The sequence below is a fragment of the Hydractinia symbiolongicarpus genome, chromosome 13, assembly GCF_029227915.1.
Source record: "Hydractinia symbiolongicarpus strain clone_291-10 chromosome 13, HSymV2.1, whole genome shotgun sequence".
NCBI lineage: Eukaryota > Metazoa > Cnidaria > Hydrozoa > Anthoathecata > Hydractiniidae > Hydractinia > Hydractinia symbiolongicarpus.
In genome coordinates, this window is record NC_079887.1 from 20,850,320 (window position 1) to 20,994,498 (window position 144,179).

Below are 144,179 nucleotides of genomic sequence, written 5' to 3' on the forward strand. Positions count from 1 at the left end.
GAAATTGATGATGATATGTGTGCTGCTGAGGATAGAGCTGTATGCAGTTCTTTCCTTTTTTTTTCAAAGATTCACTTTTGTCTGCAATATTGCTACTGTATAGCAGGCCTATCAATAAGAGGAGAGCAACCGCTCTTGCTCATGCAAAGGCTTGCCCAATTCTGAGAAATGAGAAACTAGCCGAGCCATTATTTGCTCCCCAAGTTCCACAAATATTTTGTTGGGCTGAGCAATATTAATTTATCTCACATGGAAATCAATGTTATCTTTCTTATTATTTGCAGTAAAAAATAACCAAAATATACAAAAAAGACAATATAAAGTAGATAAAAAGACTTTGTAATAAATAAGGCATTTATGAACTTATTCTATTTATTCAGATTGTTCCCCCAGTGTAAATTATTGTAACCTTGGCAGTCTTTTTCAGGAGAGCTGTGCGATACGTTTCAGGCGTGTGATTAATCACACGCCTGAAAAATAAATACTGAGTTTTCAAAATCAACCTTTAAAATCCATTTCGTAGCGTGCGATGGCATCCCTCGAAAGAATTTTTGGACACTTGTTAAACAAAACGTCCGATAGATTTCCGTCATGGTCGGACACTTTTAGATCTCAGAAATTGTTGAATAGTCCTGGTCCTTTTAACCTGATCATCCTAGCTAATTCACCGACTCCTGACTTAGTTAAAAGAACTATGTAGACATAAATCTCTTTTGCCTGGCCCCTTCGTCGTTGGTAACCAGGTCTTCACAAGAAATCCAGCCATGCGGTTCTTAACTAATGCGGTGGTAAATGCCGACGGAGCACAGATGAAGCAAGTCTGCAAAACTGCACTTACAGGCGGAATAGACATTTTATCATGGATTTAATTGTAGATAATTTCTTCAGGTCCGAATTTAATGGATTTTTTCTTTATGCCTGTAAAAACGAAACCCATGTGTGGTGTAAATTTTTTTTAAGTTTTAAGCCACGTGGATAAAGATTTTTTTTAACTTGAAAACAAAGCATATTTTTGCCTATTTGGTTGTGATGACCTGAAAAGTGAACAATAAATATAAAAATGACAGTATAGTCATGCATACTATTTCAGACATGTAGAAAAGGAAGTTAAGATTGAGAGAGTCGCTATACCAGTAGACGCTCAATCATCGTGTTTGGGGTTCACGATTTAAAACGCCCCCCACTTTTCTACCGCAACATGAATGCGCAACAAAAAAAACCTCTCAGCCTGTGTCGTATGCGCAACATTCTTTGCACATGCGCTATGCATTGCACGCGTTACTTGATTTACACATTTGGGCAAGCGATTTATTGCTATGGTGTTATTTTCTTATTGATAGCCTTGGTATAGCTATAGGTGCAAGATAATTATGTTTTTCCTAGCCCTGTTCAGGATTCGAACCCAGATTTCTCATTTGCAAGAATATAGCCATTAGACCAACAGGGTACGAATATTATACATAATTTTACAGTTGCACATTATACCCAGAAGTTTACAGTAAAGTTTAGTTTACTAAGCTTTTCAAGGATATCAAAATTCAGTATTCATATACGAATGTCTCAAAGCAAGCTCAAACAAATAGGGACCGATGTAGCTGTAGTGTGTACTAGTAGATGTATCTCTGTTAGCCTGTTTTTTTTAAGTCTGAATAAAGCAGGATAACAACTGTGCACACGTCTGTGTGTAAAACTGGTTTTCGAAGTACCCACTCATTGTAGCTAGCTAGCTAGTTACAATCAGCAACAGAAATTATGACTATCCCTCCCTCTCCCTCTTGTCATTCAATCTTGTCCAAGCCTGAAGTGCAATAGTATCCATGTTTTCTATCCACCAAACTTTCGCTGCCCTACGAATTGACAAACTAATATTTTATGTTAGCTATTTTATAATAAACAAAAAGTCAAAAATGGAAAAAGAAGAGCACTGTGTTGGAGAGCGTTGCTGCTTTGAGGAACACAAGGGAACTATTCGTTACATTGGTGAAGTCCCTCCTACTACAGGTTAGAAATGCAGATTTTTTTTAATCAAAGTTGATCAACCTGTTAGTAACTTATTTTCTTACCAAAGGTACTTGGTATGGTATTGAATGGGATGATAGTAGAGGAAAACATGATGGAACCAGTAACAATGTTCGTTATTTCACATGCAGGTAAAATTCTCCGAAATAATACTGTGTAGAATTATTTGAATGTTGTTGTAGTGTTTTTTTATTTCCGATGTAAAGCAGCAAACATCAGAATATTTTTGATGTCAGTAGATTCTTGTCTGCAAAGTAATTAAAGTTTTGTTATAGGATACTTAATTTTTGAATTTTTGAAGTCTTTCTAAAATTAACAATGTCACACATTTGTTAGATTCCTGGCTACATCCAAAATTAGGCTGACAAAAACATACCAGAGTGACCACACCTCCTAAAATCTCACAAGTAACCTAAAAAATGAGGGCTCCCTTAAAAAATATTGATTCCTCCTAAAATCTCTTACAAATGTATGGTAACATCTATTAAATTTCTATTATTAAATTTTATATAACAAAAACTAAAGATGTGTTTATGTTGAAACAGGTCTAATGAATTATATTTAGAAAATTTCTGCAATTCCAAAATCACAGCTTCTCTGACATTAAAAAAAGGAAGATTATTTGTAACTTCATTTGCTTCTTAAATGTTAGCAAGATATCCTAAAATATTTTAATGGTTTTTTTGACGGAATGGTTTATATATGTGTTTTAGTGTTTTCTCATAAAATTAGACCAAAACCCTCCTAAATTCTCCTGCCAGCCTGCATACATACAAGTAAAAAGTCTTAACTTTGGCCCTTTCGTATACAACAACTGTAATTACTCTTTCAAGTTTTAATAAAGGCAAAAAAAGGATGATTGTTGATGTCATCAAAAAGTGCCTGAGAAAAATATCATTTTTATAAAGGTTAACTTTTTTTTTTTAAATTTGTATTATATGAATGTTTTGAGAATGGAGTGGGAGGTAAGTCTGAAGTTTGATTTTTCAAAATTCCAGATAAACTATATTTTTAAGTAAAAAAGTGAAATAAATTTATTTTTCATTATTTCTGGACAAAAAGACTCATTTGAGAGATTTTTAACACTGACATTTGATAGAGTTTCCTGAGATTGAATTTTAATAAAACAATACTAAAACACATTCAATATATATATATATATCACAAATCTGAATAAAAATGAAGAATAAAAAAGATGTTATTCTTTGCAGTGATAAACATGGTTCATTTGTCCGTCCTCATAAAATACAGTTTAGTATTGATGCTACTATGGCGCTGGAAGATGTTTATGGGGTTGGTGTATATGAGGAAGAAAAAATTGTGTTGAATGAAAAAACTAACCAAGAAACCTCAGTGGAGATGGTTGGTTTTGATAAAATTGCTCAAAAGATGAGGTAGTGTAAACAGTTTATAGTTGCTGTGTAAAATCTAGGCAAAGAATATTTTTAAGATGTTATTTTGTAAAAAACAAGTAAAATGTTTCTAATAAACTGTTTTTAAACATATTTTTGGTTAAATTTCCCACTTTTTCTCAAAAAGTTTTTTTGTTTTGTTTTTCATATATATCTCTTTACAAAGTTTTGTGGTTATATTTTGGCAAACCGAGATTACATTTAGTGTGTCAGTAATTTTAATATGTTCAAAAAACAAATAAAACAACATGCACTGAAGTTATGCAAAAAATTATCAAAAAATTGTATGTTTTTTAACTTGATTGAAATCAATAAATAACTTTTTAAATAACTTCAATTTAGGCATTATTAAAATTTAGGAAATTTTGTTAGATGTTTAAATATTTATTGTCTTAGTATGTAACATGTAGCTGTTTTAAATTTATAGTTCAAATTATTTTTAGCAATTTTGAAGCTCTAAAAGATGTTGATCTGGTTAATGTGAAGATAAGTCATGCGAATATAGAGAAAGGATTAGAAACATTACTACCTAGTATCTTTTCATGCTGTATCTCTAAGAGACTGCCTCAATTTTGTTGTAACACAAGCAATGATATTGCACAACTTTCTTTACTTTGGGGATGACAGTTGTTAAATAATATACCATGGTATGAAATGTTGCTCTTAATCAATACTTCATAAAAATATAAATAATATAAATAAAATAATATAAAAAGTGATCTATGAATTTAAAACTAACAATTTCTACAATTGTTTTCTTCTAAAGGCAGAAGTATTTTAAAAAAAGAAGAGTTTATTTATGTCATTATAAATTGTTAAATCACCATATTTTGTTATAAAATTTTTAACAAACTTACTTTCAAAGCCTAAGTCATGCCATATATCTTTATGATCAATTTTATGTTAAGCGGATAAATTTGATCTGTGGAAATATAAAAGTAACTTGCAAGTCGCAATTCGCAATTCCAACCCTGGAAACGCTAAAGATGTTGTTCTGTCAAGTATTTTGAAATCACATTGGGCATTTTTAATATCTATTAACATAACTATAACAAAGAAGATAAAGCATGCTTCACCTCATTATAAAGCTATATGAAACTTTTAAAGTATGAACTAGGGTGTTTTTAAATGACAATTATAATTTACAGGAAATTGTTTGGAGAGTGAATTTAACACTATATATGATGTCTTTTCTTTTTTGTTTATGAATAAATTATTAATGTTATTTAATTCTTTAACTCTTTTCTTTTGAAATAACATCACTGAGTTTGAGAGACAACTTGATTTCATCAATGAGAGACATCTTCAACATAACATCCAAACTTAAATTGCTGAAAGATTTAACACTGAGGTTTGTGTAAAACGATTTATTGGGATCACTGATTACAAATGAATTGTCTGTGCCCAAAAATTTAAAATGTGGAGAAGGGTAAATATTTTACGTAAAGTTGTTCCTTCCATCCTGTTATAGCCTGAAGGAAAGAGTTAATAATTATAATTAAAAAAGGGGACGAGTGCAGTATTTGAAAAAGGGTGGTGGTAGGGCTGGCTCAATTCTTCCGTTCAATAAATATGCCATCTTGCAGGCTTAAATGTTGTGAATTCTGAGATGGCATGTAGAAACATAATTTTATTTTATTTATTAAAGATTATGTTTAGCTTGCTTTTTTATTTCCTATGCAAATTTATATTAATAAAGAAATTTATTTTCATTTTAAGATTAATTTGGCCTAAAAAAGTATCCCACTTTCTAAAAATCACATTTTGTTGCCACCTTTGTTATTGGAAAAGATTTCCTTTAAAAAAGTTTTCTGCTCCATAAGTATTGTTGCTTGATAAGTCTAGTTGATCATCTATTATATGATCATTAACTGAGCTTACTTTTTTACAGCAAAAACAAAATCACAGATTGGGATATAGCAGGTTTGGAAACAGACGATGCTTATGGAGATTTACAAACACTTTATATCAACCAAATAGGATTGAATTGGGAACAGGTGACTTGCTGCATATTCTGGCCTTGAGTTTTACTACATTCAATTTTTCTCTTATTCAAAATTGGAAATTTATTATCTACAGACTTCTACAAACTTGTATGAATTGTATTCACTATTTAATAATAAAACATATTTTTTAGTTGTTAGTAATGTTAAAAATGATGAAACATGTAGTTGAAGTGCATGCTTGTTTCAATGACATTCGGGAGATCAGGTTTGCAGCTATTATCTTTTGTATTTGCTGTGAAATTTTATTGTTGTTGAAGCTAATAAATGTTTTTTAAGTGTACACGTTGGTTTGTGTTGTTAATATTGTACAATAACCAACAATGCTTGTAAAAATAATTAGCTGTTCATGACTTTAATTCTAATTGGTAGTTGAAGACATTATTTATGGTTGGTATCTTTGAATACCTTAATTCATTCCTTTTCCAAAACTCAGGCACTATATAACTCAAGATCTTTGAAGTTATGAATGTCCACCATTCAAGTGTTCCTTACTCCAATTTTTTAACATATTTTCATGTATCTAAATGTTATTATCTAATTTTTTTCATTTGTTTTACACACAAACTTATAATTTTAGATATGACAATGTGTTGGAAAATCTACAGACTATCAACTTGGAAGGAAACCACATTAGCAGTTGGCAATTAGTTCTAAAGTTATCATCTATACCAAAGTATGTTTATAGAAGTTGTTACTGTTAGCATCACATCTCTCAATAAAAAAATAGTCCTTGTAGAACGTATAAATTGAAAAATACCATCAGAATTATGATGATGCATGCAAATTAAAGTTTGAATGTTTGTTTCCATTGGTTATAAACTTGCTTTGATTACACTGTGATCTTGCTTTGGTATTTTTAGAGTTTGAATAACATAAGGTGTATTTGTAGCTTTATACAATTGTATTTCGCTGGTTCTAAAATGGATTAAATTGACTTTTAAATTGAATTTACATAGACAGCTGTGTCTTATGTACCTTTTTCAGATAAATTCAGGTCAACAACATTTTTGATCTACCATGTTGTTATCCATGTAGTTTTAAGCGAATTAATTTACTTTTACTTTAATTTCTTATTGTTTATTTTAGGTTGCGAAAACTCATATTAAATAACAATAAAATTGATGCTGTAGAAATACCTTCAGGTGTGGTTTCATTCAATTTCACAGTATACACATTTTTAGTTACATTCAAAAAGTACTTTTATTACCTGGAGGAGGGAAGGGGTCACATAGTAACAAAAACAATGATCAAGGGTATAATTGTTGTGTCTGTTTGTTTTTTTGAAAAATTATTTTTTTCTTAAATTCTGAGGTTCCTCATTTCTGCCTCCCGGGCGAGCACCAGCGTGGCTACACAACCCCTATTTATTTACTGTATTGTAGTAAATATATAGCATAGAGCTAACCCTGGATTCTTTTAAATGACGCAAGTGTGACCAGGGCATCAGAAAATAAAAAAAATATGGACTTTGAACGCTCAGGGAAATTTATAGCGCGAAATTCAAAACCAGTCTAAGAGACTGAAACAACACCAACTTTGAGGCCCCAAAACAGCACAAAATTTTTTTTTGCATATTAAAACTGGACTTTTTAACCATTATTGATCTATTTTCTGAGCAAATCAAAAGAAATCAGGAGCCTAACAGTTTTTTTTCAAAAGATATAAGCGAAATTGAAGAGTAGGGCTAGCTACAGGATATTCAAGATGGCTGACCAGACGCACACAAACAACTTAACTAAGTTTTGTCGTATTTGTGCCAAAAAATTAGGGAAATTAAGATTGCATTCTATATAGATCCAGTAAATGACGAAACCTGTGTACATCCCACCAAAATGTGCCTAAACTGCTATTCAAAAATGAAAAATATTGAAACTAGAAAATCAACACTCTCAGCAGACTTAAAGTGGCAGAATGGACCCCACATTCCTCCCTAAACTGTGTTACATGTGATCCCATGAAACGTGGCAGACACATTAAAAAAAACAATCCAGGTGGTAGGACAAAATTAGAAAACGCCAAATGGACATCAGATATTTTGCAAAAAATTCAGGACAATTACATTGACACTTTTCCACACAATATATACAATGTAGAAAATTTGGATAATGAAATAAATCCTCATCTTAAATTGTGCATATGCAATATTTGTAATAACATACAAAAATTTCCTGTATACATTCAAGAATGCCAGCATTCACTTTGCATGAACTGCATCCTGCCCAAGATTGAGGGAAAACTATTGACTAGAACTATGTGTCCAGTGTGTGGCACCAATTTTCAAAAAATTGAAAAATCATAGCTGACATGCTAAAGTGTATTGTGATCGCCTGCAAAAATTCATGTGGTTCTACATTTAACGTGCATGATGAAAAGAGCAGACAAGAACATGAAAGTCTTTGCTTTTAAAATACACCAACTGCTATCACTGTTAATTACATCTTCAGAATTAATGATGTTGAATCGATTCCAAGGGAAGTTGAAGATGCGACTCTGCATATTATTAAGAAGAAATTAGCCAGTAGCAGCTCGAAAATTGCAGAATTCAAATCTGGTGGTCCTCGGGTAAGCAGTTCTAAATTACAATAATTATATTTTCAAAATCATAAAACATTAAACTTGTATATACCTTAATTTTCCAGACAATGTTTTTAAAAATGAATATTTATTCCAGTATTACATTTTACTTTAGCCAATTTACATTACATCAACACCGAAAGCATACAAAGCCAGTAGCATTGCATCACAACGTACCCTCAGAAATAGGAATAAATATGTTCAAAATAACATAATGAATATGTCTGGCAGTGTTGAAGTATCTGCTGTAAGCCAGACTGCTGTTCTGATACAGTCATTTGAACAAAAACAGAGAGTGGAAATTATAAAAAAGTCACAGATCTCACCAGTGGAAATATCTGAAGAAACCATGGTTGCTTTGAAAGCAGATATTGGAATACCATGGGAAAAACTGAAAACAAATTCATATGGAAGCCATTGAAGTGTGCCAATCATTTAAACTCTTATTCCACAAATATTCAAAGTGCCACAATTTGATTAACGATTCACAAGTATTTGACAAAGAACGACTCAGTGAATTAGGTAGACTTATTGTCACACTTTCAAATATTTTATATTGTTATCACATATAGCTAGCTATTTATTAGTTTGTTGCTTTAGCTAGTTAGTATCATGGTCTGCCAGTAGTATAGTCTGTGAATGTATATATGTTTTTGAGTTCCTAAGATTTTTTACAGCTGGAAAAATGTAAAAAACTGTGTAACACTGTTAAGGTCATCTAGGCAATGGAGCCAGCTATAGGATAAGTTTTAAGAATGCAATAAAAATAGAATAAAAGTTTAAAGCTAGCTATACTCATTGGATATTATCATTTCAGACCGGAGTATCATTGACTTAATGGCATACCTTAGAAATACGTGGCCAAAAGAAAGCATCACCCTAAAACTTCATTTACTGGAGGATCATGTTCTTCCATTCCTTAAAAGATGGAAAACAGGTCTTGGGGTGTATGGAGAGCAAGGAGGTGAAGGTATTCATGCAGAATTTAATTCAATAAAAGCGATTTACTGCAGAATGCCATCTTCGGTTGCCCGAGTTCACAGCATTCTCAAGGAACACTACATTCGCGTGCATCCAAGGTGTATAGAGATGAAGCCAGAGGCAAAAAAACGAAAGAAAATAGAATAACAATATATATAATATATATATACACAAGTTATATGGTTATTTATTGGTATCATTTGCATAAAAGTTTCTAATTTTACATACCTTTGACTTCCACCATGTTCTTTTCCGATTTTTTCAGAAAAAAAATAGCCACAGCTACCATACATCTGCCTGTTGTCATAACTCTTTTAAAAAAAACTGTTAGGACTTTGAGCTTGATGTTATCGCAAAGGTACATGTTTAAAGATGATAATAAAACTTAAGATAGCATCTGAATAATTTTTTTATACCCTTATTCCACATTTTCTCTACACCTGTAAATTTGAAGGAAAAAATGTGTTCCTCGCCTCCAGCTTGATATTGTTGTCGCGTGGACTTGAATGTAATCTGTGGCTGCACTTGCCTTGGCAAGGCATAGGGCAGCCAGACAATAGGTCAGCAGATTTAATAATAATGATGTAATGTTTTAAAGGGTCGATCAAGTCAGCGAAAAAAACGTTTTTTATAAAACATGAGAAACGTGCGCGCGCCATTTTAAAATGTAACAATGAACACGTTCATTTCGCACATGTGCATAATAACATTCCACCGCGAAATGAACTTGTACTAGATACGTAAAATAATAACCACCTGATCCTAAATAGTATTTTTTCGCAGAAAGTGAGAGAAGGGGGATAATTTTTCAGTGCATGCAAATGGGAACACATGAGAAGCAAACTTGAGTAAACAGGAGGAAGCAGGGACAGGGTCAAAAATGATAAATATTTAAATAAATATACTTTTTGAATGTCCCTTTCTAATATTTCTGAAATCAAAACAGTATTTTTGTTATATTGTAGAAGAACTACTTTGTTCATCACTAACATACTGCCTGGCAGTGAGCGGGATTCGATCCGCGGTCCACAGAACTGGGATCCGCAGGCGAACCCACTACACTACGTGTGGCAATATGTTAGTGATGAATTCAGATTTATCCAGATGGTGTGTATACATAGGTGAATATTTATCATAGCACATCCATATTTTATTCTCTACAATATGACTTGCACGCATTATACTCACCCGTCATGATCAGAGGTCTGATCGGGGTGAAGCATTCTCTGTTGAAGTATTTTTGTTATTAGGTAAGAAAATATTTCAATCGCTGGAATCACTCTCTTTAAGTGAGAATGTTGTTACAGAGGTAATTGTTTTTCTTAATAAGTTAACTTAAACCACTTAGTTTTTATATGGCACAGTTGGAAATGGTTTATAGGACTTTTTAAGGTTTTTGTTTAACTAATAATTTGGTAAAATTAAAAGTTTTCTTGTCCACTGTATTATGTAGCCTTAAGGATACAGTAACCCCCTTCAGAGTTATTTTTTTTAATTTTTGACTCTTTAGCATATTTTTCTGATATTTTTAAAAAAAGAATCAAAAATATTTATTGTTGAGAGGGATAAAATAAGGAAAAATATTTTTTTATCTTTTAGTGTTTCAATAGGGTGCTCAAAGTTTAAAATTCCTTAAATATATTTAATCTGTATGATAATTAAAGAGAGCTATGCAGAACGAATAAAAATTGTATTTTTACATATAACATTGGAAATGTTCACACTTTATTAATCTATACAAATTTATTATTAGTTATTATCTATGCCTTTTTAATTAATTTTTTTATCTTGTTATTTTCGTTATCCTGTTGTCTGTTTAACAATAACAAGATCCAAAGTTCTGCGAAAACACTTTGCCTTTAATTTTTGATCTCGTGAATTTTTAATTTAAAAAATTCATGAGTTCTTAATTATTCATAACGTTTAAGTGGGTGTAATACTCATTCATCGTGATTTTCGCACGTAAAAGCAAACATCTTTGATTTGCTTTTTCTCAAAATAAAATTTTCAGTCGTAACAGTATATATATTTTTGTCGGATACAGGAATTTAAACAAGTTAGTCCATTTTTTTACAAAGTCACTAAGAAATAGGCGTTAAAAAAACGCAAAGCGTTTAAGGGCATTTTTTACTTAGCGCATAAATTCCCATTTTAAAAATACATTAAAGCCAATATGAGGAAAACCAAGCAGGGACAGGTCTATATATTAGCCAGTTTCATACTGAGATTCTTAGCTAGTTTATTTTAAATGACATGTTTCATAATGACCAGTTTGCACACCGTGTTGAGGTCAAAATTTCTGCACGCTTTGAAGCAAATCTTGAGTATTTTAACCCTCTATCCAGGAGGCTTTTTTTTAAGAACTACAAATTTTTGTGCACTGCATGGCTTCCTCTCTATGCTGAAGACCATATTTTAATAGATTTTTGGTGACCAGCCGAATAAGAGTACCGTTTTATGAAACCTTGTGTGAGAAAAAAAGCAGAATAAAATTTATACAAGACATCATAAAATTATATTTTATAAATTATAAATTACATTTTTTGTGTGAATAAGCCATTTTCTGTTTTTATATAAGTAACAAAACTTTTATAGCTTAGTGATTTTTTATCTTACTAACTAGTTCAAAAATGTTTTCTGCACAATTTATCTGCATTCTAACTAGCTAAAAACACATTAGAAACATTACAAAATCTACTTCTACCTAAACACCATCCATCAATAAACAAAGTTAACCAGAAAATAGTATTTTTCGAGGTCTTGTAAGGTAAACCATTCTTTCAAGCTAAAATTGTTGATTTAAAAAGAGCAGCTTATTCTACTTCCCATCTGCTTTTAATTCGAAAATTCGTATTGCCAAGCACAACAACTTTCTTTATCCAACTTAACTAAAAGCAAAGCTTTAATAAAAAAACATCATGCGTTTTCTTTCTCCAGCTGACAAAAAAACTTTGTACAAACACCACACATGCTAGCTACGGCTTCAAAGTTTCATATTCAATTCAGCAAGGAAATCTGTTCACAAGTCAGTCGCAATAAATTTATCAGGGGGTAGTTGTACAATTTTTGTCAAGTTCTTACTTCTTTGCTGTTTTATGACCTTGATAACAAATCTTCAAAAGTAAATATGTTGTTTATTATTTTATTTTTGTTGCAAAAAACTATTGTGCGACAAAGTAAAGCATCATTTGTTTTTGTTTTTAACGGTATTTCGCAAGTCACTACCCCTTAATGAATATTCTCGCCTTATTTGACTTACTTGTGTTAAAATTACGGGGGTTGGTTTATGCTTTTTACGGTCACATGTTACCATTATTTATAATTTTCACCCCCTAATACAACAAGTAAGTCGAAGTACAGCGAGATTGAATTAGGGGGTATACGCTACAGTTTTGACAGTGAATTAAAGCAAATAACTGAATTTTGTGTCCCATAATAAAACAACATGCGAAGTAAGTCGCAGGATAATTATATTATGCCACATCATTGATGAATATGCGCTCAACTATATAATACATGGCATGTGTGTATTATGTGTAGAAAAATCTATAGAAATTCAACCTGAAGCATATTACAAAAGCCACCCTGGAAGATTTTGTGCTTAAGCAAAATACTTTTTTGAAATTGCAACAACAAGGCTTTTGACAAAAATTAAGTACGTCCACCCGACTAGCTTGACATACCCTATAAATCCGCTACTGGAAAACTCCCCCCTATCTTGTCAGAATTGTACGAAAACAAGTTTGTGGCAATAATTATATCTTTGGCTACAGAACTTTGCTTTTTCTAATGCAGAAAGTGATGAAATATCGAGTTACTGATCATTCTTAAAAATAGATAATTCAGTCAAATAACAGCTATTGTAACACAAAATATATTTTTGGAACCACGTGTTGTTTTGAGTAAAAAAAGTAAATATTAAAGCTTCGCAACCATATGTTTTTCAACAAACAATTTTACTGAGGGGAGTGAGTGAAAAGAGTGAATTTTTGTGTATAATCTTTTTTCTCCTTTTTGAATTTTTTTTTATGGAAATATTTTATCATCACTCTAAAGATAATTTATTTGGCTTTTGCAATATATATATTTGTTAGGGTTAATGTAGTGAGAAAAAGGCGATTTTTTTAAATATACTGAGTATGTGTTTCGGGGGTGACCATATCCTTAAAGCTTTTTGTTTAAAAAGATAAGAATAATGACCACCCTGCTTAGACTTTTGATTATAAAAAAGTGTGTAAGAATGCTTCAAAGGTTTTATATAACATCAAATTTACCTTCACTAAAGTCACAATTGCTATCAAGTTATGTGGTAACAAAAACAATGAAATGGGACTGTTGTGTTTTTAGTGGACATCAGTAAATGAAATGAGAAAGTTATCCAACTTGTCAGAACTTCGTTTTAAAAGCAATCCTGTGTGTAAAGGTAAGAGTTTTTTAACTTCTTAATAAAAATATTGACTTCACATGATTTTAAAAGTTTTTTCCTTGTTTGTTTTCTCATTAATTTACCAAAAATAAGAAAAACAATAGATTACTGATACTAATTTTTATAGTTATTAAATTTTCACAGTGGAAATAAAAAAACAACAAAAAACTTTTCCTGGCTATTAATTTTATGTAAAATTTTATTTTAGTTTTCGCTATAAATTTTCTCTATAAATGCAACTGTGTTAGAATTCTTATTTATGTAGATGATTATCATAAAAAAGTTTTTTCTTTGCATGAATGAAATTTGACTTAAATCTGTGAAAACTATACTAATACCAATAAGAATTACTACCATTTTAACTATTTACAACTGAAGATTACCTGTTATAGATATCACTAGTTTTACGTTACGACATGAATTGATTGCAAGATTAAAAAACATCAATATAATGAATGGAAGTGTGGTAAGCTTTCTGTTGCATGCTTGTTGCATATTATATATCTTGATTGACCCTTGATTGTCTGTCTGTATTTAACATATTTAACAACAAAATTAGTAATATAATTTTTGTTTTTTATTGTTTACTGGAGTTAATTCTTCCTTTATTTTACTGATTTTAACATTACAGGTTAGTGATCTGGAGAGAAGAAATTCTGAGTTGTATTACATGAAGAAGTACTCTAATGAATATTTTCATGCTATTTCAAATAATTTAAACCAAGATTTCGAGAATAATCACCCAACATACTTAGAGTTTGTGAAAAGTAAGTCAGCGGACTCAGTTTTCATAGCATATTGCTACCCAAAAATGTTGTATAAATATATGATATTTTTTTTTTAGTTCATGGACCACCACAAAATACTGAAAAAGCTAAATCACTGAAAGATAATTTATTATGTATCCTTCATCCATGATGTTTTTACTGCATTATTTTGCAAAATTTTGCCAAACACCAATACTATAGGAATAGTGCAACACATGTTTATTAATAGCAGTGTTTGTAATGGTACTTTCTCTTTCCAATTTGTTTTGTGTAATTGTTAGAAAGTCGTTTTAAACTTAACATTATGTAAGTGTTGTCAATCAAGTGCCCTGATTGTAAAGATAAAAAATCTGTGGAAAAGAAAGTTCCTGGTAAATTATTGTTTTGTTTTTTTGAACTGATTTTTCATGCTTTTTTTGAAATACCAGAAATTTTTTAAAAATAAAATATACATTTTCAAGAAGTTGGCTAGTCCTTATCGCCAATTTTCAGGAATTTCAGGAAAAAAAGATTTTGATGACACTCAATTTATACTGTTTTAAAAGAGCTTTTATGTAGGATTCATAAAAGAGACTGTCAAACTTGAAATTCACATTATTATTTTTTATGTAGTATATCAGAAGAAGTAGAAGGTTTAATCATTTTTTAAAAAATAAAAAAAATAATTTAAATTTTGCAGGAATTAATTCACGCATATAGCAAGTTTTTAAATAGTTTTTGCTAAAACTATTTTTTTAGAAATTGACAAAAACTCGTGAAATTGACAGTTCCATTAGCGTTATTCTCTAATTCCTGCAAAATAATTTTTTTCTAGGTACAATGACCATACAGCAGTTAAAGGGGATGATTCAAAGATTGTTTAAAGTGGCCAATTCAAAACAAAACCTTTCTTACATCGACACAAAGGTAAGGAATTTGTCAAGCCATTGGAAAAAGAAATACGGAACTTCTTATTTGTTTACGACACAGACACTGTACTGCGGTTTAACGATGCCATACTGATTGCATTTGATTGCTTGTCACACAAGTTGGGTTAATGTGATACCCACCTTTCTTCAATTTCACTTAACAATTATTTTTTTAGAATAATCGTGAGATTGCATTAGATGACAACATGAAACAATTAACATATTATTCAGTTGTATCAGGGGATACAATATTTCTGCGTTGGTGATAAACTGTTCTCTGAAAACAGTGCAATTTTTTTTATTATTTGTGAATAAACAGAAATTCTTTGAAAAATAATTTAACAATGTTAAAATTTATGCAAACCTATTTAATTTATGTTTTTTTTTTTCGATCATGCTCAAACACATTTTGTTTGTTTTTGCATAATTTTAAGCAAAAGTATGATATGACAGAGGGCCTTTCTTTTCCAGAACTCAGAGCGAAGGGCTATGAAAGCCTTCTTTGATTTTTAAATTACTTTTGTTTTTAGCGTTATCTATTATTTTAAAAGATTATTATAAAATAAAGATGTTTAAAGAAATGTGAATTAGTGTCATTTCAATGTGTTCTCCTACTCTAGTTTTCAATTGCTGAGATGTCTCGCCAATATAACTTTTAGAGCGAGTATTTAAAGCTAATTTATCCTTATACAAGAAGTACTGTTGAATCTTAAGAACTACTCAACTGTGCTAGAATTTGTACGGAAACTAATTTATTATAACAACTACGTAACTATAATAAAAAAACTACCAAAACTTAACTCAAGAAGGAAAAAACTATTAGGATATAATTTTTTAGTAAAACAGACTCTCTTTATAATAATTTTGAAAATCTGAACACTTTCTTGTGTTTTTTATACAAAGAAAGTTCTCCTAAAAATTGAGAACTTCATGCTAATCTGCATCTTTTCTGATATTCCGCAATGTGAGGTGGTTGCAGGGTTTACTGTTGTTAAGTGTTTATTATTTTCTTTGTTTTTCTTGTCAAGGCAGTAAACCAAGTGAAGTACTTTTACTTTGGCCATATCATGTGACTGATGAAAGGAACATAAGAAAACAATGTTTTAATAAGGCCAATCCTTGTTTAATGCAATTCTTTAATTGAAAAAGTAATCAGATCGTACCATGTGCCTCCCAGCTCCTCAACAGTTAAAAAACGTTCAAATCAAAAAAACAAGTGGCAGTTTTTTTGATTTGAATGCTAACTTGTGGACATCTTTTGTCACAGCAGCAACAACTAGTATTTGGCTGCTGCTGTTTCTCTACATCGTAGGACGTCTTTCCCCCTTCTTTTATTTTCTGGACCTTCTTAAAACGTGCGTCTAATTGTCTAAAAAAATATATATATATACTAGTTCTTTTTTTTTTTACGGAAAACTACTGTACTCTACTTACTGTACTTTTTGTTTTTTTCTATATTTTTCAATTTTTGACAACATGTCTCCTGGAATTAAAGAATTAAAGTCACAAATCTTTTCTTAATTTATTTTCTGTTTTTTGTGTTCAAGTAGCCAATTCTATTTCTAAAATTTAACATCTTATTACAAAGGATTTTCTAAATACCCAATAAATACTTGCGGTAAACGGTATTATTCATTGCGGTATTATTCCAACATTTTTTGTTTGTTTTTGTGTGTATGTGTGTGTTCATCCTAAAGTTCATCCAAATTTTATAACTGATAATTGTTAAGGCCACAAAATATTCACTTTTCTTATAGCCTTTAACAAAGGTCTTGTGGATGTAGCCTAAAATATGATTTTTATTCACAGATATTATTTATTTTTGTTGATAGCGCCTATCCAAATTATTGCATAAAGCACACAAAAAACACTCACATTGTTTTTACTAATGGAATTTAGTTTAGTTTTTAAAGTAGCCTAAAAAGAACCATTTGAATGTTAGTACCAAAAATTTAATTAAATAAAAATGCGACTTGGAAAGATCAACTTCGGGGCTGTTCACATGGGAAATATTTCGTGAGTAGACGGAAAAACATTTCTGCTCATTTTTAAGTTTAATGTTAAAGTTTAAATATGGCGGATATGAAGGTAAACAAAACAAACTCATTAGCATTGCTTACTGCAAACCTTACAGAACTTTGTTCCTCATTTGTGAAGCTTCAAGGAGTAACTTTGTTGTGGAAACGTAACCAAGTCAAAATATTCAACCTTATTTTAGGGTTTTCTATTCTAAATTTAGCATCTTCTCTTGCTTCAGTGATTAAAATTTGATCTCCTAGAGCAATTAAAAGGTTTCGTTCCATGTGTTTGTGATTGTTATCAAGCAACTTACCAACATTCTTTCGTTTCACTGTTAATAATGTAGTTGTTTCATCAATGTTATCGTAACTATTATTTTTTTCACCTTCATCAAGTTAATCTTGATCTGTTGTGTTGACTTTACCACCACTCACTCCAAATTCACATGTTAAATCATTTGGAGTGCTACCCTAATGTGAACCAACTTACATATAGTGTGCAAAAACTAACTTCCCACCACCAGTTTGTTGAATCTTTTTATATTTTCCATTACACCTTTATGAGCTTTTGAAATAAGATCCTTTGCCAATTTGATTTCATTTTTAATTATTAAAACGGGTACTGACTGGTTTAAACGTTCCACTATAAAATACAATGCCCTCTGTCAGGTGCACAAACCTCGCAAGTTTGGTCTATACGTCAAGCTTTGTATTTCAAGGTACAACATCCAAACCAGTCAATATCTGTTAGCAGTAAAGGTTGTAATTAAGATAGAATAAGTTATTTCGTTCTTCTCTTTTTTATTGCTTTGCCCTTTTTTAATTTACGTTTTTGAAGGTTTTTGTAATTTACGTTGCGTTTTTTAGCACCATGTACAAGTGTTGTAGTGTTAAAAATACCTTAAATCTTATTACAGAATTTTTTTGCAAATTTAGTAAGGACGACCTAACAAAAATCTGGAACTTGTTTATTGCAAAAGTTTTTTCTTCTGACAGACTAGCTTTAATAAATATTGTGATGAGCTAGCAACCATAATTGTTGTTGTTGTTTTAATTTCTTTTTTGTTAACAAAGACTATCTTTTGTATCTCAACATCACCCTCATTGTATACTGTCTTTTGTATCTCAACATCACCCTTATTGTATAGTGTCTTTTGTATCTCAACATCACCCTTATTGTATAGGGAAAGAAATGGAAAGACTAATTTTATTGTAGCTGGAAACAAAGCTGGCATTACTGTGTCTTTTTATTTGTGTTATCATGTAACCATGTGCCACTAAAACCTACTACAACATTCATCACTTGCTCACACAACAGGCAACATTACACAAAGAAAATTGACTTTTGACTTTTTTTGTTCTCTTAGCTTCAACTGTACAGAGTTCAATGTGGGTAAAGGGAATGCTTGAGTGTTTAGGCCTAATGTTAGAGAAATTATTCGAAGAAATTCCATTTATTTTTAGAAGTGAATTTATTACTTTTTTTCTTGTTGCGAACACGTTGTTTTTTTACTGCATGAGGAAGCAATGTAATTCTATAGAGAAAATTGTATATTAATAATAACAGTTTTTATTTATTATGTTGTATTAAAATAGAAATAGAATTTATTTACGTGTTAAAATACTTTGCTGTAGTTCCATTTAGCAGTACATGGCTTTTCTATGCATTTTTATTGTGCTGTTGTTAAATTGAAGGTTTATGTATACAAAATAGATTGTTAGCTAATTATTATTTCACAAAGTGGGTGTTATGAATGATATGAGTGGTATGTTTTATTTTTATGCTGTCAGATTTGATTGGAAATGAAAAGCGTAAAACTAGAATATAACTGTTAATATTTTATTCATCTGAAACTTTAGTAAATGAAGTCATGATCTTTTTGTGTCTTACCGAACTCTATATAAACTGTCGTTGTTTTTTTCTGTATTATAAAATATTATTATCATTCAGTACACCAAAAACACAACACATGCATAAGAGCTACCAATCCTTATGGAGAATGTAACAAGAGATGGTAAGACAGATTTATTGTTGATAAATATAGATTACAACATAACATACAATAAAATCTTAAAAGTTTTATCGACATAGTGAAATTCCAAAAATTTAGGCTTGAGCCAATGTGATTTCATGTGTGTGTGGTCTTTGCTGTACTCACAGTGCTTGACATTTGGTCTATCGTAATTCATTAATAATGTTTAATGTCTATGATGTGACAACTTCTTTTTTAGTTGAATTCACCTATGAAGAGTTGATAGAGCAAAATAAAGCTTTGTCAGAAGAGTTATCTCAATGCCAGGTAAAATTATTAAGCTTATCATTTTACAGTTGTGCCTTTGTTTCTGAACGATTTTTATGGATAAGTTTGACAAGTCATAATTCTGATGTTTTTTTGTAGCATGATAAAGATTTTGTTTGGAATTTATGGAAGAATTTACAAGTCGAAAAGCCTGATATGACAAATATTATTAGTCAAGTAGTTGATAGGTATATATAATTCTCACACACAAAATCTAACGGGTAATTGTCTTTGAAAATACTAGGGGATGTAAACAAGAAGAAAAAAATTTCGACAAATATATTTGTTTATAATGCACAATAAATTAGGTTCATAAAAAGTAAAATAATATTCTGGAATTTTTTTTGAGATAGTTACTGTTTGATAAGATAATGAAAGATTGCAACGGCCCTTGACAGAAAAGTCAGGGAAAGAAGATCAAATTTTGAAGATTTTATTTTCACAACTATTTTGTCGAGAGTTCTCTGTATAATGTATGAGTTTTTGTTTTGTGTTTCACATTGTATTATTTTCTTCAGGGAGCAACAAAAGTCGGATGCGAAAGATTTGAAAGTTTTGAATATTCTTCAGCAAAAAGATAACCAAATAAAAATACTTGAAGATGTAAATATTATAATTATATCAAACGGTTGTTATCAGTATGCCATGCTTTAAATTGTTTCAAAGAATGATGTGTGTTTTATATTATTCATTAACTATTTCTCTTTGTGAATGTGACCACCACCCATCCACTGTTAATATTTCCTACTACACAGTTTACTAATATATTAGATATCTGCGGACCTACAAACACAGCTGAAGCAATCCAGCGAAAGGTTTGTTTTTTAATGTACTATATGTCATCTACCGGCAAATTTCATTTTGTATTCCTTTTTTGTTCTTTGTATGTCTGATAAAATTTTAAAATGTTATTCTTTATCAAGAGTATGCTTGTAAAGTTTTCACTTTTGCTACAAAATGTTGAGGCAGAACCTTGTTCCAGGGATGCATTTTGATTGTCATTAATAGGTTATCTGATTTGCTGCTACAGAAATCAGATTGGGACGAAAAAAGAAAGGAATGGCAAGAAGAACAACGAAAGTTGGAATTTCAATTAGAAGAGAAGCAAGAAATTGTAAGTAGATTTCGAACAAGACAAAACCTTTTTTGATTTCTCATTTAATTTCTAGAAATAAATTTGTAAATTCCCTTTTTCTGGTATATGTTGCCTATCACTTTCTTAATAAAAGGGTAATATCTAAAAAATGAAAAAAACTTAGTTGTTCTATCAATAATGTATTATATTTTCTTTCAGTTAAAAACACGAGAATCTCATGCTAGTATAGTCGAAAATGAAACCAGAGAAAGATTGGTGCAACTGCAGAAGAAAAACACAGGTTAGCTATGCAAATAATATAAGAGTTGAGTAAGAACAAATTTACACTTATAGACATGCATGATCCACATGAAGTTTAAATGCCAAAACTCAAAATTCTTTCTTTTAATATTTAAATTAGTTAAACTAGACATTTTCTATTCTAAATAATGATCTTAAGGCTCGTTTCTAGTAGGTGAAATATCTGTAACTGATGATTTTTTAAGTTTTTTTTTTGATTGTCTAGTAAAAAATTTCCGCCATTTTAAAGTTTAATTGATTTCTACATCTGGTGGTATAGTATCTTTTGCCAGCCAATCAGATTCTTTGGTTAGACATTTTGCACAGAATATTTCTGTTGGTGCAAATACTTTTCAGTTCCTAATAAGACAATTTAAAGAAGCAACATCAAGTTTTAAATGTTGATTTTATAGATTATGGTTTTTCTGCACATTAAACCGATTTTCTCCTTGATATCACCGCGTAGAATTTTATTTTTATAAAAATGAGGAATAAGTATAAAAGTGCCTTCTTGATGCATGTACCCAAAAGATAGGAAATTAACTTGTAAATGTAAAAAAGATATGTGATTTTTAGATTTGCTGGAAGAAAATACACAGCTTGTTGAGTCTGTAAATTCACTGAATGTCAATCTAAATAACAAAGAAAAAGAAATTAAGGAGTTAAAAGAAACACTGATGTTGAAAGATGAAGAAGTAGTCAAAAGAATTCAAGATCTAGATGAGGAATGCCAACAAAAGCAAGTGTTGTTTAATGAGAAAGAAGATGCAGATAAGAAAATAGGGGTGAGTATCTGTATAATGTATAATGTGGCTGGATATACTTTAAGCATCCAGGCTAAACTTTTTAACTATAAAAATTGAAAAATATTAAGATTTTTAGTTTCATTATTTATGCTCATTTTTGATATTCGCGTGTTAATATTAAGATTTATTACCCCACTGTTGAGTATTTTCGAATGTTTACGTTTATTCGAACGTTCTCGGAAAATTTGATTGGTTTTTTTTTTCACGTGACCAGTCTATATGACGCCGTATTAACCGACATCAAAACAAAAACAAAACAAGAAAGTTAATTTAAAGTGGTAGAAAAATGTCAATTACTCCTTGTTTTCGTCTGGTAGACGATAGTTTAATTTGGATGCAAATGTCCCCGAAGTTTATGTAGCCCAACACAGTGGTCACAAAAATATTGATTTGTTAAGAAATTACAAATCAGCTAGTACCACTCACCGTTACAAAATGTCAAACATCTTGAGCTCAAATAATAACCAACTTGACGTACATAACCAATCGACAGCTCTTAATACTTCCAGTTCCACGCAGTCTTCAACCCTCTTTTCATTTTTTTCCGGAGGAAATTTTAAGAATTGTACATTTAATTTTAATACGAACACTCCACCAGCGAAACGACAAAGAATTGAATTTTAAAACTGTTTTGAAAATATTCTATTTTTAAAAGTTGTGGATCGAATGTCTGTGTACGTTCGAAATATAAAGAAAGTTACATGGTTTCCACCTAAGCCTTGTTTTTGTTAAAGACCCCTGGACTCTAAAACCTTTTTTTTCATTAATGGTTATGAAATAATCAGTGGGGTAATAAATGACTTATTAACCTTATTAGCCTGTCTATACGGAAAAATATAGACCTCTGTCACTCGCATGGACCTCACTGCGTTCGGTCCATGACGTCATGACCTCGGTCTATATTTTCCCGTATAGACCGGCTAAACGGTTAATAAGCCATTAGTAAACTCGTTTTATCTTGTTTATGTTGTAACGGACTCTAGTTCAGTTGATAAATTGTCAACTTTAGTGTTAATGTGTTTTTGAACCACTCTTAAAGCATAAATATTCGTTAAATTTTTAAACAGAAATAATCTAGTTTTTATTTTTGTATTAATGCCCCCTTCTTTAGGATAGTGTAATATTACATGTGTATTATAGGAGCTGAAAGAGAAGCTTCGTTCTGTTAATGCTAAGGTTTGTGTATTTTCCGTTGTTCAAATATTTTTTATAGTTCTTTTCATTAATTACTTGTTGTTCATTCATTCTATATAAATTAAAAAAAGTCATTGACTTTTCACATATATTGTCAGTGATGATGTAAATCAAATTTGCGGAAAAGAAATACCCTGAAATGAAAACTCTGTGGAACTACTTTTAATTTAGTTCGAAGATGCTCAGGAAAATTTTGACATTCGTGGTGAGCAACTTCAAAGGAACGTTCAAGTTATCCAAGACCAAGCTGAACGTTTAGAACAACAGGATGTTGAAATACAAAACTTAAGGTATATTTTGTTGAAATAATAAAAATTTCTGGTGCATGTTCTGTTTGCAACTCTCCCGAAATTTTAGAATTATTTTTCAGAATTATTATGCTTTTCTACTTCGTGTTCATTGTTGAAGAAACGTCTTTAAAATGTAGTTTGTAGTTCTCTCTTAGAGAAAAGCTGTAAATATTTTTCAAGAGAATAAATGTTGTTTTTGTTTTTGTTAACCGCAGAAAACAATTAGAGGAGCATAAGACATGCAAACAACATATCGCAGATCAAAGTCAGTTAATCCAAAATTTAGAAGCACTGCAAGACGAAACACAAAAAGGTATCAGTTAATTTTTCAAAATGAAGTGACTTAAGGAAAGTTAAAATCCTGACAATGCAATTCAAATATGTTAGTTCAATGAAACAAAACATTTTCTGCGATTATTAAAAGTTTAGGAGATATTTTTGAACCGCCACCTCCATGTTTTAGGTATTAATTCGACGTATTATTTGAGTGTAATTAGTAATTCTTTATTATAGTTTTATCAAAACAACAAGATACTCACCAAGAAGAAGTTGGAACGTACCAAAAGGTAATTCAATGAACATGCAAAAAGTGTATTACAAATCTTCGCTGTATTAAAACAACATCAGAGAATATGTAATACAACATATCCATTGAAATCTTGACTGTACTTATGGACCGATATGTATTATAAATCCTAGCTGTATGGATGCATAGAAATTATGACTGTGTTAGTGCAACTTTACATAAGAAAAAATATGAATTTACCCTCACAAGAAAAATGCTTTTAACAATGCTTTTGTATGGGTTTAATAGCAGACAACGCGAAATATTTTTTTAGACAATAACAGAAGTATCGAAGAAAAATAAAAAACTTCAACATGTTGTAGAGAAGTTGTTAGCAGAAAACAACAACATTAAAGAGGTTAGTCGTTTAGAAATTATGTTGATAGCAGAATAAAAGGCGATTTTAGAGGTCCTGCAGCCAATTGAATTTACGTACAAGTTGAATGCGATTTTAATGCTTAGATTTTTAGGTGTGACCTATTTCTTTTCTTTTTGGTTTTATATCGAACTAATGAGTAAATAAAATAAATTATTTATTGATGGACAAGCCTCTTATTGTCCAAACGTATAGAGTACTACTTTTAAAGTGAAGAGGATTAAAAATAAAGATTTCCCATAATGTTTCTAAATGTAATTATAGAGTTGAAAGTCCAAAAATATAAATCCAAAATAGCTACAGAATCTCTGAAATCATCTAATGTTTATTTTTATTTTTACATTGAAAGTTTCAGAAACATTTTAAGAGACTGTAATGTTACATTTGATGATTCTCATAGCAGGATTTTAGAGTTATTTTGATTTACTTTTCTTGTTTATTTATGTAAAGAATGAGAAAATGGCAAGAATAGAGTTGCAACGACGAAATGAAGAAATATCAACCCTGACTGAAGCGTCGAAAAAGTTTGCAGACACTACTGTAAGTGGACCAGTGTTCAGCTGATATAATATATTTAAAATAAAAGCCATCTACCATATATTATGCTCGCTGTACATCTGTCTGTAAGCCAAAATGGTAGCTTTGAGTAGCACAGGTTTCTTTAGAAACGTTACTCACAGTATTAACCACGACGTTTTTATATTACTTTTATTTTTTTTGTTTACCTATTTAAGCCTTGATCATATTTGATTTTCACAAATTAGGCCCAGGGGATACTCAATCAAGACGTCATAACAAGTACATTGTAACTGATGAAATTTTTGTCTCTCTTTTGTATATTATGTTAACCGCTTCACTAATGCTTAAAAAAACATTTTTTGAGGAAAAGGAAAATAGTGGACAGACAGTTATCCTGCTAGGCTAAATAATTTAGCTCAAAAATAATTTTTAGCATTGGAGAGAGACAAAAATTTCAGAATTATTCATCAAAGTGTCGAACTTAAATGTAAGATGTCTACTTAGCAAGATGTCTTTGACGTTGTAAGGTTGACTCCTCCCTGTTATGCTTCCTCTTTTTCAATTATAGCTGTGTTCGCGTTGCGGCGAGTTAGAAGAAGAACTTCAAAAATGTCACTCGAATTATAACAAGCTGTTACGAAATTACGAAAGAAAGTGCAAGTTAGTAGTTTCATTGTTTTTGTTTTCTGGAGTCGATATTGAGCATTTGACTTTGCTTCCTGGGTAGAGTTTTTAACTCCAAATAGTTTTGTATACAATTAACGAAATAACAAAAGTAGCTACTATCTGTAAATGATCAATTAATAATACCACACAAGCTATAAATTGAACTGTTTTTATTTAGCCATTTAGCTACTACGCAGAGTTCCTTTGATAAAGGATTTGCTGACTTGAACTCAAGCTTATCTGAGGTATTAATGGCAACTGAAAACTGTATACTGTGAAGGAATGATGTCATTTGTTTATGTGAAATTAAAATAAATTATGTGTAATGACAAACAACTAATGTGATGCATTAAGATATTCTATTTTCCAGATTGAAGCTTCGAACACACAAGATTTTTACAAAACAAAAATACAAACAGAGACGATTGAAAAGTTACAACAGTTGGTAAAAAATATGGTAAAACTTATTTTTGTCATTTAGTCTACAATATTTTTGTTTCTGTTTTATACTTCTATATTACGTTTTGGATTCTACCGACTGGTAGCCTTGTGGTAGAGTATTTGTTTGTTTGGAGGTCGTAGTTTTAATACATGACCAAGTTATGCCAGCCACTATAAAGTGTAAATCGATCCTTCCTTTTTAGCATTGGGCGTAAGAATAGAATATCTAAGGTGATTGTCTAGTTGCACTGTTGTTTTGCATGTACGGTTTGCGTTGTGTATATGCCAGCTTGAAAAGCTCTAGACACGTTTCGCAGAAGCCCCACTGATCACTTATCATTCCTGTCGTAGGATGCAGAATTAAAAGCTACAAGAAGAGCACACAAACAAAGACATCAGCGTTACAAAGTGCTACAAGAAAATTACAACCTTGCTCTCCAACAACTTGCGACATATGAAGAAATATCTATGTGAGTTGTATACATATAAATCTCTGTGAACGAGTGCAAAACAAACGAAACTTCTCAGCATTTATGTTAGGTGATAGTTGTAGGTAATTAACGTCGATTCTTACCTTAGACTTTCACCTAAGCAAGAAGAGAGGGCACCACCTCGAGCATCAGCAAAATCATTGCAACACGAAAATAGCAAATCTGTTTGGAATGAATTAGAACATTATCGTAAAGAATATGAAAAGTTGAATGACGAGAGGTATGACTTGGTCATTCCCCTGTATTATAATCCTTCAATTAAATGTCCAGGGTGTTTGCTTGATGTACTTCGACTTCCGTCCGTGGAACTCCCGGAGGAACGTCCCTTGCAAGAGGGGAGTGAGGCACTCATTCGAAAATAAAATAAAGGAAGTGGGGCGTGTAATCTTTATTTTTGATCACATGTTTGTGCATAAACTTTATGTTATGAGAGCCCTTGCAACTTAACAAAAAGTTCATCAGTAAACAACGCAAAATTGCACAAACAGCTTTTGCCAAATTTTTTACTTAGTCAATTCCTAGCATTTTAATGCAAGTCAAACAAAATGGTGAATCAAATTTAACAAATAAAAAAAACCTGGGCAAAAAATTGCTGAGGCAAACAAAATTTACTTCGCAATTTACCTCAGCCTGACTGACGAGGTAAGTTGCGAGGGTTAAACGATTAGCATCATTGTAAACCACCCAAGTTTTTTTTTTATTAGACCTGGGATAGAGGAAGAATTGGATGCAATGCGAGTAAAGACATCTCGAGATGAAACAAAAATTGCGCACTTAAATCTTAAGCTACTGGAATTAGAAAACGGTATGTTACGATTACCTGGTAAACAGAGACGTAAGATAAACTGGTAAACAGAGACGAAAGATTTCATTATTTGCTCCTTAATGTGTTTCTATGTTGCGAATTCTCAAGAATTTAATATTCCAGATATTTCATTACTAAATAATTTTAGAGATCAAACAGACACAGTGTCATTAGCATCTCTATCATACATTTTTTTGACGATGTAGACAGTTTACAGTTTTGCGCAGTAGGATGTAAAACATCCCTCTATGACAATCAGAATATAAAATTTGTAACGCGTAATAAATGCAACGATTTAAGTAAGGTTAATTTTACACTGCATAATTTATCTTTATAGCTTTTCGTCTAAAAGAAGAGGAACAAGACAAGAATATTAAACATTTACAATCGTCGGAAATTTATTCTTTACAAAAACAACTCGAAATATGGAAAGACAAGGTGAACATTTCTGCGTGAGAAATTTGAATATTATATGATGACAAAGTTGCGTAGTGACAACACAAAAAATAGTTATGACTTTCAAAATAAGATATATATTGTAGGAAGAACTTTGACGGTAAAATTGGGAATGGGTAAAAAATAATCCTTCATGTTGTGGAGGATAGAAAGTTGTTTCCTAATTCTTTTGGAATTTTTTAAAAGTCTAATTTTGTTTTCAAGTTATTCAAGATTTTAATTTTTTAAAATCGGAGAACTTATGATGTCACAAGTAACTTTTAAAAAATGCTGACATTACATTTTTACCTATAATGAAAGATAAGGTCATTTTTAAACTACAAAACTGTACACTATCAAGATGTCATCAAGAACATAACTTTGTTATATTTTTGTTTTTGATATGGTGTAAGTTTGCAAGATATCTCAAGTATTAATTTATGCTTACTACCCTATTACATCCTTAATGATGATGTCATAAGATCAGATGGAAATCTTTGAAGCTGAAAAAAGATTTTTTATAAATTCAGTTCTAATAAACAACTTTTTTTATCTCTATAACATACAAGAACATCATTTTCAATGCAATCTTTTTAAAACCGAGATTTTACTAATTTTTTGTTTTTTTTCTAAAATAAACACGACAAACAACATTGAGAAATCCAGAGTACAATGAAATTAAAATGGAAGAACAAGATAGGAGAATTTTCAGCTGAACATGTTAAAAACCCATCTCAGGGTCAAGTGAGATATTTAAATGTATTGTTACTGCTGCACTTTTTTCTGCGTTTTTGCCATAATAAACTCTATCCTTATTAATTGCTATTAAAAACTCACCTGTAAGTTTACAAATCTTCAGCATAACCTTCTTTTGCAATTTCTACAGGTTTATACCAGTGAACGGGAAATCATTGCGTTGACAGAAGCCAACTCAAAATTCATTGACAGGGAAAGGTATGTTGTTATCTGCTTTATCAAACTCATTTTCACGGATTTTTTGTTTATATGTAAAAAGAAAACGAATCGCAATTATTTTTTTTCACTGGAATTATCCTAACCTTTTGTTTTTTTCCAGTTGTGCAAGTATAACTTGAATGAAAGTTCTAACCTTCGCTACGATAAACAGTTCTTTCAAAAATTAAATGTTTTTACTAACGTTCACCTCCGATTAAGCAGTCAAACTATGTTTAATGGAACAAAAAATTTTAATACTGATGGTTTGCTTTTGATAATTCAACTGGTTGCCTTTTTAGTAGAGCGTTCGCTTTCAGTGCGGGAGGTTTTGAGTTCAAACCATGGCTGGGCCTATCAGAGACTATAAAAGTGTGAATCTATCCTTTCTACTTAGCGCTTAGCATGAGAATAGGATTGATATCTAAACTAAAGAGGCTATCCTGGGTAAATAATTTCAATAATAATGAGAATAATACTACTAGTAATAATAAGCTTGTACAACTTTACCAATATAACTAAGCAAATTAATTTTCCAGTTTTATTGACGTCTGCTTTGGAACACTAAGAAAACTAACCATCTGTTCACATGCTAGCGATTTTGTTTGAAGCTTAATTGTTTCCATGGGTAGTTTTAAGGGCTTCTACGTGTTATTTAGGGCGCTTAAAAGTTAAAAATCACACTTTGAACGAGGTAATATCCTCCGGTTTTACTCCTTGTGACGTGGTTAATACCCTTCCTCTTTCTTTGTCTTGATTATTCTCGCTTGCTATTTATAGATTTCTTCAAAAAGAAATGCAAAGAATACAGAGCGAAGCAGAAACTGTAAAAAAAAATACACCGGTACTCGAACAAGCTACACAGACAGATGTTACGGAAACCGACTCGCGAAAATTATTTGATAAAATGAACGAAGTCATAAATGCTGTACAAAGTGATCGTTTAACAGTCAGCCAGCTAGACTCGACCGCTCAAACAACAGCATCAAAATCATACGCCACTCTCGCTACACAGACGTCTCCTAACAAGAATAGAACGAAAGCTAGACATGCAGAGTGTTCAACACAAACAGACTTAACGAGCGACTCGTCACCAGAGCGTAACAATGAAGAAGAAGAACATGATAAAGTAATAAAAAAGAAGAAGAAATTGCGTTCCGAAGCACAGAAATTGCAACTACTTAAGTCTGATTTGAGTCAAGAAAATCGCAGTTTAAAGAAAAGAATATTTTCACTGGAAACACAGGTTTTTTGTTTTTCCCACTAGAACAGCAATACCTAGTTTTATAAGCTCTTCTTTTTTTATTGTTTCATTTTTATTTTTTACTTTCTAAGATATTTCTTAATATTGTCTATCTTTATTCTACATAAGTTACATTTTTCATACATACATTTTCTTTTATTTAAGGTCAGCCAACTTCGAGAGTGCAGGAGTAACTTAGAAAAGCACGTTGAAACATTACAACTGGAAAACGAGAACTTCAAATCTGAACTTGTGGCTAATCTTCAAAAATTACAAGCAACAAGAGAAATACTTCAGGTTGGTTGAGCGAGATTTTGTATGCAATCGTGATTGGTTGAAAATAAACCAATGGCAAATAAAGTAATTTTTAACGCTCTTAGTTTTTTTTGACTGATTAATTTTATATTTGTGCATAAGCTAGTTTTTTTGTATAAAGGTAGACTTACAATGATAAATATTTTAAGCTTGTTTAGTATGAGCCATAAGGGGAGAGGTTTGTCGGTCAGTTTTTGTTTTGAACAAGTACATGATCCAAGCGAATTTTAGGAACGTTCACGAGAATTAGAAGAATCCTCACACGAGCTTCAACAACTGAGATCATTTCATCACAAAGACAACGAGGAGGTGAAGACACTCTCCGCAGAGTTAAAAACTATGGAAAACAAATTAAAACACGCTACGAAGGAGTGCTCCAAGATGTCGTTTGAAACGAAAACTTTAAAAGGTGAAAATGAGATGTTGAGTGTGAAGTTAAAAGAATATCAAGAAAGGTTTGTTCAGAGTTAATATTTTCTTACAACTTCTAAAATTTATCACTAAAATATGAACTTTAAATCTTTTATCGACTTTATGTGTTAATCTTATTATATTCATCTAAAAGTTTTAAATCTGTGACAGCCTTGATTTCTTGGTACAGTCGAGACAAGGACGTATTTATTCTGTATGAAACGAGTTAATTCTGCCCGCTATTAATAATTCTGCCCGCCATTAATAATTCTGCCCGCCATTAATAATTCTGCCCGCTATTAATAATTCTGCCCGCCATTAATAATTCTACAATTTTTATTTTCGTTAGTTGCTTCCTCACAAGTTTATACCCGTTGTCAATATTTAGTTGTACTGGAAGTTTGAAACCATTTGAAATGGCCAGTTCTTTTAAAACGAATACAAATTTTGATTTTTTTTTGTCTGTGCGATTTTGAATTACTGTGCCCCTCGTAAATTTTTATGACGGAGTGTTTGCTTGTTAAGCTAGTTAAGAAATTCAACATTTCGAAAAACTTATTTGGGGAATAAGACATTTGTTACCTCATAAAAACACGAAGAAATTATTATACTCAAAAAAGGTAATGAATACAGTAATGAGTTACATAAATTTGTTCTACATTTGGCATTATACTTACACATGAAAAAAAATACCGCTAGGTGGCTAAAAATTTTATGCATCAGAAATTTTTTCCCACTCAAGGTGTCACAATACAAACATATGCACCCCTTTAAATGGGGACACGTTGTAACTTAGGATCGAACACCGTTAGTTAATGACATTATTTATTTATTTTTCTTTCAGAATTACAAGTATCGAAAAAACGTTATCACAAAAGAAAACATACACAAATGAATTAAAAGAAAAATACAATGAACTGAAAGATAAAACAGAAAAAGATGTAGAGAGTCAGGTAAGAGTTGACAGCAGGTTTTTACGTACCTAATATATGTGAGCGCTTGACTAAAGAATTTCTACAGAAACTGAGCCTACCGTAAAAATCCTGTTAGTTAGGATATGTGTTAATATGTTATATTTTTAATTGGTCCAGCGCTTTTTGACAATCGCATCTTAACATTTGCATCCTAAAGTAATTTTATTGTTACGAATGAATGCAAGTCATAATTATTTCAGAATGCTCGTAATATAAGATTTTTGCATTGGTATTAGAGTTTATCTTTTTTTGAAAACGAACTCAGCTTTTAAGTACGTGCCGCTCCTAATGTTGAAAAACATGAGTACGGAGAAGTATCTACTCCATTAAAATGTTTCTAAAGTGTTAAGGGACTTCTTAAGAATAAGGGACTTCTGTTTTTAGGAAAATTTGAGCCGAAAGTTAAAATCTGCATTGGAAAGAGATATTAAAAATAAGAATTATGTAAGTGAGGATTCTTTGTCTTTTGTTGTTTTTGTGTGATTTTTTAGGTTGAAGAGAGAAAGGGGTCCATTTGGGCTCATATTTGGGAATCTCTTTGATAGCTAGCCGTTTGTATTATCAAGCAGATACCGATTGAAGTCTTTATTTTTAACAGGGATGTGAAGTAATTTGACGTATGCTAACTCAGTACTTTTTTAGGCCCCGTTGACAAAGCTTTTTATATTCTCTTAAAATTGTGAAAAATTCTTTCAAATTTAACAGGGACAGTTTGACACGTTTTATATTTTTTCCTCCTAAAGTTCGCCATAAAAGCCCCTGAAATTTTTCAAAAAAGGCTAAAATTTGAACCTGTGAACACCCTTATTAGTAACAGAATTTCTCAGTTACGTTATTTCAGACAATATCTTTTGGTCACAGGTTGTCTCTGCTAAAAAGCTGTAATGCTTGTATTTCCAAAAGGAAAAAAAAACATCTTCCGCCTTCAACTTAAGTTCAACCTCTTGCAACCAATATAACCCTCTTCAGTTCAGCCTGTGTCATACTACTCTGATTTCAGATTGAGAATCTTAAAAGCAAAGTTGACACACTCACAACGGATAAATTGATATTACAACAATCGTTAACTGCTGTGAAAAGTGAACTTGAAAACAAGGTAACTACTACTTTTACTCCCTTCAGTATGTCGCTGCTTATTGTCAGAAATTTTCTCGTTTTTTTTCACAAATTCACGAAATTAATATCCGCAAAATTTGAAAGGATTTGAACCGCGAAATTTTATTCCGCGAAAATTTAAAAAGTTTCCACGATATTCTTCTGTTTGTTTATTTGATATTAATAGAAAGTGAATAAGTGGCCGAAGGGGTACCATTTGAGATGTCATTCTTAGTATTACTTTGTGCAGTAAGAGGTAACCTCAGCACCACAGCACCATGTTTTATTTGACATTTCAGTCGAGACTTCTGCATGATAGTCAAGTATTGTGTCGTCAAGCGGAGACAGCAATTGGTGAGATGGAAAACACTGCATATGAACAACTTCACCAACAACAAAAAGGCTTTGATGAGAAACACAGCGTCATTAAAACGCGATATCACAAATGTGTAGCGAAAGTGAACGAACATAAAATCGTAGTCAAGGTAGGGATTTTCTGAGATTGCTGCTCTAGAAACTTTCGATTACTTTCTAATTTGCTTTGCTCAACCGAAAATAACCTTATTTATTTTCTAAGCTCCATACGAGACAATAAGAACGCGGTATTTAGTAGTGTCGTTTTAATTATCAGAGTTGTACATGTTTGTAAATAAAGTGTAAAAATACAAATGTAAAGCATACCTGGCCTAATTGACGTTAGCAATATGCCCAATGGCTTCTCTACTAAGGTCAGTGTTAACGATATTGAATTTTTAACTCATCCTCCTGCTTAGCAATATGCCTCCGTGGCTTTTCTACTAAGCTAAAACTTTGACTCAGCTAACAGTCAGCATTATTTTCATCTTAATATCAATCTTTATTACATCGTTATATCAGTCTTTACTACACTTTTTCAGAATCGTTACAATTTTTTACGTCATCAAAGAAGATATGTACATAATATAAAATAAACAACAAGCAATCAGAAAGTATTCGCCTTTTTCTACTGATTTAAGTGCAAGTTTTACTTAGACATTTGCCTTCTTCAGGATAAAAACTCTCCGGTACTTCGTTGCCAAATGAGGTTGGTTTCGTTTATCTATATTTCGTAACGAAAATAAATACGAGAATCGTTATGCTTTCTATGTTTTGATAAAAATACATTTTTATGAATGGAGAATTTTTAAAAAAGTTAAATAAGACGATTGTGAGTGATTGGAAACTCTTTAAACGTGTTGAATGCATCACACTTTAAGAAAACCATTTCGCCATGTAAGACAGATATATTGCATTAGTGAGATTTTTTTCAAAGTTAATTTTTGACAATAAGCTTAGTCCAATATTCTGTCGTAACATACGTAACATACGCAAATTCTTCTAAAAAATTTCGCCAAGTTAGTTATCTTTTGATTAGCTTATTCTTTTTTAGAATTTCATAGAGACGATGCTTTCTCAAATTCACGATCATCGCTCACAGCTGCTAGAAAATCATAAACAACATGTCGAAAGAAAAGGTAAACGAAAAGAAGAAGAGTTCTTCAAAAATAAAGCTCACGATGTTGCTTGTTCGATCTTAAACATGTCAACAGCTGATCTGCATGAATTCATGCAAGAGGAACACGAAATACAGGTAAGTTGGTTGATCTCCAGATTAACAATAGCTGATCTACTGCGGAAAATATGTACAATGCACAGATTCCATCCATATTTCCAACAATCTAACTAAAAAGTTAGCTTCTTTTATTACGTTCTTAAATCAAGAACAATTAGTGCGAAGCCGAGAAATCTGAGTGTGGGTCTTGTAAATGTTTTTTGCGATTAGATTTTTTGCGCAAAATTAATTTCGCAGACACAACTAACCTGCGAATTTAGCAACAACAAAAAACTTGACACTGTATTGTTCTTTTGACTTTTTTCACTAAATAATATTTTTTGCACGTTTCTTTTTTCAGCCTTCTATTCCACAATACGAAGACAACGATATCAGAGAAAAACTGGAGTTGATTCTCAAGAAAGAGGTATGAACTTTTATTACCACGATAATGATGTTTTAACGTTAATCTATGCTATCCTATGCTATCATTCAATCTTTTTTTTTAGAGCAACTTTGGGAAGGTACTGACCAAGTTTTTGCTTGATATTGTTTCATATGATACAACACTACGTGAAAAATTAATCCTCGATGCAACTTAGTTCCCAAACTTCAATTTTTTATGTTTATAGCTTGTACATTGATAACTTATTTTATCGGATTTTAAACATCGTTTGAAACATACGTTGTTGTTTCCCCCCAGGCAAATATGATTTTTTCTGTAATTTTCATTACGAGTTTCTTACTTGGAAGGTTTTGGCAGGCAAAATGGAATTCGCTGACGGTTTTTCTTTCCAAAATATTCAGGGTTTTTTTTCTGGTTCAGGTCTATTTGAATTTACCACATCAAAGAATATAACGTCAGAGGTGTGGGGACTACAACGGTCAAAATGATATTTGAAACGAAACGAGATTTTTTGAACCTACATGTTTCTTTTTAAAAGCAATAAAAATTTTAAAATGAGGCTTAAGGATGGTTATGAAAAGTACTTTTTTAGGCTCAAAATATGCTTAAGCTATGCTTAATGTCCAAAAAAATTATTTATTGCAATATGCTTAGAGATGAATTCCGTTGTTTACATTTTCAGCGGTAAGCTCTTTTGACTCTGGCATCTGCGTGGGAGCATAAAGGATAGGGGTGCTAGGTGATGCAAAGTAATTATCAGTCCATCTCGTGTCCATTTAAAAGAATTGTAGAGATTTTTAGGAAATATGCTGATAGTTTACACCCACACTTCTGGTGTAGCAAGCAGCCGTGAACAGGGCCTTTTTGATATTATGGACAGCGCGAAGAATCATGTGTGTTTAGCGCATGCACTGACCTGGTCATATTTTCGAGACTTTTTGAACCTATTTGTAAGAACATAATTGGATCTCATTTTTGGTGCTTTTGTGTTGTTTTCATTCTGTAGCAAAATTCGGATTGCTGGTAGTTTTGAGAAAAAATCTGAGGCTTCCGTTTTTAGAAAATTGTTCTAAAAAACCGTGTAGTCAAATAAAAATGACATTCTGAAAGTTTTGTAAATTTGCTTCTTAACAAAGTGAAAGTTGAAAAAAAAAGTAAAACTTTAACGATTTAGATTCTCATCTTATAATGTCACCATTCTATTCCAAAAAATCTCATATAATTCTTTACATGGACTGAATATTTTATTTAAAATATTTTTTTATGCGTGGACTGTTACTGCAAAAATTATCGATCGAAAATTTCCTGTGAAACACAAGGTACAAATAAGATCAAATGAAACATTCAGATCTTCATTGAGCAAATAGAACGAACGAAGATATGCTAGCTAAAAGATATATTTTAAAATTGTAATATTCATCTAAGTTGAGAATATGTAGTCATCTGCATCTGTAGCTAAAGAGTCGCTTAATTTCGCGAAAGAATTTTTACGATATTCTTGTAAAAAGTTTGCAGCGTCCGTCATTGTCGATACACACTCCTAAAAATAAAAATACAGTATGTGAACCACGGGTGTTAAAATATGGTTTTTCAAAAATGTTTTGTTTCCAAAGAAAGTTTTGAATGTTACAGCAACTTTAATGCTACAAATTTTAGTGGGCACAAATTTTTTGCGTATCAAGTCATTCGCGAAAATTTTATTTTGCGACTACGTCAATCCTGTGACGAAGGAAGACACTAAATTTTTTTAATGATAAAAAAACAATGCTGAAGTTGGGATTACGCTTCGGCTGTAAGTAGGCTTCTGTTGGGAGAATTAATTCCGCGAATCAAGCAAAAAAAAAAAGCTTATTAAACATAGTTTCAGAAATCATAGTTTCTATTTCAGCTACATTTTTTATTCAAGTTTGCGAATTAATTTTCGCCACTTTCGCGACTTTATTAATTTGGCAGTAATCAATTCGCAAGAAAATGTCATCAAACAAATTCGTGAAATCTAATTCCCGCGAAATAATTTGAACTTGCCTACTTCGCGAATATTAAATTTTATTTTCAAAAATTAGTTCTCGCGAAAATTATTAAGAACAGAAACAAGATTTACTCACATCGAACAGCGTGTCATTTTTGTGCAGCTGTAACATGAATGCGAGCGTCAACTCAGCCAGAGCTCTCACTGCAGTATTTCTGTCTCTCAGAAGGGAGATGAATTCTGGAATGACGTAGCGAATTCGATCAAATTCTAACACCTCAGGAACATGCTTTGAAACATGTTTGATTGTTTTCAAGGCTGATAATTTGATGTCGACAGAATTATGGACCAAGTTCTACAGGAAAAAAATTGCAAAACTATTCACGGACAAAATTTACACATTAAAATATCATATGAATGATGCTCAGTTTTGTTTTTCATAAATATCATAGGGTGAAAACCTACTTATTAGATCTGTGTAGGCGAGGCAAATGCGCTATTATTTCGTCTAACCCTGATTTTTTACTCTTGGTTATCAATAGAATTCTGGTAGACGAGCTACACAAGCGTTCTTACATTTGACACGCAAGTTAAAATTTCCACGTACCTTTTTCATGGATGTAACAACAACAGACGGAGCTGCGTCCGCCATTTCTTTTGAAAACATCAACAGATGACCCAATGAATGAACTCCATATGTGCACACAGGAACCTAAACACAATATCCACATATTATTATTTTCGTATACTTTGTTTTAAATAGGTAAAAGAAGAACGCAATTTTAACGCAAACGAAATATCTCCTCTCCCCCCCCAAAAAAAAAAAAATATATATATATATATATATATATATATTGATAACCTCTGTTCAAAATGGTTGCGTCGCAGCTTTACTTTTTAAAAAAAACAAAATTTGAAAAAATCAGATCACTTTCGTTGAACTTATCAAACGAATTCATAAAAATTGAAAAATGATCACTGTTATAAAATCTCACTCACCTTGTCATTATTCGAATGTTGTACAACAACATCTACTATTTCATCTTCATCAACAACACTAAACAACTTAGATGGAGCGTCAAATAAGCCATAGGACAAAGCAACTGCTCTGCCGTGGCAAATCGTCCAATCCATTGTTGGGTTTATGTCTAAAATAAATTTTGACAAAATAAACGCTCCATCCAACTGCCCATTGCCACATCTGTATTCCTACCCTTTTTTAAATAAAACACTGACTCGGCAACCAGCCTTACCTAACAGGGAATCTTTGAGTAATGTTTTAACTTCAGCTTCAGATAAAACTTGACATAATGCTCCTAAAGCCGCACCAGCGTTGACTCGAACTTCGTCCTGTGCAAAAATTACATGATTTAAAAACTTAGTTAAGTCACAAACGACCGTCAGAGAAGATACAAGAACACGACTGATGGTGAATTTTTTGTTGTTGTTATAACGTTGTCACTAAATAATTTCGTTAATATATAATATCCATTAACAAATGTCTTATTGAAGTAGAACTACTTTGTTGAGAATCGACAAACGGTGCCCCATAATAAAGATTTACAATCCAACCTCCCTATCACTTTTTTATATACGACAAAGCTCGAAAGTAATAAAAAACCTAATAAGTGATAAAAGAAATGTACCTTGGTTGAATCAAGAAGTTCTAGTAGTGTCTCTAACAAAAGAGCTCTGATTGCCTCGCCCATTTTTGCACCAGCGTTCAAAATGATGGTCCGTAAAGCCTGCAGGATTGTTTCTCTGCAATGAGGAAAAACAACAAACGTAAATCAGTGTTTTGCGCTTTCTCGCGCGCATTAAACTAAACAGGTTGTGATACATACAATTGTTGCACGATTAGCGATTCTTATCGAAATTCATAATAAATGGTGAAACTTCGAACTGTGGCAACATTTAATGAATTATCGTGACGATTAATGGGACCTTTTAAAATTACGAACAGCGATTTTTACAAATTATAAGAAACAATTAACACTAACACAAACAACTGTAGTTATAATTTTATTAGTATATCTATTTTAAGTATCAAGCTATAGATTCGTAACAGTCGAAAAAATTCACCTGATTGCATTATCTTCATTGTTTTTCAAACCATTCCTTAACTCTGTAAACAATGAATCCACTCGTGTATGCAGTACTGTGAGCAGACCTAAAGCCCATGCTGCTTTCTGTCGCACAGCCAATGTTTGGTCGTTCAACGCTTTGATAAAAGTTGTTTGCAGTTGTGGTAAAAACGGCTTCAACATGATACCAACCTAAAAGTTGAACAAGCATCTTAAATGGGCGCTGCAAGAATTTTAGATGGGCGCTACAAGCATCTTAGATGGGCGTTGTAAGTACATTATTCTTATGCTAGCGCAGTTTTCTTTGACAATTCGACAACATATGCGGAACACAAAATCAAACATGAATTCTTACGGAAACTTCGCATTTTATAAACTTTTTTTCAAAATTAAGTAACAAAAAGTGACTTTCTGGAATTTCTTCGAGATTAATTCAACCTGCTCATATGAACATAGCAAACACACGCACCTTGGACAACAACAAACCCAACGTATCCAAAATAGCAACTTTCACATTCCAGTTAAATCGATCACCAAGGATACGAATGAGTGGACCAGTGATGTGCACGACAGATGGTTTCAAAGCTTCAGCACTGGTCAAACGAATTACCTCACCAAGCACGTTGGATGCTTGCTCTTTTATGTCTTGTGGACCATTCAGTATACCTTCACGAAATATCGGCAGCACTGGTATAATACCCTTAGAAGAGAAGACACAATTTAAAGAAAGATAAATGGTAGCCATCAACTAGATTTTTCTACCAAAAAATCCTGATGCTTTTTAACACTGAAACGATTTGTGTTTAAAAAAAGGAAAGACGTTTTGATTTGGAAAGTTCTACGCCTATTTCCAGCTTTGAGCAAAAAGTATTCTCCAATTCAGCTACATTGTTAAGGGAAAACATTCTTACTTTCTTGGGGATACAAAATCCAGGAAGCTGGTTATTTCTGATGTCATCTTTTATAAATTTAAGTGCTTGTCGTAAAGATGGTAGATGTTGTAACTGTTCCGCAGGATCAAGATGCTAAATGAAAGTAATCAGAAATTGGTAACACCTTACGTGAAAAGATGCTTTTGTCACAAAGTCAGAAACAACAAATCAAATCGTTGGATAAACATTTTAAATGAAAAGCACACAATATGGATAGTGAAGAACATGTTTTGAACGAAGTAAAGGCTTTCTTGACTTTTCTTTTACGTCAAATTTCAACATCAAATGCAACAGTCGAGTTAACTAACATTGTATTCTTGACAGCCCTTACAAATCATAAATTGGAAGCAGCTTGAAAAACAATTTGTGATGATTAGAACTCACAGTCTGTTTTTGTTTTGCCTCGATGTAAATAAAACGTAGTTCACGGTATATAGTTATCCCTCTGTTTGTCTACGATTTAATGTTAGTTTTGAGATGTCATCGATAGAGATTTTGCGCCCATTTATCATTTCCTGAATTTTTTTTTTAAATTGAACTACACTTAACACAAAAACAGCGATCAAAAAACAACGTCATTTTACCTTGACAAGCGCATCTAACGCTGACCAGCCAGCCGGCACAACGTTTTCGTCGACGTCATTCATCAGTTGTATGATACAACGGAACAATGGCTGCACGAATTGACTGTAATCAGACCGAGTGTCTTTGCAGAAGACTGCTAGAAGATTTGCACAAACCTATGGATAAAATTATTTAAACATAAAAAAGCGAGAGGCTAGCGACACAAAAATAATTGTCGCATTGAAAGAAGGTAAAAATTGAAGAAACAGTTCCTACAAAATTTTAAGCCTTTAAATCCTTATATTGGTGATGTACTATCATACATCACTTGTAGAGCAGATGTCTCTCACACATGGAAACATGGAGAGGCGTCTACATGCTTCACTAACACAAAGCTTTTTACCTTTCTAATTCCAGGATTTTGATTTTTAGCTGCAGACATCAACTCCTCAACGATTGTTCTTGCTCCATCATCATCAACTGATAAAATTAATGTTTTCGTTCCTTCGAATGCCTAGCGCGAGGAGATTTAACGAACATGTAAAAACAGTAAAAAGATAAACCGAAGAAAAGTATTGTAAGAATGACGAATGTTTGGGTCAGGGTTTTTTAGGCCGATAGGCTTTCTAAATCTACCCAGGACAATTTAAAAGGTACTATAGCAGGAAAAGAAATGAAGATTTGCACACGCAAATTCACTGAGTCGCACATACGAACAAGTATGTGATTGGTAAATACTAACTCGTGTAGGGAAAGTAAACTCGGACAGGGATGTGATTGGTCAATACTAACTTCGTGTAGGAAAACTAAACTCGGACAAGAATCTGATTGGTCAATACTAACTTCGTGTATGAAAACTAAACTCGGACAAGGATGTGATTGGTCAATACTAACTTCGTGTAGGGAAACTAAACTCGGACAAAGATGTGATTGGTCAATACTAACTTCGTGTAGGGAAACTCGGACATGCGTGTGATTGGTTAATACTAACCTCGTGTTTAGAGTCATCTCCGCTTTCATTGTTTACAGCTTGTATCATTGCAGGTAGAATCTTCTCGAGATGTTTCACCAACGCGTCACCAGCCACTGATGATAAGATAGCTAGTGCTTTCGTGTTCACGGGAGGTGTTGTCAGTTTTGGCACGAGGAAGGGTAACACTGATTTACTTTTTACCGCCATCACCTGTTTTAAGCCATCTAATGCAAACTCGGAAAGATTTGGATCGTCCTAAAATATAATTTCAAAAATTCAGTATTTTGAGTCTCTGTTCTTAGAACTTTAACTGTCACGAAACAATGACAAGTCAACCACGACAAATTTTAAATAATTCATATTTTAATACAGCGCTGGTCTCAAATTTCCTTATAACTATAACTAGCAAGCTAAGCAAATTATTTTTAACATGTTTAATGCATGATTAATTATGTAAGGCAAGCGACGGCTAGAAAAGACCAGATAATACAAAAAGGAATACTGTTTTTTTCCACAACTCTGACCAATATCTAGTGTCTCTCCGTCATGTATATTAGATACCAATTCGATTATTTTGTTATAAATAACCTACCAGTTTTTCAAAGACATTTGGTAAAACTCCATCCAATGCACGATGACCAATAGTGCTGTGAAGATTTTCAAACGTTAGCGAAGCAGCATGTCTCACATCAGCAAGCTCATCAACTAAAGCTCTTCGAACGGTTGAGATAAGCGAGTCTTCAAACTGGCTGATCATTTCTCGACTTGTGGAATCCATAATCTCGCTCAGTCCAATACACACACCCTGTCGCTTATCGCCGTCCTTATGGTCCAAACCAGCTTCTAGGATAGGGATAATTTTGGGTAGGATTCTTTCTCCAAGTTTGCGAACTAAATCTCCTAACGTCCTAGCAGCAACCTGTACATAGTATGAAAAAGATAACAATGATGAATGATGAAAAATGAACACTTAACCCCGAGAAGTGAACACTGAATGCCGATGCTTAAAATACACCTTTAGTTACAACAAATATTAGACTGGTCGATATCTCGTGGAATAATCCACGTCAGCATGATGTGGTGGATTATAGAAGGGTTCAAAATAAAGCTGCTGCAACAATTTTAAACATAAGACAGAATACGGCAACTTTTATAGAGACTAGTCTTTAACCCGCGAAAAAATCCACGGGGTCGTCCATCCTTTATATATCACAGTGCTTCGGTAAGACGACGTTTTTTTTGCAGACAGATAGAATACTGCTATTAATAATACAGAGAAGTCAAACGAAACAGTAGATATCAAAATAACCAATGAATTAACGAGTTGCTGTTCCAACAAACTAAAAAACATTGACAATCTCACCTGTCTCTTGTCATAACTCTGGCATGCTAAACAACTAAGTAGCAATTCAAACAGAGTTGGTAAAATTTCTTGCAATGTCTTAGCGGTGTTTTGGACAATGACCTTCCACACATGCAACGCAGCTTGACGAACAGTTAACGCGACATCAGAACGTCCCATATACAAACCAGCATAGACTCTGTTACGTCTTTCAAAGCCAAGCGTTTCGAGTATAACCTGATGAGAAAATAACAGTAATTAACTTAACCACGCAAATTTTCCCGTAAACCCTCGAAAATTTTAAAGTCACTTTCTTTTCTTATTATTTGCTGCTGTGCACATAGAGGATGTGTATAATACCGAACAGAAAGAGAGGTGCCCGATATTATCACGGTTCTTAAAATTTTGTGGAGGTTCTTGAATGGCATTGTTATTTGGAAACGATTATTTTATCAATATGGAATTTTTGTGTCAATTTTTTGGGTAGAAATAAATAAAACTTCCAGTATTGAACTCTGCAAGTCTTTGCATCTTACCTGTGAAGAGTGCGATGTACCAAAGTTGTCATCTTCATCACCAACTGTTGTTTGCTTGCCTGTCACACCAGACAATCTGAACAGCAAATCACCCAGTAGTTGCACAGAACTGTATCGAATCCGCCAGTGTTCATCAAATAATCCAGCTTCAAGTTGTGGCAGTAACAACTCAATGGCGCTATCTGAATACATGTTGATGATACGTTGACCCGCTTTTAAAGAGGTGTCCCGCACGTACTCGCTTTCATCTGCCAAACCCTTGAATGGAAAAACATTAGTGAAGAAAATTAAGTTAATAATAATACTACGGTACTGGAATAAAAAAGCTAACAACAGCTTAACTAGAAGAGGCGATTTTGTCTTCTTTTTACACAGGTTGAGATTTGAAAAACTTTTAAATAAAAATTGAATTCTTGCAACTACAATTCACGCACAAAATTGTTCCTTTTTCGTAGGAAACATTCATGTAAAAACTACTCCGTATAAAGTTTTGTTGTCCATTCTGTAATGTCAGAACATAATGATATCTAGTTTTGTTGACGTATACAAGTTTTTTACTTTTATAAGAATATGCTCTATAAGAATGTCAGGCTGGGATCTCAGGTTAAAAGCAGAAAAATAAGAATAATGGCCAGCTTGGTTAAAATTTTGATATTCTTATATAACACATAATAAAACCCGTAAAAAATCCACTTAGGCAGAGGAGAGCAATGGAAAAGATCTGTCATTTGAATTTTGATGACATCAGCAAATATTTCAGTATATTAAATACTGCCCTTCATCAAAAAAAAATTGACCTGAATATGAAAAAAAAAATGTTTGCAAGGCGTAAGTCCTAATATTCTTATCGACTACACTATAACATATATAAAATGTCGTAAGAAGCATTTGTATAAAGTTTCGTTGTACATTTTGTGATATCAAAACATAATGGATATTTTATAAGAATATGCCCTATAAGAATATCAGGCTGGGATTGAATTTATTATTTTTATGAAAAAAGCGTAAAAACAATTACTTTCAATATGGGTGGAATAATAAGATCGATATACGCCATGAAATCATCACCGAATGTTGCGGGTAGATATATATACAACATTAAATATCCATCTCGCACATTTGGAGATAATTCAACTTTCATGGTAGTGTCTATGACGTCAGGCATCAATTTGTCCAATCTCTCTTGTCCCAACGCATGCAACACCTCCGCCAGACCTATAGAGAGTTATGGAGTGCAATTAGTGAGAAAAGATGAGAATTTTCGTGTTAAAATAAAACAAATAAAACAAGTAGGAGGTCATAATAACAGCAGCTAAATGTTCAATTTAAACTACCAAAATATCAACAGTGTAAATAGGGTCTTAAGAGAGAGATGGATTTACCTTGTGCAGCACCAGACCTGTCTACACTGCTAACATCCGACGTTAGTGTTTCTAATAGCCATGGCATTAAATCATTAAAGCAGTCTTCACCCATTCCTCGTACAATTGCACCTAGAGCTCTCGCTGATACAGCTCTCACCTAAATGTAAAAATCCACATGTAAAAGGATATACACCCTTCTTCCAGTGTCATGTAAGTGTGACCAAGGTAATACAGTAGTAAGTTATACTATTGTAAACAATGTACGGTAGCCACATAGATTTAAGAACAATCCAGGAAAATTTTAAGGAGTTTTTTTTATTCATCCAGGAAAAACTTTCTTGTTGTAAAGTCATAGCAAGATAATTTGCGCATAATCAAACTGAACATCGTGTCACTTAAAAGCATGGATAAAAAATTTAAAACACCGTTTAAGCTTGTACCAAAAAGTTTTTTTAACGATAATTATTAACGACGAACACTATGAATAAACATTATATAAGTATCACTCTTAGTACAAATAAATGATTTCAGAACTGTAATTTTTATTGACCATCAAATGTTAATGCATACCTCTGGAGAAGGATCCAACAGAGATTTCTTCAAACCAGGTACTACAGCAGGTAGGTAGGGTGACAAATCCTACAAAATGGAACAGCAAGTACATCAGGGTATAGATTAGGATTAACAGATTTTAGAAACTTGACAACACAATCTTGTCTTAAATTTTATTTCATTTTTTGGTTACTACGCAGAAAATCTCATACAGAAAATCAAAGTTCACCACATTTTTCGATTTATAAGGCTTTCTAAAAGTCGCGTTTATTTACACTTTTTGTATTCCTTAGTTTGTCTGTATCTATGGTTTGTCCATCTAATTGAACCGTTGTTTGAAATGAAAGAAAATATGTACGTATGTACTTTAACCTAAAGTCCATATTTTAAACTGGTCAAGTAACTTACAGACAAGCAAATTTACAAAAAAACATTCACTAAGCAAACAGCTATCGCCTCAAATAACGTTCGATACCTTGGGATCAGTCAAAGCATACATGTTTCCTAAGATTTGTGCCGCCATCTTCTTTGTTTCCATTGCTCTTTGATCTAACGCCTTCTCCAGTGTTGGCATAATCAGAGCTAACGACGGTGCATCGATGAAATGTACGAAGGAGGTACTTAATAATGCTTGTAAACATGCTACTGTATGCTTGCTGGGATCAGAAAGTGCATCAAGTATGATTGGACAGATTTCTAAAGTGTAATTGGAGATTCGTTGCGGCACATTGCAATGATGATCAAGAAATATTTATGATTGATGAAGTTGTTTTTTTTCATTTTACTTTTTAGTCAGCAAAATTTCTCGACAACATTTTACAGTTTATCCGCAACATAGAAAAACCAACATAATAAGTTGCAAGTGTTTAAAAGAACCTCACGTATCAAATTGTGATTTCCCATTACGAAAAATTTAATCAAACTAGTCACAAAAAAGGAACTGTTTCCCCACATACATTCATACCTTGAATTTCCGGGTTTCGGATTACTCCACCGATTTGTCGTAAAGCTTGTTGACCGGCTTTCTGCACTTTGATATGTGAGTCTGCAAGTACTTCAGTTAATCTTGGCACTATGTTGGGTAGACACGATGAAAGCTGTTTCGGTGCACAAAACGACATCGCGCCCAAGAGTTCAGCACTTCCTAAAATGTCATGCAAAATGGTAAGAAAACTTTTCCTATTTTTAATTATTTTAACTTAAATGAATAACTATATCGATCTGTCACACGAGGATACTTTTCCTTTGGCCTACGTTATGTCATGAAAGGCTATTAAACCTTTACTGACGTCTTATGAAACCCCTGTTTCGTTGAGACACATACACAAACACGACAACAATTTAATTAGATAATCATAAAAATAATGCAGAAATTACACCCTTAATTTCTCCTGGATGGAAGGGCTACAGGTTAAAAATATTCTGTTAAAGATAAGACGATTCACTTTGATTTCTGTATTTAAAACAAAAACAAGCCATAAGCATAAACAAACCTGTTTTTGTTCTCCATGCTTCTTCTTCTAAAGCTTTTAGTAAAGATGGCAGTACTAATTTAACGCCATGGTTACTCAAATTTTTCATCACAGCTTTTGCAGTTTCATCAGCAGCCTAAAAATAAATTCAAACCTATAGTTGCTAATGTTAAATAGTTGTCATAGGTTGAAACATTTCATACAGAAGATATTACAAATAATGTTGAGACATGCATTTTTACATTACAATATCTTACCTCTCTCACATACTGGTTTCCATCACCAAAACATAGCAACAGATGTGGTAAGAGGTGCACTACATATGGTTCAAACAATCGACCAAGCATAGTGCAAAGTGTCTCAAATGCTAACAGTGCCCCTAAAAAAGTTAGCAAGTGGTGAATCATTGCTGCCCTTGGTAACTAAGTTACATTATCGCTAGAGATACGTATTATAGCGTTGCTTGAACTTGCTTGTCTGCCACACAAGTCGTTTCGTGGTCAGTGCATGACTCCAAATAGCCTGCAACACAACATAAAAAGTGCACTGGAGTAGGGATTCGAACCGGCTACCTTTCGAATTGAATGCTCTACCATTAAAATATCTTTCTTCATATAACCTTAACTCGAGTAGTCCAGGAGATATTTAATGCACTGCTCAGTTGTCAATGAAGACGAAACCAAAAACACATACCTTAACACTGAATATCCATGAGCATCAATTTTACGAATATCTGTACCATTAACACAATTTTAGGAAGCGATAAGAAAGAATTTTTAACTTTTTTGTTGACATTTCATGAAGACATTAAACCTGATTTTTTTCAAATTCCTTTTTTTGAACAAAAACACCAAATTCATAGAATTCAAGTATAAACGTAACTCCACGTATACGAGAACCATTAAACAATGTTTCAGATAATTATATATACATAAAACAGATAATAAACAATCCCAGCAACTACATCTACCTTCTCTATGCTTCCATATTTTCTTGTCTTGAATGGACTCGTTCAATGTGGTAATAATTCCTTGTTGTTTTAACGATAAGATTCCCAAACCTTTCACCAGGCCAGCCAAGCCATATGCAGCACCCCTTCGCTCTCCGTATGATTCTGCATCGAGAAGCTGAAAATATTATAAATTGCTATTTAACACAACATAAAAAGCTAAAAAATCCCTACACTTGTAACGTATTTATATGTAACGTATATATATATATGTATTTATACAGGATATAGCCACTTCAGTGTTGGAAACACTGTTATTAATGTGGGTCCTGTTCGGAATGTATACATTAAGTATACACCGGCATTGCCTTCCTGATTTCCCTCACATGGCATGGGTTGACCCGTAGCTGTGGTAAAGACACTTGCTAAACATGCCCGCCCTGTGGACCGAACCACGGACCCTGTGATTATGAAGCGAACTCCATAATCACAAGGTCACACGCCACTTTTTACCAGTACATTTTTTGCTGCTAGAAACAAGATACAAAATCTAAAAAACTCCCCCCCCCCTCAACAGCTTAGTACTTACCTGTGTGAGCAAATTTTTGATCAGTTCTGGAGCTTCATCTTTCATAGCTCCACACAAAGGCGGTAAACAATTTGCAACTGCTTGCTGTACTTGTTGAGATGGCGTGGCTAGAGCTGCCATCAGTTTCGAGAATATAGGTTTGACCTAAAATAATACAGAATGTAATTATTAAAGATATTTCACAATTGTAACATGGTGCAACATAAAAACAAAGTTAGAACCTCCTGCTACTCGCCATAGAAACATTCAAGACATGACTAGTTAAAATAAAAATACAAATCAATTCTGATTCTTACCTGAGGATCAGTTTTTGCCAGATGTTTTGCAAGCGATCCCGTTAAAATAATAACAGACTGTCTGATAGAGTCGTGAGCTGACGAATCCAGTGCTTTATCAAGAAACTCTTGAAAAATTGAAAGAAGCATGTCCATGTGATCCTGAGGATAGAAAAATATTAAAATCATAAAAAAAAAGATCCATATTAAGCTAATAAAAATAATGTTGCTGTAAAAAGTTGGAGTTCGTTAAAGCCGTTTTTCCTTGTTTATTATACATTTTTTTAACTCTTAATTTGTGCTGACTCAGCAATTTAAATGATAAGTCAAACTAACTATAATAATTATAAGGTCCATGGTTTTAAGAAAACGTAAAGAAAATTTGCATAAAGAGCTGTTTGGACAGCTAAAAAAGAACACGACCACCTAATATATGGAATATCATGGCTGATAATAGTCAAAATATGCGACTGATATTTGTCAAAAAAATGAGAATATTCTGACTAAAAGAAAAACACTATTTTAATAAAAAAGCATGAATCCTTTAGTTCCTTCTAAAAGAAATTGTTATGGCTGTTACATGTAGTCTGTTACAATTAATGGATGATCATACTTGTCCAAAATGATTGACAGCTTGCATTGCAGCATCCAACATTTGCTTTCGAACAGCATCGTGGCGGTCCCCAAGCGCATTTGGTACAAAAAAATGGAAAAGAGAATCCAACTAAATTAAACAACATAAAATAATTATTTATAGTAAAAACAGAAGTATAACATTACTTTAAAGACAACATTACATGTGACACATCTAGAAAATTATTGACATTTTCAACTGTGGTATATATCATAAAATTTTAGGTTAAGAAAGCATAATAATCATGTCCTATTGAAACTCTGAGAATTAAATTGCTTTTTTCTTTAAACCTATTCATCCAACTGCAAGAATAAATAAATCCCTGTTGAAATTCAAATTTCTATACCTCGCTACCAAAAAATGATTTGCTTCATGAAAGTATATGTGCAATATTTTAGCGGTGAAATATGTTTTTCAACCACGTAAACTAGAAAAGTTTCATCTCCATTTACATAGAAATTCTTGAAGGAAACATTAATTCACCTGGTCTTCTGGAATGTATTGTGAAATCTTCTCCAGAGCTATACCAACACCCTGCCTTGCTTCCCATGTATCAATAAACGGAGGAGAAACATTTCTGCCAAGGTTATCAATAACAGGTGGAGGAATCTTCAGACAACAAAGAAAATGTGAGATAGATTTACCTGTGTAACTTAAAAATTTTCAAAGATTTTAAATACATCATACATTAAACAGAAATTTTAGGGTCTTATCACATGAACCTGGCCGGGCCGGAATTAGCTTGAAATCACATTTTCTCAGCTTGGGCTGAAAAAAGTTACATAAAAAGGGTTACTTTAAAAAAAGTTTTATTTGTTCTTAATGTAGAAAACTATTATTTTTATCAAAAATGTATATAATAAAAATAAATATAAGTTTGTTCTTTGGTATCTTTGTTATAAATGTACAGAAAACAATGTGTTTTCTTCAATTTAAATAACCTTATGATGCACAAAAATAAAAAAGTCTGCCCTGTTTGCCAGACTGGAGTTACCACATGGAATTGTTTTAGTTCGCTTCACTGTGAACTTACTTTGACAAGGCGAGATTCCAGTTAGCCGGCCAGCTCACATGAGATAACAGGTTGTTTTTGGGAGAGTTTGTTAATGAAGATGAGATCTAGGCAAACTGAGCCAGTCCATTTTGTGGGGCTGATCTTTCTCTTTTAAAACCTTCTCCAATAAAGAAACAGTTCATTAAAATAAAACTTTAGGGTACGCTTTATAATTGATTTTTATGAGGCTTAAATTTGGTTTTTTAAGATCTTTTGTTTGAGAATTAAAAATGCAGATGAACAAGAAGTAACTATTTTACAGCCTAATAATTGACATGACTATCATAATAGCCATAATTTGTTCAAAATGGTAGCAGAATCACTACTTTGTGTTACGGATGCACGAAATAGCTTACAAGGTTATATCCTGAGGACTGGGATATATAATACAGGTGAACCCATGGATTTTCTATGATTATCTATGATTTCTAACGATAGTCTACAGATATAATAAGAACAAAAAATCTTCTGTGGTCACATCACAACAACAAAACATGCCTGTAAGTAATACCAAAGGTACGTAGCCTGAAAACATGTGCCTACCTTGGGTAAAACTTCGGTAGTGTAAGACAATTACTTCTGTTTGTTTTTAATTTTTTTGCAAAAAATTCAATTCTGAGTCAGATTTTATCAGGGTTGGAATTTTTAATTTACGATTTGCAAATCAAATGCTGTTTTTGCAAATCATTTTATTGTTTGTATCACCTTGTCGCAAGTTATTCGTTGATCACGTGATCTGCTGTGTGAGCTCGGCTGCTGTGCAGTTGTCACGAGCTAATGGTGACATGAAGAGATCAAGGCCGCCTTCTAACAGGAAGAAGTGATTTTACGTGCGATGTAAAAAAGTGAGCTTTATTAAGTTGTATATATAAGAAGAAGAGTATATAGAACCATTTATGAGTAATTATTGTCGTGACTCGACGCAAGATCCCGACAACCTATTTCTATAATGATTGTTGCAACAAAATAAGCATTAACAAGAGATCAATGGCAAGAGGCCTGTAGTGATCACAGATCACAGCTGCAAAAATGTTTTATTTTCTACAAGCATTTTTGGGAACTAACTTTATATTTGTAATTTAAATCCTGTATATATTGACATACAAACTTTATCATCTTCCATAAATTCAGCATACCTTAGTTTTGTCTTCATAAGTAGCTAATAACATAATCATAACATCTCCTGCCAAATCCTGTTGTTCACCAAGAGCAGTTGCAAGACCTTTACTAGCAGCTAATCGCACTTCCCCAAGTGGATGGACAGTATCGTCTACAAGCTCACAGGTCATGACTGGTGTAACTTTTAATGATGCTTTCTCCCAAAATCTAAGAAATTAAAGATTTCAATCGATTTACTCAATTTTTTGATTAACAATTACTTTATAATCATGTTTCCTAAGACTTGTTTCTCATGACGTATTAAAAATTAAGTCTATTGAAACTGTACTTGAGAAGTTTAACATCTGTCATCCAATATTGTAGCAACATAAAAAACATAGTAAACGAGAAGCTCAAGATGATTTCTAAATGCTTTCTCAATTATCAGTTTTTAACACTGAATATTCTAACATGAGTTCTTCTTGCCAACGTAATTTAAAAAACAAATTCAATTTTTCTCACATTTCAGCTAATTTTGCATTTTCTTCGATCATATCGTAACGAGCTATCATCATTCTTCGAGTAAGCGTATTCAAAACTGTTGCATCCAAATCAGAAAGCACATCTACAAGTTCTAGAAGTCCTTTGAGAGAAGCGTTTCGCAAAACAGAACACTGTGACAAGATGTTTGTAAGCAAAAGTTCTATTTCTGGAACGGTTGCCACAGCACAGCCCTCTCCACCACTTCCAGCTTTGCATACTTCGTCAAACACAGTATTGGCAAACTGTTGGATTTTTCCATCTTTTCTATGACCATCACAGCCTGTGATAACTTCTGACAAAATAGACAACATTTTATCACGTGGAAGGTAGCTTGGACGATCCTACAAAATAATTAAAATACTAATACCCATAAAAGAATTTTAAAAGTAGACTATTTATTAAATTAAATGCATACATCTACAGAATCTTCGGTGCCACGTAGTTTAGCATGTGCGAAAATAAGCTGTAATGCTGTCATACGAGCTTGTTCATTGTAATGCACGATGCTACCACGATCCTTTAGGATGACTTCTAGCAGTGGAAGAAAAAATGAAAACTCAACGGCTGAGAACGGTCTTTTCCATGTATATGTAAACATAAGGAATACATTTCTTTCTGTTACAAATACATTTAAAATATTCAGAATTCGTTCTGAGACTGTATCTAACTTTATTTCACACCAGTTGGATGGCAAGGCACAAGCAACTTTCTTGTGTCTTAGCATGGTGTAACCAGCAAATTCCCCTATAACATAAAAAATATTGCTCACATTAAAACTTTACAAAAAGTATTAAAATATTGCACTTTCTAATTCATGTCAAGTCTTAGAAATTTTTTATACAAATCCTGGAGTGTCAAAAAATCAGGCAGGCAGATAGATTTTTGCAACAGTAATTTTTATGACTTGAAAGAAATTGAATTAAAAAGAATAAATATATTCTAAGAAACCAGTGTCTTAAGCAGACAAATCAGTTCATAAATCAGGTCCAACAACTGACCCACAACAAGTCTGAAAATAAAAATACCTAAGTGTTTATATTCAGGATGAAAGCAACATTTGATTAACTTTATGTAAAGCTCTACAGCAAGAGGTGAAGCCAGTCGCGAATTTAACAGAGTTTGTAGTATATCTTTAAGCTTTGATGCATAAGGTATTATTTCTTCCCTTGGTAATTCCAGCAATACTGATAAAAGTGTGGCATACTTGACAAATCCTTCATTTAACTAAAGCAAAGAATTATGAAAAGAGTACAAACAAAGAAAAATTTATAGATTAGGATACTAAAGTTTAGGTCTGAAAATTTGTCACGGAACACAAAACTGTTTCTTCGTTTTCGCAAATTACGTTTTGCAGTAATGGAACTTGGCCATTTATTATATGTCTTTTGGGTTGATGAGCATTCTCAGTTTGGCTAAAAAGGTTATTTTTCATTATTAGATTTATAAGTGGAAGAATTGGTCACGAGGAAACAATTCATTGTTATCACCATTTCATCTTTATGGAAATGATCTTTTACATGGGTTTTAGGACGCTATTATTATTTCAAGATCTGTATTACGTGGAATACTGTGGTCTATTTATCAAGAAATTGTTGTGCTGTTTAGTCTAAAGGAACAGCCGTAAATAGAAAAAGCAAAACAAGAACAGATAGAAGGAAAAATAAGTATTTTTACGATCGTGAGTCTTTCCCTGATCTTTTTTTCATGTGCCATAATAGCATGTAGTTGTTCTTTTTGTTTCTTGTTCAGTTCTGGTCGCTGCTCCTCAGTTTCCAGACCTTTTTTCTTTTTCAATTCCTAAGTTAATAATCCAGTTACTATCTCTTCTTCATGTTATATAGCCACAGGTTATCAGACAACATTTCTATCACTTACATGTGCTTGAAGACAAAAACAAATTCAGCAATTCTTTAGGTAAAAAAGAAAAGAAAAAAGCCTTGGTTGTTTAATTAAAGCTTTACAATAATTCTATTTATTGAGAGTGTCATAAAATTGTGCCAGTCCTTAAACTTACTTCACGCAGTTCCATTTCCTCCTTTTGTTCTTTAAACGAATACGCTTTTGATTCCTTCTTCACATTTGCGTCTTTAGTTTGAGCCGCCTTTGCACTTAAAAAAAACAACCTCAGATACATTTGTAATTAATTCATAAATATATATTAAGTAATAATTAGTATCTGAAAATGTGATGTAAATTGTCAAATAAATAGCCCAAAATATTTCAATTTGAATATCTAAATCTCAACATTAACCAGTTGAGGCAAAAGACTAGGATTTTAATAAGAAGGTCAAGGTAAATTTTTCTTCATCAAGACACTAGTCTTCAGAAAGGAAAATAGATAGGCTGATTATCAGATACACTGGAAGCCCACAAAAGTGCTGTGAAAACACAACAAACGTCTGTTTGTTGTGTTTTAACAGCGTGTTTTAACTCAAAAACAAAGTGTACCTTTCATAAACACTTTGATCATACACTTCACCTTTCTTTGTATTTAAAATGCCATACTCCTCCTCAGATATGTCTTTTAATGCAGGATCAGATAAATATTCAATAATTTTGTTCATGAAGGAGGGAAGGTAATCACTTGCTTGCATTTTTCGGACTACAGTTTGTTTTAAAATGTTAATGTGCATCTAAAAAAAAATCAAAACATTGGCCAAAAGATTTGTAAGGTTGGAATATATTAACACAACTTTTTCAATTTGCATGCATCAAAAACACAAAATACTTTGTAAACAAAAAAGAAAAAGAAAATACCTTGTGTAGTTCTTTCTGTTCTAAAATAATATTGACAAATGCCATGCAAATTCCCCTCTTTAATAAATTGAATCCACTATCCACTAAAATAAGAAAAATTTACAAATTTTATCTGCAGGAATGCATACTTCATTTTCTTGGACATGGAACTTTTAGGTCCATTGTTTTAAAAGCTAAATGTAACTGGTAACCTGCAAAACACAAAAAATGTCATTAAAGCTGTGTACACCTTTAAATATGGAGTTTATCCTGTTAAAAAAAACGGCTAGATGGTTTGTAGCTCATACAATGTTTAGAGGTAACTAATAGTTTACCGTATGTTTCGAGGCTTAAACAATTAATACAAAATTTGTATTTTAATAAAAATTCTGTACTAGTTTTTTGTTTCATTTAAATTAATAAATAATGTGAATGCACCTGTCAATGTTTATTAGTAGATATTTTCTATTGTACTGATGTTTGAAAAAAGAAAATTGGGTACCCGCTTCCCCAAGTAAAAGTCAATTTAATTAACGTCTCCCCACTTAATCATTGTATTAAGGTGAATTTCCATGTGAATGGCAAATATGGTGTTGAATTTGTTTAGAAAGACCGTTTTGTTTTTCATGAGAAACTAAAATAAGCAAAAAATTAGGCTGAAGGTTAACATATAAAGAGTTTTTTGTTAATGCATACCTAGCAGGGGGTGGTGAACATGAGTGCACAAGCAGCACATTACAAGTTGCTCATGTGTAGTTAGTGGGTTCTTTCTTTCATGAATGCAACCAGAAATGGCTAAGTAAGCGTGTGAAATCTCTTTAAGTGTGTGTTGTTGTGCGTCATTGTGTTCGGATGGTATCTAAAACACAAAAAAAAATTTAAGCAACCAAATTAATTATTTAATTGAATTTCCGCACCCGAAGGTGTAGGAAATTCTTTAAAACCGTCGTTTTTTTCTTTTGGAGCATTTTTTGAGAAAAAATCGACCCTGGGATTTCACGTTCCTCTGATTTTTGTTACCTAAATGTCATTTTAGGCCAAAATTGGTCTAAAAATTAAAACTAATTTATCTTCAACAAAATTTGGCACAGATCACAAAAAAAGTATGCTGAACCTGATGGTGACATCAAAATTTTATTTTTGCTACCTAAATATCATTTTAGGCCAAAATTGGTCCAAAAATCAAAACCATTATATTTTCGACAAAATTTGGCACAGATCACAAAAAAAGTATGCTGAACATGATGGTGGTACAAAAGTTTGATTTTTTGTCACCTAAATGTCATTTTAGGCCAAAATTTAAAACTACTTTATTTTCAACAAAAATTGGCAGTTAATAAAAAAAGTATGCTGAACATGATGGTGGCATCAAAATTTTGATTTTTTGTCAACTAAATGCCGTTTAAGACCATGGGCGTTTCAATCGCAAGACTTTCAACCATGAATGATAGGCTGTATTTTTTGTTAGCAATTTATTTTAAAATGTGAGTTTATTATGACACGTTTCTTTTTGTTTGCGTTTGTAGTAAGATATAATGTCACTTGTGTGATTTATCTTCAGAGCTTCATGCACCAAACTTCGAATGTTTGGCACGATAACACAACGAATTAGCAGGTTGTCATCAAATACTTTGGAAGCAAGCTGAAATTCTTAGAGCCCCCAGGGCTTCTTGTTTTAATTTGTGATCGGCTAATTTATGCAAAATCTGCAAGATCACAAAAAATGTTTTATTTGACATGACACAAAGGAATATATCAATCCCCCCCCAGGCAATAGCTAAAAATAATGTTTACCAATAATCACATGAGTAATTCTTAAATATTAAAGAAAAGCTGAACAGAAGCTAAGATATCTATATTTTTAGTTGCACCCATTGTTCTAAATTATGGTTGTCTAATGATGTGCATTTAATCTAATGAGTCCTTTGTTGTGTTTACTTTGTTAAAGTAGGGGAAGAATAAAAATTCTGAGCAATAGTATATATTCAAGTTATCTGAACATTATTTTAAATATTTTTTTAGCATCTTAAAAACGCTGAACTACGCTATGGTTTAACTTGAACATGTTCCAACACTTTTAACTTTTGCAAGCAAGAAACTTACGTGAAAGTTATCCATTTTGTGAAGAAGAATCTCGAAAAGTTTCATAAAGAATTCATATCTATCAACATCTTCCAAATTCGATATTTTTCTGATAAGTGTCTTTGTTTTTGCTCTTACTTGTACATCTCCTCGTAACAACAGAACAATCAAAGCATGATACCAACATCTTAAAAAAAAGGGAAACGTTGATCATGTAAACATTTGTGGAAATTATTTAGTTAATGTAAATAATGGAAATGTACTAATTTAAAAACCAATTATTTTAGAAAACTCAGAAAATAAATGTTATTTTGATTTATTTTATCTGGTGTTTCATCTTTCAATTTCATGTCTGTAATTTCAGTTTCTTGTTCTTGTCTATACATTTTTTGTTGGTGTATATGCAAGTAATTGGATTGCCATTTAACATGAGAACTTGGAATTTATAAGATAACTCAAATTTTCACTCAGTTACAACATGAGAAATTTGCACTCAGTAAAAACATGGAAAATTTGATTCCAAAATAATGTTACCTAAGTCCTTTTATTTCTACCACATGAAAAAAATGATGATGAACAATGACATGAAGAAATCTGCATAACTGTTGCAAATCTAAAAATGTTAATGTGAACAAAATACATCCACATGTAAAAAGAGCATTACTTATGTCATCAAAAAAACATTTTAAACATTCTGATGTACTTACAATCCTTTGGTGCTATAGCGAGACATTTCTCTGGCACCAGATATCCCTTTTGAGGAGCCAGAACAGTTTGCCAAAATGCTCCCAATTTACTGCCTAAAAAAGGTGTCGAAAGAATTTTAATGTAATCAAAACATGTATAACTTACATAAGAACATACACACCAAACGGCTATGACTCAAAAACGCAATGCAGTTCTTCTTGATCATTGTTTGCATTTGATAGATGTTTATTGTACCTTTTATGTCATCAGAAATAGCCATTTGTGCAATGACAGTAGCAGCTGTCACAGCTTCATAAATAGCAGTGACAAGATGGCCTTGACTCTTTGCCTTCTCCACAACCTGAAGCAGAAATATGAAATACAGCAAAAACAGAAAGGTTAATATGATTATAAACACACTATACAGTTTAAATTTACTGCCAAATACTGACTTATGCATTATTAGTTCTTTTAAAAGACTTTTATATACCTGTAAGAGTGTGTCCAGTAGGTCAAGACCCTGTAAAACAGTGTTTCCTAAAAAAACATAAACAATCAAAAAACACAACACAACCCACTAACGTTTCTTCATCAGTTGAAATTGTTATACCTTTAATAGCCTCAGCAACAACTTTAAAATACCCAGCTTTTACAGTAGAAGAAGCACTTTTCAATGATATTCCTTTCTGAATAAAAACAAAATTGTGAACACCAGTGTGCTTTAGAAAAAAGCCTTTCTTAGGCAGCAAAGTTAAGTTGTTGTTTTACGGGCAGTAAAGAAAATTTGATTGGGTTGGTTGAGTGGCAAAATAAAAATAATTATAAAGAAGACTTAGGGTTGGCACACAGAATTTTTCCTGCGCATGCATTCTTAACACTATTCGGATTCCACCCCCCCCCCCCCCTGATGGTTTTTTTTATTACTCTTTAATGCTATGTTTTATGCTTACGATACTTACTGAGTTTTAATATTTATATATTAGACACCTGCATGCAAAAGTTTTAGGTCCCATACCTTTCAGAGGCTTTGATATTAGCTATCACTTGAAACTACCCCTAAAAATCTCTATGAAACCCTTATAATAGAGAAAATATAATAACTCTTGTTAGAGTTATGTTTAGAACTTGAAACTTACAACACAACTTTGTTTCATCAAGAAGAATCATTTTGCATTATTTGGTTACGTGATTAATTCGATTTCCTGATTTTTACGGATTTTACTCGAAAATCGGAAAAAACGGATTTTCGGGCAATATTTGGCAATTTTTTATATGATCTATGTAAAAACCAGAAGATATGTTAAATAACATTTACTTAGCTTTCAGAAACTTCAAACAGAATGTAAAAATTCACTCTAGAACTAAAGGAATTGAATTTTAAGCAGATAATGGCATTTTGAACAAATTTTAAGCTTTTGATGACTTCACTGAAAATGTGCTGACACAAGCAAAAATTTATTGCTTCCATATTGTTCCTTTTGCGACGTACGATTCAATGTGATGTATGCTGATTCAATTTGGCAAGCCTATGAAAAGTTATTGAGGGAAGGACCGATTCCGTGTGTTAACAACACTAAAAATGGGTTATGGAAATCATTATTTTTGTCTAGGATTTTTAATTTGAAAGAAAGACCATACAAAGAGTAATACTCACAAAAACACACAAAACCTACATATAGCCATACTTTTTCTGTATAAAGTTGTATAAATTACCTTTATTGTATCACAAAATGTTGATGGAAGATTAGATACAAAGTATGCACTCCATAGGCTTAACGCTGTCAGTCCTTGTAGCAAGACACCTTCATTGCCTAGAAAACACATGATCATTAAAAGTATATAAACATATTACAAAATCTCACATATTTGGGGAAAACATTACTAGCTAAATACATAATCCATTAGGCAACTCTTTAATTTCTTCCTCAAAGAATGAACTTGCAATCATAAATGGTTTAGAAAATATAGTTTTTATGTGAAGTTATCTACCATCTGGAAAATAATTGGTATATAGTATGTCTTGAAGGTTTGCAGCACTTTGATATACATTTTATCTAATTTAACATTGTATAAATAGTATTTTTTGGGCAATGGTTATAAATTTAAAAACATATTTCCACAAAGATTCCAAAAGTTTTGTTCATGGTCATGGTCAGCGGATTTTAGCTTCGTCCCTTAATGTCTTCTGGTTACTCACCTTCTTGAATTAAAAATGAAGTTAATCCATCGTAAGCCACGGAAGCAAGTTTTTCTTTATGTGCACCGCTGACTGTTGTTTTTGCAACACCAGCAATCGCTATCAGAAGAAATAAATCTCATACAAATATTTACGAAAAATAGAGTTATTAAGAGCAGTAAAATTTACAGGCAAAACTGTTATGGTTTTATATTCTGCAATTTTTTTACCTGATAAAACCGTCACACGCTGCTCAGCCATAGCTAGTTTACCCTCTGAACCTAACAAAAGTAAAAAAAGTCAAGATAGATATTGAAGCTGCATACAAACATTTTGAAATTTAATAAAAATATGGAACTATAAAGTCTGCAAAGTGAGAAAGAGTTAAGAAGCAAAGTTCATACAGAAGGTTTTAAAATGTATAAAATGATTTAAATTTAACCTGTTAGAATTTTGAAAAGATGTTTTAACAGCATCTCAATTGCACTTTCATCACTGCACTGCACTGCAAGATTTTCAACAACCATAATAGCATCAGGATGTAAAGTAACATTTTGCGATACCAAAAGACCTGAAAAATAAGTAGAAAACACAGTCAAAAAGGTCGCAACAGTAGTAGTTACAGGCACTTGAAGCTTTTTGGTGCGAGCAGCCATAGGCATATATACTTTTAGAAGAGATGTTTTTCTTTGTGTGTTTGGCTTTAGTCATTTGGACCATGGAGGTGTATCTTTTATACCTTTTATATGTATGAATATATGAATATTAAGGCAAATGTATTACCTGTGCAAAAGGTTGTGCCGTTTGTGTGTTTATTTAGGCAAGTTCAAAATCGTAATGTGAAAAAATTTTTATTACTGAACAAATAATTTTTCAAGTGTTTGCTGATGAAGATTCTCAATTTTAAGAATCCGAATCGGAATCAGAGTCAGATATTGCAGAAGAAAATATTACACAAGAAAAAAATTGATGATAATACTTCTGCAAAAAGAGAAGAACAACAGCCATCTGTTAGAGGAAGTGAAAGCACCAAACGTGGTTTCAGAACTAGAGGAGGTAACAGAAATACACAGGACCAGACAAGACTAGCAGTTCAGGCATTGAGAGTAGTGTACCAGAGCTACATACTACCAAGGTATTTAAGAGCAGGGAACTGGAAAGACGTAACAAATGCTGAAACATAAAAAGGTCATCTGCTCACTGGGATTGAGAGAAGAGAGATCGTTCAACATTAGAGTACTGATCCTCTACTGAAGTCACCAATTCTGAATGAGGTCATGTCAAGAAATCGATCACAAATCATTTTTGAATTTCTTCACTTTACTGATAATTCAAATTATGATGCAAACTATCCCAACTGAGACATACTCCTTAAGGTTTAACCAGTTGTTGAGTATGTTCAAATCTGTCTACACATCAAAAAAATGTTTCTATTAATAAAGAACTTTTATTATGGAAGAGGTATTTAAGTTTCAAATAATACATTTCTAATAAATGCCCCAAAGTTCAAATTAAAATGTTTCGCTTCTGCGAAGTAGGAGGCTACTTGTGGAATTCACCTGTCTACCTCAGAAAAGAAAGTGATGTTCAAGATTGAACAAGATTGAATATACAAGAGAGGATAAAGAAATTAGAAAATTATCTTTTATCAATGAGTATAATCGTAACATGGTGGTGGTGTTGATTGCAATAAAGTGTTGATTGGGAACTACATGATAAAACTGCTGTTCCAGAAAAAACCTTTCCACAATTGAAAAACATTTCCTGCAACTTATTCTACCAACTGAAACGAAAAGTAACACCAACAAGGGTTGCAAGATCTGCACCAAAAAAGGATCAGAAAGGAAAGTGGCTATTATAAATTGTATCAGCAATCCTGGACTCTGTCCAGCACCATGTTGTGAAGAATTTCAAAATGAAGTTTAAACGATAACTTGCTAGAGAAAAACGAGTTTTTTATGTATATTTTACCCTTCATGTTTTGACCATTTTTTCTTTATTTTGCACTTTTTTTAACCTTTGCTACTAAGGTAAAAAAATCGCAGGTTGCGCGAGGTAATAACATTTGACATAAATACATATGCCAATGGCATCGAATTACACTGGTTGTGTAAAAAACATTTGTTGTATATATACATCTGTGGCTGTTCTTGTGAAATTGCCTTAGCATTTAAAAGGTTCAGCATGAAAAGTAAAGTTTGAATATCATAATTTTGTCAATTCACCAGACATACTTGATGATGAGCTTATTTAGCACATTAGTGAATAATGACCATGAACAAAACTTTTGGAATCTTTGTCTCAACAAAAAACACGTTTTCAACACAATATAAAATATTTATATATGTCCACGTACTGCATATACATTTGGACAAATCTTCCATGTACTTTGATAGATCAATAGACAAACCAATCAGTAGATAACCAACAGCTAAAACAATAAAATTAATATAAATCACAATGTAGATTGAAATATACATGTCAAAAAGGGAAATCAGGACTTTTGACTGTGTAGTTGGTTTTACCTTGTGCTATGTTTTTAACACTGGTGTTTTAAATGTTTAAATTTAACAATATCTACCATTGAAAAATTATTTCTTTTTACTAAAGTGTGAGGTTTTCAGAAACACTAAGCAAGTGAATATAATTTAATTTGGCAAAAAGGGCAATGACAGTTATATACAATTACTTTTCTGTAGTTTTATAACAAAACTCCCCTTAAAAAACTCCCCCAAAAGTCCCCTTAAAAAAAATCTGTTTTTAATCTCAATTTTGAAGATTTGCTGTTAATATCATGATCCTTTAACATGATATGAAAATTAGCCCATCTTCTACAAAATTAGCGAATCTTCTACAAAATTAGCCCATCTTTTACAAAATTAGCCCATCTTCTACAAAATTAGTCCTACCTTCTAAAATAACTTCTGGATTTCTCAACAAGGCCTTTTGAATTATTGGTACCAATTCAACAAAATCTTCATGGCTTACATACTTAAGGAATGGTCTTATATTTTCCTAAAATGTATGGAAATTAACTAAACATATACACCTGGTAGCAAAGTATATACAAAAAAAAACACAGCTTCAAAGGTACTAGTTTTCATTACTCTTTTCAGGTTGTATACGCAAGGTAAATATGGCATCATTAAATATAAAACCTACTCCTTCTTCTTTTTTTTATTTCTTAGAACAAACTATTACATAAAGACGAACACAAAATGTATTGATGTGATATACTTACCAGTATATATGTCGGAGTTCTAATTTTCACCTGAATGCAATTTCGAACAAACAAGTCAATTAGTCTTTTCTAAAAAAGAAATAAAACATCTTTTAGTTCAATGATCAATCATAATACTTATTTTTATCCACCTTCCCTCTTTATTTCTGTTCTATTACTGCAATTAGTATAAATTTTATTTCATATGTATATTTTTGCTTTGCATCTGAAAATTTTACATGTTTTGCAATTTGGGTTTTTCTACCATAATCTTACACTGATAAGATTGTTGAACTATGCATCCAATATGAAACCAATTTAGTGTTTTTTTGTTATGTTGTATTATTTAAGTGTTACGCCATAGTCTTTAATTCCTACGCTGTCAATATTTTTCCAGCAGTATAGAAAATATTTAATAAAATAAGTTAGAAAATAAGTTATTTATGATGGTTTTGTAACAAAATACGATGCTGTTTCAGCTTCGTAAGAAAGCTTTTTATTGCTTTTTTGTAAAATAGAGTAATTTTTAAGATATAAAAAAGTTTTTGATTGTAACTTAATTGTAAAATGCAGTGGCGTAAAAAATTTAGCACATGAGAAAGACTTTTTATCGTTTTTTTAATAAAACATAGAGAACATAAAAACTTCATCAGAAAGTTTTTGAATTTAATTTAAAATAATGCTGATATAATGAAAACTTTGTAAGAGAGTGTTTCAATTGCTTCTGAAAAAAACATAGAGATGTTTAAGATTTAAAGGGGAACTCCAGTAAAAATCACTTTTTCTTTTTTGTTATATACGTACTCAGAAAAGCATAAGAAATCAAAAAAAAACTTACTTTTCTTTTTTTTCTTATTTAAAATTGTTGTATAAGCCTTTGCATATTCAATTTTTTTCTCATAAAAAAACAGACAGGTGCGATTTCATTTAGGACTGAACCCAATTATAAATAATGACATCACATCGTGCAGAAAGTTTAGGCGAGCGCAGAGAACGTTCATGTTAAGACCTATAGCTTACATTAAATCGCTTTTTGTATGTAATTTACATTTAAATCTTTAAAAAATGGTTAGTTGCTCTGCGTTTCGATGTACCAATCAAGTAGAGAAGTGTAAAGAAGTAAGTTTTCACAGAATCCCATCTGTGAAAAACAAAGAACTCAAAAATGGCTAAACAAAATACGTAGTGCAGGTGTGACCAAGCGATCAAAGTTTTTATATTTGGTTAGCGCACTTCACAGATAGTTCTTTTAAAAGAGATCTCTAGGAAATAAACTTCCATATTAAAATATTGCCACTTTTTAACAATGCCATTTCAGCTAGTAAACGCGATCAAAGTTTCTCATTTCTTCTTATTTCATTATTTGTACTAATATCCACAGAACACAACCAAATAACATTTTGTACACTTTTATATTAAATAAAAGAACATTATACCAATTTCCAATAACAACACAGACAAAAAAGTTTTATAGTTACACATGTATCTTTCGTAGCGCTCAAGTTTCTATTCTTTGTTTTTCAAAAAAGAAGCTTTTTTGATGGAAGGACATGCCGAATATTTTCAGGGGGTCCAATTTTCTTCAATCTTTGTAACTGTTTAAGGCTGCATGTAATGCTGATAATGCAGTTTCTAAAACATCTTTGTCAAAACAACTACTTATAAGTCAGTAGCATCTGCAATGCATTTATGACCTACCATAATCATAAGAATGATTTTTATTTATACAATATTAATACCCCTGTTTTATCACGACCCGAACATTATTCGATCTTTCGATCACGCATTTGAATGGTCCTCCATCACTGTGAAAATTTCAACGTTACATAAAATTTGTTTGCATTTGTGCGCAAAAAAGCGCGTGCAGAGGAAAAATATTGCTGAATTGTGAAATAAAAATAAATTGGCTTGTAAAGTAAGAAAGTTTTTTTACTGAAGCAAATGATAAAGTTTTTTGACGAAAAGAATGTTAAAAAAAGCGATTAAATATATTTTTTTTATATATTTCTTTAAAAAGAAAATATTTCGCTAAGAGCATTACTTTGAGTCACTAAAAGACACCTCATCCCTTTGCATCATTATTAATTTCTCCCTTGTGAGACACAAGAGGTTCGAAGTCCTGTGGCTGTAGCTTTGTAAAGTCTTTTTCACGAAGAGAATTATCCGAATCTATGTTTTCTAAGTAATAATCTTCGTCATTATTACAAGACGTCTTATCAACGAACAATGTAAACAGCAAGTAAACAAACTTTTAGAAGGTGTGCTACTTAGCTTACGGACTTTCTGCACGACGTGACATATGCTTATTTATTTGGACAAAATCCTCTTGGCCTTGCAAATTTATTCAAAATTGAAGATGATCACAGACCCGATAAAGGTATAAATAAAGATTTTTAACGATTGTAAAAGGTTTATTCTGACATATTTATGCATTGTCTTATTAAAATAACATTTTTTTCAAATATTTTTTTTTTCACTGGAGTGCCCCTTTAAAAAGAAAGCCTATTGAAATTTTTTTTGGTATGCTGTATGAATTTTTTATAAGCCATATAAAAAAATTGTAATGGCATATTGAGGACTGTTAATTATGGCAAAAAACTTCAAGTTTTAATCATGTGCCTTAATATGTGTTGCATTATGCCATGTGTAAATCTTGTGTTCCAAAACAACTGACACATATGTCTTGTATTCCTCTCAGAAGTGGTTACTTTTTTGTTGGTTTAAGATCAAGTTGTGGAATAAGATAAAGTAATTCCAAAAACTAAGAGAAATGATTAACATGTGCGAAATGCTAGTGATGACCATGATGATGCATTAATAATGCATCATAACAATCAAATAAGCATACAACTAGAAGTTAAAAAATTATTCAGGTGTTCAATAGTTATTAAAGGTAGAAAGAAAAAAGTGTAGCACTTGTCCTAATTTACATAGATTTAAAAACAAGTTGGCATAAAAAATTTATCACTAAATAGAAAAGCTTTGTTCTATCAACACCAGGGAAAAAATGACTACCTTTGTAGGTGCATCAACTATCGAGGTTGACTTTAAAATTGTTAATTGCTGAAAAATGAATCCAATTGTACCAAGAGATTCAATCTATAACAAAATGTTAGTTTCAAAGTTTGACTGATACTGAATTTTGCATACTTAAAATCAGTCTTGTCATTCTAGCATGTGTGATCAAACTTACACGGCTCTACACGTGCCTTAAACAAAATTTTTTAATTGCACGCGAAAAACCATAATCACACGTGCAAAAGTTTATTACTTGGAAAGACTAAAAAAGTAAAAATCGCACATTTGGAAACCATAACAGAAATTTTGGGCGTGTACTGAAAATAATAAATCATGCAAACAAAGTGATGTTTTATTTAAGCTTTAGCTTTGTACTATCTTTTTTTTCTTTTCAGGTCTTAAATACCCACAGCATTCCCACAAAATCTCCCGTTTTTTTGATTTTGTGAATCAATTTATGATGTTCAATTGAAACCCTGTAATGTGGTAATTGGAACCCTACAATGTGGATTAGATTTTAGAAAAACCATAATCAATATTCTGAATCCTGATAGTTGAGGTACATTACAAGGGTTATCTTTCACTATAACACATGTACCTGTTGGTTATCATTGTTTAGAATAACATCTAAAAACTTTATGTAAAGTTCAGCTGTCTAAAGAGAACAGAGAAGACATGATTATATATAATTTTTAGTATAGTAGGGTTGAATTGCATTTTGTACATAAAAAATTTACGAGAATTCTTTACCTTGTGTTTGTAAAGCCCTAATCGAGATAGGAGGGTGCAAATCATCCGTTGTACTCGAACAGCACGCACAGACTTTACACTGCATGCAACACTATAACACAACACCTCTACTTCTACGATTTTCTGAAACAGCAAATCTTCTTGCAAGTCTTTTTCAACATACAATGTAATTAATTTGTCACACCATCGTAACAATCCCAGTGAGGTCAAAACGTAACACATGCTAGAACGTAAAATACACCTTTAAATCAATAGGGCTTTTTGTGTGTAATAAACTTTTATACGAATGTTACTCTCAAACCTTTAGTAACATGCAGAAAAGATATCATTTTTTAAAGTGTTTTTGATGTCATCAGAAAATTACTAGTTTTAAAAACTGGCTTCATATACGTTGTATTAATAAACCACTGTTAGATGTACTTGAAAACTAATAATTATATGTTTGTGGCATACTTCATACTCAGCAATTAGCAGATTGAATTATAGAAGGGGCGTTTACATACATTGTTAAACATAAAGTTATTAACACATTTACATTATGCAATTAGTCAACATCCAGATCAAGAATACTACTGACCTTGGCTGGTATTTAGCTAGCTCCATGGCAGTAACATGAATTTCTCCAAGTAAATACTTTGCTGCTGATAAACCTAGTAAAATGAGAAAGAAACATTAGTAAATGCAAGCAAAAAAAAAAAACAGTGATATTCAAAATATCCCAAGAATACCTTGACTTTTCAAGAGTTCATCAATAAATTCAGAAACAACTCTTCTAGATAATGCATCCCTTAAGAAAAAATATAAACTATATAAATTTTACTCAAGTTTACCTTTCGTGAAAAAACATGTTGATTTCATAGACAACTTTTCAAGCTTTCTTTATGAAACAAATTAGTTTTTTTGTTTGTTATTTCAAATTATCTATTAAGGGTAGCCCCTTCAATTATTATTTGTTCTGCTGTTAACAAAGGGGTCCAAGTGCATTTAAAATTCCCATTTGAGAACACCAATTGCTCAACAATACAGCTGCCTAAGATATCAACCCTATTAATGTGCTAAAAGGCAAGTAGAAAGAATAAATTTACACTTTTATAGTCTCTGAGATGATTAGGCTTGGGTTTGCAGAAAGTAAGCATTAACTGAAAGCTCACTTCTGTAAAATGCATGTAAAGAACCAGTTGATTTTTTAAAGGTTTCAGTAAAATTATTATAGTAACAACTTATATCATGAAAAACAAACAAAATAAACAAACAAACAAGCAAATTTAATACCTGTATCGCGTGAGAGTTAATAAAACAATTTTTGCTATTCCTTTTAAATGGCCATCTTGTAACTCTGTAAAAGAAGTAAAAAAAATTGAATTCCAAACTTACATTACTAATTTAAAATCAAAACATGACCATAAACAATTACATTCCATTGTAATTATACGTTGGCAGAAAAAACTGAAATCAACTCCTGCCTGGGTAGCTACAGGCCACCTTACAACAGTTAAAATAATTCAAATTCCAAAGGCTTTTAAAAACCTTGAAACTCAATTATCTCCTTTACTACTTGGTAATGTGTGATCCTACACATTATCTTGATCATTGATACAGACTGTATAGCATAAAATCAAATGTGTATACATGTGTAGGCACCTCAAAAGTTTTTTTCTTTCTGGGCTTCATTGTTGAAACCAAAAAAATATTTGAAATTATACAAGCACTGTGACCTCCAACTTAAGTGTACATGCTTTCCTACGCATTCTTTTTTCAGTAGAAAAGTTGGACACATTTGTTCTCAGTTTTGAAAAGAAAAAATATGGTGATCTTTCACACAGGTATATATTATTTTTATTTTTTCTGGGAGATAAAAAAAACAGCAGTCGCAATTTGCATTGGGCAGGTGGTTGTCTGAAATAATAGCAAATAAACATAAAACACATTGAGGTCACAAATGTGGTCGTCTAAGACAGGTGGCTATCTTATTAGGGGAAGTTTGACTGCAACTGCATCATTTTGTAAAGAACGAAGTTGTTCTTTACGTGTATTACAATATTTTGCATTATATATACTGGTTTTGTAGGTGCTTAATCCAAGATTTTAAATTTAAAACTTAGTGTATTAGATTTATTTTAGTTCATTCATTTTTGAACTAGCTATAAAAGTAACATAAATTGCTTTAATTTTAAATAAAGAAAATTAAAAATAGTTATCATGAAATGGGGAAACTAAAATGTCCAATCTTCAACTGTATACATACAATCCTAACCATAATATTAATAACCATTGAAAATGCAACAACAAAACAAATTTCCAATTAAATATTGTTTGCATTCTAAAAAAAAGCCGCTGATAACATTGTAAAAAAATTTAAAATCATTTTTGTCAGCTTAAGTGGGTTTTTTTAAGGATTTTTCAGCTATTAAATTTATTATCATTTTACCTGGACTATGCAAGCATTGCATTAATTCGTTCTCAAATAATTCTTTTCTTTTGATGACAGATGAAGTTGTCACACCTAGTAGACAGGATCGTAGTTTCTTTGTCAAACCTTCCAGGGTTTTTACCTCCTGCAAATTGAAATGACAAAATGTGTTTTGACAATATGCCTTTTGGGAAAATACTTAAAAGGCTAAGATACAATTAAATTAGCTTGTGATAAGAAAACTTTTATTTGAATATATACGAAGACAGAAGAATACAAGATAACAAAAAATACCATCAAATTTAGGTTTTTCTTGACTTCTTTCTTCTTTTTTGACATGATGCTTTGTATTACTACTGTTTAACTACAAAATATATAAAATACAAATTGTACTCATCATGACTTTAAAATTCTCTTTAATGTTTTAAAATATTAGAAATCTGATCATTATGGTATGAAGAAGCCCAAATATCCCTAAGTTTTTTTAAAAAATCAATGAAATACAGCCAAGGTGGCCCTTTTGACTTCTTCTCTTAGTGACCATTAACTCTACTTTAGGATATTGAGTCTCGTTTTAGGGGGAGGTGATAATTTTACAACCCCAAAAATTCAGGGAAGGACCAATGGCACAGAACCTAGCATATGGAAAAAAGTTATTCTGTTGTTGAGTATGTGGCTTTGTTTTTACGCTATTAAATCAGATTCCAACTTGAATACACTTCACACTGAAATGTTGAAACTTAGAGAAATTTTACATTGAAATGAATATCCTGAGAACTTTTTTGATACTGGATGATGACTCACCCAGAAGGTAAATATATACAGTACTTTGGAAAGGTTTGTTAACATCATGGTTCGTGTTTATTTCCTGTTACGCACGAACCACGATAGCCCACGATGCGTATTTTTTAACAATCATGGACCTCATGATCATGTTTTGTAGACTACACGAACAAAAATCAAACATTGCACCGTGGCGTCCACGATAGATAACTTCTATTGTAAAACAACAAAGACCGTATTAGTTCATCAATTAAATCAAAAACCGATGGCACAAAAATAAATTAACACTTGCTGTTTTAATTCATTGGTATAAAGATAGCTAAATAATAGATTTTAATCGTTCGTGAATCAAAACCCAATGTATAAAAAATTTCTATCACAGCTTTTCGTTTATAAATTTTTAAATGCGATCTTAAAAAACATTTCTATCGCCGCTTTTCGTTTTTAAACTTTTAAAATGCGATCTAAAAAAACATTTCTATCGCCGCTTTTCGTTTATAAACTTTTAAAAAGCGATCTTAAAAAACATTTCTATCGCTGCAGTCAAATTTAACTTTTCTAGACAAATGACATTTCGTAAAAATACAATCGTGTCCATATGGAGTAGAAACAATGGTTCCTTGTAGCAATAATGTATTTAAGCTGTACTGCATCCTAATTAGGATGTCACATCACATGATACAGCCTGTTTAAGTGGCCATTTATTAAACTTCAAACTAGCAGATCTCCAGGGTGCTACGAAAAAACTATGTATTGGAGATGTTTATATGCACGTAAATATTTGGCTTTTCGCGCTCTGATCTTCGTCGGGTACAGACATGAATTTTTGAGAGCTAGCTAAAAAGCTAAAGCTGAGGTGTAGTACCTTTGGTTTGCCACTGGTCACCCAGTTTACATTAGATATCATACAGTAACTCAATCTGAATACTGCAAAAGCTCTCAGTGAAGAAATACCACATATATCAGCTGTCACAGACATCCAACACAACAAAGGACAAACATCAAAATTTCAGTGTAGTTTACCACACCTTTCGTCGCCATCTTGGCTTGCTGCCGTATGCAACCATAAGCATAAAATATATTAAAAAGGGCGTGCTAGCTGAGAACAGATCTGTTGGAACGGTTCTGGTTGCTGTTTTTGCAGGAATTTACTGTGGTTCTGTTATCTGGACAAGCAATGCCACCTTTTTTGGGATAGGAGAAGTGTGTTGGGATTAGCACATTCTCAGCTTGAACAATTTTTACACATCTTGTGTGTAGAAACCACATTTTTCTCTTTCTCAGAACAAATCCCCTTTTTTATTGGCCAAATTATCTGAGCAAAGCGTTTTGTTTTAATGTTTATGGGCTGTGTTCTGTGGTTTGTGGCGGTTTAATTGCCCTAAGGAAATTTTTGAGTAGCGGTCCTTCACTTCACTTTTTAACTTTTTTACTTATATATATTCTCAATTATCTTGTAAATAAATATTGTAAATAAATAATAAAATAATGCATTTCATAATATTTTTAACAATTTTCATCCATTCACTGCAACATATCTTTCAAAAAGGCATATATAACTAAAAGTTACACATCTCATTCATTCATATCTTCCAAACTTAAAAAACCCAGACATAGATATACTAAAAGTACATCTTGCAAAGTACGCTTAATTTATTTATTCATTTGTCTGACTTTGTATGTCTCTCACCACCAATTTAATGACAATTTTAGTAGCAATGTCCATCTTTCACTTTTTGTAAGGAATGATTCAGCGTACCTTAATGATCCCCTTCATGAACATATTTCCACATACTATAAGCTTTATGCTATTTACAAGGTGAAACGGATAGGGAAAAATAACATCTAATGCTGATGCTTTGTGAAGATATACAACCAAATCCAGGATCACCATCTAGCTACACTAATACATGTCCTGGTTGTTTAAGAACTGTGGCCAGGAATCACAGAGCCCTAAATTGCGATAAATGTGAAAAATGGTTACACATAAAATGTGATGGAATTTCCCCTAAGGCATACTATTTAATGATATCTGCATCATATAATGATTCATTACATTATGTATGAACCATCTGCCTTTGTGATGAACTACCTTTTCAAGATGGCTTTTTTAATGTCTTAAGTAACCCAGATGAGCATGAAATAGCTGATGCCTCCTTTTTTGAGAAAGTCAAAATTCCAAATGTCAAAGGCTTCAAAATGACCTATTTAAATATAAATAGCCTTAGATCTAAGCTAGACTTACTTTGAATTTGTCTAAATGATAATCATGTGGATATTCTAACTCTTAATGAGACAAAAATGGATGCTAACACAACGAACAGTGAGATTGAAATCTCAGGGTACACTTTGTTTAGATTTGACAGAAATAGTTTTGGTGGAGGTTTGGCCGTATATGTCAGTGAGAGTGTACAAGCTAAAAAGTTGAGATATCTAAGTCAGACTCTTTTTGAGAGTCTTTGGTTGGAAATTAAACCAAAAATGTGGCTCCTTTTTATGTATATCCTGTCTATCGCCCTCCAGCTAAAGGAAAAGATAATGAAATTGTCTGTAAGCTCTGTACTCACTTAAAAGAGAGCATAAAAAAACTTCCGCAAAATGCTGAGGTTTTAATTCTTAGTGACTTAAATGTCAATTTTAACAAACCTAACACTCTGAGATCAATGATGAAGGAATGTTTAGTATCGTGTTAATTAGAACAACTCATAACCTCTGATACTCGTTGTACTATTTCTGTCAAACAGCGAGCATATCTGTCATACTTTTTGTTGACATTGGATTAAGTGATCATTCACTACTATGTATTATTCGTAAATGGAAAAGGACCAAGCTTCCTGCAAAGATTATCAAAAACAGATCTTTCAAAAACTTTGATGAACAAAAATTTCTGGCAGATTTAAGAAAGGTTGATTGGAATAGTATTATCAATGATGATAATTTGGATGCTGCATGCGACAGATTCAATTCTGTTGTCAATAAATTGTTAAATAGTCATGCTCCTATGTCTGTTTGCCGCATCAAGGGTACATCCCCTTAGTGGGTAAATGACAAGCTTATCAAAAACATCAATGACCGTGATTTTATAAAAAAAAAACAGCATCATGCACCAAATCTATTGCAAACTGGGAAATGTTTAAACAAAAAAATCACTGCATTAGTAAACTAAACGAATTCCACTCAGATCCTAAAAAGTTGTGGAAAACACTAAAAGAGCTAGTACCAGGCAAGCAAAATAAAAAATCTCTAAAAATAATATCAAATGCTGGGGTGAACATTTCTGATCCTAAGTTGATTGCAAATAACTTTAAGAATTTTTTTTGCAACTATTGGGGCTACATTAGCTCAAAACTTTTTACAGAGACAAAAATGATGTAAATAAACATGATTTCTACTTTGGAAAGATTTTATCTTAGAGGAAAAATAAATATGTTGGTGCGGTACTAATAGATTTAAAAAAAGCGTATGATATTGTAGATCATAAGATCCTACTTAAGAAATTATTTTGCTATGGTTTCCGGAATGCTGCATTCTCCTGGCTAGAATCCTATATTTCGGATAGAAGACAGGTTACGTTAGTAAACAACTGCACATCAGACGTCATTGCTGAGGGATCATATGGTGTCCCGCAAGAATCTGTCCTTGGCCCTTTACTTTTTCTTGTGTACAATAATGACATGAAATCGGCCATACAACTTTCTTTTTTTCCATCTTTATGCCGATGACACAATAATCATTTGCAGTTATGACTCTACCCAAGAACTGAAAATGTCATTAGAGCAGGATTTAAAAGATATAAGTAACTAACTGAAGTTAAATAAACTCACTATAAGTACTAGTAAGGCAGAAGTTATATTTTTGGTAATAACTCCAGATTTAAGTTTTGCAATGATGTAGCTATTTGTTATGATGGCATTCCTTTGGTATCTAAAAGCAAAGTGAAGTATCTTGGTGTGATTTTTGATAAAAATTTGAGCTGGAAAAATCAGATAAAAAGTCTTGTCAGTAAATCTTATCACAACTTAGTAAAATAAGATACATCAGTTCCAACTTGACATCTGACACCAAAAATTTATTAGTTAATGCTCTTGTTATGCCTTATTTGTACTACTGTTCTTCTGCATGGTGCAATGCGAACAAGTCTGTATTGAATAAGGCAGATAAGTTGTACAGGAATATAAGCACATTTATAAATAAACCACATATTGAATTGGAGAATTTACTAAATTTTAATCATAGCATTACTATTTTTATATCCATCCATAAAACAGCCCCAGGTTATTTAAATGAAAAATTTGCACTTGTAAAATCTAGTCACAGTCACAACACTCAAGCTGCTTCAGACTACATGTTAACGATGCATCGAAATGGGTCCAGATTTTTTAGGAGATCTTTTAAATTCCGATCACCTAGGCTCTGGAACAGTCTTCCTTCTGAGTTAAGAACTTTGCAGAGTTTGTCACAATTCAAGGAGGCTTCTAGTAAATATTTCAAGCTAAGGTAATATTGTTTTAATATTTTATTGTTAATAAATAATAAACTATTTTTAACCTATCTGTTTAAAAATTATTACCCCCACAATATATATATGATAGTGGAAAGTGGAAAGAATTGTAATTGTTGTCTAAAAGCAAAGCGATTTTTCCGGGCATGCCACTAAAAATATTCATTATATTATTATTATTATTATTATTGGTTTTATTCAGTTAGATAGATGCTATAATTCTGTTTTCGACAATCAAAGTTTTGTACATTTAACTAAGCTGTAAAACGCCTAATTAGACTGTATCATACATCCTTATTAAGCTGACAACCAAATTAAGCTGTACAGCTTAATAAAGAGGATTTCCCTGACTGATTTACAGTATTCGGTTTATAACAATTTTCATAACAATTTTTTGGAGGTGAAAAGTTTCCATATTTTAGGCGAAGATAGTGCAGAGCTAAAAACATTTTGGAGTTTTAAGAACAATGTTAGGAAGTTTGAGCAAAGATAATTTTTTGGAGCATAATCTAGATAGTTAAGCATCATTTCTAGACAGATTTTTATTGTGGTTACCTTTCGTTAGCTAGCTAATTATTCTTCCATTTCTACATTTTTTAGCATTCTTCCCCCTACGAACTGGGTTTCTTTTAACCCGGCGAAATTTTAAAAATGGCGGATGTAGCACAAACGCGATTCCTCAATTAAACAAAATGTCGATCATCACTACTACGGCAACCGAATTACCGAATATATCCTGTGTATATCCTGTGTGTGACTGTGGATTAGGAGATGGTCACCTAAATCAGGATGGTTCCCCTAATGCTTTTTGTAACAAAACTTGTGAAAAAACAGCTAGCTATAGACAAGTTTGTGCATGGTAGCTAGCTAGCTATAATACCAATCCTTTGATTTTGCACTAAAACAAAAAAGAACATGGAGGTGCTGTAAAATAAAACAGACTCCACAAGTCAAATAAATCCATTTGAAAATATTTTCTTAACCCTTTTCAGGCCGAAGGAGGAGGGTCAAGTATCGCTATAAGCCAAATGCCAATAAAAAATGCAAAAATCAATAGTCATTCTTAAGAAAAATTGCCGGGTTAAGATCTTGACCCTGCAATTTTTGTAAACTAAAGACTGGCAAGTCATCTATAGAATGAGGAATATGTAGATAGTGAGGTAGTAGATTGCCGTTCGTTTATATAAAGTTCTTAAATCATACCAACAATCAAAGAAACGAGGGCCTTGGCTAGTAATTATCCAAAATCAAAAAACGCTTTCGATTTCTTCCTCATTCGAACATGTCTGCGTGATCCTCGCAGTTAATCTGCCATTATAGGAACGTGTGCGCTTGCTTAATTTTATCAAATCGAGGCTAGGATAACACCTTTTCGGAATGACTATACAGAACAGGCATCAAATCGAGACGAAACGTAAACAAAACAACTCGCTTTTATTTTTGTTCTTATTGTTTAATCTCCTATTTTCTGCTTTCAATGCACTAATAGATTAAAACACTGTTGATTTAACTTACATTGTTAAATCTACAACTATTGGTCTGTTATTTTCCCAAGCCTAGCAGTTATAAAAAAAGATGTCCAATCCACCATTTTCTTGATTATAACCTTGTGCATGCACGTCATGCTTTCTTTAAACCTCCCCAATTACCCCCTCTTCCCACTGGTTTTTCCTCTCCCTATAAAGTGTGTGTACTATCAACTTGATCACTAACTACAAAAACTAGTCAGTGGCCCGTGGAAAATCCATGGGTTCCACACAGTCTTCATACCGCTTTCCAGCACGTCTCGCTACCTGGGGTACCATTTTGCATGACAGACAGACGTATACGGTATTTTAACATAGATATTATTTAAAAATATAGCTATAATTTTAACGAATGCTCATCTTGGTTTCCTGCACCATTTATGAGAGTGAGATATGGTCATTTGGGCTTTGTGCTCATTGATCGATTCAAATTCAAGAGTTTATTTTAATCACTGTAGCTATATATACTTTGTATTATACAATCCTTTATTTCTTTTGCAGAATTTATAAAGTAAAATGGCAGACACACCACCGTTAGTTGCTATAAGGGAAGCAAATACACATCTCCAAGCACTACATGAACGAAATGTTGAGTTGGAGAAAGAAGTCATACAGTTGCGTTCTATGTTAGCTTTAAAGCAAGAACAAGAAGAGAGACTACTTGGGCAACAGCAAATACTAAAAGAAAAAGATGAAAAAATAAGTTATCTTGAGACCGAAATAAAAAAATTGATATGTCAATCTAAAGAAACTTCAAAGAAAGATCTTTTGATTACACAGCTCACGAGAAAAATTAAATTATTGAATGAGATTTTGAAATATAAATCAGCACTAGAGAGTATAACTGTATGTTTAGAGCAAGTCGAGGAAGATTTTATTGTTGATATTGATAATTTAATGAATATTGGTAATGGCGATGGAAATAATAATAAAGACAATGGTGAATTAGATGTTAAAAATTTAGCTAACACCGATCATGAGACAACATTATAACAAGATGCACCATTTTTTTTGTTTGTGAGAGATTTTTTTATTCATTTTTGTTAGCTTTTTATTTAAAACACTGTATATAGCTGAATGGGTAAATTGAATTTATAATTAGAACATATTAGCCATCCTTTAAAGTTCTGCTGAGATCTACGGCATCAAGACAAGTTATATATTGATTAAATTCTTCAGAAATTTAAAGCTTTTTTTTCGACACTATAGATAATACTTTTTTAGATTAAACCAGTGTGTCATTTTTCACAGATCTAAAAAATAACAACTTTTAAAAAAGTGGGTAATTTTTTTTAGGATTACATTTTTTTATCTTTTAGCAAGATTTACACAAAATTAAAATAGTATATAGTTTAAGTGTTACGAAGAACGTTTGTGAATTTAAGTTTCCCACTGCTCACTGCTTTCATGGGGCGTCAGATCCCTTTGCAATAAACAACTCCCTAATTAGAGCCGTGTACCAATTTGGTTATTATATACATAACATTTGGAATAGCCCCATATTTTAAACAAATTTTACTTCAAGCATTGAGATTTTCGACGAATATTTTACGAAGAGCAAATGAATGTGCCGGTGCGATTTGGGAATTTATATGGTTTAGCATGTACCATATTTTTCGATTCCTAATTTATGCACAGACCAAATTCAAACAACTTAGCAAAGGCACTAGATGAAGCTCTAAAAGATCTAAATCCAATTCGTTTGGTCCGTCTTTCGATTGATAGGCTAAATACTAATTGGACTGTTTTAAGTCTAATTTAGAGCCAGCCGCCAGGAGAGAGAAAGGTCCCTTTTGATAAAACTGGAATCAGGATTTATAACTGAGCGCGTGTTATGCGCGATGTGCCTGATCTGCGATTTAATCACGGTCTGTGCGATGAATAAATCTTCAGCGGTAGCATTGTCGTAGAACTGATACAGAGTTGCAGGGTTTCACATTCAAAGTACATTGTCTGAGTGGATGAGAAGAAAATTGAAGAAAGAAACCAAGATCGTGCAAGCAAAACAGAGTAACTAGTCATCGTGAAAAATGAGGATGGAATTGAGACTGTAGTAACATCAATTTAAAAGGATACAGACAATTATTCCATTAAACCTGGTAAAAAAGAAGATCTCGTTGATATGAAGGGACTCGCCACCAACGCAAATTCATTCAAAGAGGCTGAGTGTGTTTTGAATTGGGTAACGCCAGACGTCAAAAAATAAAATTCGCATAAAAGGATAAGTTAGCTCATTTTCAAAGATTATAGACATTATATTTTCCGGTTTTCAGCGTAAAATTTGTTAATTATGAATTGACTTCATTATACGGACCCCTACACCATTCTAACTATTGTGTTTCGACTGCCGGACGTACGCAGTTCTTAACGTCAGTCCAGACTCATGAAAATGTTAATGCAGAATCACTTTGACGTTTTAACTTTTATTTCCTTGAAAAAGTCATTTTGCCACTGTTTCTAGTAAATTTAAATCTGATATTTGACAAATATGCGCTTACAAATAAATTAAACGTACATCCGACAGTAAATTCTTTCTTGAAAATAAGATTTCATTGAGTATAATTGTTTTCAAAATACGAGAAGTAGTCTAAGTATCAACGAATAACTTAATAATGATGTTTTTCATTCAAACTCGTCATAAAAACATAGCAATTCAGGTAAACGATGATATAATTAAAAAGCGTACGTCCGACAGTTTTTGATTTAACGTACTTTTTCCCCTGTTTTTTTTGTTTTAACAAGATTCATTAAAACAACACAACTAACAACCAGATAACATCCTTGTACCTACGTTAACAATATCTGAAGTCATTGCAGTCCTATTTTTTTCTTTTTTGTTCGTTAAATTTTCATTAATACTTGTCGGACGTACGTTGTAGAAACATGTTTATATAATTTTTAATCCAAAAAGAAAAGAAAAATTTTGCTTTCTTTTATGTAAATCCAAGTCTAGCTCACAGAAAGTATCTTTTATTTTCCTATGGTGTGAACTTTTAGGATATTTCTTGATTTGTTCAGAAAACTGTCGGACGTACGCATCCGTTTTATAATCAATATAAGAAGAATGAGGATCAAAAATCTATTTAATTTGAATTCAATCGAAAAGTTTACCTTTTGCCTAAACCTTGAACGGCAAAAATCCTTTTAAATTTGAAGTGAATATATCGACACCAAAAGCGTACGTCCGACAGCATAACTCTTACTCAACTTTTAAGAATTCTGTAGTCAAAAATATTACTGAAAGTTCTAATTATGGTACATTCTGTTAGCTGACATGAAATGATAAATTAATTTAATTTTTAACACTCATTCGATATAAAGTTTAAAGTGTTTCTATAGATTTTTGTCGTCAGTTTTATCGTGTACGTCCGTGTACATCATTTTCCATTTTCTCAAACCGAGCAATATTATTTTAAATTTTAACTGTTGTACAATTTAGTTCCCTTCAATATTGAAAGAATAAAAAAGATTTTCGGGATCAATTTCTTTGAGTTCAAAAGTTATTACCATCCAAAGTATCGATCGTACGTCCGACAGTTTTTTCTAATTCAAAACACACCCTTTAACGCTGCCAACATTAGGAGTGGCTAAAAATGCGAAAACAAACAGTAACTGTATACACGTTGTTTTTTATAAGAAACCAAGCAACAAACGGCCAACTAGTGAACGTTTTTTAAATTCTGAAGTCATTTTACTAGACAATGCCTCCTTACAAGTTTCTTAATTTTGGCGAGGTCCATCAATCAAAAACATGATTTTGACACCACAAAAAGACTTATAAGAAAGGATGACTTTTTCGCCTTTTCTCCATCACATAAAAGATGTCTGATCCGTTGAAATCGTCAATTTTATGTAGTCTTTTGATTTGTCAGAATAACTTATTCGATTCGTCCAATTTTTTGTTATACCAGGTAATAATACCTAAATGCCATTCGAATGCCATTGATTGATGAAAGACATGTGTGAAAAAGTTTACATTTTTACATAGTAAAATGTTTTTAATTTTTTGAAAGGCGCCTTTCTTATAAAGTGATTTTGTTACATAAAAAAGCGAGAGGGAGTAATTTTGAAAACACTGACATTTTACAAAACTCCGCTACATGCGTTTATATAACATTTTTACATTGTGCTCCGTGCCTATTCCATTTAATGGCAACACCCAGTGAGCACAAAATACTTTCTATTTTATCATCTCTACATCAAATCAACGGCTTAGGTATAGTATTTAACTATTTTGTTTGGAGAAATTTTAGAATAGCTCTAGTTTTCAAACTTATAATCGAAGAACTACTGTTAAAAAAAGGTAATGTTTACATATATACAGCTTACGTGTGTGGATTGAGGGCAATGAATATTTTTGAGACAAAGCTGACGTTAAAGCATTTTACAAGGTCTGAAGCGGAATTTCCACGACAAAGATGGCACAAAAATAGATTAAAATTGTAATTTCTCGGCAGAATAAGTCAAAAGCCAAACTGCAATGTTGCTTGTAACTACAAGCAAGAAATGTTTTTTACTAAGACTTGTCTGTTTGAAAGATGTTAAATAGGGTTGTACCAGCAAAATGTAGTTGCTTCGTGCGCTACCTCCCGGGCGTTGTAGCGCGCTACTTGCACTACATTTGACTGCGCCGGTCATAATGCAAATGCTTTTCATTCGTATATAAAATTGCCGTATTGCACATTGAAATACATTGTGGTGAGAAAGCACACGTCACAAATATCATACCATAGACAATTATGTTGGTTATTTCCCTATGCTCGTTAATTGTCTGTGCAATCATAGTCATGACTATGGTTTGCAACACCTGTAGCGTAATCCCCAGAACGTCGACATCATTCGCTTGGCTTACATTTTTGGTCAAATTTACACTTAGTCACGCGACATATCTGACTAACCCTGGATCCGCGCCTGCAATCATAGTTCATAATATCAAAAAATCTAGGCAAACTTCTGCAAAGTACCTAGCATACAAAGCTTCCCGCCTGTTTCTGATTTTTTGGTCCCCCTAAAAGAATACTGGGCACTAGGAAATTTCTAAACGGGAGTCAGATACCGGAGCGGAGCTCAATCACAGTGGTACCCAGTGGTACCTCTCTTTCTTATGACTATGATCAAATAAACAGAATGTTAAGCTATCTAAGGTCAAGACATTATATAGTTAAGATTGGGGCTAAACCCTCTATATTGGCTATTTTGGTCATTTTTTAACGTATTGTATACTACTTAGCAAAAAAAAATAGGGAACTGTAGCCATCTCATCGCATCCCAGTTCCTCAAAGGTGTTGTATGGCCTGTTTTAACGAGTTTTATCACATAAACAAAGCCCAGTTTTTAATTTTAGTTTAAAATAAAGGCCTACTTCAAGTGCTTGTTCGAAGATGTAAGCTCTATTACAAGTCTGTGCTATAATACTTTATGTTTCTTTAAAAGCCTTAACAGATTGAGACGCTTCGGAATTTAAAACCATGAGTATTTGCTTTAAATAATCTCAAGATATGCCAACCTCGATCCCAGGACATGTTATCTCATATTGGACGGCGAGACCTATCAATAAGCGCAGCGCTGATAAGACATAAAAAGTCCTGTGGAAGAGGTTGAAGATGTGCTAAATTGTTCTGACAGTTAGTGTTAATTTGGTTCTGAATTTGTGTGTTCTTCTTGAAGATTTGAAACAAAAAAATTTCAGTATTCTTGGACAGGAATCTTTCCTTGGAATAACTCTAGGAAACAAACATCCGTGCGGTCACTTGCATGAAGTTTACTCACGTAATTTTTAAATAATATCCATTTTTAATAAAATAATTTTAACTAAAATGTAAACCAAAAAGCGTCGTATCCTGGTTTTTGGCGGTACATCTACAAAAAGAAAGGCAAAAATAAATAACAAATTTATTTGGCCAACAAAAATTTGGTAAAATTGGTCGGTCGGTAAAGAAAAGTCGACAAAATATTTTGATCGTTTTTTACTAACTTCTTTTTACCGAAAAGTTGTATCCATGAGATAAGCTGGCTTGTAAATTTAAAAAAAACTTTTCAATCTCTTACTAGACTCTCTTCTCAAGGTTTGTAGCGGTAAATTTTGTTAAGAACAGTAAGAAAATTTCTTTCCGATTTGAACGTTGTACCGAATTAAATTCGAAAATATATGATCCATTAACATTCTTGTCAATTTCCCGCCAAACTAATTTTGTGACAGTGTTAATGTTTGCCATTCTGTTTCTGATTAGAAATCCTGACACAAAATTTGTTTTAACAAGTACGTAACCCAAAAAACCTGTCGATATTCCTGATTTTAATTCTTACTTCTTATAAAAAAAAAACATAAATAAATGTATGTAAATGTAATGCTATGTATGTAAAGCTATTTTTAATTTTTGAATACAATTATGGTGGATGATAAGTGGGGATTATTTTTACCATGGCTGAAAATACTGATAAACTAGGCGAGTATAATTGAATTCACAAAGGTAAATATAAGAACACTTCTGGAAACATTATATTATTTTTAATTCCTGGCAGACTGGCGTGGAGGTGGCAAAGGGTGGCAGAAATAAGCTTTTATCAAACCTTTTATTTTTAACTAAGCTTTTATCCAACCTGTGTGTAATGTCACATGAAGCATAATTTCCCAAATAGTAAAAACATAATTCCTGGAAATTTTTCAAGGTTTTCGCAAATTTTGTTAAATTACCGTTACCGAATTGCGATCGACGACATACTATACGATACATTCGTACTTTATGTGCATTTTAGGAAAAGAACGTTAGGTCTGTTACTCTGCATTGTTGTTTACGCATGCGCAGTATGTTGCCCTGCTCTTTGCTTCCTTCTATGAAGTTTCAAATTTCGGAGAATAGAATGACGTGCTCATGTCAATGTCGAAAGAAAATCTGACAGGAAGATTATTGTAAGCGGAAATACTTAATTTAGCATTGTGGGTTGATTAGGTATCTACTGTAATTGTATACAAAGAAACTTTATATATTAAAACCCAGCCTGATGGTATTTTATGACCACAAATTACGTCACGATGAATTATAAAAAAAGCTATAAAAGAGAAGCTATTGATGAAAAAGTTATCAAACTTGTTTTTAAGATACAAGACAAGGTGAGTGGCTTATGCACTGTTAAATTTTTTTGTTAGATTTAGTCTGGATGGAATAGCTGTTGCAATTCGAAATATAGGGAACTCTTTAAAGCAAACGTATATTACTATTTTACAACTTTACTACTTTCAGATGCAGTCAATTTTTGTTGCGTTGTGTATTGTTGGAGCTGTTGGTGCAGTGGCGCATGATTGGGTGAATGACTTCGACAAACCGTTCACCTTTTCCTGCAGACCAGGTGAGGGATGATATATTATAACAAGAGGGTGCACAAATTGAAATACTTTCCCAACTTTTGAAATGACCATCTCTGATAGAAATGCGAAACTATGTTGTATTGTCTTCAATTTTTAGGGAAAATGATTGGTTCATTGTACAGTGTCCATAGCAACCTGCATGAAGATCGTCGCTGGAAGATAGGGTGCTGGCGAAACACCCCTGTAGCATCCAGGTGGTGGAGTCCAGCGATTAACTTCCACAGGGAATACTTTGTTTTCGTGTGCCCCTTTCAATCAGCTCTGAGTGGAATGGCTGGCGTTCATTCGAACAAATTTGAAGATAGACGATTTCGGTTTCATTGTACACAAAGAAAATTTAAACGAACTCGCCGATGTTGGTGGTCGTCCTACTTGAATAGATTCGATGGTGTCTTCCGATTTGTCACGCCTCGGGGAACCTATATTTCAGGAGTAAAGGCTCAGTATAGCAGATTCCACAAGTAAGTTATCTTTTATATTTTCATGAAATTATAAATTAAAACTGCTTCGGATTTGTTGTTTAATATATATTTAAATCTTAGGGATCGTCGTTTCGCTATCCGTTCGTGCAGACTTTACTAGAAATCAAGATGGTGAACACAAAACGCTGTTCGTTCTTAAATCTTCTTCGATCAAAGTTGCCAATTAGCACGACAGGCTGTATTGATGAAAAGAAAATTCGCGAACAAAGTTACAATTTTGGATATGATAACTTTTGGTTTTGTAACATCTTGGTTTCTGAATACACCACTCTTTAACAAATTTGCTTTTTAAAACCCTTATTTTGCATTTGGAGCAGCTTAAAGTCATGCATACAAGAATATGATCTATCTTTCCCAGCTTTTTAGCTTCAAACTCACCCAAAAATATTTTTCGGTCCCTTCAACTAACGATGAAAAGTAAGGACGGATTCAATATTTAAAAAAACATATTTATTCCCCCTAATCTTTTTTTTATTAACAAACTTTCATAATGGACCATATCTTTGAAAGGGCGTGTTTAGAAAAGGTGTTAACTAGCGTTACACGCAAGTCATGAAAAAAGTTTTAAGGTCTGGGATTTGGTTTTTATAAACGTGCCAGGAGTACCAAGTATCCAAGTATGGGCGTTTTCTCAAAAAGGGCGTTCGTTTAAAAGATTAGTTTTTTTCACAGAAGCTACACTTGTGTAATTTACAAATACTGCTACCTCAGTCCGAAAAAAACGAACATTTAGTGGAAATAAAACCGTACCTTTGCGACTAGGAATACTAGAAAATATTGCTATTTCAAGAAACGCCCTGGGCGTTTTGAGAAACGGTGTTTATTTGAGAATGGGCGTTCATTCGGTTATAGCAGGATTACTACCAAAAAATTAGGAAAAGATTGCTTCAATAATAACATTAAAAACAGTACAAATTTATGTATTTGATATATTTATTTAGCAAAAATATTTCCAATCGCGTTTGCTGACGATTAAGTGTGACATAGTAAGAAAACACTTGTTAACTTTTCCGTCACGTGTTTTTACTTTTCTTTGCTTTCGACATTTCAATCATTTGTCTAAATGAGAAGAAATAAAAGCAACTATGAAAACCACTGAGAATCCAGACTTTTATTCAATGAATTTTCACGCAGAACGACACGTCTTAGAAAAACAAACAATAACATGAGAACATAAAAACAATATCGAAAACAGATAGACGTGGGAGTGAGGATCTATAAAGTACGCAAGATCGCATGCACTGAGGAGACCAAGTAATATGGTCATTTCTTTCGTTTGCATGACATCTAAACATCCGAACACACTTCCGAACATTTTTTATTCTTATATAAGATGTTTTTGAGAGCATGGATGCCAACGGCGATAACAGGTTTCCAAAAAAATAGTATGTTTCTCAGAAAAAAACCCGGGGTCGTCTGTTTTTAAATTACACGCTATTTTGTGCCCCCCGTTGCACGACACTTTGTTTGCAGACAGAAACACAAAATACGGCTATTATTACAGTGACAGTGTATCCTTACTTTCTTTTGTTAGTGTGTTGTTGGTCATATTTGGATATTGTATTGATGTGGGCACGTTTTAACGGCGCTTTCTCCAGTTTCTTCTTCGTTCGTCTGAAAAGAAAACAGATGTTTTATACATTCAGGTTTTTTTCAGAGTCTAATTTCCTTGTAACTTTGTGATTGGTATGACAATAAGCCAATCAAGACAAAGGAAATGGAAAAAGCCATTCAGAATTTCTAGTAATAAATTGAATCAACCAATCAGAACGTTTGTTTACCTGTCCGGTTTTTTTACTTGTAGCATCCATGCTGGCACATCACACCCAGACGACCTCACAACATTTGCAATGCTAACATTAAAAAATTTAGAGATACAGAATAGATTCAGTACTAACCAAAATATAAAATAAAAACCATATCCAGAATATCACGAAACATTTTAAATTAGTAAGCCATACGTCTCAACCTTAAAAATAAAACTAGTACTTTTTTTCGAAGCACGATCAACAGAACTCACCTTCTGAGATTAACTACATCGTCTTCAGTAAACATTGTGATAGCTTTCCCTTTTCTTCCTGCTCGACCTGTTCGACCTGTTTTTTATAAAAAAGTAAAAAAAGGCTAATTTCAAAAACGGATAAAAAATGCCATGTAGATGAAGGTTCATCAGTATAACCGATGTATTATACATCACCTTGCTAACGGCAGGCAAAAGTTTCCGAACTACATTGTAAAATAGTAAAATATAAATTTAATATAAAGCGTTGCTTATTGACGTATTTTTTATAGGGATCAAACATTTGTGGTAAGAAAGTTTCTGTGAAAACATTATTTATACAGCGAAGTTTAAACTCACCTATTCTATGTATATAGCTGACAGCAGTGGGTGGAAAGTCATAATTCACAACCATGTTCACTCCTTTAAAGTCAATACCGCGCCCCATTAGTTCTGTTGCAATCAAAATCCAGATCTACGGAACAGTTTAAAATTTTTCTCACTGCTTAAGTAATGATTAAAACGCAAGTTTCTTTTGGTGTTGTTCTGATACGAGAAATAGGTACGAAATATTAAAATGGCTGACAACAAAAATAAAAAATAAAAATTTTGTTGTTGAACTTTCCAGAACAACTTATTCTTAAAGTTGCAATGCGCTTAACAAATAAGTGACAAAGAAAGTAACATCAGAATGAACATCAGAAATAGCTTGAACTTGTTTTTTATCAGGAGTTACTGTTTTCCAGTACTTTTTGCACAAACAGCTATTTTTATGATCTATAACGTGTTCTTTTTCTCAGATAAGTTTTAAATTTTATTTAAATGGATCTCCGAACCGTAAAGGCATACTTGAGGATTGATATTAAAGTTATTTGGAAATCAAAAAAAGAAAAGAAAAAAAGGTGTTACCTTGCCAGTTCGGAAACACTTCACAACATTTTCTCGCTAAAAAACAAAAAAAAAAAGTCAGCTAGAGTAATGACAAACTGGTTCTTTCATTTCCACATAAAATGAAAAGTGAAAAATAAATCTTAGTAAACACTTGAATTTTCAGCTAACATTATTTTTCTCGTATATAAATTCAAAAATACAAGAAGCCTTGGCACAAGAAATTTTAGCACTTCAAGAAGCCTTGGAGCTCAATCGAGGGAGGCGCTACGCAAGGTAAAGTAGAAAAAAAAGATATAATAAATTCAATTTAAATTTTATACTTGTAAAACACCAATATTACAAAATAAAAACAGTCCCGCAAAATAATTAAAATGTATTTTTGAGAATAATAATTCCTAAATGAGCGCTCCTTTCGAGGAAAGAGCTCATTAGAGTACACACGATAAGCCTAAATACACATCAAGCAATCCATCGATACAAAAAAAAACCCACAAACCTGTGCTTGTGTTCGATCTGCATGTATGACGTCGACATTTAAACCATCGTATATCAGTTCATTAAAAAGTTCTTTAGCTCGGTCTTTGCTCTGCACGAAGACAAGAACAGGCGGTTGAAATCCCTTTTGAATTATTTGTCTCATGGCAAGCAGTTTTCCAGATTCTTGACCAACAAACATTAGTTCCTGATTCACTGTGTCTGTGGCTGAGTTTCTATAAACAATATAAATGGTTTGTGAAAACGTCTTTTTTTAAGAAATCGTTAGTGGTATAATTGGACTTAACTCTAAGCGCTGTAAGGTACAGAGATCTAGACACAAAGAAATATTTTATTCGGCTTTGTGCATGAAACCTGGTTTGGGGTACCTTAGTACGCATCCTCAGCTACCATTGCCATCTCCATGAGAAAATAAATTGTCAATAAGTTCACAATTAAATAAAAGAGACTACACAGTCTAATAATCTTAAAAATCTTCAGCATTCGTTATATGACATTTTTGAATTGACAAACCGTATCTTTTTAACCCACATTCGCGATGCGACGGATAAAATGTAAATGGCAGAAAAAGCAACGCTTGAAAGACCTGACGTAAGACTGAGATAGTTGATGAGACATTCGTCTTCAGGTATCAGGTAAAAACAAAAAAACCTTAGAAAACTTACAACCACTAAACAATGGTGTCAACAACAAAAGAGCACATGTACATGTGAAATAAAACTGTTAAAGTACCTTGCACCGACTGTTACCCTGACAACGTTATCAAGATGAAGTTTGCACCATTCTTCCACCTGATTGGCTAATGTAGCGCTGAACAGCGCATGTTTAATGGATGGATTGTCACAAGCTTGATATATCATAGCGACCTAAAAACATATTTAGTACAGGATTTACTATGACATAAATTGTCCGCCAGTTTTGAAAAATACCTAGATTTTAGAAGATCAACAAAACCACTAAGGACCTCCTTCTATATATGATTTATAAGATAAACAACTCTTAAGGCTTTTGTGAGTTCTTACTATTTTAGCAAATTAAACAATAATTCCAGACTTTGTCTTGTCAAGATAGCACTCCACCAACATAAGGGGTTTGCAAAAAATATTCACTGATTCAGAAAACGCATCCTATATTTCTTTGCACTCTACCCAAAGATACTAAACACTCACATAAGCCTTATTTAGAAAATTTAAGTAGATCTTAAATAGCATACCATTCAATTAATGACCTTCAACTTTAATAGAGAAGCATTTTCTCGAGAAACAAAACCTATGATACACACTGACATTTTTATTCAAACACTTTCTGAAGAAGCTGCTGTTATCACTTACCTGTTCTCTGAATCCTGTATCACCTTCTTCAAATAATTTATCACCTTCGTCGAGAACTAACCATTCCACACTAAAAAGGAGTTTATAATATTCTTAATATGTTCACAAGATACAAATTCCTGATTTCTTCGCCAAAAACGGTAAACAAGGTACAAATTACTTGAATAAGAAAATCCATGTAATTCCTATGAGCCATGACTGCATTAAGTCTTACCGAGTGCACGCTGTGATCAGTATAGAGACAAAATTACAAACAGCTCTACCTAAACTACTACTACACACTAATAAATGAGGATAACATACTTGCTTAGATTTATGCCAGGTGGATCTTGTTTTAAAAGATGAACAAGTCTGTTTGGAGTTGCTATTAAAATATCTAAAAAAATAGATGGACCACGGTTGATAAAGTTCGTTATTTCTAGCTTATTAATTCTTCGTTTCTTGTAATGATGACAGCCAAACATTTATGTCTGGTATAAGATTTTCCATCTGCCGAACAGTCAGTTTACACAAATACCATTATTTGGTGAACTTCTTGGGAATATAAATTAATAATTTCTTCTTCACCATATGTAACAAAAGTATTTTTAAAAAAAATATAAACAAAAAAAAAATGAAATCAGCGATATTACATCGTATCTGGCGACCTACAAAACTACTTACAATAGTAGAGTATACTACAAGATATAGCATCGTACCTAATTTATTGGACGAATTGGGACCAAAGTTATTTGATGATGCTTTAGCCTTCGATAACGTGTGTATCCTGAACCCGATCCCTTCATTCATGCGTACAAATTCTCTGTATATCTAAAAAATAACAAACAACTGTAAAAATGTTTTTAAATTATTTAAATTGTTTAGTTGCGCATGGAATGTCATGGTCAAACTGTCACAGTTGGAAGCATGTACCACCTGTACTTTAATAAGCTGAATACTACGTGCTACTTATTAATATCACACAACTACAGACATGACAAAAAAATGAAGAACATAGTAGGTTATGTCTTTCTTTGATTGGTGATAACAACATCAACTAGAATATTATAAACTTAAAACAAACAACACGCTAGACCTGCTGTGACAGTTCTCTGGTAGGTGAAATAACTACTGCACGAAATCCAACTTTTCTTGGTTCCTGAAAAAAAGGAGATAACAAGAAGTGGCGGGTTTTTACAATAACTGTCACAATCAAAGCTGTTTTAGCAGTAAAAACAGGAAACATCTCACCTTTAAGTGACATAACAGTGGAATTATGAAAGCTAGCGTTTTACCACTTCCAGTTGGTGCACAAGCTAAAAGCTCACGATTCTAAAAAAGATCATTAGATCATTCACAACTCGCAGTTTTAGTGAGTTTAATAAAGCCTGTTGACTGTCAGGCTTGCATACTAAATCCACTCCCCCATCATGGTCGGGGTAAAATACATAGCTGAGCCATGATAAACCTTTTATGTTTTATGTACAGCACTTCGCTTTAGGGTCTTTTTAATGACAATATGCCCTTCCCCAAGGCCATGAATAATAATCTTAGAATTGTTATCTTTCCTCATTTTTACTTCAGTAAAGGAAAGTTTATCGATGTGATGCTGATTGTCAAATGAAAACAGTTCGTTGCGAAAAATTGAATGATCAATACACACTAGTTGGTGTGCAATGGAGATCATGTGCGTAGATTTTTAAGAGTAAAATTACGGAACAGCAAAAATTGAAAATAAGATTGAAAAGTAATGACTAGCCTGCAGCATTAGGGGTGTAGCTTGCATTTGTATCGGTGTTGGTGTTGTGTAGTTATTAGTAGTAATATTTCTTAAAATTACGCTTGAAACTTCATATCTATAAAAATATTACCTTACTTTAAAAATAATAAGCATTTGATAAAGAAAAAAATAAAATACAAAACAGTAACCACAGTATTTTTGTTCAGTTAATAATAACAGTCCCTCTGTTACCAATGCAGTTCAACTTATCTTAGAACGCAGATAAATATTGTCCCTTTATGCCAAAGAATATCAAATCATCTATTAGTCTATCATGTTCTATCTATCATGTTCTTTTATATATATAAATCTAAATAGACTTCAAAAATAGGAAAACAAATATTTAAAACTATAACTGTTGTACCTTTTCCGCAAATCCTTAAAACATTTTATAGGATCAGAAATGTCAGAGCCATGAATATATATTTTATGCTCTTTGCGAAACAGATTGATCTAAAATAAATAATAAGTTTGTTTCTTTATCTTATTAAAAAATGGCTTCGGTTAAATGTTTAACACCTAACTGCTGTTTCTTTTTAGAACTTTAGAAATTGAGACATTTGTGTGGAGATGCATATACTCTTGCCTCTTCATGGATGTACTATTCGGCACACGAAAAAAATTATGACACCTTGGCTTTAGCCTTTGACACTTAAATCAAGCCAAAGTTAAAATTCACTGGATTTACTGAATCTCTGGAAATCAGTAGAAATATATACACACTTTCTCCATGTGTTTTTCTTTGAGTTGATCTTTGTTTAGTTTCTTTTCTTTTATTTCGGAGATCTTCTTTTTCTTTTTAGCTCCACGCAATAATTGTATATCACTTTCATCTTGCCCTGAAAGTTTAAAAAAGAAAATCAGTGCAATAATTGTGTTTGTAACATTCATGATTGACCAGTGCCAAAGTAACGCACAATTCTGATTCAAGTTTAACTGACGGAATTATTAATCTAAATTTTCAATTTTCCACCTACCTTCCTCATCATTTAAAATAATTTTTTTAATTTTCTTTTTCTTTTTACCCAGTGTTTCAATTTCAATTGTGTCTTCTTTATTTTCTGTTTTTTTACCATCTGCATGATGTGTTGTTGTGTGATTGGTTTTGCTGCCAAAGAAATCCAATACCTCTGCTGCATCACTAGTGATATCTGCTTTCTTGTATTTGTTGATAATCTAACATAAACAGAACATGTATATATTACTTAAAAAACTTAAATATAAATTTCATCACTCATCATAACTTTCCACCTACTCTGTATTTACAAAAATGAAAATGCAAAGTGTGAATAATTTACAAAAACATATTGCAGATTACATGACTTGATTTGATAATTCATTTAACGATAAAGGTTTCATCATTTATACACCTGTAGTGATATGCCTGACAAAGATTTCCCTACACTCTTTAATGTTTATTATAATTAGGTAATGACTGCATTTAATAAATCGCATGGTGCCATTTCTAGCAAGAATTCAAATAAATAAAGAGGTGGACAAGGTTAAAGGTATTCTTAGATGTATGGCTGAGATCAACAACATTTAACATTTATTAGTTGCACTATTCAACAAACCGAAATCAGACTGTAAAAGCCATAAAATTTGGAAAAAGACAGCCTTGCTGATGTTACCACATTTCAAGAGTTTGGATCCAGCCTTGTAATTGTGGATGTATAGTGTAGCATTTAATAAAACCTTATAATAATATATTAATTAGAGATTTTATTTTAGGCTCCCACTTCCACCCAAAGTTAATGTTTAAAAAGAAATATGAAGCACTTTTTACATCACTACCTGAATCAATAATTCTAAAATTTTCTTTTATCAACAGATAAAACAACAATAACATCCATGCAAATGGTCTTTTTCCAGTAGATCTATCTTCAGCCACAAATTTGATTATTCTGATCTCAATTCAGTTTTAACAAAAATACATTACCAACAAAATATTCACATATAGTTTATACCTGAAATTTGTCAGCATCATCTTTAAATCGCTTTAAATCAAATTTCGCACCACAACCAAGTTTTTTAAATAAATCATGTGTGTCTACCATCTTTATTTAGAAAAATTTACTTAGTATTATCTCAAAATGTCTGTTGGAGAAAACACTGATTGCGATCTAAAAAATAAAACAAATTAGAAAACAACAAAGCAATATCAGATACACAAACGTATTAGAAATTAGAAACACAGTTAATTTCTATATAATGCTTAAAAGCAACGTATATTTATAGCAGGATTTGATAGATAAAGCTTTTGTTTTTTTTTACCACACCTTTTTTATATTTTTTCCAAATTACATGATATAAGAATAACATAAATATAAAAATAAACTAATGTTACCACCATACATGTATTTGCCTAAACAAGTCCCTCTATTATATAACAAGCTAAAAGTTACACAAGTCAGTTTTTGTTACTAGCTTTTTTCAGAGATCAGTTAGTTCAAACATTATTTTCAATTTATTTAAATATAATATGCAATGATATGAGAGCAAAACAAAAAATGACTCAGCTGTTTTTTCCACAACTTTTTTATCAATCAATGCATGCTACCCATGCCGACAACAATTTCCCTCTAGAAAAATCAAAATGTCAGACACAGCAGAACAAACCTCATGGTAGGTTAGCTCTATTTTTAGGGAAAATGAAAACAATGTTTGTATAATCTTTTATTCACTAATAAGTAAATTATTTATATTCAGAATAATCTTCGGCATTAATACGTAACTTTCTAAAGTTACTGAAAAGATGCTAAACATGTGTAAATAATTAGCTAGCTACTTAAAAAAAAAAGATTTTCGAAGCCTAATTATTTATCGTTGATATAATCCATATGAAAAGTTATACTACGTTGAAAATGCAATGCATCTGTGTTTTCCATGTAATTGCTTATTAAATAAAGCTCTATATTTTTTCCACTTTTTTGCCTTGTGTATATCTACAGCATTTATTTTAATCTCTAATACTCGCCTCAGATCATGTGACTATATTGTTTTACTACGGGAATCCCGCTGCTTATGTCAGCATGCTGAGACTGCTAACGCTGTATATCATTGCATATTATCTTTAATAGGACGAACTATGACCAAACATATCTTTTCATTAAATAAAAGCACCAGTCTTAACTTGAGTTTGAATTCTTGAATCAAAACACTCATTCATGAAAATATGTTTAAATAATTTAATATGGGATATTATAATCCATTATTTGTTTATACTTGTGAAGCAGAAATTAATAAATAAGTTACGCCATTAAATGTTTTCATGTGCTAACAGAAACATCTGCAATTGATGACAAAACATTTCAGCACAATGGCAGTTTTTTAACATTTTTTAAAGTTGGCCATCACTCCGCCCTACTTCTATGCCAAGCAGCATTTAGAATACTTTTTTAACGTGCTGGAATTATGGAATAATCGATCTCAGGTCCCATGAAGTGTCCAGCTTGAGATTATGAATTTAGCCAAATACCGTAAGATCGTAAGTCTCAAGCCTTCTGCAAACATTAAAGAAAGTGAGTAAGTTGTCTAGGAATTCTTTTAAAAATTATGTGATGTTGTGCCAATTTTGTTGTCACCGATTGTAGTTAAATTAAACAAATAAAATATATAAATATTAAAATCAATGTTGAAAAATACTCAAGCAATATTATAACAGAAAATACAACATAATCACATCCTACAAAAAGCACTGTGTGAAAGTTATAGTTCATTACTTGAAAGAATAGAATTAATTTTATTTTAGATGTAATTTGTGGAAATCTACTTGTACAACGTACCTAATGATATTGTTTTGAATTTTTCTGTAACACAAAATTTTGAGTTTCAGTGTAAAAAATAAACATTGAACAGGCTAATACAATGCAGACTAATTTAAATAATTGTGGGAATCGATACTCACAAATGTTTTCTAGTCTACCAATTTCTTGAACAATAAGATTGACAAGCAAATTAATAAGTCATTATGAAATCTAGTTTTATTTATTATAGTTACTGTAAACAAATGTAAACAAATATATAAACAAAAAATAAGGGCATCTTAATGTTTTCTTTACACTTTTATTGTATCCATTAGACCCTCAAAAATTTATTACAGAGTTAAGAAGAATTTCTTATTTTTCCATGAGGATTTTAAAAGCATAATTTAATTACTCTGCTTAAGTCTTGTTTTTAATTGACAAAATTACAATTAAAACTAAGTAAGGGATAAACAACATAAAATTAAAACTGATTACATGTGTGCTTTTCATATAAGTTATTTTAAATTAGTTCATTTATATCATGAATTATGGTTCTTCTGTATATATTTGCTCAGGGGTTATTTTATGGTAACCTTTCTCTGTTGCACGCAATTCTTTTACTTTACGATACAGAACAATACCAGCTAATATGCAGACAATAAAACCAATGCTGACAATAACACCAGCAGCTGCCATGTTATCACGTTTTACTTTGCTGTGCTTTTCTTTTGGCAAGGGTGAGAGTACTCTCTTCTCTGTTGTATCATCATATTGGTCACTTGCTGCAGCATTTTCTGCTTCAAAGAATTCTCTTGTTTGCATTTCATGAATGCTTTGACTGGTAATAGCATCATCACTGATGATGAAATTGACAATGGTGGCAGGTATACCAATAACAGTAACTTCTGTCGTAATAGTTTTACCAGCTGCAACAGCAGTGACATTATACACACCAGGAAGAAGAAGCCGGAAGTAATTGCCTTGTTTGCTTGTTCTGATTGGGTGCTTACCATCCTGTACATTTCCAGGACGAGTAACAGTTATAATGGCATCAGCTATAGGTGTTCCATTGGAAAATCTTAACAAGAATAAGATCAAAACTGCAAATGATAGTTTTTTTACATTATCAAAATATAAATAAATAAAAAAAATGAAAATGCAAGTGAACATGTATAAATCCCAGTAATTCCTTCAGATAACTGATTGATCATTACCCTTTTTTATACACTGAGCAGTTCAGCTAATGTGTAGCACACAGTTAACCAAAACTAAGTATCTGCCTTCTATGTAGATAAAGTTTTCTGGATAAATCTAAAATTAATAGTATATCAAGTTAACATTTACCTAACAAATCCTTTTAATCCCATTTGCACCATTGACATGTATGTGATCAGTGAGTTCTTGTGATCATTCCATAATCCTTCCAACTCACTTGCTTTCGGAAATTTACAACACGCCATCTCAACAGTAATTTCAAATGCATTGGAGTTTAAGTAATTATAATCTTGCATACCACCAGCAACATTATACCAATGGGCACCATTAGTAATTCCTAAGAATAAAAAATATGTGAAATCACTTGTCAAAGTAACACAAACGAAGATAAAAGTGCATCAAACGAAAAATTGTAGAATATTTTTTTCTTTACTTCTAAACAATTTTCTGATTACAAATTGTAAACATTATTTTCTACATCATGATAAATTAAACCTTTGCTTAAATTAATTTTTGCACTTACAGGCCAATTCGTAAGATTTTAGGCAGGCGTGCGGTATCTCCCACGGCTAAAAAATTTGACGCGTGTGATCAAAAAAAAGTTTTTTACAAAAACATTTCAGTTACCCCTGTACACCACTCATGGGCTGCTGTTTTGGCGTAAGGAACAAACAAAGTGCAAGTTCCAACAATATATGGCAAGGAATTTCAATCCATATACGAAGAAGTCGTAAGCAGACTCGTTATTTCAACTTAAATAATGCTGAATTTCTTTTAAATTCTCCAAAAGATATTGTTGCATTTTTTTATAAAATCATTAAAATGAAACTCGCAAAGCCTTAATATAGCCTTGTGCGTAATAAGGACTTGTTCTGCTGCTTTTCATTACTATTTCAGAAACATTTGGGAAGAGACAAGGGAAAAAAGACATCATAAAGTAAAGTTGCATGTGGTGTCAAAATATTTACAGAAAGTTTTTAATTCAACTTTATTTCCTTTCTTTCTTTTTTCAGACATTTTTACAAAAAATTTATAGCACTGATATAATCTCCACATTAACCAAACTGAACAAACAAAATAAAATATCGACAATCCCATCATTAACTCAATGTTTTCATTGGTTCGCAAAATTTGAAAGGAAAAAGAAACAAATTCTTCAAAAGATAGCGACCACACACTAGGTCGTTAGCGACCTATATCTGTTCTGCATAATACCCCTTGGTTGGCAAAAAGAAAGGAAGAAAGCAAATGGTAGCAATTAAATTCATATTATCAACATTTGCTCACGTGCGATCTATTTTGAGTTCAGTAAAAGAATGATCGTTTAATTTTAGAGTTCAGTAAAAGAATGATCGTTTATTTTTAAGGTTTATTTAATAAATTTTCTTTGTTATAAATACAATAATTTTTAATTACGGCAACGTTTTGTGCGTGCGATGAATCGCACGCCTAAACAAATCTGCACGTGTGTGGGGGCGTGCGTGTGCGACCGCACGCCTCTCACGAAATGGCCTGCACTTACATAAATAATTTAGAGGAATACAAAGAGACAAATAATAAGTTGTTAATTACCATCTTTGAAATACTCTCTACATGCTTGGCCAAAATGCATTTTTGGATGTGCGTAAGAATAGGCCTTCGCCAGGTGACGAAATACATCGTCATCAGGACTGGGGCTATCTATTTCTGCCATTTGTGGATCATCATCATATGGATAGTTAGCAACAAGACTTCCACCATGCAAATTTGCAGACAAAACAAAACTGTATTTTTTCAACCATTTGATGATGCTTTTAGTTTCAGGTTGCATCTCTTGGTTATATTTAACAAATTGGTCAGGAAAGTTCCTGAAATGTTAGAATTAGCCTCACTTCAAACAATAAAAAACAAAACATTGGTGCTATATCCACACTTCTTTGTGAAATGTTGTCCTTTTAAAATAGTATTAGCAAAAGTAGGTAAAGATATCAAACATTTTAATTAATAATATTTAAAGTTACATTTAAATTCTATTATGTTTTGAAATTGAAAACCTTTTTAAAATGTAAAGACAACTTTAAATTTCTTACAGAAGACTTTTCATGTAATTCAGATAAACATACCTGTTAAGATCTACACCATTTGCATTTGCTCTACCTTTGACTGATTCACAATCACCTTCACTTGATCTTTCATAACCATCTGGATTCATACTTGGCATTACATGGATCCTTGTATTGCTGATCAAATCAACAACAGTTCGATTTCCCTTCAAATACTCATCACAAAGATAGTCCAGCAAATATAAAAGCATTTCACGTCCCAATACTTCATTACCGTGCATGTTGCCAATATATTTAAAATTGGGCACCAGAGGCCTGTATTTACCAGGTTGTAAGCTCATTTCCAAAACAGTCAAATCACGGTTATCTACACTTTTCCCAACAGAGTAAATTCTGGTAATATTACTACATTTGTTGGATATAGCTTTGAGATAATTTTGCATGTCTTCATAATTATGATGTCGAATGTCAAGGGCATTGACATTAACAGCAACAAGAAAAACACACAAAAGTGTAACTGGATACATAGTTTGTATTTCTCCACCAGCCAGCAGCGAAGTCTTATTTTTAATAGATGTATATTCTCTCTAAGAAACAAGGAAATGTTGAAATAGAAACTTAAATTGCTTTGTTTATATTGTTAACATTACAACTCGGTTCCCTAGTTGCAACACAATCTGTGAATAAATTGGTTAAAAACAAAAGAAAGAAAGAAATAGCATCCCTCACAGATTGGGAGCTTTGTTGACTCATGGATTGAATTTTTGTTCTGTGTTATTTTTAATCATAAACAGGAAGGTCGAAGGAAGCTTTATCACATATTTCGGTGGCTATAAGTCTCCTCAAAAAGGAGCTTTAAACACTCTAGAATCACCTTTATAGTTCCTCCTGTAAATAATTAGCAGGAGTGTATACAATTTAGGTCAAGTTATAGAAATGGAAATTATATCAGAATTGTATCAAATAAAACAAGAACTCTACGCCAATAAACTTTTAATACAGTTTATTCGTAATACCATAGTAATATATATATCTTCCATTATGTTTTTCAGCAAAGATATGGATACAAGGCTCAATGTGCTGCTGTTAATAAACCATTTACACTCCAGTCTCTAGAAAAAGCATATTTGACCCACATGATTCTTGTTGATAAACTCAGACTTGAATGTTTCCATAGAAAAAACATTGGTTTTTACTACAGAGAAAGTCTTGCTTTTTCACACAAAATTTTCAGCTTTTTTGAAACACCGAACTCGCCCGAAAAGCCCTCGTAATTGTTGTGCCATTTTTCTCTGAATTAGCACCCTCGTCCTAGTTTAAGCGTCCATTCTTCGATAATAAATTTATTTTCCACTTTAATTTTTTTTTAACCTGGTCCTCAGAGCTCTTTTATGCTTATGATAAATCTGTTTAATTTCAAAACAGGTGTCAAATTTATCATATTGACTTTTCTAAGGAATCTCTAGGACTATGTAATTAAAAGACCACAAACCTGCTTCAATTTCCCGTATTGTTGGAAAAAAATAGAGACTGTAAAAGTTGAGACAAGTTCACAAGTTTAAATGACCCCAATTATCTCCAGCATAAAAACCAAAAATGCAACCACACGCCACTGCACACCATTTCTTGACATGCGAACCAACATCGCACGCCGAAATAATCCCAAATTTGTTATGGCGTGCAAACGACTGCATAGCATCATTTTTGTTTTTCCTGGTGAGTCCTAATGGCCATCAGTATTTTAGCTAAGTTGGTATTTTATCACACAGTTTTTCAAGTGTAGGGTACCAATATGGGAACAGTTTCCGTATATTAAAAACTCCCAAAAAAAGAAAAAAAAGAAGGTTTTTCCGAACTCAGAAACCAGATTTTATGTTTTTTATGGAAAACAGAAATTCTTTCTGACTTTTTAAACTGTTTTTCGGTTTGAATGAGGGTAAAATAGCTTAAGACAGGGGTAAATTTGATGGAACTGTAGCTGTAAAAGAACCCCTAAAGTACAATACAGTCCTAATGTAACCTTCTGCGTACGCGCAACTCGCATAAATAATTTCTTTCATAATAGACTATTGTCTTTTAGAGAAAGTAATTACACTGCGAGAAATTGAAAAGGGAAAGGGAAACTTATTGTATAAATACCAATAATCTGCGTGTGACGATGTCGAGAATACTTTCGGCGCGAAGTCTATAGAATTTGTAAACAAAGGCAATTAAAAGTACAAAAATAAACTTTACTGTAATATCTTAATTTTATCTTGAAGAAGATTTAATTATATTTTCAGGACACGATTTAAATACATTATTTATAATATACGTTGCTTTAAAATAATCTATTTATGTCACACTGTAACTTGTGCAAGTAATCGTGATGCTGATCTGAAAAGAACTGAGAAAAAAACAAGATGCGCGTTATTGTCGTAACTCCCTCCATCGCTATTATTATTATAATATATCATATCCAATCATATCATATCCTTCAAACATAGTTTAACTTTACTCAGTTAGGAAACCCCACATTTACGCTAAAACTGTTTTTTGTGTTCGTTGTATTTTTGAGCAATACAAAACCTTCTTTCAAAAGTAGCTCACTTAAAAACAACGAAATGAGTCAACTAGAAAGAGTTTCTTTTCTATCTCTTCACTTGATGCCTGCAATAGAGTTTCTGAAAGACAGCTCACTCTCCAATTAAAATTAATGGTTTTATCAAAACTTAAGCCAAGCAGGCACAAGTATTTCTATTTTTTAATCCTCTTGTTAGGGGATATCTGCCTCAACCCAGGTCCTGTAAAGTATCCCTGTTCTTCATGCTTAAAACCTGTGGCAAAAACACACGAAGCACTTTCTTGTGATGAGTGTGGATTATGGGGTCATAAAAAATGTGAGCGTATTTCTGATAAAAAATATCAACAATTTGCCCTTTGCTAATGAGGAGTCATTTGGTGAAGAAATTCCGCACAACATCAATATTACTATTGATGAAAACTTTGATTTTGAGGCAATCAGAAATAGGAAGGGCTTAAATGTTAAACTTCTACTACATCAAACAAAACTTGATGTATTCTCCATCTGTGAAATCAAAATTGATGACACCATCAATGACAATGACGTTAAAATTGATGGCTATGTTTTTTATAGGAATGATCGGAATAGATGAGGTGGGGGTGTTCTGATTTTTGTCAATGAAAACTTGGATAGCCACCTTTTGAAACACCTGTACTTCGAAAATACTGAATCACTATAGGTGAAAGTGTGCCTGAAAAAAACTAAACCTATTTACATGTGTGGGGTTTACAGGCTACCTGAAGGTAGTGATTTGCAGAGTACCGAAAACCTGTGTACTTATTTTAAACAGTGTTTTAATAAACTCCTAAAAGAAAAAGAAGTTTTTATCTTAGGAGATTTTAACTGTAACATGCTTCCAAAATATGCTCTTTCCTCCAAAATAAAGGAATTATGCTCCACTCTTTTCCTAAAACAACATATTACGGAGCCAACTCGTGTTACTGAAAATAGTAGCACTCTTATAGACTTTATACTTTCTAACAGTTCTTGTATTTCTAAAACTGTTGTCATGGATTTAGGCATCAGTGATCACAATTTAGTTTATGTAATCAGAAAATACAAAAGGCCAAAATTTGAACCTGACACTATCAAGGTTCGTAGCTACAAGAACTTCAATGAAGAGGCTTTTCTGAAGGACCTCAGGAATTTAGACTGGTCATATTTTAATAATTATGATGACCTTGATGAATTATATGTGAGAAACTGAATAAAAATGTTAAAACAGTGGCTGACAAACATGCCCCTTTCAAAACACATAGATTTTCTGGCCGTGTTGAGGCATGGGTCACTGATGAATTAATAATAGCCATCAAAGAAAGAGACATCTTAAAACGGAAAGCATCAAAAACAAAATCCATCATAGGCCAGAAAGCTTTCAAACAAAAAAGAAACATGGTAATAGGTCTTAAAAATTGCCTCAAAAATGAGTACTATAATGACGTTTTGCAGGACTTTCAAAAACAGCCAAAACAACTTTGGAAAACCCAAAAAAAACTGGTTCCTGATAAGTCAGGCAATACTACCTCCATAAAACGAGTAGTCCAAAACGATGGTACAGAAACTTCTCACCCAAAAGAAATTTCCAACACATTCAATTCATTTTAGTCAGTGTTAGTGTCAAACTAGCCTCTAAATTTTCTTCTGACACTACTAATGTTAATCCATCTGTTAGCGGACATGAATTTTGGTGCGCTCGTATTGAGACCAAAAGTGTCGAAAAAATAATTAGTTCACTAAAATTTAATAAAGCTACAGGCTTGGACAGAGTTTGTTCACGACTGTTAAAAGCAGGTTCGTCAGTAAGTATTTATTTATGAAGTCTTTTCAAAAAATCTTTATTTACTGGTTATGTACCTAAATGTTGGAAGACTAAAAGGGTCTCGCCTATTTTTAAAAGTGGGAATAAAACAGATCCTACTAATTATCAGCCTATTTCCATTTTGCCAATTCTTATGAAAATTTTTGAAAAGTTAGTGCATGACCAAATGTCTCATTTTATTTCTGAGCACAACTTCCTGAGTGACAGACAGTGCGATTTTATTCTTACTGAGCTCGACCAACATAACTTTGTTTGTGTTGTGCTCATTAACCTTAAAAAAGGTTTTGACACTGTTGATCATAAAATTTTTTTAAAGAGACTATGGTGTTTTGGCATCAGAGATGCTGCCTTTGACTGGTTCGAGTCCTACTTAACAGGCCGAATGCAGCTGACTCTTGTAAACAACACATGATCAGATCTGCTTCATGAAGACGTTTTTGGGGTGCCGCAGGGATCTGTGTTAGGACCCCTGCTCTTTCTTTTGTATATTGATGACTTAAAATATGTCATCAATTCAAACTACCACATTCTATATGCAGATGATACAATAATTACTTCGTCCCATAGAAACTTGGATACCCTTGTCTCCTAGCTCAAGCTAGAACTTTCGCAAGTCGACCTCTGGCTGAATAATAAGTAACCTGAAGCAAGCAAGGGTAGCTAGCTTGTGAATAATAAGTATATTGAGTCTTTTATTACGTGTACAGATGACAGCTACTGCATACTTACAGGATACACCAAAACAGCTAGGTGACATACAGATTAGGTGACAAATAAGATTAATTAGGCTAACCAAAGCAAAAAACTAATGTTAAAATATATTCGTGAAAGAAATAATGATTGATACCCTATAGCGCTAGCTAGCTAAAGACTTAAGAAACATGTTATTGGTGTAATGGCTTCACATATATAAAATAAACTCTGAGCAGGCAAATTCATTTATAATGTAGAAAGGCCAAAACTTTTGTGAAATATGTCAAAAAATTGGTTGGGGGAGAGTCCTCGATTGACTGATTACAAGCTCCAAAGCGCCACTCACTCGATCAGGGAAAAGTGCCGTACTGACATTTGATCAAATAATGCAATGGGAAGAGTGTACATTAATAACATAAATAGAAAAATACTAATTTTTTAGTTTGGTCTGTCCCATTTGATGACACAGTTTTTAAATGTGTACTTTGTCAATTGTTAGGCCTGTACCAACTTAAGACCATTTACATATACATTTGTCCAGGGTTGCACCATCAAATCAAGCTGGTCTTCAATAGATGCCTATCCCAACTGGAAATGCACCTTTTGACAGGTCGTCCCATCTCAAGCCAGTCCAAAATCTAAATATTGGACGGTGTCCATAGTTGGGTAAGAACTAACTACTACTAGCTAGCTAGCTAGCTAAGCTATAACAAACAACACAATAACTTGCTAGATCACTAGCTAGCTATACTGACTTTATCAGTCAATAAGAAATCAACATATTCATGTCCCCATTCCCATACCAATTGTCCGACATCTAAGTTGTTTTTGCCTTTATAAACAGAGATTTTCCAAGAACGGACCAGAACGGAGCACAATAAAATAGATGTTTCCAAGCATCATAAATCACCTGTTTACTATTTAAATTTTACTTCCGAGCTAGATTATTTCAATGGCTTTTCATCCATTTAATGTTGTATTAAGTGAAAGCTAATATTTTTTTCTAGCAAGTGTGGCCACATTTATTTGTTCTATTTCCGTACTTTACGTTAACCGGGAACCTTCTTTAATTTTTGCTTAAAATTATGTGGAATTTTTTTTGCCACACTTTATGCTTAAATAAATAAAATTTGAAATTTTAATTTGAAAAATGTTCAAATGCTTTTATTTTAATAATAAAGTCATAATTAACGACCGTTTATCTGGTATCCCAATTCTCGGCAAAACGTAATATTCATACGTACTATTTGCACACCTCCCAGATTTGTAAATTACAGGCCAGATTGTTAAGCAATGATCGGTAATATTATAGCAGTAAAACTAAGCACAAATCCGGTCCGTTAATTTGGCATTACACCCAACAGAGCTGCTCAATGTTGATTTTTTTATTTTATCGGAAAGCGAATGCTGCACCGTTGACAAAGCGCGTGTAAAAAGAAAACACTTTTCTCTGTTCTGCCAAAGGGTAGCTAGAGTTATACTTAAAGTTCTTACTAAGAAAAGAAAATAGAGAAATTTCGCACAATAATTTATGTATGTACTGATTCGTTTAGTTGTATCAGGAGAAAAACTATACTCGTTTAAAACGAAGAAAAAATACTCCTCTTTAACAAACCGACAACCGCTGCGTAGCTAGCTACAGATAGGTAAAATTTGGGTAAAAAAAGACGTTAGTGAAAAGATATGGGATCTATTGATGAAGAAGCAGTGCTTAAACAAAAGGTAAGTTGTTTTAAACAACACAGTGCGCACAGTGTTTTTAACCAGCTGGCTAGCTAGTTAAATGGGCTAGCTAGCTAGTAAAATTTAAATATCAGTGCAAAATTTTGTTATAAGTACAAGCATATGGATTGTTTTGTAAACACAGATAGCTATATATTTACTATCAAAATAGCTAAACATTTTTAAGCTGCTATAGCACCCAACACCATATGATAACCTATAAATTTTGTCTGGTACTTTGTAAATCTGAGTTGTTAAATGTAATGACATCTGATTCCATTACAGTCCCATCATATAGTCAAATTTCTAGCCAGAGGGAATATAACAAACAATGGTGACTTGTTGTGAGCGTTCAGTAACTTGTGTACAACTATGTAGCTTGATGACACGAGTTTGGATTTTGCATTGACATCAATACACATGCAAAGGGGGCCGAAAATTTGGTTAACCAACAGTCTGCCACATTTAGTTAAAGAAAAAATTGTACTGAATTTTTGAAATAAGAAGAAAATAGATAAGGAAAATCTACACCACTGCGTCCAAATCTTGTATTTCACCCAAAAAAATTGTGAATTAGAAACAACCATTGTTGTCCTGCCTTCCTGGTATTAGCCTTTGTTTTTGTTCACCCACCTTTAAAAATATGTAGAAATTATTGGTTTAAAATTTCCAAATCACTTTGACTGATTTGGAAATTTTACGACAAAACTTGTATTTAAATTAGGCAATGGTTTGAAAAATATTTAGAATTTTGATGCTAAAATTGTGTCTTGGATGAATTGCATATAGCTATTCAATTAAAATGGGTACTTTAAATCCAGAGTTTACTCATGTTTGAATTTTTAAACTCCAAATAGCTATGTTGTAATGTGATCTTGTGAGTTTTCTCAATTTTGGTGCTTCCCGTCTTATAAGCAGTGTATATCTCATCAAATTAATTATTATATATTTACTCACATATAAAAATTTAAAGGCCAGCACATAAAGTACTTTTATAGATTTCCTTACTCTTTCATTTGTATATAATATTTTTAATATATTATATAATAATATATTTTCACTATTGTTATACTTATGCATATAAATAAAATATGATTGGAATACTAAATTTATGAATTTTATGAATTTAGTAAATTGATCATGTTTATTTTATATTATTTCAAAATTATCAGTAAACCCCATTATTGGTATTTTAAGAATTTTGATAAATATAATAGTTCTTTTGTTTCTTAAAAAGTTGAAAATGATGAGCAGTAATTAGACGTCAACAAAGATATTACACAAGGAGTTTGCAATTAAAACTAAGTGTTTGATAAATAACTTTGTGTACCAAAAAACAAACAAAAAACTAAAGCACTAAAATAAAAGTTTCGTGGAAATAATATATATAATTTTTTTTTCTGTAATTTCTGATTTATCTGAAAAATATTTGTCTTTTATGCACTATAAATCTTTCACAGTTTAATTCTTTACTTTTTAATCTTTGTTTTGCATTAGACATCAGCTTTATTTTGTTCTCCCTTGTTAAGTTGTCAGTTTTGAAGCAGAATAAGTTTTAAACAGTTGAATAGCTAAGAGAATTGTTTTCATTTTTACCATATGGAGGTGTTGATACTGTTAGTTCAACATAACTCATATAAGACATATAAGACATTCTTGAAGCGGATAAAACTCTTATATTTGGGTATCATATACCTAGTCAAATATGGATTCTGAAGCCAAAAAAAGGTTATTGTATGATAAACTAGGACAGGTAGAATTTTTTTTATATAAATACTCTAATTAGATTTTAGACCTTCTATTTTTATACGTACACAAAATAATTATCTTCTGTGATAAGTTTATCAAGTTTTATCTTATTGTCAGAGTATATTAGTTGAAAATATTGTCTGGTCAATACATGTGCCAAAAAACGCCCATGTATAAATTTTTTTGTTTTTTACGTCAGTAGTAATATTTTCAAAAATGTAAAGACAAAATAAACATTACTTAAATTTTTTAATATTTGTGTTTATATTTCACTTTTTGAATTTCTAAAGAAGCCATTACAGGAGGCAAATGATGTTAAGTAAACATCTGTCATTTTATTAAGCCATCTTGACTTTTGTTAAGAACACTTCACTGTTATTCTGCTTGCCCCTAGATAAATTAAATACCGTATATGTCTTTCTGCTTTATACTTTTATTACGTGTACTGGACAATGTTTATGATATAAATAAATTTAATCCATTAGCTGTTTGGTTTTTATGGGTTTTTTTATAAATTGGTGAAAAGATTTGTTTTAATATTAAAGCAGAACTAACGGTTATTAACAATTTACACCTAACTGGGTTAAATTGTTCATTTAGTGTGCATTGGTTCTCAAGATTTTGTGGGTACCATGGTCACTGCCATTAAGGGTTTATCAGGATATTCTGTTACAAATATTATATAATATACTTCACATACCTCATGTATTTTGGCAAGCATGTTTTGGTATGAAGCTGCTGCTGATGTAAAAAATATCAGTAAAGAAAAATAATGTTTCTAAACCATACTTTTCATGCGTATTAAATGTATTTTAAGAATAAAAACATAAGTGATTTTTTAAAACAAAATTAATTAAATCTTTATCTTAGATTAAAGAGGTACAAAATATTCATATTTTACTTATTTAAATCATAATGTAGGAGGACCTTCAGCCAAAATCTATTGCACTTCTGTCATTTAACATCACAAATCCACAAAATATAAGAATTTTGTGTGATGGCTGTCAGCAAAGTTTGCACTTTTAGGGATTGCAATTTGAACATCAGGTGAAATAAAAAAACATGTATTCCATTTAGTTTTCTTTAATTCTCATTTTCATTATTTTTTTTAATTAATTCTCCTTTACAAAAGTCCCTAGGACTATTATTTATAAATAATACTAATCTTTTACTTGCATACAATTTTTTTTTTCAAACAAATTAAAATGTATTTCCTGTTCATACTGTGATATCACCAATAGAAAAGTTATTTTTTTAAACTTAGACATTGTTTGGCAAACAAATACAAAAAATCATTTACCTTAATGTTGTTAGGATTAATTATTATTAATATTGTGGTAAGTAGAGTTGATTTTACAGCCTCTTCAAAATAATATTTATAGCATGGAAACAATTTAAATCTGTTTCCCTTTGTTAGATGTATATAAGTAAGTAAGTCTAATAAGTAACAAGAAGTTCTTAATGAATTGAAAATATATTTTCGGTTGTGATTGTTTACTTTAAACAAAAGTTATACCAACACATAATAAATATGAATGAACAGGACCCTTTTTTAAATAATAAGTAAATTTGAAATAATTTACTAAGTTTAGTTCTTAATATGTTCCACTTAACTGTGTTAATTGCAGACATGCTTGTTACAGCTGACTTTCTACTTAATAAGCCATTATATCTCAATATTGCATGTTTTTATGCACAAATTCTATACATCCTTTCGAATACAACAGTATTATGTAAGAAGTAATGAATGAGCACATGTTTATTAGTAAATTGGAAACACTTTTATCTTGTGTTTCTGAAATTGAATCATCTGTGCATCGATTGGACAGTAAATTTTTTTACATTGAATCAAAAATTGATTTTTTAGAAGCTATGATTACTTACCAACAAAGCGAGGTAAATGATTTAAAGTTCTTTAAGATATATTCCTAGAAAAAACAAAGTCCAACAAAATTCTCAATTTTCGATAATGATTAAAATTTGATCAGGCTGAGAGAAGTTTGCGTTATTAAAACTTTGCATTTAACAATACACTTTTGTTTTTGCATGACTTGTGTTTATGCTTGATTGCCTTAATAATACTAAGACTTGTATATTAATTTTTGCATTTTTCCTGGATTTTGATTAAATATCTGCTAATAAGTCACAAAAAGTCAAGGATTCATAATTTTTTTAACCCATTGTGAATAAGAGTGCAATCTTATTTCCTAAATGGAAAAATATTTTGCTGCCACTGAAGCTGTAACAAAGAACACACAATTTGTCCAAATTTAGCTGACTTTTTTTTCTTTCGTATATGTGATTCAAAAATGGATGTTCCAAATGCTCCATTTATTGTTTCTTTGATAATTAGGACAGTCGTATCTAAAAGAATTCCTTAAGGAGTATTCCACTTAAGCGCAGCACTTAAAACACATATCCTACTACTTAGAGTCAAAGCGTTCCGGTCCTGAAAACCCATTCCTTTGTATGTTGATGAAACCATTGCAATAACGAACCATTTTGTATAATTTGCCATAATTAAAAGTCCTAAGCAAAAGTAGGCAGTAATAGAAGGGGTGCTGCTTTTGCTAAAGTCCATCACCGGCATATATTAAAAATAAATTTTCTTTTTGTTGGAATTGAATCTGGTTTAAAACAAAATATGGCTATTTTAATAGAGATGTAAATGTTACCAAAGAAAAGGTGTACTAGGGATCATTAAGTGTAGTCTCCTACAAACCAGCATAATGTGTTTGGGGGAAAGTTAGTGGTTCAATCGATTCTATCTGAATTTTGGGTGGCAGAATTTTGGTTGATAAAACATATCGAAAACATTGAAAGAGGACTGGTGATCGGATTCAAAAGCAACAAACAATTCAATAAATTAGGAGTGTTATTGCCCAAGTAGTTGTATGTTGTTTGCTTCCGCAAAATTTGTTATGTGTAGCAGGCCTTATTATTGACAACGGGTGAGAAGGAAGAGAAAAAAGGTTTTTCTGAAAATATTTATGAAAAGTAAATCATTTTACTAACATTTCTAACATCAGGTCGCACACCCACCTCACCCAAAAACATTATTATTGTTTTCCTGAAATGATTTTTCGTTTTATGATTTCAAAATCAGAAGAAATATTGAAAATATTTTTATTTTTACAAAAACAATATATTTATTCTGTCCTCCCACATAGTGTCGAAAAGCTTCCCCCAATCGTAGCACTCCCTCCCCCCTTATCCTAAAATGAATAAAATAATAATCTTTTTATAACGTACATTAATTTATAAAGAAAAGTTTTCCCTGAATATTATTTAACATCCTTAAAAATTTTGGACCCTGTTTTAACCAATTAGAGGAAAATTTTTTCTGCATAATACGTTTTCTTTACTGTAACATTGCAATAAATTAGCTGATCAAAATGTTTAAAACCACTCCAGTATAAACAAAGATGTGTATTGGACCTATATAAATCACATTCTGTTTATAGACTTGAGTTACTAATATTTTCAAATACAGCCTTATTTTTTCTGATATTCCAAAGCTCTATGCTGGATGGAAGGGAAACTTCAGACTTTGAACACTTGTTAAAAGCTTTGGAAGTTACTATGTTTTTCTAATTTCTTTTTTACGACAAAAACAAAATGAAGCCATGTCTTACAAGCATTCAAAGGCCATTCCGCAGCCATTTAAAATTGACACACACATGCTCTGACATGTGTTGGCTTTATCTTTGTTAATATTATTCTTGTGAAGAAATCATCAGAACAAGGTTGGTGAGTGGTTTTAGTTTTACCAACATCATATAAATTGCATCCATTTGACTAAAATTAAAATAAAGGTTGGTAACAAAGTTTAAAGAGTTCCTAACCCAAGGAAGCTATTAACCTAGATAACATTCTGTAATTGATGTTGCATCCTGTGTTGTGAATATTCCGTGTTTAATAATAACACTGAAACATTTACCAACATTTTCTAACACAAAAAGTTAAACTAAGTGGGGGAGTTGACTTTTAAATTCAGTTAGTTCATATAAATGAACCTCACTTAAGTGTTTTTATCATTAAATGGTGGAAAATAGTGTAGTGTTGACATTACAGAAACAGGTTAATTGGGCTTATATATTTTTTAAACAAAAAACGAAATCAGCAACAACTACAACAAAAACTAAGTATGTAAACATCACCCTGTATTGTTTAAAATTATTTTTGCTAGTGAACTTGTCACAGGTGGTAGCATGATATCAGACTGTCAACACTGTTTGTGATTTTTAATTAGGAGCATAAAAATAAAGATGAAGAAGCCGTTTACTGATTCTGATATTACACGTTGATAGTGCAGAAGACAACTTATCGAATAAAATCATTAAACTGTTTCTGTAACATATTTTGAGGTAAAGATGAAGTAAGGGAGAGAATGCAGCTAGTTACTCTATCAATTTTACTGCTGACAATTTCTCAAATATGAATGCGTCTTTACAAACAATTTTCTTGTCACGTGAAGAACAAGAAAAATAATAAAAACTGTTTAGAATGCTTTTTAAAATAAGAAATAAACTTGAATTCAACTTTTTCAAATTATGATTTATTTTACCTCGACTTCAACTGGGTCAATAAACAAAACAAAACAAGTTTTAAGCATAGAAAATTTTGGTTGTTTCTGTCTCAACCAAATGTTTTGTGACAACTGCTAAATGAATGATGATGGTAAAGTTCCCAAATTTTCTATGTTTAATGTTTTCTACGTTTTATCCATATATAGCCAATAAAAGTATTACTTTAGGAAATGACTGTTTATCTTATGTCAGTTATGAACTTCCTTAAAGACTTGTTATATTCTCCCCCTGATAATTAATTTCATTAACATGAAACAGTTATTGAATGCTTTTTTTGCAGGGGGTATGCTTGTCTAATTGTGATAATTCAGGAAATAGGTTTTCATGTTGTTAAAATGTTTTGTAAAAGTTGTATTTAGAGTTTATCATGTCTGAGCATAGTACACATCTCATAGAAGTTTTTGTTAATGCTTGATGTAGTAGTTAGCAAAAAAGTTTTATGTGACAGATTTAACTTTATATAACTTTGGTCTATATTTGCCTTGTTTACACAAGTTTTTACTACCATTATGGTTATGAAGGTGGGGCAATTTGAAAAATTCCTGTCTGGCATCTTCATCCAACATGTTTTGGTATAAAAGTTTATTTTATTTTCCTTTCAGTTGGAAGAAACTGAAGATCTTGAGGAACGACGTGAAATTCGAAGACAGATTCGAGAACTACGAAATAAAAAATTTGACGAGGAGTTAAAAAAGATATCGTCTGGTGAAATAAAATCCTCGTCAATAACAAATGGACTCTCAACTAGAAAATCAATAAAAAAAACTGAAAGTATCGAAGAATCAGGTGATCCATATGGTTTACTGGTGTACACCACTGAAGATGCACTGCAAGATTTGGTTAGTATTGTTTTTGTGTTGATTTAAATATTCACCATTCTCTAACTTGCTTTTCTTTTTGTTTTAATAATTCCACAGGGTTATAGAGTAGTTTGTTTCTTGCAATGAATGAAATGTATTAAATATTGATGTAACAGCAACATGGTGATGTGCATACTTTCAGTTGCGATATTTTTACATTGTGGTTTTATGTTTATCCGATACTAATTAATGATGAGCCAATTAGCCCCTAACGTTCAAAATTAGCTGAACAAGGCTCATTAACATAATTATTAATGACATTTTTCTGCTAATTAGTTATTCAATTGAATGATTTTTTACAGGATGTGTTTAATTTCTTTCTGCTTCCTTACTTTGATTATTTTCAAGAAAATAATTTTCCTGGTTTAATAGTTAAAATTTCCTCAGTGCAAAATAATTATGGCATTAGACTATGTTAATTACTTTCGAGTAATTAATCCTATAAGATAATTTGAGTGTATTGACATGATATGGATCAGAAAATTTTTCAGATATATTTCAGATTATTTTGGTCCTATTTCAGGTTTTTTTCTACCAATAATAAAAATGTCCTTAAGACAAGATTGTATTCGTATGAGTTCCTTATTTTTAAAACAGTCAAAGAATTTACGCAAAGAAAGTGACGGCTAATATAAAAAAATACTTATTTGGTTCAAACCTTTAATTACAGCCTCTCTGGCAGAAGTAATAACTGGAGAAACAAGACCTTTATCATTTGAAATCCTTGAACCAAAATATATCGAAATCAAATTAATTTTAAGACTTTTTCCTTCTATCATAGTAATGAGAGAATTTTAACATTTTTGAAATGTAAAAATTTGACCGTGTTGTAATGCTTGTTCCTGTGCCTATTTGTGTTTAGTCTTATCCCCAAACACAAAATAGGTTTTTGGAATAAGATTTGTAAAAATTTGTGCACTTTTAATTTATGGACAGTTCAATCTTAACATTAGGATTTGGACTTTAAAAAAGTAAATTATTATTTTGACTTTTAAAGAAATGGTTTACCGTGTCAGTCTAGGCAAATTTATATTTGCATTTCACGAATACAAAAAGAAAAAATTCAAATTTTGCTAATGTGTTGGAAACTTTCAATTCAAATAAATTTGCATATTTGATAAGAACAAATGTATTGATGGTCAGCCGTTGGGCAAAGGTTAATAACACGATAACAATCTTGTTGACAGATATAAATTTTGTTAACTTATTAATGATCAACAAATTAATGTTCGTGTTTTCTGTGTCTTTATTAACATGTATTAACCATAAACGTGTCCTTTAGACACACAGACATACCATAAATTATTTAACTTAACTAGCCAATGTCTTGCTGTATTTTCTCATAATCTAACGAAGAACATCACTGTTTTTACAGCTAAACGAAACACCGTTTACAGAAACCGATAAAAGACGAAAAATAAGAGCTCGTATGAGAGAAATTCGAAACGCTAAATTTGGTAAGAAAACATTTCTTAACTTTTGTTTGCTGTAACTTTTGTCTATGATTGTTTTTGAAACTTCAATAATTAATTTATAACATCTCAATTCACTAAAGCTATAACTGAATTTACTTGTTCCTCTTTTGTATTTCGCACGAATTAATCCCAGCGACATTGTTGTTTTATACCGAGTGGAACTATAAATCCAAGTAAGCGCGATATAGAAAAAAAGCTATTGGCAAAAGTTTATACTTAGAAAAAATCCTATTGACCTTTCCGAAATTTCCGGAGGTGTGACAGATTAAATAAAGCGCCAATTGAACTATTTTAAACATTATTTTTTTTAAAAATTAAACGATAGAATCTTTTTTAAAAGTTTTTTATTCGCAAAAATTGCCAAAATTTAACAAGTTGTACCGTTTCTAAACGTTTATTAGTACCTACCCAAGCACAATTCTCTCTCTTAATTCTTCACAGAAATGTTGTGTCAATTTTAGATGACGCAGTTACAACAACAACTAAAACAAGTCGGACTAAGCCACCTGAGCCAGTAAAACAACCTTCTCCAGAACCTGTTCGTGAGCCATCACCTGAACCTGTGAGAGAACCAACACCAGAACCAGAACGCGAACCAACACCTGAGCCAGAACGCGAACCAACTCCGGAACCAGAACGCGAACCAACGCCTGAGCCAGAACGCGAACCTACTCCTGAACCAGAACGCGAACCTACGCCGGAGCCAAAACGTGAACCAACCCCAGAGCCAGAACGTGAACCAACGCCTGAACTGGAGCAAGAGCCATCACCAGAACCCACAAGAGAGTCGAGCCCAGAACCAGAAAGATACTCGTCCCCGGAGCCAGAAAGAGAGCCATCACCAGAACCCGAAAAAGAACCATCACCCGAACCCGAAAGAGAACCTTCACCTGCAGCCGAAAGGAGCTCGAAGAGAACAAATGAGCCTGATTACAGTGACGAAGAAGAAGATAATTTTGAAGAAGATGAAGAAGATGAAGATGGAGTTTCTGATGAAATATACTCAGACGAGGAAGAGGAAGAAGACCGAACATCAGGACAGGTAACTAAGACACCACCTGCTCATGTTGTTGAAGCTGTGTTAGCTACTCCTGAACCAGGAATAAAAAGTGGGCGTGATTTCAAAGAAAAACTAAAAAAAACAGACCGAACACCTGTGAATTTAGAACGCACTGCAAAGGGAGGCGAACAAGTAGATTTTCGCCATTCTTTAAAAAACAAATCCAAAATGCCAGCAGTAAATTTAGAAAGAAAGCCTGTAGGTCCCGAGCAGGTTGATTTCAGGACAGCTCTTGCACGAAAGGTTGATACACCAGTGAAAAAAGAAATTGGTGGTGGTGAACAAGTTGATTTTAGAACTGCGTTAAAGAAGAAAGTTGAAAAGCCTGTGTTCGATAAACCAGCACAAAGTGCAGCACAAGTTGATTTTCGATCAAAATTAGGCAGGAAAGTACAAACCAAGACACTAGCAGATAAAAACATAACTGTAGAACAAAAAGATTTTCGTGTTGTGTTAGGGAAGTCACCAGCCAGCAAACCATCACCAAAACCTACACCAAAAGCTGGAGAACAGAAAGACTTTAGGACTGTTTTAAAAAAGCAAGAGTTAAATAAAGCAAATGATAAACCAAAGAAGCATTTTGATCGCGAGGAAGATGATGATGATGATGTTGTTGACAGTCAAAAAAAAGATGATGAGAAGGAAGATGAGGACGAAAAAGAATCGGTATCTGATACAGACGAAAAAACAGGGGAGGAAGAAGAAGAAGAACGAGTAGAAGAAGTGGGGGAGAAAAAAGTAGATGCTGAGTCTGTTTCAGAACCAGAAGTGGAACCGGAACCCGAAGTTGAATCAGAACCCGAAGTTGAACCGGAGCCTGAACCAAAACCTGAACCGGTTAAAACCAAACCACGTTCCACATCAGGACGAAGACGTATTGTTGAAAAAGACGAGGATAAGACAGACTCTACAAAGTCAGAACCTAGGTCGCGATCTAGAAGAAAGGTTGTCCAGGAGGAAGAACCTGAACCTCAAAAACCTACTGAAAAAGTATCAGCCAAGCCTGCTAAAAAGGTCCCTCCACCACCACCCAAGAAAAAAACTGTTGTGCCTCCGCCGAAAAAAGCGGAACCGCCAAAAGAGGAATCACCCAGTGAGGAATCGGAACCTGTGGTGGAGGAGAAAAAAGAGGTATCCAAAGAAGTTAAAATTACGAGTAAAGTTTCGAGTGAAAACGATGATGATGAAGAAGAAGTCGAGGGTACTGTACGAAATAGACATAACGCTAAAACTGTAAAACCTCCTCCGCCAAAACCGAAACAAAAAACACGTCGTGTCGTCAAGACTGAAGAATCCGATGACGCCGAAAAGAAGACGGAAGAAGTTGCTGAAGAAAAACCTAAACAGACAGCACGTCGGGTCGTGAAGACTGAGGAAGAGTCGGTCGACGCTGAAAAGAAGACGGAAGAAACTGAGAAGGTTGAGAAGAAGGATGAAGAAGTGAAAGAAAAACCGAGTAGAACTAAATCACAAAATGAAGAAAAAGAAGAGAAACCAGCAAGACGAAGAGTTCGAAGAGTTGAAGAAGACAAAGAAAGCAAAGAGACCACTCCTAGATCGAGGAGAACAGCTGAAGCTAAAGATAACAAAGAGGAGAAACCATCGAGAGTGGCAGCAAGATCAAGGCGCGAACAAGACACAAAATCAACCGATGAAAAAACAACTACCACAAGAACTTCCAGAGTAAAGAAAACAGAAGAACCGTAAGTAGTTAAAATTATTTGTTTATTTTCTGCATTATAATTTCCTTAGAGATTTATTTGTTTTTATTATTACATCATGAAAATATCGAAGAAACTCCAAAATCAGGAAAAAGGAATATTTTGCAAAATCCTTCTTGTGACTTAAGTTTTCATGAAATGAAAAAAAATATTGTGTCGTATTACTGGGACATTTATGTTGTGTCAAAAACTATGTCATGATTTTTTTAATGCTAAGTGACGTAACGTTTATGTAGCATGATTAAATTAGATAAGCTAATCAAAATCTTATTTAAGCAACCTTTTTATTTTTCCGATCATTGCAAAGATTGTCGTTCGTCAAGTAACGTCAAAATATTTTTCCCCTTTTTTTTCGCAATTTGTCATTGATTAAAAAACGGTTAGTTTCTGCAAAAAATAAATATGTTTTTACTATTATACAGGACTATAATCAGCATATCTATCTCTCTCGTCAGAACAATCAAGCTTGTCCATTTTATTGATCAAATTTTAAGTTTTGTTAATTGCATGCAGGTTAAAATTTTAAATATTTTGGAGATTTATAATTTCGCCTTTAATTTCAAAATCATAACCTCGCAAGAACTGCACAAAACTACTACTAAGCTCTCTCCAACAGGAAATTTATTTTAGTTCTGTTTTAACAACAGTTTGACTCTGCATGTTTAACTATTTTTAAAAGTTTTTTAATTTTTAAATCGCGCCTTGTTTTCAACTGAACATCATTTATATCATGTTATCAAAGCGTTTTAATCTGTTAATGCGCTTTACATTGTTTGCTAGTGTAGAGGACATAATTATCTTCGAATAAACAGATGGTGCCTGCTTGTTTAGTAACATAAATTTTTTTAACGCCGAGATCAAAAATCATTTTAAAAATCTCGCGATGTCTTATTTAAGGTAAATGTTTTGTTTGTTTTATCACAAGGAGGAAAGTAATTTTTAAACATTTGTTTTTATTATGTGAGGTGCACTTTTTTACTCGCATGATATCTTTCCATTTTTTTTTATTTATTTTTTTGATGGGAGGGTCACCCGTAAAGCAGCTGTTTTACGAGAAAGGTCTTTGTGATGTATTTTTTTGACTGACTTTCGAATATAGGTTGTGTTTTTCCTTATACAGTATTGTGTATACAATGAAGTGAGAAATTGTGTATATAGTAGTCATCTCTATCTGAAACTTGCAAGATGCCAACGAATTACTTGTATTACTGATATTTTCGTTTTATTTCAATTCAGAGAATCCAAACCAGAAGCAACGCGCTCATCGCGCGTCACAGGCGCTCCAGCTAAAAAACCTGTCCAATCAAAGACGATGGGACGAATAAAATTTGCCAGTGACGACGAGGAAGAAAAAGCACCTGAAGAAACAACAAAGGCCGAATCCGAAGAAGAACCTGCAAAACCAGCAGAGACGGTCGTTTTTAATCAAGTCAACGGCGACGCTAACGACAACGGTGATGACGGCAAATCTAGTCGTAGAGCCAGTAGAAGATGTACGTATAAAATGAGTAGCCGGTTAGAAGTTTCAAAGTTTCACGCTTACCTTGTTTCTATTTTATACTTCAAATTATTTTTTTATTTTAGCTCGTAAAGCAAAGGAGGAAGAACCGGTTGAAGTATCTGCAGATTTGCTTGCAGAAATTAACAGACCAAAAGAAGAACCGAAAAAAGTTGTAATACCACCTAAAAAAACTCCTGATAGACCAAAAGTTCAACTAACCGGCAAGGCTGCTGAACGCGCGGCTGAGAGGGAGAAAGAAAGACTGAAGCGAGAAAAAGAAAGAGAAGAGAGGGCAGCTGCTAGAGCTAAGGAACGGGAGGAGGCAGCTAGAAAGAGAAAAGGTTTGTGCCAGCCTTAATGTAGAAAAGGAAGATAAGTTTATTAGGGTTTCGTTAGTAAATGATATGATTCCATTTCTCAAAAATCGTTTGAAGCGTGTCTGCTTTACGCACTTACCACTTGAATGATCAAAGTTATAAAATTGGCTTTATTGCAGAACAAAAAGAAGCACACGAGAAGAAAATGGCGGAAATGAGAAAAGGAAGAACTGTGACCGATCGTCAAAAAGTTGCAGCCTCTCGCGCCAACAGAAACGCATTTAAAGAAAAACTAGAATCTAACGCAGAAGTGTGAGTATTTTTTAGGATTACCTTTACACTAACGCGGAAACGTGGGTACTTTTAAGGCTACATTTATACGATCGCAGAAATGTAAGACAGTTTAGCATTTGCAGTCGTCGCTGCTTGGAACGACGTTTATTAAAACATATCACACCTCGACTTGTTAAACGATTACAAAATGTTTTGTTTTATAGTGATCCTAATGCAAAAAAGACAAATCTGGTTCAAAACACAAACGTTTCCAAACTGCTATCTTGGACACAGCAGCAAACACTAGGGTATAGAGTGAGTGACGTTTTAGTTTGAACCTTAACTTAGCGTATCACATGATGTCCACTTTATCAATCGTTAGTATTGAGTGGACACCCTGTTATCATTAGAGTTATCCAAGCCGTACAAGGAGTATGACCGTTGTTCAATCATCAGTTGAGTTGAGTTGCGAACGGTTACAAAGTATATGCGCGCGCATCCTGACAGGCAGGAAAAGAAGAGTGACGATAGGCCAATTTGGCTATTTACGCTAATTTATAGATTTGTAGAAATACAAAATTTAAAATGCTATTATCTCCTCTGTTTAAGAGCAAACTTTACCAGTGTTAGTGTTAGTGTCTTTTTTCGCCTAATATCTTCGATTATTGCAGTCTGTTGTCCTTGATGTGAAATCAAAACATTACGGCACGTCGCAACACATCTATTTTCATACCACTAAGCAGAGAAACGATTCACATTATCCATTTTGACTCAGGGAATTTAAAACTGTCACCTTTAACCTTCTAGCACGTGAAACTTTGTGGTTTTGAACACTAACTTTAATACCAAAAAGTTCGTAATATTTAGGAAAAATAATAAAGTTGCCAAGATTGGGAAATATACCTTATTTTATGTAAACAATTTCTGTTGTATGTTAGTTGTTACTCAAATTATATTCTGAACTTTTTTTATATTGCAGGGTGTAAATATCGAAAACTTTAGTGAGAGTTGGTCAGACGGACTTGCTTTTGCGGCACTGATACATAGTTTTTGTCCCGAAGATATTCCCTATGACGAATTAAGCAAAGACACTAAAAGACGAAATTTCCAACTTGCCTTTGATATTGCTAGGTGAGAAAGTTTGCCTTTTTTTATTTTATTATATCTCTCGGAAACATCAAGGCTAATTTTTTATCGTTTTTAGGGAGGAGGGTGTTTTGGATCTGCTGGATGTTGAAGACATGGTTCGTATGCGCTCACCTGATCCTAAATCTATTATAACTTATCTACACAGTATTTACAGCGTGTTTGTAGATTAAATAAATAAGCGTGTAGAAACCACTCTAACTGTGCATAGAACGAGTTCGTCATTTTCACCATGTGGGCATTTTGTAAATTCGAACATATTTGTTTTGAAAGAAACGCTTTTCATTTTTTTTTTTGGATATCTATGCATGATTTGTAAAACAATGAAACAATCAGATTTTCTTTTAAATTGACTAAGTTAAAAAATTTGTCATGATTTTTTTGTTGCTGTTGATGAATATTTATTCTGTTTTGTTATGTTTGTGTGTTTTTGTTTGTTTGTGTTTTTTGTTTGTTTGTTTTTGTTTGTGTTTTTACACACGAGTTAATATTTTTATACTTGTTTTCTATGTCAGTTTGTACATCGATGTTTAGAAAATCCTGATTCCTTCTCAGGCGATCTTTTAAACCAACCAATTACGGTTATTGTCGTCGACGGGGGTATGCTATTAGCTAGTTGTTTTCAATTGCACTTACACTCTCCATTTTGTTGCTTGTTTTCAGAAAAGCACGGACGGTGGAGAGACATAATAGAGAAACGGGGGAGGCTTAATTTATTGAAACGAATTTATATTTTTGATTAACTTTTTTAAGCGTAAAATTTTGCTGTTTTTCTGTGCGACTTTTTTTATAAATATGATTTAGTGTGTTTTATGAATAGTTTGATAGCGATTAGTGGTATGTTAAACCATGGACGTCAGGGGTTAAATTTCTTCAATGTTATAGTTTATAATCTATCTCGACGTTGCCATGGTTTCCACCATTAATTCCTGACAACCTGGTTTCTTTGTGCAAAGGAGCTTTTAACATGTATAAAACTTATTCGGCAAATCTAATAAACATTCTGTATAGTTAATATTCGTCTGTCCCCAACCTCGTTTCCAGATATCAGAGGTTTTTTTAGGAAAACCGTGCTTCGCCATACGTCCTGAGATTAAGTTTGCGCACCTATTTTGGTTTAGTTTAAAGATCAGAGTAAGCAGTGAAATTTTTGCGCTGCTTAATCTAGTAAAGACAAAACAAAGAAGCACTACACACTAGCTCGAAATTGAAACACGATAATTTACCCTTCAGTAGTCAAACTTATCCCCGAGACTTAAGTCGTTCTTGATATCTTGTGATAACTTCAAACGCTATTTCGAAACTCCCTTAAGTATTAATCAATACGTTATATTTCGCGAAATATCTTGAAAGAGCCATTCGCTAAAGTTTTTTCTTTTTCTTTTGCGATTTTTTTGACTTAAAAAAAGTCTCTTCCTAAAGCACAACTATAAAAAATATTTCATTAACAGTCCAACATTCCACAAAATTTAGATTTTCGTGGAATAAATCAATCAATGAAAAATTACATGTTCACTATAAATCGTAATGAAAAATTATTCGCTTAAAATATAGTATGAAATATTGTTTTTTATTTACTTTTTCTAAAAGGGAAACTTAAAACTACCGCTCTCCTCCCTTGCTGATACGGATAACTTAACCCCCGTTTTTTCAAACCGCAATTAAATTCGTTGAAACATGAAACACCCTTGTTCATGGAAATGTTGAGTTCATAGAATCTGTAAAATAATTAGAAATGTAGGAATTAACGTGTAGTGTGTTAATAAAAAAATTCAGTGTGAAATAAATTCAAAAGATTTAAGTTAAAAACCCGCGTCAATCATCGTGTGGTTCAACATCGATTTTTTTCTCTCCTTACACGATCTCGTTTCTGTTCTGCCACCTCTAAACTTGATTTAATGTTCACCACGCACTCTTCTTGCATGTATCTCCAGTGACAAAGTTCGTTTATTTCTTGTTTAGCCAAACCGTAAATATCCGGTTGTAAAACGGATTTCTTCGACAGTACCAATAAACTTTTCGTTTTCATAACTTCTTTAACAGCTTCTGCCATACTGAAATTTAAAAATTTGTTACGAAATTAAAATTATTTCGCTTGCAAATAAATCTTTAAGCTCGCCTTGTTAAATTGACGCGATACGACACAATTACTGTAGCGAACATTAAACTCTGAGAAAAAACGTTTTTCTCAGTAATAAGAAATAGAAGGACAAAAGCGAAATAGAATGTGACAGGGGGTATGGTAAAAAACATTTTGGCACGGGGGAGGCGTTGTTTAGTAGTAATCACACTTCTTAAATTGTACTATCTATAAAATATGTTTGTTGCTTTTCCGTCAACCAAATCTTACATTTCGGACTCATCCTTAATAATTTTATAATTTTTTTATCTTGTTTCTTTGTGTCTCTTGTTTCTTAGTGTCTCTCTCCTCCTGAATCAGGTAAGATATTATCTTTCACATTCTATTAGCATAAGAGAAAAGTGAGACCCGTTACCCTTGGTCATACTTCCGTGACCCGATATGAAGTCAAAACTCGATTGTAAATTTATTTAGAAAATAACAATAAATTTATAATTGTTTCTGGTCACATGGGCTAGCCATACCACCATTTTTTATTTTTTTTAGATTTTTGTTTAAAGGGAACAGTCCAAATGGACAGCACGCTAACATTTCTTTCCCCGTCGTTCAGTTTGCAGCAAAGTTTTTTTTCATATTGAGGGAAAAAACCACCCTCGTTCCAAGGGTTTTTTGTCTTCTTGATATGAGAGAGACGAGGTTGGGGAGAAACTTCGCGATTTTACAAGATTAGAATTTTTTTGTTCTACAATGTATTTCTTTTTTTCCCTTTTTACACATTTTATCTTATAGCAGCAGCAAACTTATAGCGGCCATTTTTTAAATTGTACATTTCGCGGGAAAAAATTCAGGATTAACCATACTTTTAGCAGGAGTAAACTTTTACGAATGTTCCAAAAACCACAAAAGTTTCTTTCGGAAACACTTGTCTTAAAGTTGACTAAAATGGTGCAAAGCTCAATATTTGATACATTACCCAACTTCGTCCCCAGAGCTTTTCTTTGCCTATGATGCTCTGACGGAAGAGCGCAGTCGAGGTGAATTACCCACAAACTCGCCCGACGGTTCTTTTTCACTTTTTGATATTTTTCATATAACGTCATGCTTATATCAAAAACTGAAAAAGCGCCTCTTCGCCGTTACGAAGAGGTTGAATTACCCCTTTATTCTCAAGAGACCAAACAAGCCTCTGAACTAGTACAACCCTGGAAATGGTATTTGGGAAGTTGTCCATTTTTTTAACTCTTTCGAAATAAGTAAACATTATCACAAAGGGTGTTTTGACGTGACGCAGCAACACGTGACCAACTATGCGCAAAAATGAGTAGGGGAAATTCCCAACTTGCTCCTCAATTATTGAAGATATTATTTCGCTTTTTTTCTGTTCAGTATTCATATTACTGTGAAAAGTTTATCATTCCTTGAACATGATGTTTAGTAGGCGACGTTTTTGCTCCTCAATCTTCAGACGTTGTTGAAAGTGATGAGTTGGTTCAAGAACGCAATCAGCAAACTATATAGCACCGTGTCTGCACCAGTGACATCAATTCGCGACGCTCTTGCTGATCGACTAGAGTGTGCGGGATACTGTTGCTTTTTACTACAACAAGGCAAGGAAACAAATTTCGAGAGGTACAACGCTTCACAACGCTTCACAACGAGGTCGAACAGGAAGCACGGGAAAACATCCAGGATGAATATAAGGGCCTTGGGGACGATATCCAGATGTTGGAAGATGGAAAAAGGGTAAAAGCATGGAGAATCAACAAAAATTTGAACCAATTATTAAAGGACGCTATTATCCAAAAAATAAGGTCACACGTGGACATGCGTGTTAATGTCATGTACAGCTTCAGCTGTGATATTTACAAGGGTGGAAGTGGTGTGTCTGATTATCACAAAACTAAGAGCTCCAGGTCGCTGTCAAGCATAGCGGGAATCGAAGCGTTCATTGAAGAATGCGAAATGAAGCGTCTTGATCTGGAGGATGGTGAGTTTTAGAGTAAGGCCTATTTACCACCGGTTAGGGCCACCAAGACCCCAGGAAAATAGTCTTTGATCACGTACAGATCAAGGTTATAAACACGCGTGAATCTCTTCTAGGATGTGGCCCTCTCCCAGATTGGCTGCGAAACAAGAGGTGCATCTACCGTATGGATGGTAAAAATGATAGAACAGATATCTTGCTGTAAAAAAGTGGGCTGATGTAGAACGCGGAACAGAACGTCTAACAAGACCAGCTCTCGCATTAGCTCGAGAGTACTACGAGGACTCCAAGTTAAGGCGTGAAGATGTGTGCCTTACAAAGCTGGTGGATTTCGAGGGCATTGCCAAACACTTCAAGATCAACATCAGGGCCCAAGGCAAACTTTGAAAAGGCAAAAGCAGTACAAAAAAGGTTAAGATGACATCAATTTTGGCATGCTGGACCGGCACTGTTTTCAAATCAAAAAAATGGATGCTTTAACCCAGCACTGGGAATGCAAGGTATGCGGTCAAGTTTTTAACAAAGTTTGCAACCTATCACAGCATAAGAAGAACGAATGCGAGGGCGTCAAGACGACAATCATTTGCAAAGGGGGAAGGTGAAACGTATGCCGAGCAAATCGGAGAAGGTCTTTTACGGTGAAAGCTTCAGCTACGCGGCATCTCGATGGATTGAATAAATGTCTAAGGAAACTTGAGGACATTTCCATTATGCACTCTGTGGACACGTAGGAGAACCGGTATCCGCGATCGTAAAGAAAAGGAGTGGAAAGTAGATGGCTACGAGCCTGTCACAAATACCGTCTATGAATACAACGGCTGTAAGTGGAACGGATGTCCCTGTCGGCCCGAGAGAACCAACGCGGACAAGAATCGTTACAGTGCAACCCAGTCTAAGGAAAAGGTGATAAAGTGTTTAGACTACAACCTCGTCACGGCTTGGGAATGTGAGAAACCACCCAAATCAAGAGGTATCTTAAGAAGGAATTCAGGCCCTATCCTGACTATATCGTGTTTGATTTCGAGGCCCTCTTAGTACCTTTAAATTACCAGCAAACCCCGATCTGATATGCCTTTCAAGACATATCACCGTAAGCGTAGGTATTGCCGATAGTTTGAATAACCACCTGACATTCATTGAGCACGAGGATCCCAAGGTCCTGGTTAAATAGTTTGTGGAGCAGCTGGAAAAGAGGCATGCCCTTATTGTGAAGGAGGTCAAGAGAAAATACCCCAAGCCTGACGATTTCGACATGCTTCCCAAAAGGAACCAGGATGCGTGGGACGAGGGGTAAGCCAAGTAGCTGTAATTGGGTTTAACAGTGGCAAGTACGACATCAACCTGATCAAGCGGTATTTTGTCGAAGAAATCGCGCAAGACGATAAAATCAGGGTAGCGAAGAAAAACAACGACTACATGTTCCTCACAACCTCGAGGTTTAAATTTCTCGACATTAAGAATTTCCATGCCCCTGGTATGAGCTATGACATTTGGTGCAAGTCCTTGGAATGTAGGCTCGAGAAGCTCGTGTTTTCGTACGAGTGACTAACGAGCTACGACAAGTTGAACCATGTGGGGCCGGTCGCGCACGAACGCTTCAATAGCCGGTTAAGCGGGGAAAACACGCTATCTAGTGAAGGGTATGAAACATTCCGCGCGGAGTTTTACAAGCGAGGCTGCGTCACGATGATGGACTGGCTGTGCGAGTATAACCTGGCCGATATGGAACTTTTCATTGAAGCCGTGGACAAGACAAGGTTGCAGTATTACGACGATGAGATAGACATTTTGAAGAATGCGGTAAATATTCCAGGCGTATCAATGCGCTACGTTTTAAACAAGTCCCTACGACTGAAACCCAAGTTGGAGCTATACGCTCCGGGGGACCCATGCAAGCACAAGTGTGAGGACTCTTGCTATGCCAAGGCTTGTAAGAATTTTAAAGAGGTACGGAAAGCATGTGAAAAATGTACAAAGAACGAGGCCTCTTACGGACGGGGATGGTTGGTGGTCCCGCGATCGTATTCTGTAGGTACCAAGAAAGAGACGTGACGGGTATCAGATATTACGTGTACAAGGAACCCCTGAGTGTAGGAGCATTCTAGGGTACGACGCAAACATGCTATATCCGAGTGCCCTGATGCAAGTCTTTCCTTGTGGGAGGAAACAGCCGATCAAGGTGGCTACACCAACATCAGAGCATAACTTAGAGCTACTGACGCTAGGTGTGCGAGATGGATCGCTCTTTGGGTTTGCGCAGGTTGATCTTGAGGTGCCTGAACATCTACGTGACAAATTCAAGTGAGATGGCTCCGCTGTTTGTCGTTAAAAAAATACCCGACGATCAAATCCCCGAGCATATGCACGAGTACTTGAAAACTACGGGGCGCAAGCGTGTTTCAGGTACGCGTAAGCTTCTGGGTTCGATGAGAGCTGTATACCCCCGTACTGAAATGGTACATTGGCCATGGGCTAAAAGTGACTGTTTTTCACCAGTTCCTCAAGTACACTTGAGGTAAGCCATTTGTATGGTTTCCAAAGAGATTGCTGATGCACGCCGATGAGGATAGCTACAAGCGTATTGCGAAAGATACGGCCAAGTTAAAGGGGAACAGCTTTTACGACAAGATGATTGAGGATGTAGCTAGACCCGCGAATACTACGTTCACTAGAGAAGAAAAGGAGGTTGATTAAGCGATGAGATCCCCGTACCTCAAAGATTTTAAAGAGATAAGAGATGCGTACGAGATTAGAAGGAGCAAACACAAGTGTAGCATCGATAGAGCCTACCAGTGTGCTATCGCGGTGTACCAACTAGCCAAACTTCGTATGTTGGAATTTTACTATGATTTTCTGGACAAGTACGTGGATCGTCGAGACTTTGCGTACGTGTATATGGACACTGACAGTGCCTATTTTGCCATCTCTAGGGAAGAGTTGCGGGATGTCGTTCGCCTCAAACTGCTTGACGATTACGACAAAGACGTGAAAAACTGGCTCATCACCAAAAAGTACTCGAGTCGAACGGGAGGGTTATTCAAAGCGGAATTCATCGGTTTTCGGATGATTGCCCTGACGGCCAAATACTATTTCGTGGAGGGGAAAGAGGGCACGAAATTTTCGTGCAAGGGCATGTCAAAGAAGCAAAATGCCATAACTTGGTCTAGGTACAGAGCACGTTAAAGGGGCAAGGTTTGGACATCGCGAAAAACAAAGGTTTCCGGGTGCACAACCAATCACGTACGAACAAAACAAGCTCGGGCTCTCGGTGTTTTACGATAAAAGGTCTGTGCACGATAATGGATACATACCTCCCCGCTTGCACTTTAAGCAATTTGCCTATTCAGAAATATTGTAAGCATTTTTGAACAACTAAATGGAAATGCTTCTAAGCAGTAAATTTTACCTATGTCTTGATTGCGTTTTGCTTTTTTCGTTACAAAAGGCTAATAATAAAGATGTTAGAGATTGCACAAATACTTGACGACACCTCCGCAGAATCTTTTGAACATGTCGCAAAACCTTTCGATAGACGCCAAGCCTTTAAGGAAGCTCTGCGCAAAGGCAGGGAACATTTCTTGCCGCAAAAATGTAACGAAGGCTTTATTGACAAGGCCCCTGATGAATCCATCGAAAAGGTATATACTGAGTACGTTCAACGTCAGATCCAAGAGAAGGAAGAAAAGACGGCTAAGGCGTTAACTACTCACGTAGTCAACCTGTACGCGAACCTTGTGGGAAATTTCGTAGACATCGACAGCGTCGAAGACCTCCGGCAAGATATAGAGGAAGACCCGATAATCAAGGATGCGATTGCTGACCTTGGCGTCCTAGTCTACTGCACAATTGGAAGATGTTTGGCTCCCCTCTTGGTGTTTGGACACACGACATATGTCCAAAAAAGATGAGGAGCAGAAATATACCCATGAATGAGGCGAGAACAGGCATCCGGAAGAATCATCAGTCATTTAAATGAATGACTGAAGAACAGAGATAAAAAGAAAAAGTCATCACGAGACCAGTAAAGCATCCGGGAAGAGTTGCACAGTGTCACAAGTTGGCGGCACTGATGAAAGAAAGGACGGAAGAGATGAAACAACAAGAGGGCACTGTAGAATCTACAGTCAAAGCCTCTTCTGGGGCCAGTTCCGTAAAGTCAAACATTTACATCTACGGTGTAGGTACGCTTGCTGTACTCGCGATAGGGGTAGGAGTCTAGTATCAATTTGAAGGTAAAAATGGTGGAGAATCCCAAAAGCCCGCGATTCGTCCTGAGCCCCAACAATAAAGTTTTTTAAAAAAAAGCGTTGAATAAATGACTACACGCAAAGCAACACCTCACATAAACAACATAACTCTCCATTAAAAGGAAATTATCGATAAGCTCTACGAGACCATGGATTTCACTTTTGGGCATGCCCTTGCGAGTAGGAAATTCCTAGGAATTATGAGACGCTCTGCAAAAATGGATACAAACGATATCATGAAAATGACGGCCTATTTTGCCGCAGGCAGAGCTTCTCGTGAGATGGCTGTAAAAAAGGTGGATTCCCACAAGTATAGTCTCAAAAAAATAAATGGTGGACATCACAAGGGTTTATAGGGAAATTAAAAGGTCTCAGCAGGACGAGTTTTATCTACATATGACATTGTGGCGCGGTACATCGAGCTTTTAAAAACACCGATCAAGATACTCTTTTTTAACCGCTGACTCTGCCCCGTCTCTCAGGAAAAAGCGCGACTCGTCGAGAGATACCTCAAAATATTGGACTATCTAGATGATAAACTATCGTTTGATCCTCTACCTCTCATATACAAGACCATGTACTGCCCCGCCTGTAAGGGGTCTCTTGTTAACAACCACGCTGGCGCGTGGATTTGTTCCAATTGCCTTTCTACGTGTCCAAAAATACATAAAAAACAGGGCGTTTAATAAAATGCTAGACGTTGTCAAGGAACCACACACGGCTATCTTCACAGGTCCTACAAGTTGCGGCAAAACGCGGCGCATTCTGGACCTGCTAGAAAACGAGTACAAGCGACACTCCTACAACATAGTAATATTGTGCCCTACTATACGATGGAATAGCACCTACTCCGAGAGATCCTCGCTCTGGCGGATGACTACGTGTTCCTGATAGACCCTAAAGATCAATTGTTTGAATCCATTCAAAAATTGTCGTCTTTGTTGGCGGGCGAAGAGACCTTGTTTGTCGTTGACGACTGCATAGCCGTCGAGAGTCTCGACAAAAAACGTCAACCCTTACTCGAGCTTGCTATTTCAGGTAGGCATCGCAAGCATAGCTTTTGACTATTAACCCAATCGTATACTGCTTTGCCGAAAAATTTGAGAAGGCAGAAGAAACAGCTCTTCCTCTGGTACCCGCATGAACGGTCTGATATGAAGATGATCCGATTGGGAGGAGATCAAAGCTGAATTGAAACAGTCCAAGCATGCGTGCTTGTACGTAAGCCTGGAACATCCTAGGGCTTGGAAAATTCTCGAGTGACCGTACTAAAATCATCACAACTTTCCCTGTTCAACGCAATGCCTGCAGGAGCAATTGAGACCTTATTTGACAAGCAAAATCAGTCCCCATTCAAGCGTGCTGACCTTGGTAGATTTTTATGTATTCCAAATGTTAGGCAGTATAGCCTTATGATAACATCAAGGGCGAAAATAGAGGGTATATCGGGTGTAGTCGGCGACTACACCCGGTCAGGTATGCTAGGAGGAGGGAAAAATCCGCATGACGTTTTCGTCACGTTAGATGGTGCCCTAGAAATTGCTTCCAAAATCAAAAAAGCACAAGGCAGTCGGGCTGAAGAAGTGGCTTGCGAAAGCAGGTGTTGAAAAATTGCAGGATGAACTTGAGAAGCGAGACATGGCTATCGCGATCCTTGAGGATGATCCAGACAAGAGAAACAAGCAACTCGTAGCGCTTTACGAAGTCAACCCCGACCGTGTTAGATATTTTAGGCTTGGTGAAAATTACACGCATCAACGTCTCTTGGAGCTTGTGGAATAGGCAACGCTTTCGCTGGTCTCCAAAGTGTAAGCCACCACTCTACACTTTGGAAGGGGAAAATAGAGAAAATTTTAGACCCGTTTGGCCCCATACTAGAAACCCATTGAAATAACAAATATGGAAGAATACGTACATCAAGAACAATTTAAAAAAATCTACAATATCCACGTACCTGTACTACGATGTTGTATCAAGGCAGCGTCAGTGACTGGTTATTTTCCACAATGCTTGGAAAATTTTAGGTTTCGAAATGGACCCTACTACAAAGGGTTTGAGCACCCTGATGATGAAGAGCTTTTACAGAGGGTAGCATTGGGGAAAAAAGCATGGGGAACATTCGCAAGGTATGAGAACGATGAGGATTTAGAGAATGATATTCAACGCCTAGGGCTGCATATTGTTAAAGCGGCCAAGAAGTTATTAAAAATAAGGAATTAAGGCTATCAAATGTGGCTGACTTGACAAAATAGGCGATATCCTCAAAATCTTTATAGCAAATAGACGATTGGTTGACATTGACCTTGAAAGCGAACCCTATGTTATCAAAGGTATCGTATATGGGTATCCGTTCTATACCCTACATTCCTTGGATTATCTGCGAGATACGAATGAAGATGACGAAGATTGGGACGAGGATGACAAGGATTGGGATGATGACGGCGAAGATGATCTAGATGAAATCGTGAAAAACATTTACCACTCCTTGACATGCTCCGGAGGTACTTCGACATCTTCAGGAATAAGCATCAATTCTTCCGACACAAAGCTTCTTTCAGGCCCGTCTTTCAAATAGTACAACACGCAACTACCCGCTACAATACGATCCATACGTTTTCTTGCTCCAAAAAGAATCAGTTGCACGTCTTCTCGCATCACCATGTTCTTCTCCTGGTTGTAACAGATAGAGATATAACCCGTCATCAGACAATGGCTTTTCTTCGGGATATTTCTCACCCCTCGCAAGCGATACTTTATCCAGCTTAATCGCCCTCGAGGGTTTCATACCAATCATGGCAGTCTTGGTGTTGTTGAGACCTTTCACCATAGTCTACAAGTGTTTGACCCAAGTACTACTAGTTCCCCCAGAGAACTCTTGCACATCTTGGGGTTTGTATAGTCTCTCAGCTTATACCTTGTTGTACGATTCTACAAATGCCGTAAACGTATGGTGGTATTTGGTGGTAGCCCGTTTAGTCTCAACACCTTTACCCTCTAGCAGTCTCGTCACTGCTGACTTGAATTCGGAGCCATTATCACACTGAAAAATTTTAGGACAGCGAAGAGGTCCCGCTTTATATATGTCCCCGAGCATCTCCGCGACTTCGCTAGCTTTTTTCGTACGTAGGGGTCTCGCCACCTTGTACCTCGAAGCTACATCAATGCCTGTGAGAGTGTATTTGTAGGTATTTCCATATAGTTTGTCATGGGGCATGTACAAAATGACAAACTGATGCATCTCGTTGGGTCTCGTGATGGTAAAATGCGGATAATCGATACGTCTCGGACCCCGAATACGCCGGAGCCATGGCAGTTGACGAGAAAGCCAGTGTGTGACTTTCTTTTTTTGATAGGCCAGCTTCTGAGGATAGGAATTTAACGGCTTTCCGTCCAGTTCAGAGATATTCTGGGATGTAGTAAATTTTACTTAAATTTCTCGCCTCTTCCTCGGTAACGATATGTGCTTTTGGCATGTTTATTACATGTCAAAAACGTTTTACAAATACTTGTATGCTGCGAACTCCTGCCGATCTTTCACCCATTGTGCTTGAGCTGCCTGCAATTTCTCGACCGCTTCATCATGCCTCTTGCGCTCCTCTTCGCCGTGCCCCAAGGTTTACTGAATAGGAAATTGGTACCGCTGAAAGCTAACGCGTTAATCAGAGCTCTCCCTGCCATGATTGCCGGAGTTGCCATTTATTTCAATACTCCACGCTGTGGAACCTACCATCTAGGATGTTTATCTGGGCATCCTGAAGCAAGTATACGTAGCAGCGTACGTCCCCGGTTCCATCGGCTTTCTTCGTCATATGCAACGTGATGCCGTCACTCAGGTGTTGTAAGGGTCTTCCAGAACCATGCAGACTATCATCAGAAGAGGCTCTAAAATCAATAAACAGGCCCTATCGTTCCGTTAGGAATTACCCAGTCGTTACCTCAGAGTCGTGACTACCAAAGATATTACCAATTTGTTCGAGATGATCTTTTGGAAGCATAGCATGTGAATATAGTTCATTGGGTGAGCCCTCGACGGTGATAGATATTTTTTCGATCTTTGGGTTGTAAAAAACCTCGTTCGTGCCGGAGTGGGCCTTCACTTTTCCGGGGTTTACGAACAGTAACAGGACACATTTTAGACTCTTTGCAGGAGTGCCTAATTGCAAATTGTATCTAGTATCCGCTTTTTTCATTGTGACAACCTTGCTTCCGAGTACCCGTTCAAAAGGTAGCACGAGACGACTATACCGTGACATCATGGCACTCGCAAGACCCTCGTGATTTACCTTGTCAAACTCCAAGGCAATATTGGTGATTTTATATGCGGCATCCGCTGCTTTGGCTGCCGTAGACCCTGAGGCTGCCGTGCCCGCATGTTTGATGACATCGGCATATGGGTAAAAATGTAGGACAAACTGTAGCCTGTCGTGTAATCCCGGTTGGTAGAACGGAAGTCTTTCGTCAACTCGAACATTTTTGCTAGTGGAATACAAAAGGTGTTACCGTACGCGGCAGCGATGGCCTTTTCCTCGTCGGTACCCACATGATCGCTTGCCTTTACCTCCAGAGCCCTTATCGTTCCGTCATTTGGGTTGATGCCCTCCAAGATCAAGTTATTTTCCCGATCAAACTTAGGCAACCACAGGTCCCGATACACCGCAAGCGCATTGTAGTCGGTAATATTTTGTATCTCGTTGCCATTCAAGGTGATACGTAGGTTTTGCACCAGGATTTTCCCGATATTGCTTACGATAGTGCGTTTAGTATTGGTACCGGTAAGTTCCATATCAATCAGTAGCTTGATGCTACTTAAAAAGATGACATCGTTCTGCCCCATGTTGGGTATATCCACGTACAAGTCTTCGTTTTCGTTGATCTTAGAGGGTACGTGACTTACCTTTACGCGCTGCCTCTTTCCCTTAATACCCAGCATCATTTTAAGTTCCTAGTAAGGATCGAGTTTGGTTCCAAATGCGGTACTCATCTTTATTTTAGGGTATTTTTTTTAAATAAAAGATGCCGACGAATCCAGTATTTATACCAGAGGAGGACCTTCCAGATAGTAGACCTGAAGATCCTCCAGCACCGACGCCAACGCCGACGCCTCTGGTACCAACGCCAGAGGAACAACAGCAGGGCCAGGGGGGGGGGCCATACCAAGGGAGAGAGAGGGGATTAAAAATCAAAGGTCGACGATCTTTACGAACGTCTTAGTAAGGAGTTGGGCCATTCCATTGCGAGATTTTATAACGAGTTTGAACTAAGGGGTAATCAAATTGGTTTGATGGAGTAGAAATCACAAAACAGAACGGCGAGTTGCGATCTTCTAAAGTGATAATGAGTAAGTTGGGGGCAAATCGTCTGCAAGCCATGGGGTTTACCGACTATACTGCACCCAACAGGGGCAGTAAGGCATTGGCTCAGAAACTCCTGAACGAAATTGTTCACATCGAAGAGAAGACTAATGACATTGAAATGATGTCTTTATTAGAGAACGTCCTGGATGAAACGGAGAGCCTTATCGAAGATACTTCGTTTGGTGGCAACGAAGTTTTTACCGAACGCGAGAGAAGAGGACTCAACCTCGAACTTCAAACGCTAAGAGGTAAATTGAAAAACTTGAAAAGCAAGATGATCCTATACGGTGGCGAAATCAACAAGGCAGAGGCCAAGGTGAAAGAACTTGAGGCTAACAGGCCGGGGCAACCGAGGAACAACGAGCTACCTTGGACAGGGATATCGCAAAAGTCAAGGAGGGGATTGAAAATCTACAGGATCAAAAAGAGGCCACACGAGAAGTACACGGCCTATTATCCTCTGAAACCCATAGCCAGCTGAAGGCCATCAAGGAAACACTCATGAACATCTCTCAGTTACAGGGGGAAACGCTGGAGGTGCAGGAGGGAGCGCCACAGTAAAGGGTTTTTTAGAAAAGCAGCTGGAGAGACTTGGAAAATTCCTGAAATACCTGGCGGGTAAGGCAGGTCCTGCATTACCTGGCATCATCGGTACGGTTGTCTCGTTCTTTTTCAGGGTAGCGACAAAGATTGTCGAATATGCATCAAAACACTTTTACATGGCAATCGCGGCTGCCGTTGCTTTTACTGTGGCCCACGTTGGAAAGAGGAGAGTCTAATATGTTGATGAAGCACATTAGACCTATCTAAGTCAGATGTAGGCGATGATGAGGCCTACTCCTGCAGTAATCAACGCGGCCTTGGTATCCTCATGTTGTTGACCCTGTGGGGCTTCCCCGTGATCAGGGGGTGATTTGATAGTCTGCCTAGGGGGTGTTGTATGCCTCGAGGCCTTCCGCATATGCTGCTCCACCTCCCTGTGTTTAGGGGGTGCGGCTGCTGCATGTTTGATGGTCTGCTCCGTAGGCTTAGCATGACGCTTGACGTTATTCACATCAACCTGAACCACAACGTTTACGTTGGAAAGTGCAATCAGGATATTGTTGTTATACCCCTTAATTTTACCTATACGTAAATCCTAATTCGAAGGTAGCATGTACACGCAAGGTATAACAGCAAAATTAACTGGAATACTGGCATATTGGAGCACTTTTGCAATTGCGTTATGTCTTGCCCTATGTTCTCTTCCCACGTTACCATACTTTTAAATTTTTTCAACAGAATTTGTCTTGCTGTGTAGTTTGCTGCGTCAGATCCGAGTAGGGATGCCTTGGTCCCTGCAACCCAAGCAACAAGACCACGTAGACGCGAATGCTTTAGCTTAGCCTTGCGCCGTAAGACCCTGACTTGTCAGCATGATAAACTTCGCGTAATCACCATCAACCTGGGGTCACCATGAACCGTTGGTGAGTGAGGAACTTGCCGCCTTAAATTTGTACATCAGGCCATTGGGATCTGCACCATATTCGCAACACACTTGTGCGAATCCAGATGTTGAGCAGAGATTTTTGTATTGAGAAAACCCATCGTCAAAAGGCATTGACACCTTCATTCTTGCTATACGACATATGTAATAGTACACGTGAAACTAAAAAATCGTGTAGAGAAGTGGTACGGAGCCCGTCATATGTTTGGCGGACATGCCTAATGCCGTGGCTGCCCAATGGGTTGCGAAATTAACTTGTATATTCCAGTAGCCCAATGCCTGCCCATTAAACCCAAGTCTAACAGGATCATTAAGGTAGATTGTTGGAATTTTGATGGGATACTTGGTAAACTCGGGAAATACCACGGGGAGATGTGATTCAGTAAACACGTACAGGTCCTGATGTTTCAAGTTCATTATACCAAGGGGCCATTCTCCCCTGTTTGATTTATACCTTGCCCTCGGGTTGTACGAGTAAATGTTCATCCTTTCTTCTAAGAAGAAAAGATGAAGCAACTCTACATTACCGACATTAAAATACCCACGATGTTCGAGGTTTATCTGGGACAGGATACGAGAATTGCCATGAAATCGATAAGTATTCGACCTACGTGGCTGAACATTTACTGCAATAATGACTTCACCACCCGTAAGTCGGTGTCCAATTAGGAGGAAGTCCGAATTAAAATCATGAACGGTCTGTACAGGATCGAGGATCTGGCAGCTATTGTCAACAGTCAGGCGCAGGACAGAATCAAGCTGTTTGTCCTGAAAGATGGACTCTGTAGGCTCCGTGTCAATGAAGGGTACACAGTGGTGATTAATCGACGACTGCAAGAGCTCATGTGTTTGCCCTGCGATCCCAGTAAAAAGTACTATACAAAGGGCGACTATGACGCATCCTACAAGACTGACGTTTACCAAAGATTAAGGCTTGTTTGCCCCCAGTTGGATGAATATGATGCCCTTGATAAGAAAACTCCAAAATTCTCGCTTTGCTTCCCACCAAAGAGTTAGACGCCTGGGGGGACATGCTTACCTGGACCCAGGACACCCCAATACAATGCGATGACTGCGAACGTGTGCTTGTCGAGTACGACAGATGTAACTGCGGGCGAAGGCTCGTGATAAAAGCTAAAATGCTATGCTGGTACTGCTACCAGGAGTGTATCACGTATAACGGGGTAGTTGCGCATGTGCGAGGAACGATAGAAGCAATCCTCAGACCTTGTTAAAAATTCAATAAAGATGCTAAAATTTGGAAATGAACTTGTCAAACCTAGAGATTTCTACAGTTTTGCGTGTAATTTTACCGTTAGGTAAAGTGTCAGATCCCGTTCCTGCCAACGGAGGCAAGGATCAACGTTACATCGTAGGCTACCATACGCGAGATCTTATCGTGGCCCTGAGGGTAAAAACGCCTAAAGTCCCCGAATGGAGTTAGCCGATACAATGCCGGCGCCGTGCCAACGATGGGTCTTGATTTCGACGAGTACCCTGATTGGATCAAAAATTATCGTCAAATTTGGAACAAAATCGAGGAGTTGATATCTCAAAGCCTAACGACGGGGCCAGTCAAAAAGGAGCATTACATCAACGCCAAGCTGAAATACTACAGTGACGCGATCATGACTAAATTCCATGGTATGCGGGTCCCCTATGATGAACCCTGTCAAGTCAGTGCCATCCTGGCTATAGCCTCCGTGTATGTTCAAGGCAAAAACTACTACCCACAGGTGCAAGTTGTGGAATGTAGCTACAAGGACTTTAAAGTCGAGTGGCTGCTGAGTGATGATTAAATCAATTTTTATAACCCCTACAAGGGTTATAAAACATACAAAATTAAGGCCTGTAACCAGGTAGAGACTATAGGTACCGCTGGCATACTGTACAGATTGCAGTGTTTTTAAAAGTTCATCTTTACCCTCTTGTCTCCTCTTTGCAGCTAGCTGGGCGCGCTCTCGTTTATCAATTGAGTTAACAATCCGTTTGACGCACTGTCGTATCTGCACCTTCAATAGCATATACCGTTGTTTCTCTTGCATAATCAGGCTGAACTCGTAGTCGCTGATGACCCTATTTTCTACCGCTTTCGAAATCAGATCAACGACGGAATTCAATTTTGTCTCTGCGAGTAGCCTTATGCTTTCATGCTTTTTGGAGCTAACACCTGACCTCCTTGAGGCATTCCGCAGACCGGCCTGCCCTATCCCCATCGCAATTGTGATACCCCCCATCGTAATACATAGCGGAGCCCCCAGAGCCGAGGTTAACGCCCAAATCCGACGCCTGCAGTGACAAAATTGACACCCAGTAGTCCATAATCACAGTAGCGTACCCAGGCTCCACGCATTTTAACTTTTTTTGCGAGTCCGTCCCGCTCCTTTATTTCCCTTCTCAGATACTGTTCAATTTCCTCGATCTTTTCGAGTCTGTAGACCTGACTTTCGTAGATTGTATCGCCCTCAGGCGCATTTGGTAAATTCGGATACAACTTGATACATCGTTCATCCTTTCTTCTATCAATAAATGCTTCGTAATTCCTGTAAACGAAACATTTTTGTTATGATGGTGTTCGTCTGTTAGCATAAACTTCATCCTCTAAAAAGCACCAGTCCACGGCCCTGTCTGGTTGCCAGGCTATTGGGAGAAGCTCCTTATTAATTCTGACCTTCTCAGCTTTCCTCTGAAGTTAGGCCTCGAGTGATTAAGGCATAATGTTTATACTACTATACATGTCCCGGGAGATTTCCTGCGTCTTGATATGATCCGGTGTGTTATTGAATGTACTGATATCCTCTACAACGGCTATATCACACGTTTCATCCGTCTTGAATCGGTCCGTCACATAGTCGTACATACGGGGCATCTCTTCAACGACCATGTCGCACATGTCTTGAACTGATCCGGGACATATTCGAACATGTGGGGTACTTCTTAAACTATCCAGTTGCACATGTCTTGCGTCTTGATATGATCTGGGGGATTCTTGAACCAGCTCATCCTTATCACTACATACATTTTTTTCCCTGGGGTGGTCAAAAAGTTGAGTATAGGAATTTCCTATGCTCAACATGTTGGTCACGTGTTGCTGCGCATGCCTTCATTTTTTTGTTGATTGTCAGCGGATTTGCGGGATGTCGTCATGTGACTCTTGTGATGAAATCTGTGAGGTGTTTTTTTGTGTTTGTTGGTTTTTATAAGGGTTTGACCATGGAAATTTGAAAATGTGTATATATTGACTCCTTACTACTACTTCCTTCTAAAGTTGTTCTTATAAAAAATGTGCTAATGTATTTATTATAATCAAATGTTTTAGCTGTAAGCTCGTTTAATTCTCGTCCCCAAAGCGCCATAGGATAAACCTAAATTTTGATGTCAGCTCGAGGGCTGGAAATGTTCTACAAAACTTAGAAGGACAGCTTTGTATATGCCAACATTCCGCTTCGATGCATAAAAACGTTTTCCTAATTTTTGTTTGGAGAATGTCAATAAACCAAGAGCAAGATGGCGGATGTGTTTTCTTTAGCGCTGAACTCGACGCACATAAAACATGGTATAAATTCTTGTTAAAATCGTGGTATATCTCAGTAATCTTTGATGTTTATGCAGAAACAGACAGCAACAGCCAACTAACGATTAAAAATATCCAATTTCGAGAGATTATTTCGTATCAAACGGAAAAAATGGAAGAAAAGATCGACCTCATGCTACAACAAATAAACAAAATCGAAAATCGTCTAGGAGGTATCGAAAGCACCCTCACAGTAATGAAAGAGCTTCAATCCGATGTAGATACAATTAAAAAAAACCAGTGCGGTATTATAGAAAAACAAGCAAGTCATGACACTACGATTAACAACCACACAGAAGAAATTACTGGTCTGAAGTTCACATGTGACAACATTCTATCACGAAACACAAAAATTGAAACGGACATCAGTGATCTTAAAAAAGAGAACAAGACTAAAGAAGGGAAAATCAACAAGCTCAGAGCCGAAATTAACGATCTGGAGCAATATGGGAGAAGGGTGATGGTCGATATCAGAGGCATACCTAGAGTTCAGAATGAAGATACAACACTTTTGACGACACAACTGGCTGAACTGATGAAAGTAAAAATCGAAAAGGAAGATATAGACATCAGCCATCGAACTTCCAACAAAAAGGAGGCCAGTATAATAGTAAAATTCAACTCAAGATACAAACGTAATATTTTTTACGAAGGTCGAAAGAAGCTGAGTGAAAAGACCATCCAAGACTTGGGGTTTCAAGGATCTACGAAAATATACATAAACGAAAGTCTGACATCAGTGAATGGAGAACTCTTCCGTCAGGCAAGAGAACATTTATTGAGCAAGAAATTAGTAAAGTATGTGTGGACAAAAAATGGGCAAGTTTACGTTAGAGAAACAGACACTGCAGATATCATTAACATTAAATCAAAAGATGATATTTTTAAATGTGCATCAGATCTTCAGTGATTCAATTTTTATTCACTTTTTTGTTCTCTTTCATTTATTTCTTCATTTTTATTTTTATTTCACTTATTCTTCGCGTTATATCTTTTGTGTTATGACTATTTTGAACTTTGACTATGTCATCTAACAGGATTGAAAATGTGATTTGTCACATCTGCAACAAAATAGCACTTAATAACTGTATTCTCTGTGATTTGTGCAACACATGGTTACATGTGTCTTGTCTCAAGATGACTAAAAGTACTTTCAATAAGCTTTCTCAGGAAGAAGTCCCATGGTTTTGTAGACAATGCATATATAGAACCCTTCCATGTACAACTCTTACTGATATAACATTGAATTCTCTAACTTTTAACTCTTGTATAAGCGATAATTTCAAAGAGTGTGATTTCTGCAACAAAAACATAAAATGTGTAAATTCCACCGTAACCTGCAGCACTGGTAAACACAAAGTCCATTTAAAGTGTGCAAATTTAAACAAAACTAAACTTAAAAGCATTAACATAAACAACTGGATATGTAGCAATTGTAACTCCTTTCCTTTTAACGATATGGATAGTGAACAACTTTTTAACCTAATGTATAACTCATCGCTTGATAAGTATGACAACTCATATCTAATAAATAAAAATCTTGATGATCTACTAAACCTCCCTAAATTAGAGATTGAACACCCTAATAATATAGGTAGAGATGATGCCAGCTCATCGGTTCTAAATTTTAACTACTATAGTCTTGAAGATGTTCATAAACTAACACAATCAAAGCAACTCAATGCTGCATTATCCTTCTTGCACACAAACATACGATCTTATCAAAAAAACATTTCTAATTTGTGTGATCTAGTTCATACTCTAGAATACAAATTCGACATCATTGGCCTATCAGAGGCATGGCACTCCTCAGGTAAGGAAATTAATTCAATAACCCTATCAGGTTATCACCCATATGAATTTATCAGTGGAAATTCTCAAAATGCAGGATGTGGTTTTTATATTAATTCTGAACTCAAATATATAGTAAGAGATGATCTTTCAGGAGTAGTTAACGAGAGTAATGAGGAATTCGAAATATTGTTTATTGAGATTTTTAATGATCACTCCAAAAATATATTGGTAGGAGTAATATACAGGCACCCTAAATGTAACACTACAGAGTTTCTGGCCCATATGCAAAAGTTACTTTTCTCTATAAACAAAGAAAATAAAAAAATAGTAATCATGGGAGACTTTAACATCAACCTTCTCCAATTCGAAGAACATCAAGAGCCAAATTCATTTTTGGAAATAATGTTGAGTAATTTTTTACTTCCACACATTATACAACCCACTAGAATAGCTAAAAGTTGTAAATACACATTAATTGATAACATTTTTTACAATGATATTTTAGATGAATGCATCAGTGGAAACCTTATTCCACATATAACAGACCACTTACCAAATTTTTTAGCCATTGAAGACATTCATACGAGTCGCGTGAAGAACAACAAAAAGGTAAGAGATTATACAAACTTCAATACAAAGGAATTTCGAAATGAACTTATGGGTATAAATAACAAACAAGAATTAACTTCAATGGATGATGTAAACCTAATGTATAATGTATTTCATGATAACTTGACAACTGTAATAGATAAACATGCACCATTGAAACCAATGTCAAAAACTCTATTGAAAAGATCTGTAAAACCATGGATAAATGATCACATGCTACTTATGATAAAAGAAAAGAATCAACTCTATGGTATGTTTATGAGAAGTGGCAATAGGCAAGCATATACTCAATATAAATTCTTGAGGAATAAAATAAATCATAGTATCAAAATTAAAAAATTCCAATACTATAAAAATTATTTTGACACCAATAAAAACAACATCAAAAAGTTCTGGAAAGGAATTAATCAGTTTTTGAAAAGGAACAAAAATCAAAACACACCAACTGCTATAAAGCAAGATGGTAAAACATTCACTGATCCAAAAGACATTGCCTCTTTGATGAACTTATATTATGCAAATGTGGCTCCAGAATTGGTCAAAAAATTACCAAAAAGTTCTTCCAAAAAAAATTTTAACGACTTTTTAAAAGACAGAAACCCTTTTTCATTTTTTTGCTCTGCAGTTTCTCCACAAGAGGTGGAAGACCACTTATCTAAGTTGGATCACACTAAAGCAGTTGATGTATATAATTTCCCTATAAAACTCATAAAACAAAATTGTGATCTCCTATCTGAACCATTATCTATTATCATTAATAAATCATTCTCTGAAGGTGTGTTTCCAGACGCATTGAAATATGCAAAAGTGATTCCTTTGTTTAAAAATGGGACAAGGCATGAAGCAAAAAACTATAGACCGGTATCGATTCTTCCGTTATTTGACAAAATAATTGAAAAAATTATGCATAAAAAACTAATGACTTTCTTGGATCAATACAAAATAATATCTCCTTCGCAATATGGATTTCAAAAAGGTAAGTCAACTAGCTATGCAGTCCTGGATCTAATTACCAAAATATCTTCTTCATTAGCAACTCAGAGTCACTCTATCGCTATCTTTCTTGATTTTGCCAAGGCATTCGACACAGTAAACCATACTATACTACTAAAAAAACTAGAACACTATGGAATTCGTGGAATAGCTAATAAATGGTTCAAGTCATATCTATCCGGACGGACACAAAGTGTATCAGTTTCTAACATTCTGTCGAGTGCATTACATATTAGTTGTGGAGTTCCACAAGGTTCAATCTTAGGACCAATATTATTCTTACTTTACATAAATGACATCTCTAATGCTTCCCCTTCTTTTAAATACACACTATTTGCAGATGATACTAGTTTATTTATTGATAGTAACAACAAACAAGAATTATTTAAAAAAACTAATAACGAGCTAACTTCTGTCTGTGATTGGCTTATTGCAAATGCTTTGAGCCTGAATGTTACCAAATCTAACTACTTATTTTTTAGCAAAGAAAAACATGTCGATATCCCGGAGATCAAGTTACTAGGAAAGAACCTGACTCGTAAGAATTCTGTCAAGTATTTGGGAATAATAATAGATGACGAACTTTCCTGGGATAATCATATACAATCTGTTTTAAGTAGAATTTTACAAGGTATTGGTATCCTAAGGCGTCTCGGTCCTATTCTTCCATGCAAATCTTTACTTTCCATATACTATAGTTTAGTTCAATCACATATCCAATATGGTGTTATCAACTGGGGATCACCAAACACTAAAAATATAAACACCATCAATAGATTAGTAAATAATTGTCACCAAATTCTAACAACCAATAATAATCAAACTATAAACGATATGAAACTTTTAACATTCAATCAGATATACATGGTTAATGCCTGCAGGTTGTTATTTCAGTTTCATAAAAATAACTTACCTCCTAATGTTTACAACATATTTAAAAAATCTGATAGTGTACATAATCATAACACCAGACAGTCTCAAAACATGGGTCTTCATATTCCTCACAGAAATAGATATCTTCCTTTACTATATCTTGGTCCTACTTACTGGAATCAATATTGTGTAAACTTGAAAAAAGATACTCTCATATCAACATTTATACATCACTTAAAAGAGAAATTGTTAGTTCTATAGTATATCAAACATATTTTTTATGCGATACTATATAATATATTATTAGTATTTATAAACAACATCATTTGCTCAAAGTATTACCAATACTACTCAATAGTTTTTGTAATCTTTCAATACCTATTCCTTTAATTTTATAACTTATTTAAGTTCATTGTCAAAGAAAAACACTCCCCTTTTTGCTCTTTTCTCGGTTCCCCCACCCCCATAACATTTTTTTTTAAATGTATATAGTTTTTAAAAAAGAAAGTTTATATATTTATATGGTGTACACGGCTTAGAAAACCCTTGTGGTTGTATTTGTGTATACTTAGTTGTAACTTTATTCTTCAAACAGAATACATATTTACTTACTTAAAACAATAACATTAAACACAAAAGAGCCAGAGGGTAATAACCTGTTTATTCGATTAAAATAAATAAGTTTTTCTTGCGCCACAAGCAGTGTTAGAGAAAAAAATGTACTCTTTATAGCACCCTTAGAGCCTTTGGAAATACGACTTGATCGGTCAGACATTGCTGCGAAGTTCACTACTTTGCCAGCCGGTGCGAGGGTCAAAGGCCTATCTCCCCGCACCAGCGTGAGAAAGTAGGAGACCTTCGCCGTAGATGTCTTGCCGTAGGTTCAGGTAAAATTTTTTACACAGGAGATGATCGTCATGAGAAATGTTTGGACGCTTGTTGAAAACGTTATACATTCTGATATTACAATTTGCGAAAATAGGGTAAAATTTAAAATCGTATCAATTTTCCTCACCAACGTCTTGTTTACAACTTGGAATATCATAGGTATACCGACCATGAACTACCTATTTCATGCGCCTCATCTGTATATATAGCACATACTATGGAATTCGAAGGCTGCATTATTCGATGATTTCATTCGGTAATGAAACACTATTTGTCGCTAATTGTATTTGATTTTGTTATAATTCATTCGATTTTTTAAAAATTCATTCGATTGTGCGCTGAATTCATTCGATTATGCGGTGAATTTAATCGATTATGCGATGAATTTATGCGCTAAATTAGTCGATGCGCTGTTGGCATGCGCTAAATTATTCGTTGCGCCGAATTCATGCGCTAAATTATTTGATATGCTGTTTGCGTGCGTTAAATTATTCGACGCGCTAAATCCATGCACTAAATTATTCGATGTGCTGTTTGCATGCGCTAAATTATTCGATGGTTTTGGCGCCTCAATCAAAATTCAAGGATTACAAAATTTATATGGCTGACGAAAGAACACGAGCTATATTAGAGAAACTTGAATTGAAACACCTTATTTTGAAGTTTAGTGAAGAAAAAATAACCGCTGATTTGATACTAAAGCTTTCTCTAAAGCATTTTAAAAGCTTAGGTGTAACAGATAATTGAGTTATAATAAACTTGAGGGTAACATTTTGCAGCCTTGGTGGAATTACACCGCAAAAGTTAAAGTTGGGAAATGGAGGAGCTCCATAATTCCTAATACCTGAAGAAATCCTACAAAACCTACTCGATGACGGCTGTCTTATTTCGAGGATCAGCAATATCTTAGAGAGAGAACAATTTATAGAAGAATAGAAGAGTATGGACTTAAAAAGCATAACTTTACAGAAATGTTTAATGAAGAGTTTGATTCAATTCTGAGCACTGTGACTCAAGAGTTTCCTAATTGTGGCGAAGTAATGTTACGAGAACTGTTAAGGGAACGTGGGATACGAATTTAAAGGCAAGTGCTAAGAAAAGGTTTGCTGAGAATTGATAAAGATGGTATTCAGTCTAGAAGCAAAAGGGTCAAACCACGTATGGCATACAGATACAAACCAAAAATTGGTGCACTGGTATTTTATAACTACTGGGATCGTTGATGGGTTTAGCCGGTTACCTGTCGGTTTATTTTGCGCTTATAACAATAAATTGGACACTATTCTTCAATATTTTCTATTTACAGTCGGCAAATATGGTCTTCCAAGCAGATTAAGGTGTGACAAAATGAAGGAAAATGTTCTCGTAGCAGATTACATGCTAGAAAAGCGTGGAACTGACAGGCGAAGTGTGATAGCAGGTAAAAGTACACACAACCAAAGAATGGAAAGACTTTGGAGAGACATTTTTAGGGGAGTGTTGTCTTATTTTTATAACCTGTTTTACTTTATGGAAAACAAAGGTATTTTAGATGTGACAATTGGATTGCATTTGTCTGCATTACATTATATATAAGCCCCTAATTGTTGCTACGCTTGAATGGTAGAGACAAGCATGGTCTACTCACCGATTGAGAACAGTCAACTCTTCTCCCATCAGATTGTGGGTTTCTGGACAGATCCTTGAACCTTTGAACTGCAAACTAAATTCCATATTTTTGAAAGCTACTATAGGACAAGGAAAGATTTATATACGTCCAAAGTCGTTGTCGGTAATACCTCTGCATAAGGTAAGTACAGTAACAATTTATATCAAAGAAAAATGTTTAAATTGTTTTGAGGAGTTCTGTCTCGAAGAACTGAGAGACCATACTCAGTTATGCATGCCATACTTTGAATCTAGTGATGATTCAGAAGGTGCATTACCCCCATGTGTTATCAAATGAGGTGACCCATGAAGAGGAAAACAATAAAATAACTGAAACTAAATCTGCTTTTTAAATAAGCTATGAGTGCATTCCAGAAAGAAGGGATCAAAAGCAGGATAATGCTAATAACAACAAAGAATTTGATCTCAATCACCAACCAAATCATCAGTTATTGCATTGATAACCAAGTGAATTCACCAGTCGAGATATTACGATATATTTAAGTGATTACTTTATTCGGAGAAACTTTCGTGAGTCCAAAAACTCGCGAAATCTGAAATTTGAAATTTTTGTCGAGATAAACTTTCGCGATTCGTGATTTTTTACGTTCTTATAAAGAAGTGGCCTATATTTCTTATGATAGAAAACGGAAGAAGTGTTTTTAACGATGTAATTTT

The 144,179-nt window shown here is 33.7% G+C and overlaps 10 protein-coding genes across 11 annotated transcripts; 7 read left to right on the plus strand and 3 right to left on the minus strand.

Annotated features, from left to right (window-relative positions):
- Positions 1 to 808: 808 nt before the first annotated feature.
- On the plus strand, positions 809 to 18,965 carry LOC130623715 (tubulin-specific chaperone E-like). The gene is made up of 17 exons (XM_057439226.1): positions 809 to 2,001; positions 2,069 to 2,150; positions 3,231 to 3,413; positions 3,875 to 3,963; positions 4,683 to 4,782; positions 5,323 to 5,428; positions 5,569 to 5,642; positions 6,015 to 6,110; positions 6,524 to 6,579; positions 10,243 to 10,301; positions 13,340 to 13,415; positions 13,811 to 13,884; positions 14,050 to 14,185; positions 14,263 to 14,319; positions 14,497 to 14,556; positions 15,000 to 15,091; positions 15,270 to 18,965. Exons 1-17 carry the CDS (start codon positions 1,818 to 1,820, stop codon positions 15,357 to 15,359), a joined length of 1,614 nt encoding a protein of 537 aa, XP_057295209.1. The 5' UTR covers positions 809 to 1,817; the 3' UTR covers positions 15,360 to 18,965.
- LOC130623720 (uncharacterized) lies at positions 7,956 to 9,388 on the plus strand. The gene is made up of 2 exons (XM_057439231.1): positions 7,956 to 8,533; positions 8,829 to 9,388. The coding sequence occupies exons 1-2, from the start codon at positions 8,419 to 8,421 to the stop codon at positions 9,137 to 9,139; spliced, it is 426 nt and encodes a 141-aa protein (XP_057295214.1). The 5' UTR covers positions 7,956 to 8,418; the 3' UTR covers positions 9,140 to 9,388.
- Positions 18,966 to 18,968: 3 nt separating the features above from the next.
- On the plus strand, positions 18,969 to 34,613 carry LOC130623714 (centlein-like). Its single transcript, XM_057439225.1, has 32 exons — positions 18,969 to 19,126; positions 19,344 to 19,411; positions 19,511 to 19,599; positions 19,930 to 20,014; positions 20,183 to 20,226; positions 20,420 to 20,525; positions 20,706 to 20,787; positions 21,363 to 21,571; positions 22,733 to 22,768; positions 22,958 to 23,076; positions 23,292 to 23,389; positions 23,590 to 23,642; positions 23,916 to 23,999; positions 24,468 to 24,557; positions 25,105 to 25,196; positions 25,381 to 25,447; positions 25,573 to 25,659; positions 25,995 to 26,113; positions 26,223 to 26,354; positions 26,839 to 26,939; positions 27,277 to 27,377; positions 28,261 to 28,328; positions 29,106 to 29,571; positions 29,734 to 29,865; positions 30,115 to 30,338; positions 31,139 to 31,247; positions 31,653 to 31,712; positions 32,269 to 32,364; positions 32,663 to 32,848; positions 33,772 to 33,972; positions 34,295 to 34,360; positions 34,443 to 34,613. The coding sequence occupies exons 1-32, from the start codon at positions 19,105 to 19,107 to the stop codon at positions 34,533 to 34,535; spliced, it is 3,585 nt and encodes a 1,194-aa protein (XP_057295208.1). The 5' UTR covers positions 18,969 to 19,104; the 3' UTR covers positions 34,536 to 34,613.
- Positions 34,614 to 35,720: 1,107 nt separating this feature from the next.
- On the minus strand, positions 35,721 to 68,742 carry LOC130623713 (eIF-2-alpha kinase activator GCN1-like). Its single transcript, XM_057439224.1, has 57 exons — positions 68,643 to 68,742; positions 68,367 to 68,493; positions 67,211 to 67,274; positions 66,667 to 66,725; positions 66,516 to 66,588; positions 65,939 to 66,161; positions 65,787 to 65,843; positions 65,186 to 65,269; positions 62,192 to 62,260; positions 61,860 to 61,965; positions 61,307 to 61,381; positions 59,393 to 59,521; positions 59,181 to 59,231; positions 58,972 to 59,070; positions 58,488 to 58,585; positions 57,385 to 57,460; positions 57,265 to 57,311; positions 57,030 to 57,135; positions 56,795 to 56,887; positions 56,622 to 56,700; positions 56,109 to 56,274; positions 54,702 to 54,864; positions 54,027 to 54,109; positions 53,718 to 53,902; positions 53,284 to 53,377; positions 52,944 to 53,066; positions 52,295 to 52,493; positions 51,685 to 52,013; positions 51,249 to 51,610; positions 50,765 to 50,954; positions 49,058 to 49,183; positions 48,554 to 48,664; positions 47,962 to 48,102; positions 47,666 to 47,809; positions 47,098 to 47,254; positions 46,385 to 46,506; positions 46,149 to 46,263; positions 45,620 to 45,799; positions 45,131 to 45,351; positions 44,674 to 44,742; positions 44,122 to 44,260; positions 43,758 to 43,954; positions 42,740 to 42,997; positions 42,225 to 42,440; positions 41,454 to 41,780; positions 40,880 to 41,116; positions 40,292 to 40,402; positions 39,909 to 40,064; positions 39,304 to 39,417; positions 38,862 to 39,092; positions 38,391 to 38,584; positions 37,955 to 38,069; positions 37,562 to 37,658; positions 37,308 to 37,456; positions 36,916 to 37,020; positions 36,445 to 36,663; positions 35,721 to 35,879 (listed from the first exon to the last, which is right to left on the minus strand). Exons 1-57 carry the CDS (start codon positions 68,685 to 68,687, stop codon positions 35,760 to 35,762), a joined length of 8,025 nt encoding a protein of 2,674 aa, XP_057295207.1. The 5' UTR covers positions 68,688 to 68,742; the 3' UTR covers positions 35,721 to 35,759.
- A 6,289-nt stretch (positions 68,743 to 75,031) lies between these two features.
- Positions 75,032 to 76,262, plus strand: LOC130623718 (vimentin-type intermediate filament-associated coiled-coil protein-like). Its single transcript, XM_057439230.1, has 2 exons — positions 75,032 to 75,462; positions 75,660 to 76,262. Exon 2 carries the CDS (start codon positions 75,675 to 75,677, stop codon positions 76,149 to 76,151), a length of 477 nt encoding a protein of 158 aa, XP_057295213.1. The 5' UTR covers positions 75,032 to 75,462; positions 75,660 to 75,674; the 3' UTR covers positions 76,152 to 76,262.
- Positions 76,263 to 82,384: 6,122 nt separating this feature from the next.
- On the plus strand, positions 82,385 to 83,301 carry LOC130624243 (hemagglutinin/amebocyte aggregation factor-like). The gene is made up of 3 exons (XM_057439816.1): positions 82,385 to 82,505; positions 82,622 to 82,985; positions 83,067 to 83,301. Exons 1-3 carry the CDS (start codon positions 82,400 to 82,402, stop codon positions 83,104 to 83,106), a joined length of 510 nt encoding a protein of 169 aa, XP_057295799.1. The 5' UTR covers positions 82,385 to 82,399; the 3' UTR covers positions 83,107 to 83,301.
- A 620-nt stretch (positions 83,302 to 83,921) lies between these two features.
- On the minus strand, positions 83,922 to 97,644 carry LOC130624241 (probable ATP-dependent RNA helicase DDX52). The gene is made up of 19 exons (XM_057439814.1): positions 97,635 to 97,644; positions 91,449 to 91,606; positions 90,459 to 90,657; positions 90,205 to 90,320; positions 89,846 to 89,934; positions 89,461 to 89,557; positions 88,953 to 89,033; positions 88,798 to 88,860; positions 88,421 to 88,532; positions 88,026 to 88,098; positions 87,723 to 87,792; positions 87,124 to 87,257; positions 86,393 to 86,606; positions 85,915 to 85,950; positions 85,366 to 85,480; positions 85,027 to 85,102; positions 84,788 to 84,859; positions 84,528 to 84,620; positions 83,922 to 84,065 (listed from the first exon to the last, which is right to left on the minus strand). Exons 2-19 carry the CDS (start codon positions 91,536 to 91,538, stop codon positions 84,020 to 84,022), a joined length of 1,776 nt encoding a protein of 591 aa, XP_057295797.1. The 5' UTR covers positions 91,539 to 91,606; positions 97,635 to 97,644; the 3' UTR covers positions 83,922 to 84,019.
- Positions 91,740 to 97,099, minus strand: LOC130624242 (carboxypeptidase D-like). Its single transcript, XM_057439815.1, has 4 exons — positions 96,545 to 97,099; positions 96,015 to 96,289; positions 94,572 to 94,779; positions 91,740 to 94,305 (listed from the first exon to the last, which is right to left on the minus strand). Exons 1-4 carry the CDS (start codon positions 97,009 to 97,011, stop codon positions 93,774 to 93,776), a joined length of 1,482 nt encoding a protein of 493 aa, XP_057295798.1. The 5' UTR covers positions 97,012 to 97,099; the 3' UTR covers positions 91,740 to 93,773.
- Positions 97,645 to 102,909: 5,265 nt separating the features above from the next.
- On the plus strand, positions 102,910 to 118,982 carry LOC130624240 (cell surface glycoprotein 1-like). Of its 2 annotated transcripts, XM_057439812.1 has the most exons (11): positions 102,910 to 103,024; positions 103,113 to 103,281; positions 110,222 to 110,458; positions 111,855 to 111,936; positions 112,416 to 114,717; positions 115,972 to 116,228; positions 116,320 to 116,577; positions 116,733 to 116,865; positions 117,051 to 117,141; positions 117,806 to 117,957; positions 118,031 to 118,982. In XM_057439812.1, the coding sequence occupies exons 2-11, from the start codon at positions 103,243 to 103,245 to the stop codon at positions 118,143 to 118,145; spliced, it is 3,666 nt and encodes a 1,221-aa protein (XP_057295795.1). In that variant the 5' UTR covers positions 102,910 to 103,024; positions 103,113 to 103,242; the 3' UTR covers positions 118,146 to 118,982. The 2 variants fall into 2 exon arrangements, with proteins under 2 accessions (XP_057295795.1, XP_057295796.1); XM_057439813.1 differs by lacking the exons at positions 102,910 to 103,024; positions 103,113 to 103,281 and adding an exon at positions 110,005 to 110,140.
- A 17,626-nt stretch (positions 118,983 to 136,608) lies between these two features.
- Positions 136,609 to 137,607, plus strand: LOC130623194 (uncharacterized). The gene has a single exon (XM_057438676.1). It carries the CDS (start codon positions 136,609 to 136,611, stop codon positions 137,605 to 137,607), a length of 999 nt encoding a protein of 332 aa, XP_057294659.1.
- The last annotated feature ends 6,572 nt before the right edge of the window (positions 137,608 to 144,179 follow it).

Bases quoted from the DNA above. Each gene is read 5' to 3' on its own strand.
- LOC130623715 (XM_057439226.1), top strand. From the start codon at position 1,818: ATGTTTTCTATCCACCAAACTTTCGCTGCCCTACGAATTGACAAACTA. The intron at 2,151-3,230 runs GTAAAATTCTCC...TATTCTTTGCAG, and splicing joins GTTCGTTATTTCACATGCAG to TGATAAACATGGTTCATTTG. The intron at 15,092-15,269 runs GTAAGGAATTTG...TTATTTTTTTAG, and splicing joins TTTCTTACATCGACACAAAG to AATAATCGTGAGATTGCATT.
- LOC130623720 (XM_057439231.1), top strand. From the start codon at position 8,419: ATGGAAGCCATTGAAGTGTGCCAATCATTTAAACTCTTATTCCACAAA. The intron at 8,534-8,828 runs GTAGACTTATTG...TTATCATTTCAG, and splicing joins AGAACGACTCAGTGAATTAG to ACCGGAGTATCATTGACTTA.
- LOC130623714 (XM_057439225.1), top strand. From the start codon at position 19,105: ATGGAGAATGTAACAAGAGATG. The intron at 29,866-30,114 runs GTTGGTTGAGCG...AGCGAATTTTAG, and splicing joins CAACAAGAGAAATACTTCAG to GAACGTTCACGAGAATTAGA. The intron at 31,248-31,652 runs GTAAGAGTTGAC...TTCTGTTTTTAG, and splicing joins AAAAAGATGTAGAGAGTCAG to GAAAATTTGAGCCGAAAGTT.
- LOC130623713 (XM_057439224.1), bottom strand. From the start codon at position 68,687: ATGTCAAAAAAGAAGAAAGAAGTCAAGAAAAACCTAAATTTGATG. The intron at 54,110-54,701 runs GTATGCATTAAC...TTCTTATTTTAG, and splicing joins TGTTCACCACCCCCTGCTAG to TGGATAGTGGATTCAATTTA. The intron at 44,261-44,673 runs GTATGCATTAAC...TTTTACATTTAG, and splicing joins TGTTGGATCCTTCTCCAGAG to GTGAGAGCTGTATCAGCGAG.
- LOC130623718 (XM_057439230.1), top strand. From the start codon at position 75,675: ATGGCAGACACACCACCGTTAGTTGCTATAAGGGAAGCAAATACACAT.
- LOC130624243 (XM_057439816.1), top strand. From the start codon at position 82,400: ATGCAGTCAATTTTTGTTGCGTTGTGTATTGTTGGAGCTGTTGGTGCA. The intron at 82,506-82,621 runs GTGAGGGATGAT...TTCAATTTTTAG, and splicing joins CACCTTTTCCTGCAGACCAG to GGAAAATGATTGGTTCATTG. The intron at 82,986-83,066 runs GTAAGTTATCTT...TTTAAATCTTAG, and splicing joins CAGTATAGCAGATTCCACAA to GGATCGTCGTTTCGCTATCC.
- LOC130624241 (XM_057439814.1), bottom strand. From the start codon at position 91,538: ATGGTAGACACACATGATTTATTTAAAAAACTTGGTTGTGGTGCGAAA. The intron at 85,103-85,365 runs GTGAGTTTAAAC...TATAAAAAACAG, and splicing joins CAGCTATATACATAGAATAG to GTCGAACAGGTCGAGCAGGA. The intron at 84,621-84,787 runs GTAAACAAACGT...TTTTCTTTTCAG, and splicing joins CAAGTAAAAAAACCGGACAG to ACGAACGAAGAAGAAACTGG.
- LOC130624242 (XM_057439815.1), bottom strand. From the start codon at position 97,011: ATGTATCCAGTTACACTTTTGTGTGTTTTTCTTGTTGCTGTTAATGTC. The intron at 96,290-96,544 runs GTATGTTTATCT...CTAACATTTCAG, and splicing joins AATGGTGTAGATCTTAACAG to GAACTTTCCTGACCAATTTG. The intron at 94,780-96,014 runs GTAATTAACAAC...TTTTATTCTTAG, and splicing joins TAGAGAGTATTTCAAAGATG to GAATTACTAATGGTGCCCAT.
- LOC130624240 (XM_057439812.1), top strand. From the start codon at position 103,243: ATGGGATCTATTGATGAAGAAGCAGTGCTTAAACAAAAG. The intron at 116,229-116,319 runs GTACGTATAAAA...TTTTTATTTTAG, and splicing joins TCGTAGAGCCAGTAGAAGAT to CTCGTAAAGCAAAGGAGGAA. The intron at 117,958-118,030 runs GTGAGAAAGTTT...TATCGTTTTTAG, and splicing joins CTTGCCTTTGATATTGCTAG to GGAGGAGGGTGTTTTGGATC.
- LOC130623194 (XM_057438676.1), top strand. From the start codon at position 136,609: ATGTCAATAAACCAAGAGCAAGATGGCGGATGTGTTTTCTTTAGCGCT.